Raw genomic sequence first — 130464 nt, 5'->3', positions numbered from 1 at the left:
TCCTTTTGTGCACTGAGCTCATTTGTGGTGGCTCCTGCGCCTGCTCTGAGCATAGCGCCACTGGTAAAAGGTGCCTCAGCCGAGAACACTTTAATCTGAGCAACAGAAGTATTGGGAAGAATTACATGTGTATTTTTCCTTTGTTTTTTTTAAATTTGCTGTAACATATACAACTCAAGTTTTCTCATTTTAACCACTTTCAAAAGTATAATTCAATGGTATTAATTACATTCACAATATTTTGCTACCATCAACAACATCCATTACCCCTCCTTTTTCATCATCTCAGACTCTAAACCCATTAAGTAAACCCCCTCCACTCCCACTACTACCTGGCAGCCCCTGGTAACCTGTTATCTGCCGTATCTATGAATTTGCTTCTAGGTATTGCGTATAAGTAAGATTACACAGTATTTGTTGTTTTGTGTCTGGCTTATTTCACTCAACATCATGTCTTCATGTTAGATGTATCAGAAATTCATTCCTTTTTACATCTGCATAGTATTCCATTGATTGTATATACCACATTTTGTTCATCTGTTGATGAACACTTGGGTTGCTTCCATTTTTTTGGCTTTTGTGAATATAATGCTGCTAGGACCATTGTGTACAAATATCTGTTCAAGTCCCTGCTTTCAGTTCTTTTGGGTATATACCAGGAAGTAAGATTACCAAATCATATCGTAGGTCTATGTTCCAACTTTCTGTGAAACCACCAAACAACAGTGGTTGCACCATTTTACATTTCCACCAACAATATATAAGGATTCAGATTTCTCTGCAACCTCATCAACCCTTGTTATTTCATTTTGTTTTTTAATAGTCATCCTAGTGGGTATGAAGTGTATCTCACTGTGGTTTTGATTTGCATTTCCGTGATGACTAATGATGTAAAGCATCTCTTCATGTGCTCTTGGCCATTTGTATATCTTTGGAGTATTAATGTCTATTCCAATCCTTTGCTTATTTTAAAATTGGATTGTTTTCTTGTTGAGTTGTAGCAGTTCTTCATGTACTCTAGAAATTAAATCCTTATCAGATGTTGGCAGTTATTTTCTTCCAGTCCTTTTCACTTTCATGATGTCCTTTGTACAAGAGTTTTAAATTTTGAAATCTATTTTATTTCATTGCTCATTATGATGGTTAGGCTAATGTGTCAACTTGGCTAGGTGATGGTGCCCGGTTGTCTGGTAAAGCATTGGGCTAATTGCAATACAAGAGTATTTTAAGGACTTTAATCATTAGTGAGTTGATTGCATAGATAACTGATTACATCTACAATCAACTAAGGAGACTGCTGTCAGCAGTGAGTGCTATAATTCAACAACAAAAAGACAATCCAATTTAAATGGGCAAAGATTTTGAATAGACATTACTATAAAGAATTTAAACAAATGGCCAATAGCACATGAAAAGATGCTCATCCACTCAGTTGAAGGCCTTAAAATGGGAAGTGATTTCAGCTTTTGGAGAGAGAATTCCCAGCTCTAGCCATATAGCCATCGTCTCCTGGGAACTCATCAAGGACCTCATCAGAGCCCCTGGTTTGCAGCCTGCCCTGTGAAATTTGGACTTGTGCATCCCCTTGGTTGTGTGAGAATTTTATAAAATCTCATACTATTTATAAATATCTCCTGCTGGTTCTGTTTCTCTAGAGAACCGTAATTAATACACTCATGCTTTCAGTGTCAGATATATGGAATCACTATATACAAGGTTATATGTATATTCTTCTAAGGATTTTATGGGTTTTGAGCTCTTATGTTTAGGTTCTTGATCCATTTTGAGTTAATTTTTGTATATAGTATGAGGGTAGGGGTTTTAGTTTTAAAGAAACTCCTAAACTATTTTCCAAAGTGCTGTATCATTTTACAATCCCAACAATATATGAAAGACTCATTTCTTCCACATCCTCACCAGCATTTGGTATTGACACTTTAATTTTAGCTGTCCTAATATGTGTGTAGTGATATCTGTGACTTTAATTTGCATTTCCCTAATGACTAATTATGTAAAACATAGTTTCATGTGCTTATTTCCCATCTGTATATACTCTGGTGAGATTTGTGTCATTTATTAATTTTCTACTTGGGTTTTTTAATATTTTGTACTATTTTGGGCTTGAAAGTTCTTTTTATAATCTAGTGTGAGACCATTGTTAAAGATGTGGTTTACAGTTATTTTCTCCCTGTCTGTAGCCTATCTTTTTTATCCTCTTAATGAGGTCTTATTTATTTATTTAGCAGTATTGGGAACTGGGGAATGAACCTGGGACCTCATATGTGGGAAGCTTGTGCTCAACCACTGAGCCACATGGGCTTCCCTGAGTTGGTTTTTTCATTTCTTTTGCTTGTTTTTGTTTTTTCAGGAGGCACCAGGAACTGAAACTGGGACTTCCCATGTGGGAGGCAGGAGCTCAAATGCTTAAGCCACATCCGTTCCTTCACAAGGTCCTTTGTATAGCAAAAGTTTTTAATTTTGATGAAGTTCAATTTATCAATTTTTTAAAAAATTTATAAATTGTGCTTTGGTGTCACATTCATCTACTCTGTCTTGATTTTTTTCTGAGTTATTTTTTGTATAAAATATGAGGTTTAAGCTCACTTTTTCGCACTTATGGATGTCTTATTGTCCCACCATCTTTTTTGTGAAGGTACACACTAAAGATGGGAGTGCAGCCATGCTTGTATGATGCAGGAGTTGCTCTGTCCCACCACTTTTTGTTCAAAGACTATCCTTACTTGAATTGCTGAACCTTTGCCAAAACCAGTGGCCAATTGTGTATGTCTGTTTCTGGGGCTTCAGTTCTGATCCATTGGTCTAATTTGTCTATTCCTCTGCCAATAACCCATTGTCTTGATTACTATAAATCTTAAAATTATAGCGATTTCCCCCAATTTATTCATTTAAAAAATTATATTAACTATTCTAGTTACTTTGCCTTTCTATATATATTTAGAATAAGCATATCTGTTTCTATGAAAAAACCTTGCTGGGACTTCATAGGAATTGTGTTAAATCTGACGAATTTGGGTAGAAATGACATCTTTACTATATTGAGTCTTACATCCCATGAATGCAGAATGTTTCTCCATTTAGTCAGATCTTTGGTTTCTTTCACCAGCATTTTTTTGGTTTTCAGCATCCAAGTCCTATATATATGGTATGTTAGATTTATACATAACTATTTCCTCTTCTCTCTCTCCCTCTTTTTTTTTAGTGATTGTGAATGATATTGTGTTTTTAATATCAGCTTCTACTTGTTTATTACTGGTATGCACAAATACAGTTGATTTTTATATGAAGATTTTGTATCCTTCAAACTTGATCAGTTCTCAGAAATTTTTGGTAGATTCCTTGATATTTTCTGCATAGGTCATGTCTTCTGCAAACAGACAGCTTTAGTTCTTTCCAATCTGTGGTCTTTATTTTTTCTTGCTTTATTGTTTATTGTTTGTTGCCTTGTTCTTGATCTTAGGGGGAAAGCAGTCTTTCACCACTAAGTAAGATGTTAGCTATAGGTTTTTTGGTAGGTACTCTTTCATCAAGTTGAGCAAGTGGTGGTTTAAAGCTATGTGTACTCCAGAAAAATATGTTCTTAAATTTAATCCATTCCTACGAGTATGAACCAATTGTAAGTAGGACCTTTCGATGAGGTTACTTCAGTTAAGAAGGTGTAGCCCACTTCAGTCAGGATGGGTCTTAATCCTATTACTGGAGTTCTTTATACGAGGAATGAAACTCAGTGAGAAGCTGCAGAGGAAACTGCCAGAAGCAGAAATCAATGAAATCCGGACGAGAAACGAGAGACCAGGAGACACAGCCATGTGCCTTGCCATGTGACAAACTAAGGACAAAGGATCACTGGCACCAGCTGAGAATGCTACAGTCTTTGGGGAGAAAGCATTGCTTTAATGATGCCTTGATTTGGACTTTCTTTTAACTTCAGAACTGTAAGCTAATAAATTCCCATTGCCAACCCATTTCATGGTATTTGCTTGAGCAGCCTAGGAAACTAAAACACCCTCTATTCCTAGTTTGCTGGGAATGTTAATCATGAATGGATGTTGACCTTTGCCCCATGTGTTTTCTTCATCAGTTGATAAGGTGATTTTTCTTCTTTAGCTGTTAATATGGTAAATTACATTGATTTTCAAATATTAAACCAAGCTTGCATCCCTGGAATAAATCTTACTTGGCCATGCTGTATATATATATTTCTTTAAATATTGTTGAATTATTTGCTATGATTTTGTTGAGGATTTTTGCATCTATGTGCATGAGGGATGCTGGTATGCCATTTTCTCTTTTTGTATTATCTTTTTGGGCTTTCACTGTCAGAGTATTACTGGATTTATGAGTTGGAAAGTATAATTTCCTTTTGTTTTCTAGAAGAGATTTTATAGAATTGGTCTTAACTTTTCTTTAAACATTTGGTAGAATTCCTCAATGAAACCATACAAGCCTAGATAGAGATTATGGGGAGGTATTTTTAGACTATGAATTTCATTTACTAGATAGAGGGTTATTCAAGTTATCTACTTCACATCGAGTGAGTGGTAGTTTGCTTTTCAAGGAATTGCTCTATTTCATCAAAATTATCAGTGGTGGTGATTTTATAAAGTAAACTGCATTTAGATCATAAGTTGTATTATGTTAGACACCATGAACAAACGTGTTTTGTAACTTATCAGCCCCTTCACTTCATGCGATTGCCATTCGTTCCTCAGGATCCCTCATCTTCCATACATGACACATGACCCTCTTTCATACAAACCCAGTGGGTGTGCCATCATCACTCTATTATGAGAAGCTTTAATAAAGCTTATGTTCATATATTTCAAGATAAACAATACAAGCAAACCCTTGAGTTTTCTTCCTGGTTTACAGTTTGCGTACATCTCTCTAAAGTAACCTAAGTACCAAGTACTATAAATATATTATCATTTACCTTCACTGCAAGACATTCTATTTCAATTTTACTAATATGGAAACCAGTAGCTCCAAAAAATTATCCCTGTATTCCTGGGAGAAATTAATACTAGCTGTTGTAACAAACAACCTTAAATCCCAGTGGCTTAATATAATACCTTTTTTTTCTCCTGTGGACCTACCTGGTTGGATGGCTCTCCTGGGCAGTACTCTTCCTAGTGACTCCTCCCATGCTGTGGTTCTGTTGTCTTTAATATTTGCTTTTAGCTTGTGGCCTTCGACCAGTAGATGGGGATATGAGAGAGAGATCAAGTGTGAGGAAGGCACAAGCCACCCACCTGCCTCAGACCAGAAGTGGTGCATCACTGATACCCAAGGTCCTGGGCAAGAGCTAGTCACATGGCTGTGCTTAGATTTTAGGGGGCTGGAAAAGTAGGTTAGCTGTGCACCCAGACAGAAGAAATAAGTTTTTGGAGCAGAACCAGTCTGCCACATATCTAAGGCACAAACTGTTAAGAGGTAGATCTGGTTTCCTTTATGGTCTGTCTGATTTTATTAGGCTTCTCTCTTTAGGCTACGCTGTAGGTGCAAGGCAAAAGGAAAACCCTACAGAAAGACTAGCTGGCTCTTGATGTGGCACTTTGTAGGGTTGGGGTCATGATGAAACCAGCCTCTGGTCCTCAGCTTCTTTCATTCCTGACCTTCATTTTCTGTCAGTTCACCAGGGGTATTTAATGCTATGGCAACATATATGATTTGTAAGAAATGCCATTTTGATAATCTAAACTTTAAAACTTCTTCGGCCTTACTGAATGTTTTTCCTCACTTTTCCGAAAAGATTTGAGATGACTTAATGTATGTGATATACATGACACAAGATTAACAAAGAGTGAGAAATCAATAAGAGAATGAGGTACAGGGCAAATAAGTTTGGGGCCAGAAGTGAGGTGTAGAACACAGTATGTTAGCCATGAAATGCAGTTCATAATGCATAGTAGAGTGGGCCACAAATTTGATTGAGATTTGTAGCAAATTTGGCTTTAAGATGGAAACACAAGCAGTTATAAAATACCATGCATCTGTAAGATGAATGCACACCGTTTGCTTAAAAAGCATGTACAACCTCACCTCAGACTTAAACCAGAAAGAAATATAATCCATGAGTCATTCGTCTATCCATCTTTTTCATAAATATTTATTAAGTGGCTCCTATGTGCCAAATAGTGTTTTAGGCTCTGGGGTACAACTGTGAACAAAACAATTTCTGTCCTTATGGAGTGAGGGAAGAGAAAAGGTAAGTAGGCAAGTACTTGTATACTCAAGATGGTAAGCCCTGGGGGGGGTGGGGGGGGGAACAGTAAGCATATTTTCTGCTTGGATAATGTTGAACACATGAAGAATCTAACTACTTTGCTTTTCTTTATCTGAATCTATTAAGACTACTGTATTGTTCTGATATAAATAGATGGGTCTTTAATGGGATTTGAGTGCCCTATTTTCACTTCTTAGAGATTAACATATAGTTTTATATTTTTTAAGGCTGATTGTTTTTACTAGCAATTTTTACATATCTGAGTACAAATATGTATTTCATAAAACATTTAACTTGGAAAGAGTAGGACATCAGGTCTTAGCCCTGCAGCTTACTATCTGTGTGGTCACACACAAGCTATAACCATTGAGTCTCCATTTCCCCATAGTAAAATAGAAAATATATATGTCCTTTGCAATATCTGTCCTCTGTCTCACAAAGTTATTACAGGGATGAAAGAAGCTCTGAAAGTATCTTGAGAATTCAGCCTAAGATCATTGCTTTTCCTGATTTGCATATTTGACAGACATATATTCCAGGCACTGTGTTAGTGTCTAGATATAGAGATATTGTGGTCTTTTCCTTCAGGGAGATAATAGCCTAATAGGAGAAACAGACAAGCAAGGTATTACAAAGGAGAAAAGTACTGGGTGCTACAAATACAGAGACGTATAGTTGAGGTAGGAGGGGATTCTCAGTGAGGGTAAGGAAACACTTCTCAGAGGTGAGCTGAGTCCTAAAGAACCAGGAGGAATTATTAGGCAAATCAGGAGGGGAAGAGCATCACAGATAGAGGGAACAGAGTGTGCAAAGGCTTGTGTGGTGAATGAACATTGTAGGGAACATGCATAGTTAAATGTATCTGGAAGATATTAGGGAGTAGAAAAGGTTAATGTTTATGGAGACTCATCATGGAGAGATTTCATTCTGTAATGAAAGATTTTAAATGGGGGAGAGAGGTTACAATGTAAGATTTACTTGTTGGAAGGATCACTCAGTGAAAGTTTGGCAGGAGGGTGAAACTGAGGAATGGAGGCCAGTTAGAAGACATTTACAACAACGTAAGCAAGAAAAGAAGAGGGCCTGAACTCAGACAAATGAAGAGAAAATAAATTCTAGAGAGATTGAAAAGATAGGCTCCCTATACTTATCGCCATTTCATAGGCTAGGGGTGAGGTGAAAAGAGCAATAAGCATCTGGGGGAGTTCCTAGATTTCTGATTTGCATAGTTCAGTGGATGTAGTACTCCTGATTTGAAGCTTACAGTCCCTTAGGGAGATAGGTAGCTATTTGGAAAATCATAGAGTATTTATCAATTAGTATCAATCTGTAGGGAACTCTGTTCATTTCTATTATCAGATGAGCTAAGGGGAGATACAGAAAGATTTTTTTAAAAAACCAGTATGTAGTTGATCAAATCCCAATGATACAGCCAGCAAGGTATGTCAGAATTTTGATGTAAGCTTAATTTTTAGTGTTTTAGCTGAAGGAGGTTGAAATAAGTTAAATTTAAAAAATAAATAACCCACTGTAAATAACCAGAGAAGTATAGGTTAATAGCAACCTAGAGTATTATGAACATTAGGTAATAATATGGCAATTAACATTTATGCCATGCTTTCTATTTTAAGAATTCAAGTATTTCTTCAACTTCTCAACAACTCACCTGAACTCATGAAAAATGGAGATTTTTTTCTTCTCCATTTTAAAATAAATTTGGGTTTAGAGATGTTAGATCATACATTCTACTTAGTATGAGGAAAAATACTCTGATAATCAGAGCTATATGTCTGCTCTAAGCCCCAGTAGTTGCTGTCGAAAGGGCAAGTTAATGAGACTCGGAAATGTGTGTGCTGGTTGTCACCGGACACCACACCAGAAGGAAGCACTGCTGGCATCTTGAAGGACATTGATGCTGGCCCTCAGACCTTCCCCGTGCCCGTGCCCTGATGGCCGCAAACGACCGCAGCCCACGCAAAGCGACAGGTGCCTTGCGCGAGAAGATCGCCAAGAGCTCAAAGAGCAAGTCTTCTGGAAAAGTTTACACCTACAATCACCGTATGCCCACAAGGTACTCTGTGAATATTCCCTGAGACAAAATTGTTGTAAACAAGGTTGTTTTCAGAGACCCTGCTCTTAGACGCAAGGCCCAGCGTGAGGCCAAGGTCAAATTGGAGGAGATACACAAAATGGGCAAAAAACAAGTGGTTCTTCCAGAAATTCTGGTTTTATAACTTTTTTTTGTTTCAACATTAAAAATGCAAAAAGTTTAAAAAAAAATTTTCCCTTTAAAAAGACCGGAAGCCGCCCTGTGCTTGACGTTGGTGGTGGAGGCGGCGGGTGGCACCTTCCGGTTGCTGCCTGACGCTCCCTTCCTCCTTCCACGCTCGCGGAAGTAGCTCGAGCAGGGAGGCGGCGGAGGGAGAACGTTCCTGGTACTTCTTTCTGACTCCCACGGGGCGGCTGGAGAGAAGGCGAGTGAGCGAGTCCAAGGGGTGGCCCGGGCTGGTGGTGGCGCCGCAAAGATGGTCGCCAAGCAGCGGATCCGAATGGGCAGCGAGAAGCACAGCAGGAACATCGCCTCCGTGGCCGTGGTGCCAAGACCTCGGGCAGTGACCCCGAAGAGAAGGCATCTGTAGGACCTTGGCTGTTGGCGCTCCTCGTTTTTGTTGTCGTTTGTGGCTCTGCAGTTTTCCAGATTATTCGCTGTGTCAGGATGGGCATGTGAAGTGACTGACCTTAAGATGCTTCTGTTCTCCTGTGATTTAACTTGAACTCACTCATCATGTTTGATACCTTGGTTAAAAACAATTCAGAAAAGGTTCTGCCTCAGGAAAAACAAACAAAAGCACTGAGAGTGCGTAGATAGAGACAACCAGTGAGAAGTTGTTCCTGGAGGTGGGAGTTTGGACCAGATACATTTTTTGATGCTCAAAGATTAGAGAATCATAGAATATGAAACTTGAAATGGACTAGAGCAAACTGAGTCCAAGATCATTTTATAAGTGAGGAACTAAGACCCAGATAGTTCACCCTGCCCAGGTCGATGAAGGCATGACTCCTGGCTGTAGATCAATTATCTTTAAACTACACCGAATGATTCCATAAGAATCTTGGGAAAAGGAGAAGGAGACGAAAACAAGGAGTGGAGCCAAGAGGTTGGCAAAATGTCCCAAATCAGCACATTTTCACCTGTGGAAAGCATTGATATTCTTTTCCAGTGTAAGTAGTTGGCAAGCGGGATACATCCTTTGTGGTCAACAATATTTATGGACCTCTTATTATGTGCAGGAAACAGGAATGCAAAGATATCCATTCCCTAAATCCAAGAACCCATGAATATGTTACCTTGCATGGCAAAAGGAAATTTGTACCTATGACTGAAGGTCCTGACCTTGAGATGGATATTATCCCACATTGTTTATGCAGATCCAATCTAATAAACACATGAATCCTTATAAATGGAGAAGCTTTTTCCAGTTATGGTCAGAGAGACATGATGTGAGAAGGATTTGACCCACTGCTGCTGGTTTAAAGAGGAAGGAAGAGGGCTATGAGCCAAGGAATGCTGGTGGCCTCTAGAAGCTGGTAAAAGCAAGAAAGAGGTTCTCCTCGACAGCCTTCAGAACGGAATAGAGTCCTGCCAAAAACCTTGATTGTAGCCCAGGGAGACCTGTGTTGGACTTTTAACCTACAGAACTGTAAGAAAATTAATTTGTGTTATTTAAGCAGCCAAGTTTGTGATAACTTATTATAGCAGCAGTACAAAAATGGTGCACAGTGTACAAAGAAACGATATATCCTTGGAAAGTTCAATATCCATAATCCATGTTCCCTAGGACACACCATGTGGTAAAGGTGGAGTCAAACTGATAATATAACCCACGTTTTCTTGTCTCTACCTTTAATTACTTGCAGGATATCTGGTCTTTCTTGAAAGATCCCTTCCACAATTCTCTCTGGGAATCCTCAAAGCAGTCAGGGAATCTTGTACATTTTCAGCACAATCCCCCAGATGGACTACATAATGTCCATCATTTTCCTCCTCTGGCTTAGGTCGCCTCTGGCAATGTCTGCTGTTCCCTCAGCTCCTGGCATTGCTACAGAGTCCCTACTGCTGACGATGTACATCTTTCATCAAGGTTTCTCTGTGCCAGGGTGAGCCTTCCAGGGAAGCCCCAGGATCCTGTGGCACTATCTTCCAATGATGGGCACTGCTGCCCTCCTGTGGCCAGGTTGGGCAGTGTTGTCACATAAAGTTGGAAAAAACCCATCTGTCTCACTTTTGTGTTAAATTCCTTTGAAACAGTTCCAAATCAATACTACCTGTGTAACCACAGTGAAAAACTGTTTTTAGTGAGATAACTCTACAGTTTTACTTACAGTCCCCTATCTCTAGGACTTAGTTATAAGTTATGGGGTCTTGGCCAAAAGACTTAGAGGGACAGGAACAATGCTAAACCCTACTATTCTTAATATTGGGCAAAGCTTTCATGCTCTGACTCTTTGTCCTTATGATGAACGATTTCCTAAGGGATCCTCCATTCTCCATGCAAACGATTCCAGAAACATACATCTGACCAGACTTCAAGCTTAATTCCTCCCCACTCACCTCCCACAGAGTCGTTAAAGAGAGAAAACACTAAATAACAAGTGAATGGAGGGGCTAATATTATAGGAGTTTAGAGGGGAGCAGGATCACTGATAGTTAAGGTTCTTGTGGAGGAAACTGGAGAAAGAAAAGATCCCCAGTGTGTAGTAAGTGGGACTTCCTGCTGTTCAGTGTGTAATAAGGGTAGAATAGATAATGGGCACTCAATAATGCTTATTTTAATAGCAAGGCAGAAATAATCATCTGGCAGGGATGTGGGACTGAAACAGTGCTAAAGATGGTCAGAGGGCCAGAAATTTGAAATGGAGGTCATAATTGAAATTTTAAGAGAATGAATACTTGGAGAAAAAAGAGAAATAATAGCTATTTGGCAACCTTATCCCTGACTATATGTGTGGAACCAGCCACACACACACACACACACACATATATATATGAGGACTCTATAGCATGTGCTTGGATGTTTGATGTCTGGGCATTATAATTTCCAATGTCTTCTCTACCTCAGAAATAAAAAAAACATAAGTTATTTGAATTTTTCAGTATAATTGGAGAGTAAGTTTTTGCCTCCCCTCTCTTCGATATATGTAAATAATATATATTTTATATGTATATAAATATATATATAATATTTTTCCCAGGCCTTAGGAGCTATAACTTCTATCACTATAATGGATCCTTGTCAATAATCAGATTTTTAAACAAAATTCTGTACATCATCTTTATTGACAGTCTAACAGGTATATGCTACAGGAATTACATAAATGAGTAAGCCACAGATACTTTCCTCAAGGAGATTAGGGAGATTGGGACAGTAGAGGAGGGAATTAAATGATAGAAAGCGCAGGTCAGTTCACCTGGCTTTTATTTTATTTTTAAAGATTTATTTTATTTATTTCTATCCTCTCCCTTCCCCCTCCCCCCCCCCCACTGTCTGCTCTCTGTGTCCATTCGCTGTGTGTTCTTCTATGTCCGCTTGTGTTATCCAGCAGCACTGGGAAATTGCATCTCTTTTTTGTTGCATCATCTTGCTACGTCAACTCTCCGTTTGTGGGGTGCCACTCCTGGGCAGGCTGCGCTTTTTTGACGTGGGTGGCTCTCCTTATGAGGCACACCCCTTGTGCATGGGGCACCCCGACATGGGGGAGCCCTGTGTGGCACGGCACTCCTTGCGCGATGGCAGACTGCGAGGGGGGAAGCTCACTACACGGGTCAGGAGGCCCTGGGGATCGAACCCTGGACCCTCCATATTGTAGACAGAAGCTCTATCAGTTGAGCCATGTCTGCTTCCCAACCTGGCTTTTATTAATCAGTTTTGACACAGGGGAACAATTGACTGATGAAACTTCATCATGCTTTTTCCTTTTTTCTCTTCTTTTGGTAACATATCCTGTTTTAATAGAGCTCTGGAAAGAAATCAATATTTTAATGGGAGATACTCTAGAGAGTGGAAGTATTTTCATCTCTAAATCCTCCACCTTACATAGTACCCAAATTCTTTCTGCTCTAAAAGATGCTAGTTTCTGCTTGGCATGTTATTAGTGCTGAACAAACTGGTCACCTCTTCAAGTACTCTATGATCTATAGTTCTTTGCGGGAATTTGTATTACATATTATAATATGTAATTTGAAGCTATGATCTTTATTGATGTTTTCTATGATTGCATATTCCATGTTGGCAGGTAACATAACTACCTTGTTTGCCACTCTATCTCCAGAAGAGCCCAGCACATAATGGGTGTTTAAAGAGCATATGCTAAATGAATGACTGATTACCTACTCTTGGGGTTTTTACTTCCACTTATTCCTTATAGGCTCCCCAAGTAGCAACAATGGTAAAAAGTATCTTGTCCCCTGCAAGGGCTTGGAGTGGAGGGGACTAATCAACTTGAAGTTCCAACCCTGCCTGTTTGCAGCACCAATGAAGGCAGCTGCTATGGGGTGAAGCAGGAGGTGGCGCTGTTACCGCTTGTCATGGCTTTCCGTTTTCCTCTTGAATGGGGTCTTCTTTACAGTTGACCGCCTTGCTGTCACTAGAGTAGGAAGTGAGGATGTCGCGCACCCCAAGTCCAGCGTTTAGAGTTTCAGCAGAGGTTTCCTGCTGGCTGGCGTGTGGTGAGTCCCGGAAACCGCAGTGCCCGCACACTTCCCTTTGTGGGAAACCTGCCCAAACTCCATCCTTTGCTGGCGGCCACGCCCCACAGCGGGAAGGAGGGACAGAAAAGCGTTTCCTTGAGGTTGGCACCCACTGCCCTACCCAACCTGTCATATATATATTTTTTTCCTGGCTGGGCCATTTCCATCCGAAACCAGAGGGCCCGGAGGAGGGACACGGTAGTGAACGGGGACTTTGAGAGAATAAAGGGTGGTAGGGGTTAGCCGTGATGCAGCTTGTACTGGACTTTGAAGTTGGGGAATTAAAAAAAGGGAGGAGGCTGGGAGTGGGACAGTTGTGACTGGCTCTTTGTATTTTATGTGAACAAACTATACTAGCCAGATGGATTCACCTATATGGATTTCTCTGGAACAGGCATCTTGAGGTTTTTGGCTTCTGCTTTAAGAGAATAAACCTGACTCAGCGGTTTGGTGAAAAACCCAGGGAAGAGGGCCATTCTTTACTCCCGAGAAGGGGCACTGGGAGAGGGAGGATAGAAACAGTGCCGGTAAAGGAATTGCTTGTTGGCCTCCCGGAAGGTTACATGCGGTTGGACATGGGCGCTGGGCTCACTGCTCTCAGCCTCCTCATCTGTAAAGAGTAAGTGATAACCTTCTTCCCTCCAGAGTTACTGTGATATTTAAATGAGGTAATATATGTGCAGTGCTTAAAAACTGTAGAGTAGGATATGCTGTTCCTTGTGGGCTAGAATTCCTGTTTTCTTCCAAATCTGTCTTGCCCTTCTCATGATCAATCCTGCAACCTCATCCCCATTTCTACGCTTCCTTTCTCTTTCATTTCCCATACCTCCTCCTGGGATTTTTACCTCCTTCCGTAATCAATCTTCTTTCCATCTGAGTTTCATCGCAGACTTCCCACTATTTCCCACTACTTAGTGAGAGCCCTCAGTAGTTGAAGAAATTAAGGAGTTGAGCTGCTGTAATGTGCAGAATGCCCAAATTGAAATGCACCTTGAAACAGGACTTTGTAGGAGTTGTGGCTGAACCTTGTCTTTCCTCCTCAGTGTCCCAGAATCTCCGCCACATCTCAGCCAGCCAGAGTGTGAGTGCTTAGGCTCCCTTCCCTCTTCAAAGCCAGGCATGGCCATTTGAACCCTTCTCACACTGCACCACTCTGATACTGACACTTTTGCTTCCCTCTTCCACATTTAAGGACCCTGTGATTACCCTGGGTACACCTGGATAATCCAGGACAGTCTCCTGATTTTAAAGTCAGCTGATTAGCAACTGTAATTCCATCTGCGACCTTAATTCCCTTTTGCCATGCAACATATTCACAGGTTCTGGGGATTAGAGCATAGGAATCTTTAGTGGGGATGGAAGGGATTTTTCTTTCTGCTACACCTGAGCTTTCTCTGACCGGGTTCCCTTTATTGAGTTCATTGTCCGTTTACTTTGAGGGATCACTGTTTCGCTTGCTATAGCAAAAGTACTTTGTATTCCTTTTATAGAGAAAAGCAGCAGGCTATAGATGATAGAACTGAAATGTTTCCCACTCAGCAGAAACCCCGTCACCATGATATATATAACACCATTAAAAATTATCCCTTTGTCCCTCCTTATACTTCTAGCATTTTAGTTAAGTCCTTTATGCACAGTTACTTCCAAATAATTAGTATAAGTTATTTTTTAAGCATTTTTTTCAAATTCAGTGCTATTTTTATAGGAGTATTTAGCTATTTAATTATTCAGCATGCATATGAATCCTGATACGTTCAGTCACTATTCTGGGTGCTAGGGATACAGCTATGAACAAAAATTGCCAAAGTTCCTACATTCTTGTTCTCATGAAAGTTTCATGCTTTTTCTTCTAATTCTGTCACTTCATGTTTTTCCTCCCTGCCAGCCTAGGCTTAGCTGGTCTCCAGGTCCCTAACACTTTAGGCAGGCTACTGCTCTTTGCCTACCTTGGGGCTAATGAGGGAAATAAAAAAGATGCCTGTGCCCTCAAGGAAATTACTATCTGATTGGGAAGGAACAGATAATAATAGGCAAATTGATAAGTACTGAATAAGTAGATTGACACTTCTGCTCTGTATTCCTACATCATGTCTTGAACACAGTTTCTAATGGGCAAAACAAGTGTAGAAGGAAATGAATATGCACAAAGGAAACTCACCTAAATTTCACAGGCATCAGGTGGAGTGGAACGAGATCTGCCCTGAATCCTGGGACCTGAAATCTGTTTTAAGGTCCTACCTTCTTTTTGTGAACAAAGAACAAGGCAAGTCCTTCTTTGTTTCTTCTATTTTTTACTGAGAAAATGAAGAGTAGGCTGGGAAATCTCTGGTGATTGTTTCAGGTTTAATATGGAAGTCTTTCGTGTTTGAACATCTCAGAATTTCGCCAAGTTTCTAACCAGAATAATAATGAGGAGAGAGGCTCGAGTTTACTGGGGAAGACAGTCTCCACTGGGCAAGGAGTGAAGGGAATCCCATCATCCCTCGACCTCAGCCTCATTTTCCGAGGTTGCTCTTCCTCCTTAATTCAGGTAGCCTTCTCTGCTACTATTTCTACCCTGTACCTTCGGCTGAATTGGGTAGGATTGATTCCAATTACATCATGTTGTGAATGCCTCTTTTTAAATGGGGAACAGTAGGACTTGCTGATGCTCACTCCTTCTCTAGCCCCATCCATCTAACTTGCAACCCACCTTCTAAGCAACTTCCCCTGCCCCTAACTCGATATGTTTTCTCGTTTATAATAAGCCTTCTTGGCACTGTGGTAGCAAGACATGTAGATAGACAGTTCTTGACAATTGACATAGTCAAAATAAATTGAAGATAGTGATTGCATTTTCCAGATCTGAAACTATAATTTTATGGACTAAACTACTGTCAAGATTTGTAAATGAAAACAAAACCTGTTTTAAGTTTTTCTTCTATAGCTATTACCATTTTATGGCCTGATCCATGGTAAACTGCCCAATCTTCTTTGTATTATTAACAGTGATTGCTAAAATTATTGAAGTAATAGAATGTGTTGCAATGATGGTGCTATTTCAAAACATTAATCTACATGAAAATTATTTTATTTATAAACTTCTAGCCTAAATTCATTATAATTCTAGTTAAGAGCAAATAGTAGCAAATAGAAAATGCTAAAGGTTTAATTTTTTAAAAATGTTTCAAAATGTACATTATGGCCATAGGAAAATCTCAATAATATTCATATAAATGCTCATATTTTAAGTCAGGTAGTTTTATGGTGAAAGTTTCAAAATTATTTTCTGAAATCTTGCCCTCAGATGTTGAATGATTTAACCATATTACTGTGTCTTTGGATTAATGCATAGTGTTGTGTTGCACAGCTCCCTGAGTCACCATTTATGCTATATTCCAGATTATCACCAATTGAATGGTGATAATCTGGGATTCAGAGAAGTTGATCCTAAGCCTTTTTTTCTGACAATAATCAGCCATCAGGACCAATTATATGTCAAACCTACTTCTAGTTTATGTCAGGGAAAAAGGGGCTTAGGACCAACTTCTCCAAAGATTCTCAAGTTAGATTGGGCTGATTTGGCCCCGATAAGGAAAGCTCGTGGTTGACCCCTGCCCAAGTGTTGCATGACCCCTCTTTAGCTTGGATCCCAAATTTAGTGCTGCTTCTAGCCAGTTAGAGGCCACAGCAGTAGGAAAGGACTTATTTGAGTAGTATGAGTGACAGGCTTGGTTTGTGATTCAAGGAACAAGGAGAGGGGATCAAGAGAATGCCAAAAATCTATCTTGACCACCCGGTTTTCCATGAAGTTTGTAACCAGATGCCGTAAATGCAGCCAGTCTGGTCTGAAACCAGACGGCTGCCCTGTCTCCTACCACTGGTCTTGCCTCATAAGCCTTGCTCAGTGCCTTTAGTGCATCTTGGGGCTTTCTTATTAGGAGTCAGAGTGAGTTCTGATGAAGGAAGAAGGGAAAAGAATATCCACTGAATATTTTTAAAGCTGTCAGTAATGGGAAAAAACACACCTGTATTTATAGTCTCCAGCCTTCAACCTTAGGCTTGTGTAGGGTAGCAGTGAGTCCAGCCACATGTATATCCCAAAGCCCTGGCAAGCAAAGGAAACTGAAAATATATGCACATTATGAATTCCAAAAACCAGGATCTTGCCCTTCATTCTTATCTTGACTTCACTGAAAAAAAAAGAGGCTCAATTTCCATTCAGTTTGATGAGTGGTGGGAAATTGTAGTGGAGAAAGTACCATATGAAAATGCAAGACACATAATGCTAGTCTTACCTTAATTGCTAATTAACTGTTGGAAGGTCCCTAACTTCTGTGCCTCAGTTTCCTCATCTGTAAGTTATGGGGTCTGGATTTTTCATTGCTTTTAAAGGGCTCTTCTGGCTTTACATGTCTAGAGTTCCATGGTATTTGTGGAGCATGTGTGACATTTCATAGTAATGCTTATCAGGTAGTGTAAGAAATGAAAGACAGTGTCGTTTTTTTGTTTGTTTTTGATATTTTTAGCAGGGAGTTGTGACCACAGTGGCACAAAGGGTAAGGAGAGGTTACTGCATTTACAGTGTAGGAATGGAGTGGTTTTTTATCACTCAGAGTTCAGCTCGCTGGGTTTGCATCCCTCCCTGAAGCCCCAGCAGCTCCCATAACCCCTAGTATCCTCAGTTTCACTCCCTATCTTTCTTTTTCTCACCCATTCTCCATTCTTAAGGATAATCTAATAATGGATTCATCCATGGTCAGGAGGCCCCACGGTGTGACATTTTCATATAGACTTCAGTTTCCACATACAATATGAGGTTGGATTATTCTGAAATGATTTTCTATTATGAAATGAAGATAATTTTGTAGAGTATTCCCAGTTTTCAGGATTAGGAAAAACTCCAGATAAGCAAAATGGGATTTATAATTATCTAGACATTCCCTTCCACCTTTCACCAGCACTACATTCAACTTTCTTAGTCTTCCTCCCTTGGGCTAATATTAAAATTTTAATTCATTGAGTTAACATTGCCTGGGAAAACAGCCAGGCTGACTTGAAAATGAAAATATGAGCTTTGGTTATCTACAAACAGATACGCAAGAAAGATTTGATAGTATCAGCAAGGCCATAACTGGTGACAGATTGTGGGTTTATAGGTATTCAGATAATAAGTGAGATAAATCGCTCACAGAAAGAAGTTCATGGAATCTTGTGATAGAATTCTCTGTGCTAGAAGGAAACCCTGACATCTTCATACCTGAGTTATGGGTTTAGCAGTGGAGTTGGAAGCTACAATCTTGTGACTTTCCTTTAAACCTCAAACATCTGTTGGGTGCTCAGGGGGTAGGGTTCTCTGTAGGATGTTAGATATGAGCATTTATGTTGATAGGATGCTAGGGATATAGATTCTTTGGGAATTCTTTCTAGTCCCAATTCATAATAACATGAGAAATTTAGAACACCCCCATGTTGTCAGGGAAAATGAACTGGGTCCTGACACTAAGAGAGTGGCCTTATAATTCTGCATGTTACTTAGGCTAGATAGCTTGTCTGGACAGCCTCTAGGAGCCATATATTATCCAATCTGTTCTAGGACTGACTCTGTCAGAGACAGAACATTCTGGTCTCATCAAATCGAACATAAGTCTTGTTCTAACCTTTGGAGGCCGTGGATTGTGTAATGCTATCACCAACCACAAAAGACACTTGCACACTGAAAACTACAAAAAATAATCTGAAAGGAAATAAAGACCTAAATAAAAGAAAGACATACATGTTCATGGATTGAATGACTTAATATTGTGAAGGCAGCGGTACTCCCAAAATTGATCTACATATTAAACACCATCCCTATGAAAATTCCAGCATTTTTTCCTCCAGAAATGGGCAAGCTGATCCTAAAATTCTTATGGAAATACAGTTATCCCTTCTGCATTGTGACTTTCCCCATCATGGTTTTGATATATCATGGGTCAGCTTAAGAAATTAAATGTTAATTTTGGGGGAGTTTTGTGGAAGCTGCAGATGACAGGCAAAGGCCAGCAGGCAACACAGAAAAAGTTTGGAAACTCATAAATGAATAAAATATATGTATAGTATTGTATAATATCAACATATTTTATCCTTTAACACCATAAATATGCACAATTTCTTTTTTAAATTTAAAATAAGTAAAAAGTTAAAGTTTGTGAAAAGAACTTGAATGCCAGCAGATAGCACACAAAGCCTGGGAATGTAAAGATTTCTTGAAAAGCTTAGGGAATGGATGTGGCTCAAGAAATTAAGCACCTGCCTCCCACACAGGAGGTCCTGGGTTCTGTTCCTGGTGCCTCCTGAAAAAAACAAACAACAAGTGATAAATGATACTACCAGCTTAGGAAAGCCGATGTGCTTAGTGGTTGAATGCCAGCTTCCCACATGTGAAGTCCTGGGGTTCAATCCCCAGTCCCTGGTACTTAGAACAAAAAAAAAGCTTAGTAATTAATAAATGCATATAATATATGTAGTGTTACATATAATCTTACCTGTATAGTATGTATTTTACTGTTTAATAACATAAATCAACAGCTATAAATTTTTTTTCTTAAACTTGTAAAAGAACTGTTGTCCTACACACTGGTTATTTTTTAAAAAAATATCTTTTGCTATACATGCAGTATATTCAGTATTTTTAAAAATATATTTGTCTTATTTCTAAAAGATACATAGATTATATACAATGTTAAATAAAAAAATATAGGGATTCCCATATGCCCCACTCCCCACCCCTCCCACTTTTCCCACATTAACAACTTCTTTTATTAGTGTGGTACATTCATTGCAATTGATGAACACATTTTGAAGCATTTCCATGCAGCATGTATTATAGTCTACGTTGTAGTTTATATTCTCTCCCACTCCATTCTGTAGATTATGGCAGGATATATAATGTCCTGTATCTGTCTTTGCAATGTAATTCAGGACAATTCCAAGTCCTCAAAATACCTCCCCCCTTCCATATTTCACCTCTTTTCCCCTCTACCTGCCTTCAGCAACTCCAGTGACCAGTGTCTCCACATCAGTGATATAATTTCTTCCATTGCTAGAATCAAAATAAGTCTATAGTAGAATACCAATAAATCCACTCTAATCCGTATTTTATTCTCCAATCCTGAGGATTCTGGGGTGGTGACGCCCAGTCCACCTCTAATTGAGAGGGGGCTTCCATCCCATATAGCTCAAAGATGGGACTGTCTTGCTTGCAGTTGTAGACTCTTTCAGTTCCTTGGTGTGGTGGTTGTCCATCCTCACCTCCTTGTTAGTTTTCCTGGGTGAGTCCAATGAACTCGAGAGTAGGTATTGCAAGTCTGCCAAGGCTCAGGGCCAAGCTGTCACATGGACAGCCCAGAGTTTCAAGTCTCTTGGACATACACCTACCAAGTCCAGCACCAACTGTAGGTTCAGTAAAAGGGACAGAAGGGGCATGTGTAGAGAAGTCGCATCTAAGTCCAACTCTGCCATACTTGGGAGCACAAACTCCAAAGTAGGGCCCATAGGCAAGGCACCAAACTCCGGAGCTATCTGCCATGACCGTAGGAACTGGGTGTCTCTGTAGCTCTCAGGAGTCCTGCTTTTTGGGGTAGTATATACTTTGGCTGTCTATGAAATCATGCTGAGGCATGCTTGAGCATTCCCTCTCTGACAATCTCCCAACTCATTTTGAAGTCTCTCAGCCATATAAACTCATTTGGCTTTACCATTTCCCCCTTTTATTCAAGGTTTTTTTTCCAGTTGCATCACCAGCTGGTGCTTGTTAGTAATCCCTCAGTGCCAAGAAGGCTCATCCCTGGGAGTCTTGTCCCATGCTGAGGGGAAGGTAATGCATTTATATGCTGAGTTTGACTTAGAGAATGGCCACATTTGAGCAACATGGAGGCTCTCAGGAGGTAACTCTTAGGCACTTTACAACACTAGGGTAAATTGAATTTTCAAGAGCAAAAGGCTCATAAACATAGATGTCAATATCAAGGAGCAATCAATGGACCATCCTTCTTCACTGGTCATTGCCCCTGTACATGGGGGATTGCTACTGTTCAATTAGAGAATGTGGCAGAGCTCCCCAGGATGGGAATTCAGTATTCTTTCAGTTGTTGTGTGAATCTCTACCCACTGTAGCAATGCCCATGAAAATTTGAACATATTTATGTACCTTATAGGTACACCCAGGTGAACTTCCTCTCATGTATGTTCCATCACTGACACCCCACACCAGTGCCCCTCTCTTGCCATAGTTGAACCCTTCTGTGATCCAAAACTTCTTAAAAAATGAAGCCAAGTATATTGCCAAATTCAATTAATAGGACAATGAGATAGTAGTGATGGGTTTAAACATAAGAAATAAAATACATAATAATTTAGAAAAACTAAAACTAAAATAAAGTATATGTTCAGTATTAATCTTCTTAAATTTATTTCCTTTTAAAAAATGTTCATATTTAATTTTTTATTTCTTTTTCATACAGCATTTTCACTGAATATTGACCTACATATAGCCTATGAACAAATATTTCACCCAAATTTTACAATAAGGTGCTGTAAACACCTCATAAAAGAAAAAGAAAAAAAAATCACACTTCTTTTCTGGTATGTAGGGAGGGCCAAAAAATTTTATGTGGACTTTCCAGATAACAGGGGCACTGCACCCCAAACCCGTGTGATGTGGAGGGAATAACTGTACAAGAAACCCAGAATTGCCAAAAAATATATAGGGAAAAAAAAAGAACAAAGTTGGTGGATTCATACATCCTGATTTCAAAACTTACTACAACACTACAGTAATCAAAACTGTGTGGTACTGGCAAAAGGATAGACATATAGACCAATGACATAGCATTGAAACTCCAGAAATAAACCCATATGTGATGGTTGATTGAATTTTGAGAAGGGAGTCAAAACAATTCTGTGGGTGAAAGAATTGTCTTTTTTAACAAAGGATGCTGAGACAACTGGATATCCACAGCAAATGAATAAAGTTGGGCCCTTATCCCACATCATATGCAAAAATTAACTCAAATTAGATTGAAGACCAAAATGTAAGTGCTAGTACTGTGAAATTCCTAGAAGAAAATATAAGTGTAAATTTATGTGATCTTAGATTAGGCAATAATTTCATAGATACCAAAAGCACAAGCAACCAAAAACCAAAACCAAAACCACTAGATAAACTAGACTTCATAAAAATTAGAAATCTGTGCTTCAAAGAACACTGTAAAAAGTGAACAGAGGACACATTGAATGGGAGAAAATATTTGCAAATCTTTTATGCTGTAAGGGTCTAGTATGCAGGAATTATAAACAACTTTGGCAATTAAACAATATAAAGACAACCCAATTAAAAAATGGACAAAGGATTTGAAAAGACATTTCTCCAAAGAAGATACACAAATAACCAATAAGCACATAAAAAGATGCTCAACATCATTAGTTATTAGGGAAATGCAAATCAAAACAACAAGATATCACTTCACACTAAGATAGCTATAATGAAAAAGACAGACTAACATTTGTTGATGAGGATGTGGAGAAACTGGGACCTTTATGCATTGCTTGTGGGAATGTAAAATGATGCAGTCACTTTGGAAAACAGTTGGCAGTTCCTCAAAATGTTAATCATAGAGGTACCATATGACCTGGCAATTTCCTACTATATATTCAAAAGAAATTAAAATATGTACCCACACAAAAACATATGTGAATGTTCATATCAACATTGTTCATAAGTGGAAGCAGCCCAAAAGTCTATAAACTGATAAATGGATAGTAAAAAACTGATAAATGGATAGTAAAAAAATAGTATAGCTATACAGTGGAATATTATTCAGCCATAAAAGGAATGAATGATTCATACTACAACAGGTATGAACCTTGAAATCATTATGCTAAGTGAAAGAAGCCAAACATGAAAGGTCACATATTGTATGGTTTCATTTATATGAAATGTCATGAATAGATAAACCCATAGAGGCAGAAAGTACATTAGTGGTTTCCAGGGACTAGGGGGAGGGAATGGAAAGTTACTGCTCATGGATACAAGGGTTTCTTTTTGTATTGGTGAAAATGTTCTAAAATTAGTAGTGATGGTTGTACAACTTTGTTAGTATACTAAAATCCTTTGAATTGTACACTTTCAAAGGGTGAATTTCATGGTATGTGAATTATAGCTCAATTTAAAAAGAAACAAAGGCAATATTTAAAGATAGCTCTAATTTTGCACCACATGAAAAGGGTATAGTATGATGTTTAAGAACATGGACTCTAAAAGCAAATGACCTGGGTTGAAATCCCATTTTCACTCTTACTAGCTGTGTGATCTGGAGCAGGTTAATTGACTTCTCTGTCCCCCAGTTTCTTCATCTGTGAGAACTGAATGAGTTACTATATGTAAAGCACTTAGTATACTGCCTAACACATGGTGAGAACTATATAAATGTTTGTCCTCATTTAAACTGGATGCAGTAAACTGTCCTAGGCAGTAGTAGAAGCAAAAACACCCCACACAACAATAAAAAAAACAACCCAAAAATAGTATCAAGGAAGCTTGTGCTGAGCATAAATGTCAGTTTAGGAGAAGCAGAGCAGGGTGAGGTCCCCAGCAGATTGCTCTACTTGTTTTATTATCTGAACTCTGCTCTGTGATGAAAGAGACTGGTTTGACTGGAAAATGTGGGAGCAATGATATGGATCAAGGATATGACATGAATTTAACTTTCTTACCTGGGTACTGGAAAAAGACCCAAAAATATGTTCCAGGTGGCATAGGGAGGAGGAAACTAGAGCAAGCAATGGTGAGCAACACCTCATATATCTTAGTTGTTCAATTTAAATAAACATTAAGTGAAGACTTTGGCTGCTTTCCTCTGGAATTTAGACACTGAACTTCATGATCTTTGTCTTTCATGATTTAAAGATATCTTTTTTTTTTGCTATCTTTATTTAAAAATAGCAATATCTTTATTTTATTGCTACTTTAAAAAGTAGCAACTCTGTAAAAATCCATGTTGCTTCCATGTTTTTATTCCCAGGATAAATGAAGAATCCAAAAGGGTGGCAATTGTTTCTAGTAGTATCATATTCCTTTGGTTTAGACAACTTTCTGCATTTTTGTAAGAGGGCCCTTAGTATTCCTGATTTTTCTTTACATCTTGCCTTTTTCTGTTGACAGAGAGCGAATAGAGATTCTTCTAAAAGGACTGAATTACATATCTGTTCTGAAGAAACTGTAGAAAGGATTGAATTGCATAATTAAAGGGATAGAGCAAAAACTCTGTTGTCTGACTTCCTCTGGTTTTTGACTTCTGAATTCTCTTGTATGTAAATATATTTTATTTATCCTTGGTTTCTTCATAGTTCTGTATTCTTGAATAGTTTCCCATTGGAGTCAATAGAGAATGAGAATGCCTTATATCTGTAGTGCTCTTTGTACATTTCAGAACCTTTCACATTCAACTCCCTGGCAGAGAGATGTTAATTGGTCACAAGCCAGAACTGAGATCTCATGACTGCTTTGCCTGTTACAGGAGAGGATTCGTTCCTTTTACCACACATTTCTCCTAGAACTTCCTATAGGGAAATAATCTAGATGAGGAAGACATGGTGAATTTCATGGCAGGAGGCAGCCAAGCCAAAGTGAAAATTAATGCCAGGGCCTCGCTATACTGGCGCCTGTGCTGGTGGTAGGAATACTATTATTTAAAGTTCATTTAGTCTCAGATTTTTCTCCAAAGTGCTTCTCATATTGCCTCTTTTTAGATGATTAACGTTTGTTTCCATAAAAATAACAAGAAATGATAGAAGAGATGAGAAAAATGATGGAGCAATGAGTACCATTGGCTGAAATTCTTTGCAATACCAGAGCCTCAATAACAGTACAACAGATTCCAAAATCATTTACTATAGAAAAGCTTTAACTATGGGAAGTAAGGATACTTCAGGAGACAAGGCAGTGGGCATGTGTAAACTGTGTGTGTGTGTGTGTGTGTGTGTTGGGGGTGAGTGATAATTCTACCTTGGATTTATGAAATACTTTATTCTAAAACGTTATAAAGTCCTTCCATATGTTTTATCTCATTTGTCCTGTCACAATATCTCTTGGTTGGATAGTACAAGGATTATGAGCCATTATTTTATAGATTAGGAATTAAGACCTAGGGAAATGATGAAGCGTGCCCAAAGTTACATAGAAGGCCAGAGATGGAGAGAGTTTAATTCTAGGATGGTAGCTGCCAGTTTAGAGCCTTATCTATTAATTTGTTAATTTCCCCTGGATTAAGAAAGGAAGATGATGATAAGGGTTTAAGGCAGGAGTCCCCATATATGGCTGCACATTGGAATTGCCTTGAGATTTTTAAACAAATCCCAGTGCTTAATTTTCATTTCCAGAAGGTTTGATTCTGGTTTAACTGGTCTGTGATATGCTCTCGGCTATTGAGCTTTTTAAAAAAAACTCCAAGTAGAACCAGCTTAAGTTTTGGGAATTAGGGTCTAGGAAAAGAAACCTAAAATCTGCTATCTTCACTTCAGTTATAGTATATGGTATTTCAAATCCAAAAACTATGAAGCAATTTTCAAAAAAAACAAAACAGCTGAAAATTTAAGATAGGAAAGAAATCAGAAACTTTGCAAAAGGAGAGTGAGAAAATTGTACTAGAAACCTAAGTAAGATTTCCTTTAAGCATACATTAAATATAAATCTCAGGAAATTATTCTCTTATTTCTATGTGATGTACAGAAATATGTGGGTTCTTTTTTTAGGAAGTAGTGGGGATTGACCCCCGGACCTCATACATGGGAAGCAGGCTCTCAACCATTTGAGCTACATCCATTCCCTTGTGTGTTCAATTATGGTACTATGTTATGATATTAATTCTGCATAGGATGAAGGTCTTACACAAAAGGAGAGGTCACTTGAAGATATCATAGATTGAGGAATAAAAGAAATACTAGTAATTGCTATTATTTACTATGTGCTCGGTATAGTTTATATGTTTTCTATGTTTTATATCATTTAATCTTTACAATGGTTCCATGAGTAAGATAATATTATAAAGCAATTTTATTGATGAGAAAAATGAGGTTTGGGAGAGATTAAGGTTAAGTACTTAGGAATACACAGCTAATTAGTAGCAGAGACAGGTCTCTTAGATTTCAGAAATGGGCTAATCACTAGGTTATGCTTCTGAGACTTGAAGTGAGGTTGAGCACCTGCTTCCTTTGTATGAGGTCCTGCATTACCTCCAAAAAAAAAAAAGAAATTGGAAGTGAGCTGAAGACCAAGAATGCATGCTTTTTTTATACCATGAAAGGTATAAAAGACCATATGAAAAGAAGAACCCTAAAACAGCAACTCTCTTGTGCTTACAAGTTCAGAGCAGGGGAAATAAAGCACAAAAGCAGATGACTGAGGTTGGACCAGCTGTTCGGCTGCAAGTGTAAATGTATTAAGGCATTGATGGAATTGCAAACTCAGGACAAAACATGCACATGCACAGATTCTACACTTCTTGCCCACTAAATTTATTTCCCAACTATTCTCTCTTCACATTTAGTAAGTCTTTTGGCAGTTTCATTGCATCACATCTGTGTTAAGAGGAAAAGGGATTTTATCCACATTTGGGACAGAGCCTTGAAGCAAAGCTGTGCTCCCTTGAGATCATTGTGGTGGAGCAATAGAAATCAAAGTTAGAGAATTTCAAGCAGAATGGAAAATTTAGGAACACAAAGTTGGAGGCCTTTTGGTCTGATAAGTAATTATGTTATACAAATGCACAGGCATGATTATCTCGGTCATATAGATTAGGAAACCAAGGCTTCAAAAGGTTCACATAAATTTATCCCACATATCTGACTCCGGTCTGTGTTCATTCTTCTGCACTACACTTTAGTGGAGATGATAAACTAACTTTGTTCTTGGCGGTTCCGCCTTGGCCCTCTCCCAGGTTGGATAGATCATGCCTTTAACAAGCAACTGGGAGGAACTCATTAACTTCTACGTCTTCACCTTGACTTTAGGCCAAGAAAGCTCTCTTTGAAACTATAAATCTTGATTTAGTGATTCTACCTCATCTTCAATTCTTTTTTTTTTTCATTTTAATTGATTTTTTTAATATTTATTAATTATTATTATTTTTAATTACATTAAAAAAATATATATGAGGTCCCCATTCAACCCCACCGCCCCCGCCCCCCACTCCCCCCACAGCAACACTCTCTCCCATCATCGTGATACATCCATTGCACCTGGTAAGTTCATCTCTGAGCATCACTGCACCCCATAGTCAATGGTCCACATCATAGCCCAGACTCTCTCACGTTCCATCCAGTGGGCCCTGGGGGGATCTACAGTGTCCCGTAATTGTCCGTGAAGCACTATCCAGGACAACTCCACGTCCCGAAAACGCCTCCACATCTCATCTCTTCCTCCCGTTCCCCACACCCAGCAGCCCCCATGGCTACCGTTCCCACACCCATTCCACATTTTCTCTGTGGACATTGGATTGGTTGTGTCCATTGCACACCTATGTCAAGTGAGGGCTTAGATTCCACATGGGTACTGGATGCACTCTTCCCGCTTCTAGTTGTAGACACTCTAGGCTCCATGTTGTGGTGGTTGACCTTCTTCAACTCCATGTTAGCTGAGTGGAGTAAGTCCAATAAGTCAAAGTGTAGGAGCTGAAGTCTGTTGAGGCTTTGGGCCTGGGTGTCATATTATCAGTCCAGAGATTCAAATCCCCTACATATATCTTAAACCCAGCACCAACTACAATTCCAATAAAGTAGCATGCAAGTCTTGTGAAAAGAGATCCCCTCTGAGTCCATTTCCATCACGCAGAAACACCAGCTCCAAAGAAGGGCCATCTGTCATGGCAGTGAACCCCTTCTGCCATGACCATAGAACCCGTGGGTCTCTTTATCCCTCAAAAGAACCAATACCTGGGGTTGTATCTACCTTATCTGTCTCTTAGACTCTGTTCAGTTGTACATAGGGGTATTCCTTCTGACAACCTCCAGACTCTTTTTTAGAGACTCACAGCCTTATAATCTCATTTCTCCTTTCCATTTCCCCCTTACATTAGGTCAAACCGCTTCCCGAAGTCATGTTATTATATGTAGACAGGTATATTCTGCTGTTCCGCATTGAATCTTTAATTCGAGGTCATTTTCTAGTTGCTTCTTCAGCTGGTATGTGGTAGTGATCCCTCGGTGCCAGGGAGGCTCATCCCCGGGTGTCGTGTCCCACGCTGGGGGGAATGCATCACATCTACACGCTGAGTTTGGCTGTGAGAGTGGCCACATTTACCTCATCTTCAATTCTGATCACTAGTCCTTTAGGAAGATTCCCCCCTACCCCCACCTCTTGTCTTTTCTGTCATCCTCAGTGTATTTTCTTCCATTGCTGTCTCTGCTTTTACAGTTTTCTGCCTTGCAGCCCTTTTCCCTTTCTTTTTTTTTAAATTATAAAATAATTAAGGCTCAATTCAGAAAATCTGGAAAATAAAAGCAGTGAGAGGGAAAAATCATCATGCCTTCACCTACGTTGCTGTAACATTCCGCTACACTTCTCTTTGGGGTTCCTCTGCACCTGTATTTCCCCCTAAACAATATAGTTATGCTCTTTCTGTAAATACGTTTTTATTATTTGCTTTTCCACTTATCCTATTAGCATAAAAATTCCCCATGTTATTAAAAATTTCTGTGAACATAACTTCAATAGATTTATATAGTAAGTATTCCATTGCCAGCTATTCAAAAATAATTTGAGACATCCTCCCTCTTAATGAAAATTTATTTTTAATTTTATTATTTAAAATGTCAAATATACACAAAAACAGCAAAAGTAGTAGAGTGGTATCTGTCTCTTTAACTTTGTCATCTTGAGAATATTATATAAATGGAATCAGATGATGTGTTACCCTTTCAGACTTTTTTTTTTACTCAGCAGAATGCCCTTAAGCTTGATTCAATTATTGCATGTTTGCTCCTTATTATTGCTGACTAGTTCCAATGATATCTTTTTTTTTTTAAGGATTTATTTATTTAGTTAGTTAGTTTTGAGGTACTGGGGCCAGAGATTGAATCCAGGACCTTGTATGTGGGAAGCGACTCTCAACCACTCAGCCACATAGGCTTTCCTGGGTTGGTTTTTTCATTTGTTTGTGTGTTTTTTTATTTTTAGGAGGCACTGGGAACTAAACCCAGGACCTCTCATGTGGGAAGCAGGCACTCAACTGCTTGAGCCACATCCATTCTCCCCAATAATATCTTTTTAAAACACAAAACTCATCATGCCACTTTCTACTTAAAACATGTCCAGTGTCATTTAGAATAAAACAATGCTTCATGGGGCCTAAAAGGGGCATATGGTCTGCCTGCGGCCTACTTCTGCAGTGTTTGTCACTTACTACTATCCCCTCTCCTGTTATTGTCCAGCCACACTGACCTTACAGTTCTGAGAACGTCTAAGCTCAGTCCTGACTCCAGGCCAGTCCTCTCTTCCCCTCTTCCTCTGTGCCCATCTTTATCTAGTCAACTCTTACCCATCTCTTGTCTCAGTTTAAATACCACCTACGTAGGGAAGTTTCCCCTGACTCCCCTTTCCCAAGGCCAACTTGGGCCTTCCCTTTTCACCTTTTTCCAGAGTCCTGTACTTCTCCTTCACAGGGAAATATATTTAAGAAGTTGTATGATTAAGTATTTTACATCTGAGTGAATGGCTTGGAATGCGGCTGTGCTCTTGGAGTGAATGGTTTGAGATAAACAAACTAGATTGTAGAGGTGGACTCTAGGTACAGGTGGACAGTTCAGTTATAGGGTCTTTAGGCAACAATTAGCAATTTGGATTTTCAGTGTGGTTGGTGGGATGCAGGGGCAAGGGATCCAGGCTTGAGGAGTGGGAATGATGTGGAGAGGGGTGACTGGTGGTCAGTATTTAGGCATTAGGCCTGTGGGGAGTATTTATAGCAGGCGCTCAGTTACTGGTATATAGAACAAAGTTCTAATCTCATGAAAGGGATTTGAGAGGACTTGGATTCCTAGCCCGAGTAACTGGACAGACTTTGTGAAAATGGAGCATGACTACCTCTTTCCAAATCGGGAGTATGGTGAGAAGAATGGGGAGGAGGGAGCTGAGACTATTGACCTCCTCACTGCCTCCAGCGGGATTGGGTCTGGAGCTGGGTGGAACTTAGCAGCAGGTAGGTAGTACTAGTGGAATCAGCTACAAGAAGCTGAGAAATCTAGGGGAAGAAGAAATGAGGCAGATATGCCATCTTTCCTCTAGTTGATAAGGATGATACTATCTGGCATCCTGTCAGTGTTTATGCCTGATTTTATAGCTTTATGCCATTTGGTCCATCTTATTTAAATCTCCTTTCCACAACATGGTCATCAAATTAGAGACCTCATGACAGCTGGAATACTTTGGCTATCAAATCAAACCTAGTTCAAGTCTAAGGAGTTTCAAAACCTACATTAGCTTTATGATTACCTTAGGTCTCCCTCTTCCTTTTCCCCACCACAGGAATACCTATACTTAGATTCAAATATTATAGTATTACAAGTATTTTGATAATAGATTCTTCACTGTCCTTAGGAGAGAGGCAGTCTTCCTAGTTCCTAAGATAGGAAGAGAAGGAATGGCACGGTCAAGTGATAATGCCTCAGGACGCCCAAGGACTCACCGAACAAACCACACCTAGAATTCCAGACCTCTCAGTGAGGCGATAGCCCAAGTCAGTTCTCCTTCCACTCCCCCAGCTCCTAGACCACTCTGCTCTGAACCACGCAGACCTACTCCCTAAGGAGGGGCATTTCCTCTTTGCTCCTGGCTGTGGAGAAGGAGGCACTAATGTGTTCCCCAGGTGTCCCTTTCCTCTTGCCCGGCATTTGTTATTGTTTACGTGAGATTAAATTCTATGTATAGACTCTTTAGAGTGGCACACCCTGTATGACACAGCACTAAGGTAAATGGGAGCTGAGTTGGTTTCCTGGTTGCAAAATCTCCTGTCCATCTGTCTCTCTGCCTGGCTGGGCCACGGACTCACTAATCAGAGAATGAGAAAGTACATGTGTGTGCCTGTGTGTGTCCCTACAGTCTTGTAGACTGTCCTCCTCAGCTTGGACTCTCCTCTCTGCCAGAGGGCAGTATGTTAGAATAGGCTGGAGGAGCTGCCAGCAAACAGAAAATATCTCCTCATAGCAGCAGGGAGACTGCCAAGAGATTTTTAACGAACGAGAGTTCTTCCTTAGAAACAGAGCACAGTGGGAAGAGTAACTGAGAGGGGACCTGATCCTTGGAAATGCAACGTGACTGACAACAGTAGGAACAAGATGTTGAAAAGAAGCCCCAAGCAGCAAGTACAGGTCTCTTCCGGTGTGTTAATCAGGTAGGAGAAGGGAGACACTGATGGAGCAGAGGCAATCCTGTTTAATGGGTGGTGGTGTGTTCTTGGTTTTTCTATCTTATTGATAGTCCTTATTCCCTCAACTGTGGATATTGTTGTTGATTAAAGATACCAGGAAGAAGATAAGCAGCAAAAGAATATCTAATTTAAGATATTTTATTTCTGGGCTTTTGGTGTTTAGAGGTGGTGGAACAAAGTTCTAATCTCATGAAAGGGACTGATTGAGGCAAAGAGAAGACACCACCATCTCATCTACCAGGGTAGCATTCAAAATAGGACTCTAGATTTGAGAGGACTTGGATACTTAGCCCAAGTAACTGGACAGACTGGAGGATTATAGAATTGGAGATATGACAAAATAGAATGATAATATTAATATAACTAAAATATCTTGAATTTGTATTGCACTTCAAAGGAAATTAAATGTGTTCATCTATGGAATCACATTTAAAATCCCGTGCTGTTTGTAGAGTCTGTGAGCACTGCATTGCTTCTCTAGGTGTAATGGGGCAGTGTATCTTGCCATCACTTTGCTCCTCTTAAAACAAACATTTTGTGAGACCCTGAGGTGCAAATTAGGCTTTTCATCCCTACTGAATATAACACGCGTGTCAGGAATTCCTGCAGATAGGTAAAATAAGAAGCAAGAAAAGCTGAGAACCCTCAGGCTTATTGTCAACAGATTTTTGTTTAAACATGGTCAGGACTCCTAGGCACCAAGATAGAGCCTCTTTCCCAAGGGTTTCAAAGTGCATTTCAAGTGCTGGGAGTGTAGGGAAGTGGGGGAGGGCAAAGATCAGAAAAACCACAATCCCTCAGGAACCGAGAAGAGCAGGAGGGCCAGGGCTGCCGTCTAGGTAACCTCCTCTCCACTCCACTGACCTAGGGGACATCACAGGACCTAAGGCCAATTATCTACAGAACTTTGAGTCTCTGCATTTAAGGAAGATTACCTCTTCATGTGCCTTTGGGTGCACTCTTTGTCCTCTCTCGGAGTTCCTTTCGGTAGAAAGGTGGAGCCTCGGGCACTGAAGACTCAGCAGCTGGTGCTCTGGCTTCTGGATTTCTAGCCCCTGCCCAGCCCTCGTGCTCACAGTGAAAGACTGTGAAAATGGTCCTGTCCCTCAAAAAGCAGAAGATACAAACAGGATTGGTGTCACGCCCAGGAAAACGAGCAAACAGAAAATAGCCCAAGATTCCATGATCTGACAAGTACTGGGGGAAAAAATCTGATTCTACCCTTATTTTCAGAATGCACTTTGAAGGCAGACATGCAGGCAGTGTCTGCATCCCCCTACGACTTTAGAGAACACACTTACAGGCAGAGTCTTCTCACCTCTTCTCTCCAAATTATGATGTATTTGTTGATGAAATTTGGCTTCAGCATCCTGGTTTCCATGGTTCCTTTGGATTTTAACATAGTTCATTTGTGACGTTGTAGTCCTGTTCATTTGGATAAGTATATAGGTGCAGAAAAATAGTTTAAAGAATATTGGCTTTGTAATTAGAAAACTCAGGTACGAAAGTATGAAACCATGCTCTGCCATTTATTACTCTTTTTTGAACCGTAGTTTCCTTCTTTGTGTGAAAGTGACTAGCACAGTATCTGGCACCATGCTGTAGTTATTCTCTGTGTTCTTTCTGTCCCTTTCTCTCTCTCTCAATGTGTGTGTGTGTGTATATGTGTGTATAACAGAATTTGTGGGTTTACAGACCAATCATGCATAAAACACAGGATTCCCCTATATTACCCTATTATTAACACCCTGCATTGGTGTGGTACATTTGTTACAATTGTTGTTAGCACGTTTTTATAATTGTTCTATTAACTATAGTGTCTGGTTTAATTTAGGGTTCACTGTTTGTATAGTGTACTTCCATGGATTTTTTAATGAAAAAATTTTATTCTATTACTATATATTCAACCCAACATTTCCCTTTTTAACCACATTCAGATATGTATTTCAATGCTGTTAATTATGTTCACAATGTTTGTTGTGCTACCATCACCACTATCCATTACCAAAACATTTCCATCATTCCAAACAGGACCTCTACATTTTAAGCCTCAATTCCCTACTCCCTATCCCCACCCCAACATCTGGTAACCTATATTCTAGATTCTGATTCTATGAGTTTGCTAATTCTATCATATCGGTAAGATCAAACAATATTTGCCCTATGGTATCTGGCTTATTTCATTCAACATGATGTCTTCAAGGTTCATCCATGTTGTCGCATGTATTAGAATTTCATTCCTTTTTATGGCTGAATAATATATCATTGTATGTGTCTACTACATTTTGCTTATCCATTCATCTGTTGATGTACACTTGGGGTTGCTTCCATTTTTTTGGCAATTGTGAATTATGCTGTATGAACATTGATGTGCAAATATCTGTTTGAGTCCGTGCTTTCAGTTCTTTGCGGGTATTTATTTAGAAGTGGGAGTGCTGGGTCATCTTGTAATTCTATACTTAACCTTGAGGAACCACCAAACTGTCTTCCATAGTGGCTGCATCATTTTACATTGTCACCAACAATGAATGAATAGTCCTTGTTCTCCTCATCCTCTCCAACACTGTTTTTGTAATAGTAGCCATTCTGGTAGGTGTGAAATGGGATCTCATTGTTGTTTTGATTTGCATTTCCCAAATGGCTAATGATGTTGCATATCTTTTCATGTGCTTTTTGGCCATATGTGTATCTTCTTTGTAGAGAAGTCTATTCAAGTCTTTTGCCCATTTTTTAATTGGATAGTTTGTCTTTTTGTTGTTAAGTTGAAGGATTTCTTTATATATTCTGGATATTAAACCTTTATTGGGTATGTGATATATAAATATTTTCTCCCATTATTTTGGTTGTCATTTTACATTCATGATAAAGTTCTTTGAGGCACAAAAGTTTTTAATTTTGACAAGGAAACATTTACTATTTTTTTTCTTTTGTTGCTTGTGCTTTGGGCATAAAGGCTAAGCAACTGTCCCCCAGCACAAGGTCCTGAATATAATTCCCTACTTTTTTTCCAGGAGATTGATAGTGCTGGCTCTTATATTTAGGTCTTTGATTTGATTTAGAGTTGCTTTAGTGTAAAAGATATGAGGTACTGGTCCTCCTTCATTCTTTTGCAAGTCGAGATCCAGTTTTCCCAGCATCATTTGTTGAAAAGACTATTCTTTCCCAATTGAGTGGTCTTTGCCCCTTTGTCAAAAATTATTTGGCCATAAATGTGGAGGTTGACTTGTGAGCTCTAAATTGGATTCCTTTGGTCTATATGTTTGCCCTTGTGCTAGTACCATGTTGTTTTGGTTACTGTGTTTTTGTAATAAGTTTTAAGATAGGGAAGTGTGAATCCTCCAACTTCATTTTTCTTCTTCAAGATCTCTTTGGCTACTTTATTGTTGGAATATTTATTCATATTGCATTGAATCTGTAAATTGCTTTGGGTAGAATTGATGTCTTAACAATATTTAGTTTCCCCATCTATGAACATGGAATGACCTTCCATTTACTTAGGTCTTCTGTGTTATTTTTGGCAATGTTTTGTAGTTTTCTGTGTACAAGTCCTTTACATCCTTGATTAGATTTTTCCTAGGTATTTGATTCTTTTGGTTGCTACTGTAGCCAATGAAATGAATTTTTTTCTTGATTTCTTCTTCTGGTTGTTCATTGCTTGTGCATAGAAACACTGCTGATTTTTGGGCATTGATCTTGTACTCTGCCACTTTACGGAATTCGTTTATTAGCTCTGGGAGTTTTGTTGTGGACTTTTTAAGGATTTTCTGTATAGAGAATCATACCATCTACAAATAATGAACATTTTCCTTCTTCCTTTTCAATTTGGATGGTTTTTATTTCCTTTTCTTGCCTAAATGCTCTGGGAAGAACTTCCGGTACAATGTTGAATAACAGTGGTGATAGTGGGCATCCTTGTCTCATTCCTGATCTTAGAGGGAAAACTCTCAGTCTTTCACCATTAAGTAGGATGTTAGCTGTGGGTTTTTCTTATATGCCTTTTATTGAATAGAGAAGGTTTTCTTCTATTCCCATTAAATTCCTGTAAAGGGTGCCGGATTTTATCAAATGCTTTCTACATCAATTGAGATTATCAAGTGGGGTTTTTCCCCCTTCATTCTGATAATTTGGTATGTTAAGAACATTACTTGATTTTCTTATGTTTGACTATACTTGCAAACAGGGATAAATCTCACTTGATCATGGTGTGTACTTTTTTTTTTTTTTTTTTTTGGTGTGTGTAATTCTTTTAATGTACTGTTGGATTTGGTTTGCTAGTGTTTTGTTGAGGGTTTTTGCATCTATATTCTTAAGAGATATTGGTATATAATTTTCTTTTCCTGAGGTATCTTTATCTGGTTTGGTGTGAGGCTGATGTTGGCCTTGTAGAGTAAATTAAGGAGTGTTTCCTTCTCTTCAATTTTTTGAAAGAGTTTGAGTGGGGCTGGTATTAATTCTTCTTGGAATGTTTAGTAAAATTCCCCTGTGAATTTCTCTCATCCTGGGCTTTTCTTTGAGGAGAGATTTTTGATTGCTTTATTAGTTATTGGTTTGTTGAGATCTTTTAGTTCTTCCTGAGTCAATGTAAATCGTTTGTGGGCTTCTTAGAATTTCTTCATTTCATCTAGATTATCTAATTTATGGACATACAGTTCATAGTATCCTCTTACAGTCCTTTTTATTTTAGTGGGATTGGTAGTACTGTCCCTCTTTTCATTTCTGATTTTGTTGTATCCTATGTCTTATGTTCTTAGTCAGGCTAGTTAATGGTATGTCAGTTTTATTGATCTTTTCAAAGAACTGACTTTTGGTTTTATCAATTATCTCTATTGGTTTTTATTTCTATATTTCATTTATCTCCTTTCTAATATGTGTTATTACCTTCCTTCTGCTGACTTTGCTCTTCTTCTAGTTCTTACAGTTTTGAGATTAAGTCTCTAATATGAAATTTTCCTTCTTTTTTAATGTAAACATTTAGAGCTATAAATTGCCCTCTCAGTACAGCCTCTGCTGCATCCCATACATTTTGGTATTTTGAATTTTCATTTTCATTCACCTCAAAATATGTCCTAATTTCCCTTGTGATTTCCTCTTTAACCCATTGGTTGTTTAAAAGTACAGTGTTTAATTTCCAAATTTTCCCTTTCTCTCTCTGTTATTGATTTCTAGCTTCATTCTGTTTTGGTCACAGAAGATACATTGTATGATTTCAATATTTTTGAATTTGAGACTTGTCTTGTGACTCAAGATATAGTCTATACTGGAGAATGATCCTTGTATACTCCAAAAGAATGTATATTCTGTTGTTGTTGGGTGAAGTGTTCTGTATGTGTCTGCTAGGTCTAATTGGTTTAGAGTATTGTCAAGTCTTGTATTTCCTTACTGATCTTCTGTCTAGATGTTCTATCCATTATTGAAAGTGGTATATTAAATTCTCCTACTACTGATATAGAACCATCAATTTCTTCCTTCAAATCTGTCAGTATTTGCTTCATATATTTTGGGGCTCTGCTGTTAGGAGTGTATATATACACACACACACACACACATATTTATAATTGTTTTGTCTTCTTGTTGAATTGACCCCTTTATCAATATAAAGGCCATCTTTGTTCTTTGTGACTGTTGTTGACTTAAAGTCTATTATCTGATTTCAGTATAGTTATCCAGCTCTCTTTTGGTTACTACTTGCATGGTATATTTTTTCCATCCTTTCCCTTTCAATCTACCTGTGACTTTCAATTTAAAGTAAGTCTTTTGCAGAGAGCATATAGTTGTGTCATACTTTTTTTTTTTTAAGATTTATTTTATTTCTCTCCCTTTCCCCTGCATTGTCTGCTCTTTGTGTCCATTCACTGTGTGTTCTTCTGCATCCACTTGCATTATCTGGTGGCCCTGAGAAACTGCATCTCTTCTTTGTTGTGTCGTCTTGCTGCATCTGCTCTCCCTGTGTGTGGTGCCACTCCTGGGTGGGCTGTGTTTTTTTTACATGGGGCAGCTCTCCTTGCGGGGTGCACTCCTTGTGTGTGGGGCACCCCTACATGGGGGTGTCCTTGCATGGCAAGGCACTCCTTGCACGTGGCAGCACTGCGCGTGGGTCAGCTTACCACATGGGTCTCAGAAGACCCTGGGGATTGAACCCTGGGCCCTCCCTATGGTAGATGTATGCTTTATCAGTTGAGCCATGTCCACTTCCCACATTATACTTTTTAAAATCCATTCTGCCAATCTCTGCCTTTTGCTGGAGAGTTTAATCCATTTGCATTTACATCCACTATGGATAATGAAGGACTTTCTTCTGTCATTTTGCTATTTAGTCTATTTATTTAGTCTTTTACATCTTATATTTTGTGACCCCTCAATTCTTCTGTCAATGCCTATTTTATATTCATTTGATATCCTATATTGTACATATTGAGTGCCTTCACATTTCCTTTTATCCTTTTGTTTAACATGGAGTTAAAATTTAGCATCTTAAGTATATAACAATCATATTTGGGTTGATACCAACTTCATTTCAATAGTGTATACATATTCGTACTTGTTACCAATATGTCTTTGTATTGTCTGTCCAAAACCATAGATTTATCTTTACTTCTTATTTATTTGCATTTTAGCATCCGTAGGGAGTAAGAAGTGGAGTTACATCCCAAAACATACAATACTATAGTACTGGCATTTATAATTACTCAAATTGTTACCTTTACTGGATGTCGTTATTTCTTTATGCTACCTTTGAACCACTGTCTAGTGTCCTATCTTTTCAGTTTTAATAACTCCCTTTTAGCATTGCTGATAGGCAGGTACAGTGATGATAAACTCCCTCATCTTTGCTGGATATAAAATTCTTGACTGGCAGTAGTTTTCATTCAGCAATTTAAATATTTCAACCTACTGTCTCCATGGTTTCTGATGAGAAATTGGCATTCAATTTTATTGTACATTACAAGTTGCGTTTCTCTTGCAGTTTTCAGAACTCTGATTTGTCCTTTGAATTCGATACGTGATCAATTTATGATGGGGTATATTTTTCATCATGTTTATCCTGTTTGGTGTTCTCTGGGATTCTTGGATGTGCATAGTCACATCTTTCGCTAAGTTTGGGAAATTCTCTGTCATTATTTCTTTGAATGTTACTTCTCCGCCTTTCGATATTTCTTCTCCTTCTGGGATTCCCATAATGCATATATTGTTATGTTTCATGGTGTCCCAAAGATCTCTTAGACTGTTTTTGTGTTTTATAATTCTTTTTACTTTCTGCTCCTCAGCCTGACTCACTTCAATTGTCTTGTCTTTAATTTGCTGATTCTTTCTTCTGCCAGCTCCAACCTGCTATTGAAACTGTGTTTCAATTTTTAAAAAATTTCTATTATTGTGTGATTCAGCTCCAGTAGTTTTGTTTGGTTCCTTTTTAATATTTCTATCTCTTTACTTAGATTCTCATATTGTTTATTCATTGTTTTCCTGATATCCTCTGGTTCTTTCTCTGTATTTTCCTAAATCTCCTTGAGCATGTGGAAGATTATTTTTTAAAAGTCTAAAGTAACTTATAGACTATCATTAACAGTAATATTGTAATACTTTTGTAGCAAAGGCAGAGAAGGTATTATATCAATGCTAAAGGTAAAAAAAGAATATGGGATTTAGTTTTATGAGATATGAATATGATCGAGCTTTTTTTTCCTCTTCATTTTCTTCTTTAAAAAGAACCAACCTGTGTTCATTTATTCATCTTTTGAAACACTGGAGAAAGAGTTGAGTTTGTTTTTAGAATTATATAAGATAAATGTGGCTCGACAGAATTTTTTAAAGAAATGCTTCCATAATTTGTTAAGCTGCCTTTTGTCTGTTCTTTCATTTTTTGAAGTTGAAATAAGGTTATTTTTTAATTTTAAGACTTTTTCCAGTATGTCTACAGTCTGGTCTTCCTCAGAGGTTGTTTTCTGGATTTTTTATCCTCTTCCTTTTGATGGGCTATCATTTCCTGTTTCTTTATTTGTCTTATAATCTTTTGTTGCACACTGTGTACATTTTAATATTTTAAATTGCTTGGTCTGGGAATTATTTGGAAATACCTGTTTCTTGATTTTGCAACCAGCTGGTGATAGCACAGAGAATTTGAGTGTCAGCCCTGCTCCTATCAAGATGGTCTGCCCAAGACCAATTCAAAGAGCAGGGTCCTCCCAGTCTTTTCTGGGCTTCTGTTTTGTCCTGGGCTTGTGCTTGTTAAATGCTTTGGAATTCTTCCATTTACAGTATTTTGGATGCCCCTCTATTTCCCAGGAGACAATACTTTCTCCCTCTCTGGGTACAGGTAAGCCTTTGCCCAGGGCCACTTGCCTGAATAGTTTCTTAAACTTCCTTGTTGTCTAAACTGCTCTTGTCTGGAGGGCAAATGGGGGGAGGGGAGCACCAGAGAGGAGTTTCTCAAGTCAGGCTTCACACACACTCTCCCCAGAACAAGGCCAGGGACTCTTGAATGGGGCTCAGATGGACTCCAAACTTCCCTGGAGAGGGGTTCTGGCAGGGCACCCGGAGCTTCTTCTGCGGCTTCCCAGAGCTGTGCTTTCCTGACCTGCCCAGCGAATGCAGCCCTTCAGCTCTCCCTCACAGCTCTGAGGAAGTGCAGCATCTTTCAGTCTTCTCAGCTGCCTTTGTCAGGGCTGGTGGGAACAATGGCACCCTCAGAGCAGGACCCCTAGCCATCCAAAGTCCTTCTTCAAAAGCTGTGGCCATGGTGGTTGCTGAAGGCAGGGAGAAGGAAAAAGAGATGAGATATAGGGGCATTTTCAGGACTTGGAGTTGTCTTAAATGATATTGCAGGGACAGATGCTGGACATTATATATCCTGCCATAACCCACTGAATGTACTGGGGGAGAGGGTAAACTACCATGTAAACTGTAATCCATGAGGTGCATCAGTGCTCCAAAATGTATTCACCAAATATAATGAATGTGCCACAATGATGGAAGAGGTTATTGATGTGGGAAGATTGGGGGAGTGTGGGGTGGGCTATGTGGGAACCTCATATTTTTTAATGTAACATTTTTTTTTTCTATGTATCTTTAAAAAAAAAGACAATTTAATAATAATAAAAAAGCTGTGATCCATTAAGGAAGAGGGTGTTTCTGTGCCTTTCTGTCACTAGTGAGCTAGCATGGGGCCAGACTCCGCGGGCTGCCTGGTATTTACCAGAATTTACCGGCCTCTTCCTCCAGCTCTTCCTTGCACATACAGTGTTATTGGACTCTGGAGTTTCAGAATAGTTGCTTCAGACAATTTCTGGCTGTTTAATATTGTTTGTGGTGGAAGGACTGAATCCTAGAGCTTCATACTTTGCCCTCTTCCCCTACCATCTCCTCAATTTATTTTTATTGGATCTGAAACAAGCAGATCAGCTTGTTTATCAGAATGTTGGAGATAAGTAATTCTGGAATCCTCTAGATCTGAGGCAGTTCTTCTTTACCTCTTTTTTGTCTTAATATCTTCACTCCATTAAGTGAGATTTTGCTAGACAGTAAAAGGGTAAGCATGAAATGAGGGGGAGAAGAGAAAACTGAGTGACAAAGCGAGAAGGTTATAAGTCATTGGGTCCCTGCCCCACAGCCCACAGCTATTAATAACTAACTTCCTTAACCCTAGTATGGCATCCACTTGGAGGGCAGGTCACTTATCTCTCTAAGAAGACAAGCATATGCTGATAAGCAAGTGGTAAGGATGAGGGGGAAGCTGGCATAGCAGGTCTAATCACAGTCTAGGTGGCCCCACCTAGAATGGGGCCAGATTTTATCTCAAGTTCAATCACAGATGTTCTCATAATATTTAAGCAGGCAGGGTCCAGGAAAATGAATCCAACTTTTAAAACATTCCTATTTTGTACATGTATTTTGGTAAGAAGAATTTCTTCTAGACCCTTACTGATAAATTAGTAATTGTGTCTGGGGGATTATATTGTATTTATTGAATAGAAATATCACCAGGTAAGGGTTGCATTATTGTTGCATACAGAAATGTCTTTGAGTGTAATAGGCCAGGTACAGAGATGTGGTGTGGCATTATATTGTGAGCATATGTCTAGTTATAATCGTTGATTTCTCTGAGTCTTGCAGAATTTGGGGTGGAATTCACTTCTCATTTTTACTCTTATTCTCATCATATTTATTGTATCTCCTTCTTTATTGTGCTCATTATCATTCTAGATTCTGAATGCAAGAAGGGAGCTAAAATCTTTTAACATGCCAAGAGAAAGAAGCAACTGAGAAGAGAAGGATCAAGGAATGATAACCACAAATGAGGAAATAATATTGCTTAATTAGAATTCTGCCTGAAGAGTTTTGGTACTGCAGATATAGGTATGTGTAAACTGTAGAAAAGCGGTATTCAAACTTATTTGCAACTATCAAATGTCATTATCATAATAATTTCATAACTTCACTGGACCCTTAATTACAAGTTAATTTAAGATTCACTTAATTTAGTTATGCATTGCCCTCAAAAGAGATAATGCTTTTTATACTTAAGAGTTTTACAGTTCAGCTAAGAGGAAAAGCAGTCATCAACATGCATTGGTTTTGCTTGTTCTTGAAACAGTGGAAAATATATCTAGATATAAGTGAAAGGGAAAGAGTCTCGGTCATTGTACAGAAATGTTGGCCAGCAGTATTCTTCTAATGGTCAGATGGATTAGAATCTAATCCATTTGAAGAGTCATCCTAGAAGAGTTTGCCATCAAGGCATGACTGCTCAACTTGACATACAAAGTCATGTGGGAAATGAATATTGATTGCAGATAGAAAAGTCATGGAGACGAATATATGGTTACAAATGAATATGAGAGTCTTGATATAAGAACTTGGGTGGGTTTTCGGTGGTGTAGACTTTCTTGGCAATGTGGGAATGCCTAGTGTAGATACCTTAAAAATCTTGGACTTATTTGGAATACTTCATGTATTCCAAATACATGGACAAAATGCAATTATTGGAAAGAGCTTATTGTGCAAACATCTGGAAAGGGATTTCATGCATTGGGCCTCATCACACATATATTTGTCTCTTTGCTCCAGCATCCAGTTTCATTAGGCTGCTAGGTACTAATAAGCCTAACCTCTTCAAAGTACTCACATGCAAATAAAACTGATGGTGAGAACCTGGAATAATAAAAAATCATATTGAATCCAAAGGTGGGTTCTCTCTAAACAACTAAGCGTCATATCTGGGTATAAAGGTATAAGTGTGTTTAAGTTATTGGGTGTGGGTGTATTTGACCCTGTGCCTGTAGTTGGGTGTGACCCACCATGAGCAATTCCAATTGGAGGTACCTGTACAACATATTTTAGTTTGTTAAAAGCTGCTGGGAGCGATATACCAGAAATGGGATGGCTTTTTAAATGGGGATTTATTAGGCTAAAAGATTACCATTCTAAAGCTATGAAAATGTCCAAATCCAGGCATCATCTGAGATGCTGTCTCACTGAAGGTTGCCTTCTGGACTCCTGATGCATGGCAAGACACAATGGTGGCATCTGCCTGTCTGGCCTTCTTCTCCAGGCCTACTTTCTCCCTGAGCTCAGCTGTGGGTGGCCAAGCACATGAAAGGGTGGGCCACTCCTCTCTCCCTCTCCTCTAGGTTTTGTTGCTAGTTCTGCTTCAGGCTGCTCCACTTGTGACTTTTCTTTCTTCTAGATTTCTCTCTGAGCTCCTAGGTTCTTTCTCTCCATTTCTGCAGCTTTTTCTCAGTGTGTCTGCAGCTTTTTAGCCTCTGATTATAAAGGACTCCAGTAAGAGAATTAGGGGCCAAGCTGGGTCCCAAAATCTAATCAAAGACCCTTAACTGAATCTAATCAAAATGTCTCACATATAATAGGTTTACATGCACAGGACTGGGTTAATTTAAGAATGTAATTTTCCAGGGTCCACAAAAGACTCAAACCAGCACAACACAGAATTTTAAATTACTTCCTTCAGTATGTGTTAGTGGGTGTGTGGTTTGGTTTCTGGGCAGAGCTCACAAGTCTGATCTGGCTACTCAACTGCCTCTTTCCTCCACTTGTGCTATGGTAAGGGAGATTATGTTCACGGAACCTACCCCTTGGAGAGTCAGACTTGTTAAACTGGCTGCTCCCTGAATGAAAACAATTACATCTGATAATATACTGAAAAAGAAGCAAGAGGAAAGGGAAATAAGAATGAGAATGGTGGTGAGAAATTTTCAAATAGCTTCTGAATTCTAGCTAAGCTAATGTTTTATTTTCAAGGCCTTCTCCTTTGCTCCACCCTCTTATGGCCCCCTCTTTCTTGCCTGCCCTGTTCACTGGGGATCCTGTCAACCAGCTGCACACCTGTCTCACTTCTGCATTGTAAGGAATTGTTTGACTGGCATCCCTACATACAAGCTTATGGAGCTCCAGGAAGAGTGAAAAGGGGCTGAGGCTATGGACCATGTTGGCGGTAATAGTCTGATGATGTTCTTTCATAATCTGTAAGAAATGTTCCACAACAATCTAAGGTGTTGGTGGAGGAGTGATGGATGGGAATTCTGCACATTATGCATGATTGTTTTTTAAGCTCACAATTTTGCGAATAAAAAAGCCAATATAATATGAAAAAAATGAATAAAGAATTTTGGAAAAACTTTCAAAATAAAAATGCTAGAAATAAATGGTAGAAATCCCCTGATATCAATTAAAAAGGGGGGGGGCTGGGCAGGAACTGGGAGGTTTCTTTACATATATGTTTTAGGCACTGAGAGACTCTGCCTCAATAAGTAACATTGTGGTTATTAGTATCAATGATACAATGCAATGTATAATTGACAATAAAAGACAGCATATTATGGCTAATGTAACAATACAGTTTAATATCATATAAGCTACAATTCTAATTTTTTGTTTTCTCTTTTTATCAAATCAATGTGAAATTGGCTCACATACTTAGTACTACCTGGACAGCAGAAAATCACTATATTTTATTTCAGATCAATCAGAATCAAAGAAGTAGACTTTGTTGATCATAAAACCAGGGAGAGTCTTGTCAAGCAAGGGCAAATTGTAATGTTTGTAGAATGTGGATGAGCAGTAATGACCCATTCTTTTCAGAAAGAGAGAACCAGGTTTCTGGAGATGTCATTTCAAGTGTGTGACCAATAATAAAACCTTAAAAGTGATGCACATAAATCATCTCTAGCTAGACACACAAGAGCTAGTTAGTACAGCCCACTTGAAGGAAAATTGGGAACTGGGTAAATGGAGATGGATGGGATGGGAGAAGATTATTATGGTATACAAGTTTGTGTTTTTTATTTTTGAGCCATATGACTTTATTTCATTTTTATATTTTTAAAGAGAGAAAGAGAAGATGGTTTGGTACTAACACTCCCTTTAACCTATATTCTAGTAAGAATGAATGTCTGTGTCTATTTCTGATAGGCAGGGAAAGCTTCTAGGAGCTCTGTGAGCCACAGAATTTAACAGTTTTTATTGATAAATGCTGCCTGGTTGTGTGTTGTGAGGATGCAGGGGGTGATGTTTCAGAGAAAGAAGGCAAGTGCATAACCCATCTCTCTTGAAACTTGCCAACCACTCATTGTCTGAGTTAACTTTGTATGAAAATGAAAATTAAATGTTTTGTTTAACAAATAAGTGATGCACAGCTAAAGAAAATTGGACATGAGTAACGACAGCAAGTAAGGTAGATCTTGCCCACACAAACCAGGGACCACTGTGATTACGAAGGCAGGTGCTGCGAAGGAGTCCTAGGGGGCAGGGCAAGTATTGGCTTTAAAATAATTTGCCTAACAACGGAAGGAAAGAACAAGACCAGATCAGGCCCCTACTTGCTGTATAATAGAGAAGAGAAAAGGCCAGGAAAACTGTTCTTTCAGCCTAAATATCAGGTGGTTGGATAGAGATAAATGGATGGTTCAGAGAGTTCCAGGTAGTCCTGGAACTCTAGCCTAGAGGGGCATTTAAAAATTCTTTTTTTGCCATTCTGTTTTTTCCAGAACGATTCAATCCTTGGGGATCACACCTCTGCTCTCTGCATTCTCTGTGGGTGCAGCACAGGCACAGGCAGTGCTGTGGCAATGGGTGATGAGAGCGGGATGACTAGGAGGCTCCTGGAATGCAGTCAGAGTGACAAGTTATGTGGTAAGTACAGATAACATACATGCCTCTCTTCTGATTGTAGGATTATGGAGACTAAGATCTGGACAGGTTTCTTGAAGGAGGATGATTTGAGTTCTTATAGAAATAAAGATAGTGGTAAAAGAGGAAGAGGACCTAGAACCCGTTGTCTTTGGAGGAGAGGACACAAATGCCAATCAAAGATCTAGAAGCTGCATCCTCTGCCCAGTAGGATAAATGACAGTAGAGACAAAGGGCACATTTGAAGGGCTAAAAAGCAAGGACATTGGGTTTCTTTTTTATTAGATTTCTCCAATAATGGCCAGTAATTCCATTGAATGGAAGTGGAGGAGAAGAAAGAAGAGATATCTTTTTATCAAATAGTCTTTATTTCTTAAAGTAGTTTTAGGCATACAGAAAACTTGTGCAGGAAGTACAGAGAGTTCCCATATACCCTCTCCCTCCAACACACACACAGACACAGTTTGTCCACTATCTTGCATTACTGTGGAATGTTTGTTAGAATTAATGAGCAGACACTGTTGCATTATTATTAACTAACTTTGTGGTTTACATTTGGGTTTACTCTTTGTATTGTACAGTTCCGTGGGTTTTGACTAATGCATAATGTCATCTATCCAGCATTCTAGTATCATGCAGAATAGTTTCAAAGCCCCTGTGCCCTTTCTATCCAACCTCCCACCCCCAACTGCTGGCAACTACTGATCTTTTTACTGTCTCTACAGTTTTGCCTTTTCATATAAAATGCCATAAAGTTGAAATCATACAAACTTTTCAGACTGGCTCCTTTCACGGGCATTTAAGGTTCTTTCATGTCTTTTCATGACGTGATAACTCATTTCTTTTTATCACTGAATACTATTCTTTTGTACGGATGTACCACATTTGGCTTTTCCATTCACCTAGTGAAGGACATCTTGGTTGCTTCCAATGTTTGGCAACTATGAATAAAGCTGCTATAGACATTCACATGCAGGTGTTGTTTGTGTGTATGTATGGATTTCAATTTTCAGTTCATTTGGGTAAATACCTAGGAGCACGATTGTTAGATTGTATGGGGTTTAGCTTTGTAAGAAACTGTCAATCTGCCTTCCAAAGTGGCTGTACCATTTTGCATTCCTGCTAGCGATGAAGGTACTGATTTTCCTCCTCCTTCCCAGCATCTGTTGGTGTCAGTGTTTTGGATTTTAGCCATTCTAATAGGTGTGCAAGAGATGATACTTTTGCATATTATGAGCTGAGTACTGATGGACTGGGTAAATTGTGTGGACATCAGGGGAGGCTTCTTCACATTCTTCCTGATTGACTTTCTACTCAGTTGTCCAGTATGAGCAGTATGAGGTCATTATCATCCCAACCTTCCTTGTTGGCACCTTCCTCATCCTTCTTGGGGTAATCCTGTGGCTTTTTATCAGAGGACAGAGAGCCCAACAGCAGCCTCCTGGACTCCGAGGTAAGACCTATACTTTGAGGCTGGGGAGGGGCGTTGGGAGGATGAGACTGGAGAAAGTATAACCCAAGTTCTTAATGGCCCCAAGCATAGAGGCCAGGACCCTGCAATGGGAGAGACATGGGTCTACTGTCTCCTTTAGAGGTAGAGGGAGATGAACTCTTCTCTAGGAAGTCCAACATAGGAGCTCAATAAGTGATTTTTGACTGAATGGAAGAGTAGCCAAGTGAGGCATCACATGACCTGTTTCTGTGTCTTTATCCAACTTGACTACTAAAACCCTTGTCCATGTGAGTGTCTAAGGGCTGGGGAGGAAGACCCTGGGTAAAGCCCAAGGCTTTGTTACTAGCCTTGAAAGATGACATTTTACCCTAAATGCATCCCAGTCCTACTCTTTGCCTCTGGAATATATGATGAAGAAGGAGTGACCTTTGTAATAGTTTTTGAAGTGTGAGTAGGAAATGAAAACAGGTATCCTGGAGTACCACCGAGCATATAATGAAAAGAATCAGCATACACATGAAACTAGGAGTGAAAAGAGGGAAATAATTCCTGGTAATTAAGTGATCTCTGTAGTGACTCATCCCTAATCCTTCTCTTAAAATTTACCCAAATTGTCTGCTCAGTCTTTAAAAATATTTCTCTAATCTCATTTTCACTGCTTTGATTCTTCACATACCTTCTTTTATCCATTCCCCCTGATGCTACCAAAAGAACTCCTGCCAAGATCATCAAGGACATTTATGTTGACAAATCCAATTACCAATTAATTCTCAATCCTCATATTACTTGTCCTATTAAAAGCATTTGAAACAACTTTTCATTCCATCCTTCATGAAATTAAAAATGTTTTAAAAATCTACTGTCACTTCCTAAGTCTCATGGGTTCAAATACTTTATTCTGGCCGTGGTCTCCCTGGAACTTCAGGTTCTGTATTACACCTCCTACCCATTTAGATACAATACACACCTCATAAGTATTATGTCCAAATAAAAGGTCCTGGAAGCCCTCACAAATTTCCTCTCCCTAAAATCTTCCTTATCTTAGTAAATGGCAACTCTAACCTTAAATATGTTGAGTCTAAAACCTTGAAAATATCACTTCTTTCTCTCATATTTCATATCCAATCCATAAGCAAACCTTTAAACTATATCTTCAAAATATTCCTAGAATTTGCCCAGCTATCATAACTTCTACCATTTCCACCCTGGTCCAAGCCAATATCATCCCTCATAGATCATTGTAATATACTTTGTAATATGTTCCCAACTCCCATCTCACTCAAAATTTACAAAACGAGACAACATTCTTTCACTGGCTAGATACTATATGATCTGTTCCATCTCTGGCCTCATCTCTCTCTCTCTCTCTCTCTCTCTCTCTCTCTCTCTCTCTCTCTCTCTCACTTTCTCTCTCATTGAGAGAGATGACTTTCTTGTTCCCCCTCAAATATACCAAATCTGCTCCTTCCTCAGTGCCTTTGTACTTGTTCCCCTTGGCTACAGTATTCTTTCTCTTATCAGAATGGTTTGCGTCCCAATTTTTCTTAGGTCTTTTCTCAAATCATCTCATGAGAAAGGACTTCCCTGACCCTCAAGTTAAAAATAGTACCTGCCGTGGATGCTTCTTATTTCCCTTATCCTATGTTATTTGCCCCCATACACTAGTTGCCCGACATTATTTTCCATTTCGTCTCTCCTGTGACTGGAGTCTAATCTTCATGAAAAGTCTGGGCTTTGTCAATTCCCAATACCTAGGACAGTGCCTGGCATGTAGTAGGTGATGTTTATTGAATAAGTGGATGGTGGATGAATGAATGAATGAATAAAGATTTAATAAGAAGAATGGGCCTCTCTTTTCCAACTAAAGTTTTTTTCTGGCTAAAAAATGGGGAAAGTACCAGAAGATTTTTGACTGAGATCCTAGGAAATATGAAATAATTTGGCTTTTGGGACAACTTCAGGGAGGAAGAACAACTGTACCTTAGAGCTCAGTAGCCATCCATACTTCCCCTCACCCCTGGAAGCTACTTGATTAATATAAATAACACTCCACTTGCAGTTATCACCCACCTTTAGGCCCCTGTGGTTCGAGTATGTGTTCAGGAACTTTAACTTTCTCTATACCATACTCATGGGGAATACTGAGCTGTAATCCAGAGAAAGACAGAAAGGAAATGTCATTACCACTTTCCAGTGTTGTTCTAGAAGTAATGGGCATTATTATAGAGGTTCTATAAAGTTGGTATTAATGTTGGTTCATAGAGAAACATCATGTCCACATTGGCCAGAGAGAAAATTGCTGATGAAGGCAGTTCTTTGCCAGGTTGTTCCGGGCACTGCTTTCCTAGAGTCCCAAGGGCAGAGGGGAGCTTGTTGGTATCATCTCTTTGTTTCAGGCGTTGCTCCCTCATCTCCATCGAGGGGTCTAAGCTGGAAAGCAGCAGGACTTGGAGGAAATGTATTTGTGCCACTTAAGGAGACATCAGTGGAGAGCCTTCTAAAAGTCACCACACCGGCCCTGGCTAAGCTGCAGGTGCCCCGGGAGCAACTCTCTGAAGTTATGGAGCAGATTCACAATGGTAGTTGTGGGGCCATCTATCGAACCCAGATGAACACTGGAGACCTGGCTAAGCCCAAGAGTGTTGTCCTCAAGGCTTTAAAAGGTAAAAAGAGAAGTGTTAGACTTCCCTTCCCCTTCCTGAGCCCCTATCAGTGAATGCCAACTGGCTTTGCAAACATTAAGATGTTAGTAAACAGACAGTAGAGATCACAGCTGTCTGCAGAAGATGGCGTAGGAGCTTGAGACAGAAATGCTCTTCTTGGGTCTCATCCTCTACCTCATTTTTATAAAGATGTATTTTCATTTATTTATTTCATTATTTGGCACCTTTTCCTGATACTATATTTCTCTTTTTTCTGATACTCATGATAAGGGCCAGTGATGGTGGATATATTAAAACAAACAAACAAACAAAAAACGATAAGGACAGATAAGATCATTAATGAAAAGGCCTAGGCAGTGATAATAGTTTTTTAAAATTTTATTGTGGTAACACATTATACAGCATAAAATTTACCGTTTTTTAACCACATTTCAGTGGTGCTAATTATATTCAAAAGATAATACTGAACCTAACGCTTGTCAATTTAGGCAGATGAAGGCCCATCTGGTTCTATGAGCTCTAATTTTACATTCCCTTTGACAAAAGATCAGTGATGTTAGGGGTATGCTCTTCTGATTGGTTCCCTTTCTATTTACTTTTTGTCTGCACTCACCTTGCTGAGGAGCCTTGAAAATTCCCATCTGAGGTTACTTCCTGCACCATGCCATCCCCTTCATGGTGGTGATCTGACTGCTTACTGCCCTGCCTCTTCTGTCCCCCACAGAACCAGCTGGGCTCCACGAGGTACAGGATTTCTTAGGGCGAATCCAATTCTATCAGTACCTGGGAAAGCACAGGAACCTAGTACAGCTGGAAGGCTGCTGCACAGACAGGCTGCCACTCTATATGGTGCTGGAGGATGTGGCCCACGGGGACCTGCTCAGCTTTCTCTGGACCTGTCGCCGGGTGAGAAGTAACATAGAGGTGTTAGGGGGGAAAGACTTGACATGGCTAATTAGCTGTTCACATGTCCGTTAACCTGGCAAATGACAAACTGTAGAGACATTATAATAGCATGACAGAATGATTGAATAGCACTGGCCAACAGACTTTTTTCAGTGATGGAAATGTTTGATGTCTGCTTCATCCAATATGGTGGCCACTAGACACATGTATGTGGCTAACATGGCTGAAAAACTGAATTTTTAATTGTATTTAATTTTAAATAATTTAAATTTAAATAGTCACGTGTGGCTAATGACTACTGTATTGGGCAGCACAAGTTTAGAGAGTTGGCTTTAGAATTCACTTCCTACTAGCTATGTGATTTTGTATATCACTTCTCTAAGCTTGAGTTTTCTAAATCTGTAAAATGGGTATAAACATGTTCATATAAAAAATTTTAAATTACATACTTAAAAACATAGCAGTGATTGGTATATAGTAAGCACTTGTAAAATTGTAACTGTTATAAAGATAATAACAGTACAACATAACTTGTTAATAGTGATTGTAATTTTGTTGTTGCTGTTGTTATTGTTAAGTGTGTCTTCCAATCTGTACTACCATGCTTAGTATTCGGGGCTGACTTAATGAGAGTCAACTTGTAAGTTTTTGCACCTCAAACTAATATTTTTAAAAATTAAAATGTATAGAATGTTCAGACTCAAGTGCACATGTTTTTTTCTTACAATGTCCTTTGTTCTCTATATATTCTTCTTTCTGAAGTGCTACCTGTTTTCTTAGTTAGTTCCTCTCTTGCTCATTGGTCAGTTAAATATTAATTTTAAAGCAGTTTTATTGAGATATATTCACATATCATACAATCTATCCTAAGTGTATAGTCAATGGCTTTTATTATAATCAAAATGTTGCACATTTATCACCACAAAAAAAGTTTTAGAACAATTTCATTACTCCAAAAAAGAAAAACTCCACATCCCTTAGCAGTCACCTCTCAGGCCCTCTATCCTTCCCCAGCCTATATAACCACTAATCTAATTTCATCTTTATAAATGGATTTGTATTTACATTTTATATAAATATAATCATACAATATGTCATATGGTGTCCGGTTTCTTTTACTTAACATAATGGTTTTTTAGGTGATATTAACATCTTGCAACATTAACATACATTTGTTCAGTTTCAAAGAAAAACAGTCTTATATATGCAATATTACCTGTATTCACATTTCAAATGTGGTTTTACTATGCTATACATTCCCATGTTACATGCTACATATTTTAGCTTTTCTTTTAGTAATATATGTGGTCTTAGATTTTCCCTTTAAACCATTGTCATACCCAAATAATAGCACTGCTAGTTACAAACATTATGTTGTGCTTTCACCTTTTCTATTAAAGTTCAATATTAATTAAGCCTCTTTAACATTTGGTCATTGTACTACTGAATATAATATTCATTGAAAAGGCATGCTATGAACATCTGCCAGTGGTAGAAATCAAACTATTTATAAGTCTTTGGCATTTTAAACCATTTAAAAATGAATCATCTATAATTTGTTCTGTGCTCCAAATGCACCAATTCCTTTCAATTTCTCAAAACTATCATGCTTCTCTATTTTAGATAATTTTCATATTCTCTTTTTGTTACACTAAACTTCTCCCTTCTCCTCTTGGCATAGTTAATGCCTGCTTATCCTTTAGATCTCATAAAATTTTTTCCTGTTAATCTTGTATGGTATGCATGATTGTTTTGTTAACTTACAACTTCTCAGATTTAAAAAAAGCCAAACCCCGCCCCCCCAAAACCACCACTTTCCCAGTCAAACTTTGTGTTTTCTGCATAATCTTTCTGCAAACCCATAACTTCTCTAATTAAAAAATAAAAGTAAAAACCTTTACCTGTCACTTCAAACAATCAGCTCTTCTCCCTGCCGTATCATAAGTTCTCTTAGCATTCTGAACGATTCCTTCATGGCCCTTAGAGATTTGTAACCACATAATTACATATGATTATGTGATTCTGATTCACACGTTCTGCTGCACCTTAAACTCCAGAAGCAGCAGCCATGTTTATTTTGCTCACTCTTCTGTTCCCTGCTCCTAAAGTGCTACCTGGCATAGAGTAGGCATTCAGTAAAGATGTTTTGAGTTAATGGGCTAAATTTATCACACACATTCAACAGATAGTTTTTCTGACTTCCCTCATTCTGCTATTCATCTACATTCTTTACCATTTTCCCAATCAAATGAAACATTGTACTTCTCTGTATATCTGAGATAGTCTCTCCTTGAATCTTAGTCCCCTATGTTTTTATACCTTTTTCTTAATTTTGATTTCTGCATTTCATTGTATCTCTGCCTTTCCTTTCTTTTAAATCTCTGCTAATGTGACTTTGATATAAGGCTCTTTTTTTTCTCTGTCTCTTTAGGATGTGATGACTATGGATGGCCTTCTCTATGATCTCACAGAAAAACAAGTATATCACATCGGGATTCAAGTCCTTTTGGCTTTGGTAAGGCTGGGCAAATGATAGCTGATGGTGGGGGATTTTCTTGTTAGCCTGGTATTTGATGTTACATTTCCCATATCTGTGGTCCTAAATGGGAAAGAAATATAAATAAACCTAAATGGAAGTTAGGGGGCAGAAACTCAAGCACTGATAAACTGTTTGTAGTCCTTTCTTTATGAAATAATTGAGATAATATATAGGATTGGTAATCCCAGACCCAAAATAGTCAATTTAGGGTTTTTAAAAGGAATGGGAAGGGTTTAAAATAGTTTCTCAGTTTAATGATTAAAAAATGAGAGCCAAGAGCTATATATCCATCTACCTGATACTTCTTCTTTCCATATATGCTAATTTTAATAGACGTAGAAGGGGCAAGTAGAGAAGCAGACCGAAAGAAGATATGGGAAGAGAAACTGAGTAGGTGAAAGGCTACAGAACCAGAAGGAACTATACACTTTTATACCTGAAAAACAAACAAGAAAAACTAGTTCAGAACATGTTTGGTTGGAGACTGAGTTTGATAATGAACACGATAGGGAATGCATGTATTTGAAAAAGAGTAAGAAATAAGTGGAAGACGAGAAGGGACAACAGTAAGATCATTCCTTTATTTTAAACTGTCTTAAAGAGGTTAAAAAAAGAACTCAGGGGTTAAGAAAAAAAATTTACCTTTGTCTGAATTATTTAGGAAATTCAGATGACTTTATATGTGATTATTTAGATTCTTGGCTTTTTATATTAGCCTTTGCTAGAGAAAATCCAGCCTCCATAACACTTTTACTTTAGGTTTGTGATAGATCTTACCACAATTGAGGTGCAAAATATACCATGGATCTAAATGGAATCAGGGAAAACTTAGATAAAAAGAGATCGTGAGGTGAAAAGAGAACAGTAGTTTCAGCTGAAGCTCCAATTGAGCAAGGAAAACATCATATAAATGAATATTGTGTGTGCTGTTCAGAGGGCCTAGTTGGTATGTTTTCTTTGTAAAATTAGGGTGTCATGAAACAGCATACCTTGTATTTGTAACCATAATTACAGAGGTGACTTTTGGGATGCATTATCACATTTATGATCATTGATCAGGGCTCTAGGTTACCTGTTACAAGGTAACATCATACTATTTTTCTTACTTTTAACCAACTCAGAGTCAGAAATTGATAATTTTTTCTTATAGCAGTTTAATTCCTTCGTTCTGAAGCCTCACCAGAGAGAGAAAATTTATGGTCCCTGTTTCCTTCATCATCAATGTTTTGTTTTGTTTTTTAAAAACCATTCTTGTGTAATAATCAGACCTCAGTCTCTAGCTCTTTCTATCATTTAAAGCTATTCAGCTTCTTCACATGCCTTGAATAGCTTGATGTTGGGGAGAAAGGACCCTAGTATGTTGATATCATCCATAAGTACAGTGATTCTCAAATGTTTTGTTGGCAGCATTAGAATAATTTGGGATAATTCTTAAAAATATAAGATTGCCGGGTAACTCTTCCTAGATTTCAATTGAGTAAATCTGGGGTGAAAGTCCTATATTTTTACAAGGCTCTCAGGTGATTTGCCATCTGGTTTGAGAATCATTAGTAGAGTTTGTAGTACTTTCTGTGAATTGCAATACCTGATTCTGGTCACCACCTCTTTATAATTTTGTGGACTTGTACAATCATTTAGATTTCTCTAAAAGATACTTCCTAACTCACCTCATCTAGTTACTTTAGGGACAAAATGAGTTGGTGTAAAACTCCATATAAATTCATTATTATGACACTCAGTTTTGCTGTTTATCCATTACCTCGTTTTTAGAATTCCTGCTAGAAACTTGAAGCCGATTTTCTTTTCCAATGACTACATTAGATGAGAGGAATATGAAATCAGGTCGGGGTCAGGGCTTGACATAGAGTGGGTGATTATACTTTCAAAACCCAATATTGGGAAACAGATTTGGCCCAACGGATAAGGCATCCGCCTACCACATGGGAGGTCCAAGGTTCAAACCCAGAGCCTCCTGACCTGTGTGATGAGCTGGCCCAGGCACAGTGCTGATGCATGCAAGGAGTGCCATGCCACGCAGGGGTGTCCCCCACGTAGGGGAGCCCCACGTGCAAGGAGTGCGCCCCATAAGGAGAGCCACCCAGCGTGAAAAAAGTACAGTGTGCCTAGGAATGGCGCTGTACAAACAAAGAGCTGATGTAGGAAGATGATGTAACAAAATGAGACACAGATTCCGGGTGCCACTGACAAGAATACAAGTGGACACAGAAGAACACACAACAAATGGACACACAGAGTGGACAAATGGGGAGTGGGGAAGGGGAGAGAAATTAAAAAACAAAACAAAACAAACGCTAATATTAATGTCATTTTGATTGTTGACTCCGTTTGGTAATCCTAAACATAATGCAAAAATGTCTGCTTCATTAGCATGAATGATTTGGACACGATATGCCATTATTTATGAGACTTGTTCAGAGTAGAAAATGTCTTTGTCTTTTGAGGATTCCTAGGACTGGCTTTACTCATTTGTAACCCAAGCATAACCTCAGACAGCTGATCCATCTTTGATCTTATCTTGACAGGAATTCCTCCAGGATAAGCATCTATTCCATGGGGATATGGCAGCCAGGAATGTCCTCATTCAGGCTGATCTCACTGCCAAACTCTGTGGACTGGGCCTAGCTTATGAAGTCCATGCCCGAGGGACCATCCCCTCTTCTAAAACCATACCTCTCAAGTGGCTTGCCCCAGAACGGCTTCAGAAGAAACCTGCTGGCATCAGGGGAGATGTGTACGGTTTGTTCCTGCTCTTTGGATTTCTTCCATTCGTGATGTGCATGTCCTCCAGTCCCTGAACATGATTGGGCCTACAAGTGAAATCTCTGTTTATGAGTCAGACATACTCTGAAGCAGAAATGTTAAGTGACAGAATTCATATTTTCAGATAGTCCTTCTATATTAGATCAGCAGCCCTAATTATGAAAAAAAAGAAAAAGAAAAACGAAAAGATCATTCACACTGATATGTGAGGATTTAATTCAGCAGAAATCCTCTTATTTGAAAGTGGTAGGTCCACTTAATCAAAAGATCAGTTGAACCAGGAATTACTAAAAGAAAAAATATGTATAGTGCAAATATTTTAACTTAAAACATATAAATGTACATTTATTCGCCTGCTAACTGCAGTTTTATGTTATGCTTCTTAGATAAAAAGCATCTATAGTGAATAACTTTTGAGCTCCAGTATGGAATGATACTAAATAGAGAAACTTGAAAACAATTTTGATGCAATTTCGTGGCACACTTTTATTCTTATTTTCCCCATTTTCTGTATTTTTCTCACCCATACTTATGACTGCACTTTCTTTCTGGCAGTTTGGTTTTTTTAAACAAATAAATTTTGATATGTATTAATAAAGCATACAATTCATCCAAAGTGTACAATCAGTGGTATTTGGTAAAATCACATAGCTGTGTATTCATCACTTCAATCGTTATTAGAGCATTTTCATTATTTCAATAATAATAACAAACGAAAAAACAGACAAAAACTTCATCTCTCAATGTGTCTGTTTCCCATGCTGTACATAGCTGCTATTTCTGACTATTCTTGAACAATGATTTATCTGTTTATTAAGCAGTTTTACTGAGACATATTCATATACCTTATGATCTATCCAAAGTATATGATCAATGGCTTTTAGTATAATCACACACACAAAAAAATGAAAAGATCATTCACACTGATATGTGAGGACTTAATCCAGTTGAAGTCCTCTTATTTGAAAGTGGTAGGTCCACTTAATCAAAAGGTCAGTTAAACCAGGAATTACTAAAAGAAAAAAAATATTTGTGGTGCAAATATTTTATTAAAATAAAATAAGTTAAAACTTAAAATATATAAATGTACAATTACTCACCTGCTATTTCTGAGTTTTCAGTTCAGTTTCATTGGTCAATCTGTCTGCCCTTATGCCAGTGCCATGCTGTTTATATTACTGTATCTAAGTAGTATGCTTTAAAGTCAGGAAGTGACAGTCCTCCAACTTCATTCCTCCTTTTTAAGATATTTTTGGCTATTCGGGGCCCTATATCCTTCCAAATAAATTTGATTATTGGTTTTTCAATTTCTGCAAAGAAGGCTGTTGGGATTTTTACTGGAATTGTGTTAAATCTGTAAATCAGTTTGGGTGGAATTGTCATCTTAATGATATTTAGTCTTCCAATCCATGAACATGAAATGTCCTTCCATTTATTTAAGTCTTTGGTTTCTTTTAGCAGTGTTTTATAGTTTTCTGAATACAGATCCTTTATGTCCTTGGTTAAGTTTATTCTTAAATATTTGATTGTTTTTGTCACTATTATAAATGGATTTTTTTTCTGATTTCCTCCTCAGATTGCACATCAGTAGTGTATAGAAATGCTTTTGATTTTTGCATATTAATCTTGTATCCCACCACTTTGCTGAACTTGTCTGTTAGCTCTAATAGTTTTGTAGTGGATTTTTCAGGATTTTCTGGATATAGGATCCTGTTATCAGTAAATAGTGAAAGTTCACTTCTTCCTTTCCTATTTGGGTGCCTTTTGTTTCTTTATCTTGCCTAATTGCTCTAGCTAGAACTTCTAGCACAATATTGAACAATAGTGGTGACAGTGGGCATCCTTGTCTTATTCCTGATCTCAGCAGGAAAACTTTCAGTCTTTCACCATTGAGTACAATGCTAGCTGCAGGTTTTTCATATATGCATTTCACTATATTGAGAAAGCTTCCTTCTGTCATATCTTTTGGAGTGTTTTTATCAAGAAAGGCTGCTGTATTTTATCAAATGCTTTTTCTACATCAATCACGGGAATCATGTGGTTTTTCTTCTTCAATTTATCAATGTGTTTTTTACAATAATTGATTTTCCTGTGTTGAATCACCCTTGCACACCTGGGATAAAACACACTTGATCGTGGTGTATAATCTTTTTCATGTGCTTTTGGATTCGGTTTTAAAGTATTTTATTGAGGATTTTTGCATCTATATTCATTAGAGATATTGGTCTGTAATTTTCTTTTATCATAGTATCTTTATCTGGTGTTGATATTAGGGTGATAGCTTCACAGAATGAGTTTGGCAGTATTCTTTCCTGTTCACTTTTTGGAAGAGCTTGAGCAGGACTGATATAAGGTTGTCTTTGAATAATTGGTAGACTTCACCTGTGAAACCATCTGGTCCTGGGCTTTTCATCTTTGGGAGGTTTTTGATCACTGTTTCAGTCTCTTCCTTTGTGATTGTTTTATTGAGGTCTTCTGTTTCTTCTAGGGTCAGTGTAGGTGGTTCGTGTGTTTCTAGGAATTTGTCCATCTCATTTACATTTTCTAGTTCTTTGGCATACAGATTTTCCTAGTATCCTCTTATTATTTCTCTTATTTCTGTGGGGTCAGTGGTAATGTCCCCTTCTTATTTCTGATTTTATTTATTTGCTTCTCTCTATTATTTTCTTTATCAGTCTAGCCTAGAGTTTGTGAAGGAACCAATTTGGTTTTGTTGATTCTATTGTTTTTTGTTCTTGATGTCATTAATTTCTGCTCTGATCTTTACTATTTCTTTCCCTTGGTTTGATTTGGGATTAGTTCACTCTTCTTTTTCTAGGTCCTTCATGTGTGCAGTTGGGTCTTCAATTTTAGCCCTTTCTTCATTTTTAATACAAGCACTGAGGGCTATAAATTTCCCTCTTGGCACTGTGCATTTGTGATATCCCATAGCTTTTGATATGTTGTGTTTTTGTTTTCATTCATCTCAAAATATTTGCTTGCGTTCTCTTGCAAATTCTTCTTTGGCCCACTGATTACTTAAGAGTGTCTTGTTTAATCTCCATATATTTATGAATTTTCTCTTTTTTCCATCTGCTATTGATTTCCAGCTTCATTCTGTTACAATCACAGAAAGTGTTTTTATAATTTCAGCCTTTTAAAATGTATTGAGTCTTGTCTTGTGACCCAACATATGGTCTATCCTGGAGAAGGACCCATGAACACTTGAAAAGAAAGTATATCCTTCTGTTTTGGCACACAATACTCTACAAATGTCTGTTTGGACTAGTTCACTTATCATATTATTCAAGCTCTCTATTTATGCTCTGTCCAGATGTTTTATCCAATTCTGAGAGTGGTGTATTGAAATCTCCAACTATTACTGTAGAGATATCTATTTTTCCCTTCAGGTTTGCCAGTGTGTGCCTCATGTACTTTGGAGCACTGAGGCTAGGTACATGAATATTTAGTATAGTTATTTCTTCTTGCTAAATTGTTCCTTTTATTAGTATATAATGACCTTGTTTATCCCTTATAACAGTTTTGCTTTTAAAATCTATTTTGTCTGATATTAGTATTGTTACTCCATCTCTTTTTTGGTCACTATTTGCATGCGATATCTTTTTCCAACCTTTCACTTTCAGATGTCCTTACATCTGAGGTGTGTCTCTTGTAGACCACATATAGGTGGCTCAGATTTTTTAATCCATTTTATCAGTCTGTGTCTTTTGATTGGGGAGTTCAAGCCATTAATATTCAATGTTATTACTGTAAAGACATTACTTACATCATCCATCTTGACCTTTGACTTATTGTTGTCATGGTATTATTGTCTGGCATTTTACCCTTTAATTTACCCTCTCTGATAATCTTCATTTCTACACTCTTCTCCAAGTCTCTTGTCGTTTTTTTCTTTCAAGCAGATTGTTTTTATAGAATGGTTTTAAAGCAATCAACTTAGTGTTCAGAGAGATAATACCTTTTTATTTATGGTTAATTAGTATACATAATATTTAACTGATTGTGTCATTACAGTTACATGTACAGTTGGTATAAACAGGAGTATAAAGAACCACAATTGAATTTTAGTAACCATATAACTCAACTGCCTATAAAAATATAGACATGTAATGCAGAATATCCTACTAGCCATTATGTCATGGGCAGCAGAGGAAATACAGGATATCAGTTAATATGGTGAGTTAGTTAAAAGCCTTCAATTTCATCATCTCACTGGCATCTGCTTTTCAAAAGAGATCGGGGCGGGGGGGCGTTAATAAGCATAAATGGAAAATATTACTCACTCATGATGATACAGAATAGTAAAATATATCTCTCTTAAGTAATATTGCTTAGGCATATGCCAATTCCAACTACATATAAAGCTTGCACTGTTAATATTTTCCCTGTGCTTAGGTAGTTGTATCTACTAAGAATAATGGCCTTGTTTGACTTTGTGCCAAGAATAAAGACTGGAATTTATCAGGGAGGGTGAAAAGCCTAAAAAAGAGGCAGAGGCAAATTTCTTTAAGTTTGGACGAATGTGTTTATATGTGTGTATGTATATACACACACAATTTAGTAAATAATAGTCATTATTGTGGAATATAGAAGAAAGACACAGGTCCTGTTCTTAAAGAGATTGGATGTAAATGCTTTCTAATGGGGCTATTAATTTGCTTATTTTATCAGACACTCACCCTAAATTCTCTTTCATTGCCTTCTTTGTAGGGCTTGTACTGAAAGCCTTTGATAGATATCAGAACACTTAAATTTGTGCCCTCTTTAAGATATTTAAGTTCTCTTAAACATCCTAAATGTCTTTGTTTCTTTTACAGTTGGTCCTTTGGGATCCTGCTCTATGAGATGGTGACTCTAGGTAAGGATGATCCCCACGCAGTGTGTGATTCATATGCAAATATGAAAGTATGTTTATTTGGGTGATGGATGGTGTACGCGTCCAGAAGCGTTTTTCAGTACAAGCTCTGAAACTTGAACTGAGATGACATGAAATCCAAGCCTGACCCTGAGATATGTCTTATTATAAGTGTTGATTTCCTCCCTAAGTTGTTCTCTCCCTCTCTCTGATCAACCTTAATTTTCTTTTTCTCTCTTTCACCTTTTCTTTTCCCTAAAATGTTACCAATTTCAAGGATTGCTTTGAAATACAAAACATAATGCCCAGAGTGATATGCTTTGAAAAGATGCTCATGTCTCAGTACATAAAAATGTTATCAAACTAAATAACTCATTTGATTGAGAAACTGCAGCACCTTTCCATGTTTGGGGTATGGAAGAGGTCTTCCTTCTACCTTTCTCTTATTTTGTTACTTTCTTAAGAAACTCAGAATTTATCTAACTTATTCTTTCCCACCCCCCAAAAAACTTTTTTTCTCTCTCAATTCTCTAAACCCTATCCTTACTTGATCACCAGGAGCATCCAACTATACAGTATCTAGTATCCTTTGCAAGCAATCTCCAAAGTAGATAAAGACTAGTGTTTAGTAATAGTTCATATTCTAGAGGACGCTAAAGTTTTCTTGCTACTTGGTTCCTTATATACTGGCAGGGGCCCCACCCTATCCTGAAGTCCCTCCTACCTGCATGCTACAGCACCTCCAGAGAAAGAAAATCATGAAGAGACCCAGTAGCTGTACGCATACCATGTAAGTGACTTCTGAAAGTCCTGCTCTTCTCTTACTCCAGGTTTTTTTTTTTCCTCATTCAATTATGCCACTTTCAAAGTGGCCCAGATGATCCCAGACTGACCTTTATGAGCAAATCTATAGCCTTTGACCACATCTACTCTTAAATTTATATAGATAAACAGTGTTGGGGCAACTGCTGAGAACTATATTAGGAATCTACGTCTGCTAAAGTTTAGTTTCTCAGGAAGTTTTTAAAATAGAAAAGAGAAAGACCAAATAGAATATTTGGTTTATTTATTCAAATGTCAGTCTTCTGGTAGCTTCAGTTATAAGATTATTGTCATAAAATCCATTGCACTAGAGTTACTCATGCAGAGTTTACTGGCTCTTATTTAATATTTAAAAATTGTTGACTGTTTTGCCAGCTCTCTGCACATTAAAATCAAACCTGAGTGGAGTAAGAAATTAGAAAGGAAGGAGAAGGGAGGTTACCTATTGTCAGCAGAAAGGGATAGCTGGCAAACCAATTTAGTGGCAAAAAATAGAAAAATTAAAAGTGACACAAAGAATTTTATTACCAATAAAGTACTGCTTCTGTTTACTACAGGACTGCTAAGGCAAAATTCAGAAATGGTTTGGCTTTTATAAAGGGAATTTATTAGGGTAAAAGGTTACAGTTCTGAGGCTGTGAAAATGTCCAAATCAAGGCATCATCAGAGATTCTGTCTCACCAAAGGTTGACTTCTAGGGATCCTAGACTTCTGCCACACAGCAAGGCAAGATGGCGGCTGATCTCCAGGCTTTTGCCTCCAGGCTTGCTTTCTCCCCTATCTCAGCTGTGGGCAATCAGGCATATGGCTTGTCTCTTCCAGGCCTGTCTCTTTAGCTTTGGGCTGCTCCCTTGATTCCAGCCTCTGGCCTGTCACTCAGCCTCTCAGGGTTTCTCTGTCTTTCTGCTGCTATAGGCAGTCCTGCAGTCCTCTCTCTCACATGGTAGGGTCAAAATGCAGCTGTCTTTCTCTGTGTGTTTCTGCATTCAGTTCTCCACTTACATAAGACTCCAGTGAGAGGGACAAAATCCAACCTGGGCCATGCCTCACTGACATACTCTAATCAAAGGCCCTAAAGCAATCTGATCAAAAGTGATCTAATCAAAAGTTACAGAAAATAGGCTCATACCAAAAGGAATGACTCAAATCAGGACAAGTAGAAAAAAGAATTGTTACAGAACTTAAGAAAAGGTTAAATTACTTAAGAAGGCAGGAGAGAACATAATATATTAGTGAACATTTCTATAGAATTGTTGCTATTTTGTATATAGTTTAGCACTCAAGAAGTAAATTTTTAGCATTTCATTTTCTATACAATTACCAAATAGTTACTGTGTTAAGCAACCTATAAATGGTTGATATCACTATATATACATATGTACATATATGTCTAAGGTGATGCTAGTTTAATATACTGGAATGAAATTGCTGACAAATATTTTTTTCAGGCTTACTATGTGTAAAGTGTCCTTGACACTAGAAAGAAAGAAAATTGACAAGGTGGCTGATTTTGAAGAACTTAACATTTTGATGAGAAGATATCTGAACGTTATGAAAATGACATAAAGTGCAAGGCAATATAGTAGAATGGTTAAGAGCTCAGTTTCATATCTTAGTGTTAGAAATACATGGAATCCAGTCTTAGCCCAGCTACTTACTATCTGTATGGTCTTGGGCAAATTGTTTCTCTTTTCTGTACATTGTTTCCTTCTGTTAAAGAGGGGATAATAATAATCCCACCTCAAAGTTACTGTGATGCTAAAATGAAATAATGCTTTTTAAATCCATTACCATGTCTTACATATAATACGTTCTTGGTAAACATTGGAAGTATTATTAAAGTAATATCACTTACAAAATCTCATTGATAAATCTGTGAATGCAGGAAACAGGTTGAGGTTTATAAGGGAAGGTTTTACAGAGGAGTTGAAATTTAAACCAGGCCTGCAGAAAATGAAGAGGAGGTTAAAAGAACTGAGGATGGTGGAGGCAAAGGCATGTGGGTGTTAGTCACCACATCTAGGGTATAGCAAGACACTGATGTGGCTGGTTGAGCGTTAGCAGGGCCTATGAGGTAGAGAAGCTAGAGGGGAAGATGTGGGCTTCGTATGGGAAGCAATGGGAAACCACTGCAGGTTCTGGAGCAGGAATGGGACATGATGAAAAGTGTTTCAAAACAGACTACATTATAAATTCCCTGTAGCCTGGACTGAAGAAAACACAGATTAAAAGTGTTATATAATTTTATCTTAAGAGGACTTCCTAGAGAAGTTAGATGTAAGCTAAATTACAAAGGAGGAAAATGACCTAGATTCACAGACAGAACCCTCTGATCACATTATATGAGATTGGTATGAATTACATTATTCCATAAGCTCTTTATTTTCCTGGTTGTAATGTAACTTTTACTGATAGACAAGTTACAGCAATGGTCTGGAATGTTGCAAGTTAATAACGGCTAAAGATGAGAACATTTAATTTCTGAAAGAGTGATTGGCTGTTAAAATGAAAAACGTCTTCTTTCATATTGGTTGTAGTTTGATAAATCTAGGGTCCTCTTGAAAAAATGATATTAAGAGACTTGATAGTAAGAGGATGAGAAGGAATGCCATTTGTCTCTGGGAAGAATATGATGGACATGGCAAAGAAAGTAGATTAGAGGATTGCAAAATTTTTGCCAAAATTTGTTGGGAAAGGGACATGTTCCATATACATTTGCTTTGCCAGGGAAGTCAGTTTCTTGTTTCCTTTTCAGGTATAATCTCATGAAGTCTTGCTGGCGCTGGAGTGAGGCCAGCCGCCCCTCACCTAGAGAGCTTCGCTTGCGCCTAGAGGCTGCAGCTCGAACTGCAGATGACAAGGCTGTGTTGCAAGTACCAGAGTTAGTGGTGCCTGAACTGTATGCTAATGTGGCGGGCATCAGTGTGGAGAGCCTCTCCTACAACTACAGCGTCCTTTGAAGACCCTCCAGGAAAGAAACATTTATAGGTGATCATATGCTCTTGGAACCAGTTCATCCAAGAACAGAGAGTGGACTTTCTAGTGGGACATAAAAGGAGAAATGGGACATGGATCCTGGGCCTTTCCCCATACCTTTCCCTGGAAACCTGAAAATGATGGTGACTGAGACCTCTATACCTCATACCCTTGAGGCTGAGAAATACTGCCAGCCTCATTTTTGCCATTCCAATCCTCAAGACCATCTTAAAGATTCAGGGTGGAAGTGGTGGAGAGTGTCGCTACAAAGGAGGTGTTGGAAATCTGCAGTGTGAGTTGCATGCATGAATAAGCATGTTTCCTCCTACCCCAGACTAGGTTCCTCCTGTAGCATGTTTATCTAGACTATCATAACATCCAGAGAAATTGGAATCAAATGAGACAACTGGAAGCCAACGAAGGATTTGGGGAGAAAGAAAATGAAATGTTTTCTTTGCTGAAGAGAATAGCATGGACTGAAGCCATCCTGTGAAGAGAGGGAGTGAGGAAGGACATAAAGTTCTTCAGTCCTGGTCCCTTCATGTGGGACTGGAGAAGAACCATGAAATAAAACTTCTGAGTTTCCCCTTGGGTATAGATAAGAGAAAGATGCTCCCTTTTATCTAATTCTGAAATAGGTGAGTCCTAATCATACTGCTTTTAACTAGAAGCTTGAAGGAGTCAATTTATGAATGACACATGATACATAGGCAAACTTCCTAGTCCCTGTAAGACAAAGGAGACAAAGCCTAAGAGAGTCAAAGTTGTCAGTGATTAAGATGCTGGGTGTGTTTGTTCAACCAAGAGGAAACATAGGGACTAAGTGAGAAGGCTCAATGGCTCAGAAGGTCTTTAACAGGGGCTAGAAAGGGATGTAGTCTGAGGAGGAATGATAGTGTCTAATTTTGCCATCCATACATTTCATTAAATTTTTATTGACTTTAGACTTCTTTGGCATACAGCTGCCAAAGTCACTATACTAGATATGATAGAAGTAAATAAATGGAAGTTAATGTCAGTAGAAAATTTCAGGAGACAAGCTACATAGGAAAGGGATTCCTTCTATGTAAAATGGACAGAATACCTACCTCACAGGGTTGTTGTGAGGAATAAATGAGTGTGTATACTGAATATAGTATCTGGCATATAATATATGCTAAATAAATATTAGTTTCCTCTCTTTCTCCCTCCTTGTCCCTGAACTCTTTATGTCTTTTTCATTTAAAATCTACCGGGGCCAAGAAGAGAATTGTGGTCTGTCAGTCACACTGCAAGGCGGGACAGGCCTAAAGACGATAATACAAATACCACATGACTAAAAGGTGGACGTCATCCTTTTTTCTGTGAACTTCTGAAGGGTGATAGTAGTCCCCTATGATTTCAAAATACTGAGACTAGCATGATGATGACAATTGAGTAGAACATGGTGATGTATGAATAGAATGGATAGTCTGGGAGAGACAGCTAAGACTCCTGTAGGAAAGATAACTGGCAGGTGAAAACTTTAAGTTGGAATCCTGATGAAGTCATGATGAGTCAGCAAACTAAATAATGATGCTTGCCCTTGTGGAAATGCCACAATGACTAGTCAGAGTTTAAATGGGTGGTAAGTGGCAACAGAGAGAAGGAACATATGATGTCTTAGTACACACTGAGAAAATCCTAGGGAATCCCATTGTTGCCTCTCAGCAGTTCACTTAAGTCTAATTTACAGAGTGTTTATTCAAATTCTTTTAAAAATTGAGTGCATAGACCCATTGTGCTAGATTCTGTGCTAGCTATGGGATAAAAAACAACAAAACAAAACAGTACACTTTTGCTCACAGTCTAGAAGGCTAGAGAGACATTATATATTTATTTGTGTGGGTGTTAATTATAAATTGTGCTAAGTTCTATGAAGAAAAAAGTATAGAAGAAGGGAGTATAAAATGGGGACCCCAATGAAGAAATGGCATTTAAACTGAAGCCTTGGGAATGGGTAATTGAGCCAGACAAAAAGAGCCTTAAGAAGAAGTGCCCTTAGTGTGAAATCTTTTGTGCCCAACTGCTTAAGCCACATCCAGTCTGTGGCTCATTGTGTCTGCTCATTGTGACAGCTCATTGTATATGCTTGTTGTGTCAGCTCATTTTCTTTAGGAGGCACTGGAAACCAAACCAGGGATCTCCCATGTGGGAGGTAGGCACCAACTGCTTGAGTCACACCCACATCCTCTGAGTGTGAAATCTTGAGGCAAGTAAAAGCATAGTTGGTTTGAGGAAATGCACAGGAACAAGTGTGGTTGGAGCATGGTGAATTAGGGAGAAAGTGGCATGAGGTGAAATGTGGCACTGGTCTGTCACACTGTTACCTTTTCATTTGTTTTGATAGGCTGGAAAGAAGCAGACTATTGCTATTTTAAAATTTTATCCCTAATTTTGTTCTTTTCAGGCTAGGTATGAGAAACTGGATACAGTAATTGTTTACTCTAAGAAAACTTGGTGTTTCACTTGGTTGACCATGTTTTTTCCAAAAGGGTGATTATATTTCTGGCAACTTTAATCTGTCAGTCAAATGATTGGAAATTAATGGAAAAATAATTAAGATATTTATCATTTAATCCAGGCTAAGTTTTGCTTTTTTATTTTGATTCCCACCTTCCCCAATCTTGTTTGTCCAATCTATGCTTTATTGTTAAGAAATTTCCAACATACTTAGGAGCTGTGAAAATACCTACCAGTGTCTAATGGAAACTTGATAACATAGTTTAACTTGGAATAGTCTGAACTAATAGTTCTCAAATGCTCATGCAGAACCCTAGTATTTTTATGCTAGATTTAGGTATTGAGTTGTTAAAATTGAATAACAGTGGGGATTTTTCTCCATTTTTAAAAAGAAAAAGTTAATGGATAGAATTTTATTAATCTTAATATTGCTGTATTTTTTCTTAAAATTTTGGTTTACAATAACTCAAACAATTAAAACAAGTATGAAATACAATGGAAGACCAGAAGGACACCTACTATACTTAAGACTGTTTTGTTCTTGTTGTTTTGGACATAAGAATTGGTTATAAGATGTGTTAGAAGCATATAATATTGCTGTATGCTAGAAAAAAGATTCTTAGTTTGAAAAATGGAATTAAATATATCATACCATGATAATCTAGAAATAGTTCCAAGTGCTCACCATACATGAGCATATCTGAGAAGAAATGATGTGGCAATTTCGGTATTTCTGTGTGATAGGGGTTCTCTTATTTAAAAAGTAAAACCACTGAGTTACTAAAAAGATATGGTTAAAACTTCATAGGGAAGACTATTACAGAAGAAAGAAGATAAGGATAGATGAATGGAATAAGGACTGAAAGACCACCTCATTCTGGCTTTTTTTTTAAAACCACCTGAGAATGTTATTTTTGACCATATACTATTTTTGCCTTACTACTCTGATCTATTAACTGAATGAAATGGCCTGGACATCTTCTGTCTTGTAAATACAAAATCAAAACTATTCAAAAGTTATTGGTAACATAAAGAAAACAATTGAGAGTAGAAGACTATCATCTCTAATGTTTACCACAAGAAAGTTAGTGCGTGTTTCTGAAAATCGGAAGTAGGAATGATTTGATAATTTTAAATAGGCAAAAAGACAAAAAGAGGTGTGAAGACATGAAAGAGCTCAAAGGCAGGGAATTTTAGATGTAAAAAAAATCAGCAGAACTTTTTAAGGATAAAATTAATAATTATAAGAAAGAACCATCTCTGATCATAGCTCCCTGACCTGAAAGCAACAACTTTTTAAAAAAACGGTAGTGGGAAATCATTATTTTGTCTGTTTGAATAGTGTATTTGATTAAATCATGCAGTCTCAATTTCCATTGGAGTTGGAAACCAAATGCTTATTTCTTCACAAGGGTGCTTTGAAGTTGACAAAAGATAGGTTGTGTTAGCAAAGGTGGAAAGAATAGTCCACATAAAAGATTTTTATTTGGCTTCCTTTAAGCAGCCCAAACATTTATTTTCTTAAGTAAATTGTGGTGATACCAGAAAGTATGCCATAATGTGAAGTGTTGTAGGAACAAGGTTTTAAGTTGAAATGTTTCCATAATGCAGACAAAAAGTGCGGGCTTAGGAGCACTGGGCCTTGACTAGACAGAAAACCGTCTGGTCAGCACGAGAAATTGTTTGCATGAGGAAACGTTTGAACTTCGTATGACCTGTACCTTAATTATTGTGAGTGTTGCACCTGTCCCTTATTATAGTAAATAACGAACAGCTGCTTGTTGGTTCCTAAATAAATACGATGTAGAAACTAGGGTTGAGGCTCTCAGTTCCAGAAGCTGTGAGTCCTCTGGTCCCATCTTTGTCTCCTCTCTTTTGTCTCTCTCTCTGACCTTTACTTCGTAAAGTTCTGCATTGCCTTCCCTTCGAGCCAACCTATTGAGAGCTGATTGCAGCAGTGAAGCCTATAGCAACTGAGATTGAAACACATTTATAAAATATTTTCACTATTCCCAGGCCAAGTAAAAATGTAAAAAAAAAAGGATCTTATAAATTGCTATCCATCACAGTAGCCACTAGCTACATGCGGCTACTTAAGCATTAAATTAGATTAATAAAAATTAAATAGTATGTAAATGTGAAAAATTCAGTACTTCAGTCACTCTAGCTACATTTCAAGTGCTTGGTGGCCACAGAAAATATTTCCACATTGTTGTTGGGTTATTACCCCACCAACTCCCCTGTTGTTTTGTGCTTGCTGCCTGCTTTCTGTATCCACTCATTGTGTGTTCTTCTGTGTCTGCTGGCCTTCTCTTTAGGTGGTACTGGGAATCAACCCTGGGACCTTCCAGAGTGGGAGAGAGGCACCCAAACTCTTGAGTCACCTCAGCTCCCCGGTCTGCTATATCTCTTACTGTCTCTCCTCTGTGTTTCTTTTTGCTGCATCATCTTGCTGCACCAGCTTTCTGTGCAGGCCAGCAATCCATGTGGGCCAGCACTCTGCTTAGGCCAGCCTGCCTTCACCAGGAGGCCCCAGGAATCAAACCGTGGACTTCCTATATGGTAGATGGGAACCCATTTGCTTGAGCCACATCCGCTTCCCCCACTTTGCAATCTTCATCATGATTTGAGAAATATACTTTTGGCATTTTCTTTTAGCATCAAATATGAAGAACTGAGTAAATATATTTTGATATTATATCATAAAAACAAGTAGGGCTGGGAGCGGATGTGGCTCAAGAAGTTGAGTGCCTGCTTCCCACATGGGAAGTCCCAGGTTCAGTCCTTAGTGCCTCCTAAAGACAAAGGACAAACAACAAGCAAACAAATGAAAACACCAACTCAAGGGAGCTGATGTGGCTCAGTGGCTGAGTGCTGGCTTCCCACATATGAGGTCCCAGGTTCCAGGCCCCAGTACCTAAAAACAAAACAAATTAAAAAAACCCTGGTAGGACTAAAGGGGATTAGTCTTGAGCTTAGAAGGCTTTTTAAGAGGGTAAATACCAAACTGGGCAATTAATAAAGACTTTAAACTTTGTATATTCCATAAACTCCATTACAAAGTTAAAAACTCTAGTATCCATAGATCTTTTTAGGTAGAGATGAAGGTGAACACTGGTACATGTGCCAAAAATCTGAAGGAAATTAATTAGGAAATCTAAAGATATTGAATGAGGTTTCCTATAAAAACCAAACTGTTTTACTTTCCTTGGCTGCTCAAGCAAATACCATGCAATGGGTTGGCTTAAACAATGGAAATTTATTGACTCGGTTTTTGGTCTAAAAGTCTTGATTTGGATCTAGGCATCATCAAGGTGATGATTTTGTCCCAAAAAGAGGCATTCTGGAGCTGGCTGCCAGTAATCCTTGGTCCTTGGCTCCCATGTGAAATAGCAATCAGTGCACATGGCAGCCTCCTCTGGCCTCACCCTTCTCTTACGAGTTCTGTTGACCTTCAGCTTCTTCCTTCTCATGGCTTTACCCTCTGTGAATTTCATTCTGCTTACCAAGGGCTCCAGAAATAGGATTAAGATCCATCCTGATTGAGCTGGACCTATACCTTAACTGAAGTAACCTCATCAAAAGGTCCTACTTACGATGGGTTCACAACCACGGAATGGATTAATTCTAAAACATATTTTTTTTTCAGGGATACATAGCTCCAAACCATCACACAAACCAAATGGATTAGTCAATATTTCAGAGACAAATGCAATATTTTGGTCAAATTTCAGTGGGTTTTTCATGTGGTAAGTACAGTAACCACTTTATCCCTGTTTGGGGTTTTCCAGGTTTTAAAATAGAAAGACTTGCATTCTAGGAAAACTTACAGTGTTGGGAAAACTGGAACCATTTGTCATTCTAGTGGTAAGGGATGGTGCTTTATGTTTCTTATGTACTTTCCACAATGGTGGCCTATAATAAAAGGTACTGAATACCTTTTTCTATACTAACAAAGTTATATGATAATGCCTTATTTATAAGGTCCAACATAACATGGCCCAGTCAGCCTTTCTGGTCATTCTAGTTCCATGAATCTTATGTTCTAGCTATACTGCATGTCTTGGCTTTCCCAAAACAAGTATTTTTGTACCACTGTGCTTTTGCCCAGGCCATTCCATCTTACTGAAGGTGCACTGAACTTAATCTTCAAGGTTCAATTCAAATAGTACCTCTTTCTTTAGACTTTCCCTGATACCTTTCTTCAACTTTTCTCTCTCCATTACACTTGCTCCTCTGCTGTACTACCAGCATTTAAAAAAACATATTCTTTATTATAGCAATTGCTCCCTGTGCTTTTGTCTCCATGTTTATTTTCTCTTCTAGACTAGTGCAAAAGTTTTTCTTTTTATTACCAGTGTCTAGCTGGTTCTGACAAATAAGAAATGCTTGTTGAAATGTATTATACAATGTTTTATAAATTTCAAAACTTATTTCACATACATTACCCCATTTATTCCAATCCACATTTCTGTGAGTTTGGCAAAGTTTATTATAGCATACCTGTTTGGCTGATGAACAAACAGAGATAGTGATTTGACCGGTGGTAGGCATAGTGCTGTGGGGACTTCTTACTGCTACTCTTTCTACTGAATTCCAGTGAAGGTTAAAGCATCACCCAACAGATAATTCTATACGTTGGTAAAAGAAGGGTGATCCCTAATATCTGAAAACCAGACATTGTGTAAAAGCTCACCCTTTCTTTCCCTGTTTTCAAAAACAGTGGAGCTTTCCTTCACTTTTCCAATTTGTTTGTATCTGGTGAGAAACATGGGCTAAACTATTATTTGATCTTGAGTTAAACTCCCAAAACTTCATAGTTCACAAAAGTGAATGCTTACACAATGAATGAGGTACCTTGTAAGTTTCTGCTATTAAAAGGAACTCTTATTCAAAGGCTTAGGATTTTCAGTTGCAATGTGCTTTTCAAAACTTCAGACCTTCCTCTGAAGGATTACTTCTACTTTGTCTCTATTATAGGCTTCTAGATGCCAGAAAAGTAGCATTGTCCAAAAAGAAAAACCCCGTTTTAGTAATCACGCAGGAGAAAGGAGCTATATTCCGAGTTGGAAGTTGACTCCGGATTTTTCACTCGCTTCAGTTAGCGGGGAGTAAAGCCACATCATCGCACGCAATTGCCGCGAGACTCAAGAGACTCGAAAAGGTAAAGCGACGTGCAATCCTTAGCTCTAAGCGCACAGAAAGTATACTACTATATTTTTACTCTATTGTAACTGGATCTATTTAATTTAAAAAAATAAAGCGCTTCCGAGCTTCCTAAAGTAGCTCGTCACTGTTACCCTCCCTGCAACGTCCGAGGACCCAACAGAAGCGCCAACAGGCGGCAGGGCCGCGGCGGCGATGACGAGTTATTCCGGCGGCTGACGTCACTGCCAGGCGCCGGGCGGCACGTTGCCTGGGCCTGCGGCGGCCTTTCCGGGGACAAAGATGTCTATGGCCAGCGATTTCTATTTGCGCTACTACGTAGGGCACAAGGGCAAATTTGGACACGAGTTTCTGGAGTTCGAGTTTCGTCCGGATGGTGAGCAGAGGAGAGGCCGCCGCCACCGCAACCTTGAGGGGTGCGGGGAAGGGGGAAGCGGGGCGGAGAGGCCGCGGGAGATTAGGGAGGTGGGGTGGAGCGAGCGGGGCGCGGTGGACTTGAAAGTGTACGGTGCGGGCTGACGGCCCTTAAGTAAAGAGGGATTTAAGTAATGGAGGCCTAAGTTAATTTTGTCAACAAAAGGATTTATTGGTGTGAGTTAAGGAAAGCTATTACTGCCACCCACTGGAAAGCTGAACCAACCGTATTAAGATCCTAGAATAAATGCGCCGGAAGGGACCTTAAAAGCCACCTCGTTTTTATTGGCCTAATACTTGAACATGCACCCTACCTTGCGGTGATCCCATGTATGCCCAAAATTTTTCAATGACCGGTTGCTCTTCGACCTACCCACTCATTTACTCTTTTTCATTCGTACAGTGGGTGAGGCCGGAATTTTAGAAATAGAAATGACCTGCTTTGAAGGAGCGAGAACCCGAAGGGTAAATAAATGAGTGTAACGATGTGTTTCAGGTGTTTAATTGCAGTAGTCTACACCACAGGGAAGAAAACCTTCATCACCTTACTCACCATTGTTTTCCCATGTTTCTTCTAAATTTAGCTAAGGAGTTAAATTTACCTGAATTCTTCATCTGCTCTTTCCTTATGTTACCCAGTTTTCACCTGTGGATAACATAACCTGTGAACACATCCAGTTTGTCAGTATCACTTTTAGCCAGTCACACAAATGAAGTACCTTGATGCTATTAAGGAATTTCATTCCAGGATAATGATTCTCATCCATATAGCAGGTGCCAAACCATTCCACATACTTCCATCAGTAGTGGTGACTCACAAAGCCAGTTCTTAAGGCACACATCTCAAATAGGGCACCCTATCACCAGTAAGATGGTCAAGACCAGATTACATCTGTACCTGGGCAACTGATTGGCTATAAGGAGAAGTAAGCATCAGGAAATATTGAAAGTCATGGTGGGCTAAATTAAATACACACCAGCCAACAAACTGGTCAGCTGTTATCCGGAAGCAGCACATTATTTGTATGCTTTCTAGTCAGTTAAAACAGAATTGCCATATCATATAATTGCATTTACTTTGAAGGAAAACAATTAAAAGAACGTTTTGGAGTAGTGGAGAAAGCATGAGTATTGGTAGACCGTATATATAGATTTGAATATTTATGGTGTGACCCTGGACAAGTTTGTTTTATTCACCCATGAGTAGGAATAATAAAACCTACTTCTTTCTTAAGGTTTTTTTAAGATTAGATTATGTGCTCTAAGTAAAGCACCTAGCACCAATACAGATATATAACATACACTTAAAAAGAAATGTTAGTTCCTTTTCTAAATTCCCTTTCTAATTCAAGACATAGCTTAAGAAAATGGGTCTTAAAAATGACCATCTTGTTACATATTTTAGGCATGGAATATTTAAAAATTTGGCTAGCTTCAGCTTCATTCAACTTACCAACAAATATTTATTTAGCATCTACATGCCTAGCATTGATCCTACATTAGGAGGGAGGAAATTTTAATAAAAGTAGTAGCATTAACAGATCTTTACCTTCAAAATTGTTTACAGTGTCATTTCTTTATTATATTTTTAGCAGTTTTTGTTGTTATACATTTTTTTTTTCCTACTCCCCGCAGGAAAGCTTAGATATGCCAACAACAGCAATTACAAAAATGATGTCATGATCAGAAAAGAGGTAAGTCCTTTTTGAATATCTAATTTTTACATTTAGTCCATTTTCCTCATGCTGTTGTTGAATTCACAAAAGTACATCTAAGGCTGTTGTAAAGAAGAAGCCATTTTAAAGATTAAGAACAGTTTCAATTAGAATAAGACATAATTGTGGTGTCTGTAACAAGAGAAGCAGTGTAAATATATTAAGTAGTAGTCTCACATTTGAACATAGCATGCAATTTATTTATTTATTATTATTATTATTTTTAGGAGGTACCAGGGATTGAACCTGGGACCTTGTACGTGGGAAGCGGGTATCCAACCACTGAGCTTCCTCAACTCCCTGCAATTCATTTTATAATTAATTTTATCTTTTTACTTTATTAACTATTAGAAAGTAATTCATGAATACAATTATAGAAATAGTATGAAATTTTTTTTTTTAAATCAAAGGCTCGAAAGTTAGGTATATGGAAAAGTTAAAAGCACTGATTGCAACTGACTGAATATTTTGGTCCCTGTGTTTCAAAGGTAGAATTTTAAAGACAAGGTTTTAAATGGGAGCTAGGGATGAGAGAGAGAGAAAATAGAAATGAGTGGGCTGGAAAGTGAAGAAAAATAATATTCATAAGAAAGGTGAATGATTCTTTCCCATCCTATACTTTTGAAATCAGAATTTTTTTTCTATGATATTTTATTTGAATATTGAGGGCTTATAACTTCTCTTTTATCATTTCCTTCTGAGTAGTGGGAAGATAAAGGCAGGCATCATGAAATTTTATAAACTTATTTTCAGGCATATGTACATAAGAGTGTAATGGAAGAACTGAAGAGAATTATTGATGACAGTGAAATTACAAAAGAAGATGATGCTTTGTGGCCTCCCCCTGACAGGGTTGGAAGACAGGTTCGTATTTAGATATTCTTTAATGTAGAAATTGGTGGAATGCTGTGCCTTATTTATTTAGACTCATTCCCCATTGATTCTTTGGTTTTCCATTTTCTGTGCAATGTCTTGGTAGTTAAAGAGTAAATGTGTAACTCTAAATTTAGACATCTTACTCCATAGTCTCTATCCTGCCCAGCCAAAATTAGATGTTTTCACACTGCTATGAATAATTTCTATTGTGTCTTAACCACTTTTATTAGGAATAAGTACAAGTGATTTTTATTATTATGATTCTCATTGATTATATAAAATTCACTTTTTCCAGAGTTATAACTTTTAAAATTCTTATTTGCATCCTTGTGCCCAGAGAGGGATTTGATTGGTTTCTCTGTTCAAACTGACCATTGCCTTTGCCTCTCATATTCCCTTCAGAATAATTGATGTTTCTCCAGAGGCTTCTGAAGAACTCTGAAGACCTAATTTCACTCTGTAAAAAGACAGTTTGTTTTCTGAATTGGGTCTTTCCAACTCTTGGAGAAATGAGAGACCACCTCTGGAAGGAAGAAACATTTAATTTCACTTTTATATATTCCTGAGGAGTATACTTTCTATTACCTTCTTTGACTAGAAGAAAATGTGGAGAGATCTAACAGATGCTGACATTCTGTAACAGTAATTTAACTCTTCTATTTAAAGAAACAATATTTAGGAACACAAAGGTAATAGTTAATAGTATTTATTTTATGCATTGTAACATTTTTAAAAAGAAAACTTAGACTTCAGTTTGTTTTATGCGCATATTTACTGAAAAACAGAAACAACAGCAACGATGCTTTCTTATCTTTTATGTTCAGGGAGAGCCCAGTGTTTCATCCGCCTTCTTAATGTTCCATGTTCACACGTTTTCGTTAGTGGGGAGGATTGGGCATGCTCCAGAAATTGTCTTTTGGATCATTAAGTTAAAAATCTTAAGATTGTTTGAAAGTCTGGTTTATTCCTCATTTGGTCTATGCCACACTGTCCATAATTAAGTTTCCTGAGCAGATACATAGCTAGGACTACCTTTGGTGACATGTTTTTTTTTCAGTGTGACTTGAAAACTCACTATAGACATAGCCTCTTAATTAATGGTTTCAGTTTGTACATAGACAGTGTAGAGAAAAACTTGTACAGTAATTATGGCACACTAGAATCATCTACATTTTGTTATATTTGTTTTATTCTTTTAACTGTTTTATAAAGTCAAAAGAGTATGAATCTTATCAGTGGTGGTAAATATCAATACCTTTTTTTCTATGCTTTTTGAATCTTGGATTTTACATTTGTAAAATGAGACTAATAAAACCTACCTAATGAGGATATTTTAGGGTTTACAGAAAAGGTTTACAAAGTCCCTAGTACCATAGTACCAGGGTTTTGACACTTAGTAGGTTCCAAAGCTGTTGGTAATATTATGCATTAGAGCCTATAGAAAGGGAAAATGTGTGTATATGTATGGGTTTTTGTTTTGTTTTATTTTTTTGGTCTGGCATATAAGAGCCAAACTTAATGAGTACTTGTGATTGTTGATGCAATTTAATGAGAGCTACAATGTACTGTATTTATTACTTTAATAATAAATTCATACTTACATACTTATTTTTACAACCTTGCCCTTCAAAGTGATGCCTTTAGTTTTTGTTAATATTGTAAGAAACATTTGTGTGTCATTCTTAAGTGAAATTAAGTCTTATTAATTTCATTGTATAATATCTTCTTTATGAGGACTCTGGGAAGCAATTGTTGCTTGGTCCTAAAATTGGAAGTAGGGCTCCTGAGCAGGTGATTAGTTTTTTATTTTTAAGGACATGATTTTATGTATGACAGATTAAGTTTCTCTTCTTTTCCTCAATGACTGCCAGAAAACTTGGAGCCAGAATTGGGACCTCTTTGTAGCAAGTATACAGATATTCCTGGGATGGATTTCCTTCCTATTAATTACATTTTTGGATCTATTTTATTTTTTCAGGAGCTTGAAATTGTAATTGGAGATGAACACATTTCTTTTACCACGTCAAAAATAGGTTCTCTTATTGATGTAAATCAGTCAAAGTAAGTATGTTAAGCACTTTGATAAATGAACATAATCTATTAGGTTCATTTTAGAACTTTAGCCAGTTTATTTGCTAAGATTATTTCAGTGATATCCTATCAGTTTATTATGTAGATATAACTCTGATTTCTAGGTTATTAAAGACTTGTCTGTCAAAGAGAAGAATATTTCACTGATTTAAAAAAAAATCTTAATTCAACAACTATGTATAATGCACAAATTTTCTTAGCTGTTTCATTTGCAGATATGGAAATCATGTCACAAAATTAAAAGAAATTCTTGTTGAAATATATCAGCCATTTTAGCCTGTATCATTCTCTTACTGGGGTTCAGTACTTGAAATAAGTGGAAAAAATCCTGTTTGCCTTTAGTACTCAGGCCTTCCCAAGTTTGGTGTCATCTCTGGGCTTTTGTCTGAAAAGTCTCTCTGCCTCTAGCCATTTCTTTCTATCCTCTACCCTCAGAACATCTCCATGGTGCTCTTATTTTTTTCTGTCACACTAAATTATACTAAATAATTATTTGTCTGCTTTACTGATTTGAATGTAACTCCAAAGTTAGTACAGTGCCTGGCACATATAGGTGCTTTAGAAATATGTATTAGAAGAAAGAAGAAAGGAATGAATGCATATTAACTATTGGTCACAAAAGTGATATTCACAAAGACCAACCAGATGCTTTTGAACTGTTTATTTTTTATTGTGTTTATTTTCCCACAGTTTATGAGGATATGGAATTTATACCCTACTGGTGGGAATGTAAAATGGTATAGTGTTTTTAGAAAGTAATTTGGTAATATGCATCCAAAACTTAATATTTTTCATTCATTTTTGGCCTAGTAATTTTGTTTCTGGGAATCTATACTAGGGAAATATTCTAAAATATTGGAAAAACTTTTTTTATGTAAGATAATGTTCATTGAAGCATTATTTATAATTAGAAAAATCTAACAGAAAGAAATTAATTAAAAATTATTAGTGTATTATTTTCGATGTCATGAAAAAATAAAAAAGGGCACAGGGAAGTAATGAAAAAAAAGTATGAGAACCACACCAGTATATTTATGGTTATTCCCTGAGAGTAGTGGGCATTATGCATTATGAATATTATTATTCTTTATACCCTGCTTTCAGCTTTTTTGTGTCCTGTCTGCTCTCTCTGTCCATTCGTTGTGTGTTGTTCTGTGTCTGTATTTTATTTATTCCTCACCCCCTGCAGCTTGTTTTTGTTGTCTGCTCTGTGTCCTTTTGCTGCGTGCTCTTTTGCGTTGTTGCTTGTCTCCCTTTTTGTTGCATCACCTTGCTGAGCCGGCTCTCTGCGGTGCTTGCAGGCTGGGTGGCACTCTGTGGCGCCGGGCTCTGCAATGCGGACAAGCCTGCCTTTACAAGGAGGCACGGGATGCAAACCCAGGGCCTCCCATATGGTAGACAAGAGTCCAACTGATTGAGCCACAGCCCCTTCCCCTGCATTATGAATATTATTTTTTATTCCATCTTCATAATTTTTATACACATTTTTTGTGCTGTAACATACTCTTTTATAAGGAGATAAACATTTTAAATATGAAAATGAATACTGATGAAGAAAATTGTACTTTTTTCCTTATAGGTAGGACAGAGGTGTTAATTGCTAGCAAAATCCTTCCTTTCTCCTGACTTCCTTTAATTCAGTTGTTTCAAGATTTTTCTTTTGTTATGCTTTAGGAATTAACTTAGAGCCTTAGTTGTTTCATCCTCCAAACAAAAAAGTAACTTTTATCTTTTTAAATTTTAGGGATCCTGAAGGCCTTCGAGTATTTTACTATTTGGTACAGGACCTGAAATGTTTAGTTTTCAGCCTTATTGGATTGCACTTCAAGATTAAACCGATCTAAATTGTTTTGTTTCTAAGCTGTCTGTATATTTAATTACGGGATAGGTATGGGAGGGTTTATTTTTCATTTATAATATTTGGATTTTTATGAAAGTGAAGCAGATTGCTTTTTATATACAAATTAAAAATAAGAAAATACATTAACAGGCTTAACAGTATCCTCACTTGTATCCAAGTGTGTTGGACTGTCACCCCACATGTTAAATTCTGTGAATAAAAGCTACCTGTCATTGAAATTTTGCTGCAATAAAACATCAAAGCCTGGATGAAGTGTGTTTTTTTTTCTTTCAGGAGGCTATGTCTCTGGTTCACTTTAAAGATATTAAGAAATTGTGCTAGTTGATATATCCTATAGCAGAATTTCTTTCAGGTAGAAATATGTAACCAGATTCCTATCCATTACAGAGAGTTTTCCCTTATTTTTTCCTTACCTGATGGGATTTAATTTTTTAGTACTTATGGAACTTGTTTATACAAGATTCTGGATATTTTACATTTACCACAAACCCCTCAAGAATTACATTTAAATATTTTTGGCATTAACAATTAAATCCTACAGGGTTATAAGAATACCCCAATTTAGGCACATCTTTTATTCCCTTCTATTCCCTTCTCTGCTCCAGTATATAAATATATTGGAGCAGAGGAGGCAGGGAACTAAATGAGTTCTCAGCTTTACAAATTGTTCAAAATTTAGATTTAAATGTCTCGTGTGTGTGTGTGTTTTAACTCAGAGTGGGCACAGATTCTACTCAGGTTTCCTAGTTCTCTTGAACTTAGACTTCATCTTTTGCTAAGTCTGTTAATAACCATGTGCCTGGTATTCTATTTCTCCTTTATCTGAATTCCATTCTGTAAAAGTTGTGCTGTTCTGATAGTTCATTTTCTCCAGGGGATTAGTCAGCACTGACTTTAGAGTGCAAGAATTACTCTGAAGCCTTGTCAGGACTCCTGAGCAGCCAGGCTCTAGAGCATCTGTCCAATAAACTTTTCTGCTGTGATAGAAATGTTCTGTATCTGTGAAGTCCCTTGGGGGAGCCACTAGGTATGTGTAGGTATTGAGCCCTTGAAATGTGACTGATGCAACTGATCAGTGTTACTTACTTTTGATTAAATTAAGATAGCCACTATGGCTAGTAGCTTCTCAATGGGCAGTACATCTGTAGAGTGTGACTTGGTTGTTTGTCATGAAGTCCAGTCTGGTCCTCTTCATTACTGAAACATGCATGGTCATCCTTCAGGTTTGCTATGGAAAACTACCTAGTCTCCAATGTGCAAGACTGACATGCTTTTGTCTATGTCAGTTCTCTTAGAAAATCTGTTTAAGGTATAGATCCTGATGAATATGCAGTATAAAGTCAGGTTCAAATTGTCTCACAGACTTCTATGTCAACCTCAAGGAGGAAACAACCTCAGTTCTTGGAATCTTTTGTGGGTCCAAATGAATAATGAGACTACAGTTTTGGTGGTTCTGTCGTTCCTATTGAATCATGATTCACTTGAGGCTGAGTCAATTGAAGAGAAACAGTCTTAGATTTAAAAACATCTTTTCTGTACATAAAACTTTCTGTCCCCATTCTTTAACTCTCCCAGTACTTATTTACTTAATATGCTCTATCCCCTCAATACAGCTAAGGTGTCTCATATTCAAACCAGGAGTAAGGAATTCACTAGGATAAGTATATGTTGACTCTGCTTTTCTTGTCTTAATTGAACTGGTGGACATTGACCACATTTTTAAAAATTTAATTTTGATTAGTACTGGTTTTATGTGGAGCTAGAATTTGACAGCACTCGGGCCAGTGTTTTGTGTTTTTCCCATAGTAATTGAAGAGACTTCTTGGAATAATCAAACTTGTTTTCTAAGTCTGTACTGGTTTCTTGCCTCCCCTGCTTGCTTTACCCATCGTGGTTTGGAATCTAGCACAGTCTTTAGTTTCCATACTAAGTTACTTAGTGAAAGTTGGTTGAATATCAGTCAGATTATTTGTTTTTTGTAATGCAGTCTTAAGGTGGTGCTAGGGAAGTGGTGCTACCACCTTCCTTTTCTCTGTGTACAGATGTTTCAATATAATCCTGTTTCACAGCCTGGGAGAGACATTAGGTCTAAATGGAAAGGCCTGACTCTACCCTGAACCCCAAACTGGTAACAAGCAGCCCCAGCTGTTTGCCAGGGAGGGAACTCAAGTTGCTTAGTACCTCTCCTCCTGGGGTGGATATATACCTTCCTGACAGGCCACACGGTTTGTCTTTCTTCTCAGACATGAAGTGGGGCATGCAGAGCTGCCACCCTAATCAGAGTAGTTTGGCTTCCCAGGTAGACCAGCTACGATGGGATCTCTTCCCCAGCTCTTTTGGACCCTTCGTGTTGTGAAAGTATAAAGCAGTTATTGGCTGGAAGTTTCTTTTGTGCTTGAGCCTGTGTTTCCACAGTGTGCCATTTAGCAGTTCACTCCACAGGTGGAAGATACTCATTTCTGCTGCTATGGAAGCCTCAATTACCATAAGCCTTTGCATCTGTGTGTATATATATATATGTATATAACTTGAGTGTATATATATATACTCAGTTCAAATGCATAAGGATATTTCTTTTGGATGGGCAGAACTGTGATCCTAATTCTCACATGTAGTTTGAGGACAGCACTTTGTTCAACCAAATCAACAGATATAGCACAGCAAGGAGGATGGGTAGGAATCAGAACCATCTGCCCCAAGCTCGACAATTCTATTTTATTTATGTATTTTTAATTTTTTTTTCCAGATTTTGTGCCTTTACTTCTTGCAGGTAAGTTGCAGGCAGATATTTCATTGATATGAGGGTGGGTATATTTATGTGGACATTTTAAATATGGATATAAAGCTGAGTTTATTTTATATATCCTATTAGACTACTCTGTTGTGATTGGAAATGTGTAAGACCTATGAACATGGGTTATTCTAGAAGTTCAACCACTGACTCATAAGATTATTTTAATAATGTGATTCCTAACAATGGATAATGAGCTAGAATAGAAAATTTTTAAAAAATTGATAAACAACAAGGATACATGACTGATTTGAAGGTGAGCTCAGAGTCTGCCTGAATTGAGACTCCCCAAATGATGAACAGTAAAGTTTGAGAACCACTACTCTAGATCTCTAATGTCTACCTTGCTCCATTTCTCTGAACCAGTGTGATTTAATGGAGAGAGAACTGATTGAAGAATCAAAATTCTTAATTATGGATCCCCAGAACTGTTTTCCCTCTCAAGCTGTGAATAGACTTTATCCTTAGTGGCCCAGCATCAAATAGCCATCAAATAGCCATCATTATTTTATCATACTTACCTAGTTCATGAGATGCCCTCTCATTTAGTTAGTTAGAAATTGGAAGAAGGATGGTTACTGACTGCTTAAGGTCTGGTTGAGATGATATAGAGAATTTTGACTCTAGATCATTAGAATAGCTTTTATTTTATTTTATTTTTGAGACGTTCTGGAGGTGGAACCTGGGACCTCATGCATGGTTAGCCACTGAGCTACACTTACTCCCCTAGAATAGCTTTTATGGTAAATACAAGAATGACAAGTGGAGTAGTTAATTGACCAGGAAACCTCAAACGAGAGGTTTTGTTTTTTTCCATTTTTTTCTTTAAGAGCCAGGACATTTAGTATCATTTGGTGGCCTAAATATTAGGCATTATGCCAAATAATCATGGAGGTGGAAACCTGGCCAGGTGAGGTTACTCCTCCCAATCGAGTAGTCATTCCCTGCCAACTGATGGTTATTCCATACATTCATTTTGGCCTAGGACAAGCATGTTACTGTGAAACGATCAGCCACTGAGGTTTGAAGGTGTGACCGGAAGGTGTGAAGGTGTGACTAGAAGATGCACCGCTAAGCCTCTAACTAACAGTATCAGGAAGGAATGGGTAAAATGTGTGGTTTCCAAACAAACAGCCTTTTGTAGCAGAGTGGCCAGGAAATAAATAAATGAATGCTTTATATATTAATATTAAGTGTGTATGTGTTTGCATAAAAGGAAATTTGGGAGTATAGGGATATTCAAAGCATTCTACAAATTTCTCATTTTGCCTTTTTTGTTTGTTTTATTAACAGTGGTTAGATGAAATTTATGCTTCCAATTTTTTGCTTCCTTGATCAAAGGGCTGTGCTAGGAGTTTCAATCACTCCCTCCTGAAATTACTATTGTTCTCTTCTAATGCTGATTGTCTTATCTAAAGAAGAAATTTGCTTTTTCCAGAAATTCAGAGCTTAGTACAGAAAAGGACAGTAGTGCTTAGAAGTAGTGGCTACATAATTTGGCTTCCAATCATTAAGTTCCATCCTGCCTCTCTGTAAAACTATGAAAAACCTAGATGTTTTAGTCAGTTCCTCTGAATTTCAACAACTTTGCTCATCAAAAACACATGGGGGGGGGGGGGGGGGGGGAAAGGACTTTGGCCCAGTGGTTAGGGCGTCCGTCTACCATATGGGAGGTCCGCGGTTCAAACCCCGGGCCTCCTTGACCCGTGTGGAGCTGGCCATGCGCAGTGCTGATGCGCGCAAGGAGTGCCGTGCCACGCAAGGGTGTCCCCTGCGTGGGGTAGCCCCACGCGCAAGGAGTGCGCCCGTGAGGAAAGCCGCCCAGCGTGAAAAGAAAGTGCAGCCTGCCCAGGAATGGCGCCGCCCACACTTCCCGTGCCGCTGAGCCGCTGACGACAACAGAAGCGGACAAAGAAACAAGATGCAGCAAATAGACACCAAGAACAGACAACCAGGGGAGGGGGGGGAATTAAATAAATAAATAAATCTTTAAAAAAAAAAAAAAGAAATAAAAATAGAAGAAAGACTGAGCATCACCAGAGCTTCCATGGGGCAGTAAGATATAAACCCACAGTTCTGAGGCTGCAGTCCACAGAATGGTTCTAGAGAGAGAAGGGTATGCTATCACATGCTCCCCAGCTTGTAAACTGTTAGGCCACCCTCCTCACCACATTCTTACAAGCACCTGTGTTCCAAAGTTAACATGGTAGGAGAGAGAGCATGGTGCAGTGTGTAGAATTTCTGAAGTACTACTTCTGACACTTCCTCCAACTACTAGAACCTTGGGAGAGAAAATAAAAATTAGTGGACATTTACTTATTTAAAAGTCTAAGAAATCCTGTCTGTCATGCTAATCTCATTCTCACAAGCCTGTGAACCGAGAGATATTCTGATTGAATAGGGAAAGACACTAGGGTTGAAGATTTGGAGTGATAGTCAAATTTTTACAGATAGGAAGGATTCGAATCTTGGGTTTCAAACAAAATTTAATATATAGTAGGACCTACTTATTTCATTCAGTCCTCACAACAACCCTGGGAGGCAAATAGTGTTATCACCATTTTACTGTGGTGAATTCTAAGCTTAGAGAAAAGTGAAGTAATTTGCTCAAAGTCACACATAGGAGCTAGGGCTGGTATTTCAAGTCTAGTCTGCCTGATTGCAAAATTCATGCTTTGGTAAGAGCTTTGTTGAAAATCCAGGCCTTTCTAAGTCCGTAGGCCATATTCCATGCTCTGGGGATTAAGTCAGGCCTGATTGTAAACATAGGTGAAAAATTAGCAATAATGTGTCATTAGGCAAGTCGCCCTCTTTGAACATTAGTTTCTTCCCTTGTAAAAGGGGGACAATAGTATCTGTCAGGGTTGGGAGGTTTCAATATGGTTATAGATAAAGAAGGTGTTTTAGAATATGACAGCCTCTCTGCCACCTTGTTTTACTGTTTTTTAAATTTCTTTTAAAAATTTTTATTTTAGTTTTAAAGAAGTTCTAGATTCCATAAATGATGTGTAGAAAATATAGGGGGATTCCCATATACCCCACCCCCACCACCTCCCCCACTTTCCCGCATTCACGACATCTTGAAAACCACTGCCATTCTCGCCATCCTTGCCTCCAATCTCCTCTCAGGAGAATTTCCTTTACTTGTCTCTTGCATTGGACTAGAGGGCTAGGAACCTTCTTTCTCTGGTTTGTAAATGATGAAGTCAAATCTAGGATTAGTGGAAAGAGAAAAGGAAAGACCTAGCAACAATTATTCCCGAAGTGTGCAGATTCCACGTATGTACCTTTGGTTACATTTTTTAATTAAGTCAGTCTCCGCACATGATGATAGATGGAAGACCGTCTAGTGATTCAGAGATTAAGAATTGTGTCCATGGACAGAAGTAGGCCAGTGGAGGGCTCGACCACAATCAGCAGACTGTGTTTGTCAAGTGGTTTGAAGGAGAAGTGGAAGGTATGAGCAAACTGCAGAATGGGGAGGCTCTCTGTAGGATGATGGTTTAGTAGTGGACTAGAGTTTGGTAAGGGAAGAAAAGAATAAGCAAAGAATTTGGTCAGAGCCTGGTAAAATAGTGGTGGGGTTTGTCTCTGCACAATCAACAATTTCCCCTCCGTTTTCCGTCTCACTCTCCACCCCCACACTCCTCATTAGTCACTCACACTTGTATTTTAAGGGCAATTTAAGTTGGGTATATGCTGGCAGAGTCTGGCGCATAGGTGTAGAATGAATTTCTTTTTAGTTTTTAGCTTGTATGGAAATGTCAGGTCTAGCTTTTATGTTGTAGAGGCAGATCTTTGAAATTAGATTCATGAATAAGACTAATTCACTCGAGACTCAAGGAAAGGCTAATTTATGAGTATCTCATCTTGAAAAATAAACGTGAACACTTTCACACACGATAGAGTACAAATAGGAACAACTTTTCTGGAAGACTTGTGATAATAACTATCAAAGTTCTTTAAATGTGTATACACTTTGACCCTGTAATTACATTTCTAGAAAATTTTCCTCATGAAATATCCAAAAGTACAGACCAAATATTTTTTACCCTGGCAAAAAATCAGGAACAATCTAACTGTCCAACAGTAGGGAATGGCCTAAATAAATTATGGTATGTTCATGTTGAATAATAACTATATGTAGATTTTAAGTGTATGGTTAATAAAAATGTTTTTTAAATGAGAAAATGCTTATTATTAGGAAAAATAGATTAAAAACGTTAGCTATATAATGAAACTAACTGTAATAGTATACATAGTGCTCAGAAAAAGAATGGAATATATTGAAAATTGTATGGAAAATAATATATACTATATAGTAAAATTATGGGTGTTTTAAAATCATAAATCAAAAAAATGAGTAATCTTCAAATAGCATATAAATGAAAGTTTTTAACATAGAGGCTATTTTTTAACTAAGTTGAATTTAGTCATGATATATATGTGTGTGTACATATATTTACATATGTACATTTTAACCATGTTTTTATTAGTAATTTCTTTAAAGTTACTTTAAAGTTACTGTAAAGAAACTTTAAAGTTAGTTTTTTGTTAGGGATTTTAGTTCTTGTTTTCTCCAAAGCTGTGTTCCTTTATCTTCTCAGTCCTCAAAAATGGATTTGAATGATGTGTTACAAAGATTACTATGTGGTGGGTTGGTTGGTTGACGTGGAAGAAGATATAGTTCATGACCATTTTTCCTCTCCCATCAACCTCAGCTTTCATCATACAATTTCCTCTTACACTTTGATCAAGGGGAGGGGCAGAGCATTTTGAGTTGGAGTATTATTCAGAGACGAATCATTTCCACCTGTAGTCTTACAACCCCTCCATCCATCCCAAGGAGTCAGTACTGGAAAGGCCAGTTTTCCCCACTTCATTTTGGGCCAGCTTTCTCCACCTGCATCACTGCATGGCATGGATACAGGTAACATCTACTGTTCAACCCTCAGATCTTTGTCCCTGATTTTCCTATTAGTCTAATGTATTAGGAAATACTCTAGGAAAAACAGGATTCTGGCTTTTTTTTTTTTTCTTTAACAAATGAGGGCAAGAGTATGGGACTTTCATTCTCTGTTGATCCCTTTAGAACTGCATTCACTCTGAAAGATGTGAAAACTGTTGGCGTTCAGCACACAGAAAATTATTTTCTCTTTCTCAATATGCGCTGCTATTTGCTTCATGTTATCAAAACGAAGAGGAGTGTATTCGTTTCCTTGGGCTGCTCTAACAAATTATCACAAATTTGGTGCCTTAAAACAACAGAAATGGATTTTCTCATAGTTCTGGAAGCAGGATGTCTGAAGTCAAGAAGTTGGTGGGGTTGGTGCCTGCTGAGGTTCTGAGGAGAATCGGTCCCATGCCTGCTCCAGCTTCTGGTGGCTGCTGCTTTCCCTTGCTCTTCCTTGGCGTGTAACTTCAGCTTCAGCCTCTGCCTCTATCTCAGCATTTCCTTCTTCTCTGTGTGTCTTTGTGTCTCAAATCGCCCGCCCTAAATCCAAGATGATCCCGTCTCAAGATCCTTAATTACATCTGCAAAGACACTATTTCCTCAGGTCACCTTCACAGGTATCTGGGGTTAGGATTGGAACATAGCTTTTGGGACAGCACAATTCGACCCACTACTAGGGGTTTGGGAGGTTAACTACTTATTTATTTATTTATTCAATTGTCTTTTTTGAAAAAAAGATAAATAGATCACACAAAACAACTACTTTTTATTTCAATGATTTACGTATTATCTTTTCTATCTTGAAGATTTCTGTGACAGACTCCTTTTTCTTTGGAAATTTGGAAAAATATGAATGAATAAGTTTAGAATTATTTGTGAATTAAGAAAAATTTAGAGGGAAATATAGTTATATGTGTGAATTGTTTTCCATATTTCCTGTTTCTTGGATATCATCTTTTAACTCTGATTAATGTTAGAAACCAAGGGAATATTAAGTATTTACTATTTAATAATTTCCTTCTAATGTTACAGGATATTAATATCAGGCAAAAATACAACCATTGCAAACTATGGACAGTAGTATATAGTACCATAATCTTCCATTAATGATAAGTGAAAGAAACTAGACAAAAGGTATTATATATTGTTTGACTCCATCTATACAAGATATAACTACAAATAAATTAGAGAGACAAACAGAATAGCAGCTATGTATGGCAGGGAAGGATAGAGAGATTGAGAGGTGATTTTGAAGGGGTAGAGTTTTTTGTGTTTTTCTTTTTGTCTGTTTTTTATTTATTATTATTATTTGAGTAATGAAAAAACTCTAAAATTGGCTGAAGTGATGAATGCACAACTATGATTATACTAAATATTGATTGTACACTTTGGATGGATTGTATGCTTAATGAATATGTAGCAATAAAATTGATTTTAAAAAACTCAATTCTTCCCATGTAACTCACCCATAATAATATACAAGACAATCTAAAAAATAATTTCTTTCTATATTGATAACATAAATAGATTGAGTCTTATATAGGTATTAACTGACAACTGCCTATTGACAAATTTTATTTTCACGTAAGTTTCTCTGGCAACATTGTATACTAAAAGATGATTTCTAAAATTTTAATGTACGAATAATCATTTGGGATTAAAAATACAGGTATTTGAACTCTTGAAGAGATTCTTATTTAGCAGAACTTGCATGGGGCATTAGACTCTTAATTATTAGCCAATTCCCTCAAATAATTTCTTTGTAGATAGTGTATAGGACACACACTGAGAAATACTGGTAGAGTCATATAACAGTTGAAAATACTGCAATAGCTTAGTTTATATCTAGGTGTAGGTCAGAACATATGTATTAAAGAGAAAAAGCACTCTCCAATGTGTGTGTGTTTAAGCCAACACACATATTATTTCTGAATGTATAATCTATTTCTGTATTTTGAATTGGTAGTTTTATAAATGTTCCTGTGATATGAGATAGTACCAGTTTTGCCTAACATATGTGCATGTATGTTATACATTTTCAACAAAATTGACTGGGTGAATAAGATAATTTATTGGTAGATTTTCTTTTCATACTTCCTAATGGCAGTGAACACTGTCAGCATAAATGATTTTAACAAAGAGCTGAAAGGTTTTCCATTTCTTATATAAATCAGGCTCAGTTTATATGCTTTGGGTCCTGAAGGAGTTACGCATGCGCCTGGACACACACACATTCTTCTCAGCATCAAATCTCGGTATGTTCCTATAGGTTGACATTTTCATTTTTCCTTACACAGGAATCATCCTATTGCAAGGATTTAACGCAAAATATTTTCTCTTCTTCCTCCAGAGATGAGCAATCAAGAAGTGATTTATTCTACCCCGAGATTTCTTCAGTCTCCTTCAGAGTCACAGAATACATTAAGACCTGATGTTACTCAAAGGCCTGGGAAAATTGATGACAAAGGTATATTCTAAGTATCTAGTTTCATCTGTCTCTAAGGGGATAGCCAAATTTTGACATTTGAAAAAATTTTTCCTAGGTTTACTGCAGGTTTTCAGCTGGTAAAATGAAGCCATAATAGGATGGAGTAGTCGAATGGAAGTCTTCTTTTCCAAAACTTTGCGAATGGAGAAATTAACAAATTATTTTAAGTTTGAGAAGCTAATAGAATGTTTTCTTTTGAATCTGATCAGAGAGAATGTGTGAGGCCTTTAAAAGTGAATGACAGGCTAGAGTCTCAAGAAAACACTTCATCTCCTAGAAAAATGAAAGTCTTAGCGAATGCTTAAGAAATGGAACATGTGTGTTAAAAACCATGTTTTTATTCAGACAAAGGATATTTTAGGTGTCTTAAATATTACCAAAACCTTAGTGACAAGGAAGCAGCAAAAATGTTCCAAAGGGGCTTTCTACTTTTTCTATCTTATATCTCTACCTTCAATTATTATTACAAACTCTAATTTGAGAATAGCTTTTACTCTTTTAATTTAATGATAAACAGATACAACTTTCAGATACTTAGGATCTCTAAAGGAAGAGGATAAATATAATACTCTCTAGAGGAAAATAGAGTTAATGGAAATATGGGAAAGTTGATTTCTAGAAACTCCTTTTAGGATATATTCTAGTCATATCTCCAGCTTCAAGTTGGGGCTCCAAACATCCACTGTTGGCTACCAGCGGCTCAGGCATGATGGCAACTTTTTTCCTCTGCAAACTTGGTTGTGATCGCAGGAAGGCATAGTCATGTTAACGTCGATTCTCACAAATGTGTAGGAACTACTGCCATTGGTGTGAGGGATGTTTTTGAAATCTTATACAACTGTTGCTGTATGTAGGATTTCTGCAATGGGTGGTATGTCAGCCAGAAATGTGAAACTTTAAAACTGGTAATTCTAGGCTTACAGATTTAGGTCAGTTTCTGTGATATAATTTTTTTTTTTTTTAAATTTCAGAGAAGACTCTATGTCAAAAGGTGTCTGGGGTTGAGCTTAATAGTGAGTCAGCCTCTTTTCTGATTATTATTTTCTCCCTTTTTTATTCAAAGAGTGTTCAGTGCCCTGGCATCTCATTGCAGTGGCTCTGGGGACCCTGTGTTTACTTCTCTTGGTGACAGTCACGGTGCTGGGGGCAAAGAGTGAGTAACTGAAATGTATTTTTCTGGTCTGAGTAATGGCAGTAACCACCATCAGTTTTTTTCCTGGCTATAATCAGAGGATGCCCCAGATGGCTATGGACTTGGTTGGTGATTTTTCCCCAGGCATATCACAGTGTCATTTTCCTTTTACTTACCTCTTCCCATTGTCTTTGTAGCTGTGACGAACTGTTTCATTCTTTACCGAGGCATATTCTTTTGGATACAGGCCTTAGTAATATTCCACCATCTGAGTTTAGATCATTGTGAATCTTTTTTTTCCCCCGAAAGATTTATTTATTTATTTCCATCCCCACCCCCGCTGTCTATTCTCTGTGTCCATTTGCTGTGTGTTCTTCTGTGTCTGCTTGTCTTCTCTTTAGGTGGCACCAGGAACCAGTCCTGGGACCTTCAAGAGTGGGAGAGAGGTGTGCTCAATCCCTTGCACCACCTCAGCTCCCTGGTCTGCTGTGTTTCTTACTGTCTCTCCTCTGTGTCTCTTTTTATTGTGTCATCTTGCTGTGCCAGCTCTCCAGTCGGGCCAGCTTGCTGCACAGGCCAGCACTCCTGCATGGGCCAGCTTTCTGCATGGACCAGCTCTCTGCTTGGGCTAGCTTGCCTTCACAAGAGGCCCCAGGAATCGAACCCTAGACCTCCCATTCAGTAGATGGGAGCCCAACTGCTTGAGCCACATCTGCGTCCCTCGTTGTGAATATTAAACATTATCTGAGAAACAGCTGTTCAAAAGAAAGTATGCCTTTCTCTTGAGTTTCTAAGAGATGAAGAAATGGTTTAATAAAAAGTAATTCTATACATGAATGTCAGATGAATCTTGCTTCAAGCTTCTTCTTTTACTCAATTTCCTTGATATAGTTAGAGAATATTACCAATTACTTAGACAAAATTATATTTATCCTATGGATAGCCTACTTCACTAATAATTGTGCTTTCTCTTCATGTTTCTTAGTTCAGATTTTCATACTCAGAAGACGTACTGCTAAATGTTGACTGATTGATTTTTACATTGGTACTTATTTGCAAATGATGTGCTAACTATTAAAAAAAAACTAACCTGAAAGGGAAGGTGGTACCACCATAGCTTTTATTCAGCTATCTTAATTTATTTATTCTACACTTAAGTTGCTAATACTGAGAAATTTGATGGTTCCATTTCTATGGTTAATTCATTGAGGTGTTACTTTCTAAATGTCAAATTACTATTTAGTAATGAAATGGTAGTTGACAAAGCCTGACTGTTTCTCTTGTGACTTAAATTTCAATATTTAATAATTGCAAGTAATTTTCATGGTATAGCTATGTTATTAATTTTAGTTTTTCAGTATATCCAAGAGAACCATCAACGGGAGAAAATTCCACAAAACTGCAGTCAAAGCTATCACATGCAAAATGAAAGCTCCTTAAAAGAGCAACTTTTGAAAAATGAGACTTTAGAAGTAGACACTCTCAAAAATGAAATGCTGCAGCAGGAAAAACAACTGGACTCATCCTTTAAAAAACATAATACATGTCATAGAAGAAATGAGACATTTTCAAAAGTTTTGCAAAACACAGGTATGGAGGAAATCTTGAATAAAGGTTTGCATGATTTGGCCTTATTTCTTCCCTCTCCAGAAGTTTTGAAATTTGATAAATAGGCTTATGATATATGCTAGCAATCTATGGGCTGAACAGTTTTTAAACGTTGCCTCTTAGATGTAGCGAGGGTATATGGGTCTGTTGTTTCAATCATGGGATTGAGTCCCCAGGAACAGGTTTGAGGTGATAGAACCATATCTTTTCTGAAACTCAGTGTAGTCCTTGCATTCCTATTGCTCCTAGAAAATTTCAATTCCCCTGAAAATTTATTATTTTGGACGTGTGAGCAAATGAGGGACTCTGACTTTGTCATTGGCATAGAATATTGAAGGTTTCAGTAAAAATTTACTTTGGCTAAAGTGGACAGACGTGGCTTTTATTTGAATGTAGTTGTAAAGACGATTGTGTGTGTTTTACCATTCTGCCTTCGTTTCTGATATTTCCTCCATACATGACAAATATATACTCCCCACATCTGCACAACTTGCCATAGTGTCTGTGTTTGTGCAACTCTGCCTGATGATGCCATTAAAAATACGCAAGAGATAAAAATATTAACTCTCATACAGTAAACTTTGTTATCTTGCATAATGATGGAATGAAATGATCTAGGTAATCAACAACTACTAAATATGTGTTTAGGATTAAATTTCACAAATAGCTTTTGCATAATTAATCTCATTTAAATATAGTGGTTAGAAGAAATTTATTGTCTCTATTATTAAAGGATCAATAATATTTTTTAAATTTGAGATATTATAAAATATATGAGGAAAAGGAGAAAAGAAATCAATTTCAAAAAACAATGTTTCTTCTATTTAGAAGGCATTCCAGAACCTTGATGAGCCTCCTATTATCATTATTAATCTCTAGTAAGATTTTATTTAGGTATAAAAGGACTGATAAATATATTATTCCAATCAATACCAGATAAGAAATTTAATGATTCACCTTGTATGTTGTAGGTAAACGCTGTGAAGACAAGTGGTTTTGTTGTGATGTAAAATGTTACTATTTTACCACTGAAAATAAAAAGTGGAAAGAATGTAACCAGATTTGCCAAAAGTATGGATCAGCCCTTTTGAAGATAGATCATAAAGATGAACTGGTATTATAGACTATTACATTACTTTTGTTCTCTTGGACTCTTTCTCATTTGGACTCGAGCTATTGAGGACAGTGGGGAGAAGAGAAGGAGGAACCCTGTACTTTTTGTTGTGTTTGTGTGTGAGCAAAAATTGTATAATCTCCCTGGAGACCCCTGCCTGCTAATAGGCCAGGCATATGATGCTGCTACTTACTAAGTAAGCATTCAGTACGTATTGTCTGTTACGATGACTAAAATTTTTATTCCCAAAGTGTAAATCCCCTTTAAGATGAAATTTGGGTCTTAGAAATCTTCTCCCATTTTAAGGAGTCTATAGGAGAGCCACGGATAGAGTTAGGCTTTTCCTTTGATGAAGTCCTTAACCCTTTGGCAAATAGCAGCCTGGAACCAACAGTTATTTATCCCTCTAGGGGGGCAACTAAGAACTTTGCCCCTGAATGGTCTGGTAGTTGCTGTTAAAGGCTAAACTGCCTGGGTATAAATCCAGCTCTGCCATTTACTAGAGTTGACCAAACCACTTACCTTATTTGGGCCTCAGTTTCCCCATTTGCAAATTAGAGATAATGAAGAACATAAAAGCAATAACAGTTTTACAAATTTGTCTCATGGTTATTTTCCCTGCACCCGTAAGTTACATCTCCTTGATCGATATTCTTACATATTATATCAAGCTATTTATTTTTCAGAAAGAAATGTAAAAAGAGAAATGTAGTGACAGTATTGAAATTCTCCTTTTTATTTGTACTAATAGAAACTGTTCACACACAAAATGTGTTTTTACAAAAAATGTTTGCAAAGATCATTTATCACTTATTTGCTGATGGTGGTGACAGTGGCACATTGAGTGTAATCAATGCACTGAATGGTATAGATGAAAGTGGTTAAAAGAGGAAACTTTAGGATGTTTGTATTATTAGAATAAAAATTAAAAGCTAAAACCTAGGACTGTGCAACATGGTGAACTCTATTGTAGACGATGGACTATAGTTCATAGTACAAGTATGAGAATGTTCATTCTAGAATTATAACAATTGTACGATACTAATGCAAGGTGGTAATAATAGAGTGGTATATGGGAAAAATACACCTAATTAAACAATGGACGATAGAACTATTTTAGTAATCTTTGATCAATTGTAACAAAGGTAACCACTGTTAAAAAAAAATGAAGTACAATTCTTAAAAAAGCACTGTCATCAACAGTAACAAATGTTACACACCCTGCCAGGTGTTGGTGGTAAGGTGGTGTATGGGAATCCTGTATTTTGTGCATGATTGCTTTGTAAACTCACAACTTCTCTAATAAAATAAAATGAAAAAACATATTCATACACAAAATGTGTTTTTACAGAGAAATGCCAGCAAAGATAATTCATCGTTTAGAAAAAAAAAAATTTTTATATGCAAAACTAATATGTGTTTTAAATTGTAACATAAAAGAATTCATGCTATCAGTTCACAAAATAAATTTCTGTGTTTGATGCAGTGAAACATAGTAACCCTATATTTAAAAATATGTGCAGTCACTTAATCAGGCATTATGTACTATATCCCTTTTGACTTATTACATTTTTGGACCTACTGAATACTTCTTAATGTGCTCTTTTTCCCTTCACTCCTCTGAACTACTGGCTATTCCAAGGCTTTCTGCTATGAGGCTCAAGGCTCTATTGTGCGCACACACACACATAGACTTTTTATTTTAAAAAATTAGTTTTGATAATTCTTACTCTCACTTAAAAATATGTGATGACCATTTTCCTACCTATTTAAATATTTTTTTGAATCATGATTTTTAATGGCTGTATAAAGTGTTATAAATTTTTAAAAAAATCTCCTATTGGTTTATTTAGTTAAATAGTTTTCCAAGTTTTAAATGATCTATGAGACTGATACCCATTTGTAACATAAACAGATAATCTACTGGTGGAAAATACTTCAGATAATGAAATTACTGGGACTGAGGGAGGAGATTTTTTTCTAGGAAGGAGAGATGAAGGATAATATGGAGAGTAGCAGAGTACTGGCTGTAGAAGTAACTGACCCCTTTCTTGTTCTCTTATTCATCTAACAGATGGGAATTCAATTATGATCTATTTTATTTACTTTACAGGCCTTCATTCAATCCCAAGCTTACAAAAATACCTCCTGGATTGGATTGTCATATAATGAAAAGGAATGCAAGTGGAAATGGGTGGACAATAACCCTTCTTCTGATTTGTAAGTCTGGATTACATTCAAACGCTAAAATATGTGTGGGGGTTGAAAGGATTGTATCTAAGAAGAATCTTCTCTCATTTCACACGGTTTAACTAATTTTCAAGTAGAAGTCATTGACAAGAATAAATAGAATGATTAAGAAAGTGTTCCAGGAAGTATAGTTAAAAAGGAAGAGACGTGTCATGCACAGTTTTTAGTAATAATAAAAGTGTGGTGCTAAACACATGCTCAGAATTATGTGTAATGAGGTACGCAAATTGAAACAAAATCATAGAGCAGGGTGATATGAAATGTTTGGGGCATTCTGACTAAGCCACAGCAATTTTTCCAATCAACAGTAAATGAGTGTCTTAACTATCCTAAAAATTCATGTGAAGCTTCTTTATGTGATTAGTTTATATACACACATACACACACACCTTATTTTTCTAAGAATGCCTGGCATGTATGAAGCAGGTACTCAATAGATAATTTTTAATTAATTAATTACTTGAGTGCAAGGATTATAGCTTGAGCTTCAGTATAATCCTTCTAGTTTGAAGTGTCACATTTTATTAAAGAAAAAAAGGGAAACGGACTTTGGCCCAGTGGTTAGGGCGTCCGTCTACCACATGGGAGGTCCGCGGTTCAAGCCCCGGGCCTCCTTGACCCGTGTGGAGCTGGCCCATGCGCAGTGCTGATGCGCGCAAGGAGTGCCGTGCCACACAGGGGTGTCCCCAGCGTAGGGGAGCCCCACGCGCAAGGAGTGTGCCCCGTAAGGAGAGCCGCCCAGCGCGAAAGAAAGTGCAGCCTGCCCAGGAATGGCGCCGCCCACACTTCCTGTGCCGCTGACGACAACAGAAGCGGACAAAGAAACAAGACACAGCAAAAAGACACAGAAAACAGACAACGGGGGGAGGGAAGGGGAATTAAAATAAATAAAAGTAAATCTTTAAAAAAAATAAAATTAGTGGGGTAGAGACAGCCTCCACTAGCCAAATCAATTTCCTACAAGTCCAAGACACTTCAAAGGAGGTCCAATCTCTCTCAGTGCATCTGAGCTGGTAAATTCCTCTTTAGTCATAGAGGCTAGACCCCAGACCACGCTTTTTCTCCCTGGTTGGTAGGTAAAATGATTAGGATTTGGAGGAATGCCCATCTCCAATTCATACCTCAGATCAGATGAGTAAACACAGGGGATGGGTTTTGGGTGTGGGCTCTGTACAAGTGGTGTTTATGTTAAACACCATTTATTAAGTGCCACACACTTTACATGTGTTATTTAGAATTCTTATGAAATGCATCAATATACACCCCAAAGTCTTTGCAGTAGGTATCTCTAGCCCTATTTTACAGAGGAGGAAACAAAACTTGGTATTCAGAGTTTTTAAATTTTGGAATTGCCAGCAAAGGGTTAATTACCTGTTAGAAGTGAAATTGCTTGATTGAAGAGTCTGAAAATATTGAATAGGAATTCTAAAGGGACTTCTCTTTAGAAGGGAACGTCAAGTATACTTCTTACCAGTAGTGGACGAGAATGACCCTCCACCCACCCAGTGACTGACTTTTTATTTTCCCAATCTAGTGTGTGCATGTGACATCTCACTGTAGTTTTTTTTTTTTTATAATTTTACCTTTTTTTTTTTAGATTAAAAAAATTTTTTTTTCTCTCCCCTTCCCCCCCCCCCCAGTTGTCTGTTCTCTGTGTCCATTTGCTGTGTGTTCTTTTTTGCCTGCTTCTGTTGTCAGCGGCGCAGGAATCTGTGTTTCTTTTTGTTGCATCATCCTGTTGTGTCAGCTCTCCGTGTGTGCGGTGCCATTCCTGGGCGGGCTGCACTTTATTTCACACTGGGCGGCTCTCCTTACGGGGTGCACTCCTTGCGCATGGGGCTCCCCTACACGGAGGCCACCCCTGCATGGCACGGCACTCCTTGCACTCATCGGCACTGCGCATGGGCCAGCTCCACACAGGTCAAGGAGGCCCGGGGTTTGAGCCGCGGACCTCCCATGTGGTAGACGGACGCCCTACCCACTGGGCCAAGTCCGCTTCCCTCACTGTAGTTTTAATGTGCATTTCCGATTTCTGATGAGTTTGAACACTTTTCTATTTATGAGCTATCCGTATTTCCTCTTCCATTAAATGACCTTTCTTTTTCCTATTTTTCTATTTTTGCTTATCTTTTTTTCTTAAAGATTTAAGGAGTTCTCTATATGTTTAGGATACTGTATTAGTTAGCCAAGGGGGTGCTGATGCAAAATTCCAGAAATCTGTTCACTTTTCTAAAGGGTATTTATTTGGGATAGGAGTTACAGGTACCAGGCCATAAAGCATAAGTTACTTCCCCCACCAAAGTCTATTTGGAGCAAGATGGCTGCTGACAGCTGCGAGGGTTCAGGCTTCCTGGGTTTGTGGCTTGTCTTTATATTTTCTTTATGTTTTCTTTTAGTTAACAGATTCTTTTACTTTGATATAGTTTGATCTTTTTCTTTATGTCTTGTGGCTTTGTACTTTAAGAAATTCTCCCATTTTTATCTACTAAGAGTTTTATGGCTTTTTAGATCTTTAGTTCACTTGGAATTGATTTGTGTGTGGTGTGAAATAGAAATTAAGTGTCTGTTTTAACTTTTTTTTCATATGGATTGTCCCCCAAACATTTATTAAATGACAATCCTTTCCCCACTGACCTGCAATGCTACTTCTGTTATTTATCGAATGTCCATGTATTCATGGGTCTATTTTTGTGCTTTCAATTCTGATCCATTGGTATATGAGTATGCCCCAGCTCTAATAAGGTACTTTCTTAATTAGCTTTAGAATGAACTTTGATATATGATTAAGCATGTCCTCCTACCACCTTTTCTTCCTCAGAAAGATCTTGTTATTTTCAGATCTCTGGATGTCCATGATAACTTTTAGAATAATGTTATCAAGCTTTAGCCAAAACTAACCAACCAACCAAACATCATCAACAATAGGAACAACCAAAATGCTTGGGTTTATGTTTGATTATAATCTGCTATTAGGCAGTTCACTGGTTTTTTAAAAAAAAAATCCTAAGTATTATATTTTTTTATTTCTAGGAATTGTTTCATGTTTTCAAATTTCCTTGCTACTTAAGTCATATTTTCAAGCTGTCTTTTAATTCTTGAATGATGTTAAAAATACTTATTTTGCATTCAGTACCTGATAATTCCAATTCTCTTGCCTTTGATGACTTTCACTCATGATGCAATTTTCTTTCTATGTTTAGTGTTTTTTTTTCCATTCTTGAACTGTGTGGAAATTATTTGAGGCCTAAGGGTAAGGTGGCTTTCTCCAGAAAGAATTTGCTTTTGTTGAATGCCTTTGAGCACTATAAAACTGGACCATTTTTAATTCTAAATTTGGGTCCCACAAGCAGTGCAATTTTGGGTACCAACCTACAAAAGGTGTTGTAAGAAATTACCTTGATGTAGCGGTAGCCTCCAAGTATACTCCCAGGCAAACTATCCCAGAGGTTAGAGAACAGAGACACTCATAGGCCAAATTCAGATGCTCAGATCACACAGTTTATTAAATCAACTTAAAACACACAGCAAGCCTTAGGATAAGGTGCAAATGGGTGAAAAGACCACATAACCGGAATCCTGGGTTATACTCTTTTCAGATGGGGTATCTCTGCTGCATGAGCCTTCCCTCATGAGTTGAGTTTTGAGTAAGCAGGTGCAGTGCACAGAAGGTGCTTGCCAGCAGCACACACATTTTCTGTATTGGAAAATACAGGCATGTGTTAGTCTGGCTTACCTCTGCAGCTCACTAATTAACCTGAAGAGCAGTTAGGGATTTCTATTTGTGTTTCTTGGGCTGAGGGCCAGAATGGGTATCACCAAAGTTTGGTGAACTTAATACATCATGAATGTTGAGTGCCTCTGTGCCTTGTGCGTGTTTTGTGCATGATATTTGGTGTCTACTTGGTCCGTTCCTCCTTCTGTCTGCATTCAGCATATACATGCTCCATTTACCATATCTAGGCCTAACATCTCATTGGTTGCTAACTTTTACTTATCCATACTTAACACATCTTAGGAGTTCTGCCTGTGCCTCACAAGCTGCTGGGTTTCATTTATCTTCCTTTTCCTGTGGCAGGTTTGAATGGTCTTAAATAATATAGCAAATACAAACTACATGAGGGATGGCTTGAGATTTTGAATTCTTAACTGAGATTAGCCTTTTGCCCTTCTGTTAAATCCAAAGTTCTGGATAGGCCATATTAATTTTATTTTATATTTAATTCTTTTTACTATGCTAGGGTAGTTTATATTGAAGTTATAGCTCTTTCAGTCCCAGTTTTATGTAGCTAGGCTTGTATTTAGAATTCCCATCTTGAATGGAATTTGGCTTTGTCTCATAGCCCCTGAGTCAGTGAGTTAAGTTACCAGCTTCAGCAATTCTCCGTCAAGGAGCAATTTGGCTTCAGTTCTACATTTATTCTTCTGGGGTCCCAACTCCTTTGAAACCTCTATCGAAATCTCTATCAATCTACTTTTTGTCAGTTCATGGATTTATTGAAGAAGATGAAAACAAAATGATTTCATTGAGCATTTTTAATTGTTTTCAAAAAGAAGGTACTTCTGGCACCTAATCCACCATTTTGCAGAAATAGAAGTCCTGTTCTAGCTTTTTTTCACTGAACCCACCACGTTTTAGCATATAGCTATTAAACCTGTGCCCTGTGGGATAGTGGGAGAAACAAAACAAAACAAAACAAAATAAAACAAAAGCATCAATCAAATAACTCATCTTTGTCTGTATTCCAATTCATTTTTTTCTCTTTGAGGTATATATACACAAGACCTGATTATCTGTGTCAATTCTTCTCTTTTTAATATTTCATTTTTGTTGAAAAAAATTAAAATGAAAAACAGCTTTGGGGTGTGTGTGTGTGTGTGTGTGTGTGTATATATATATATATATATATTTTTTTTTGCCTTAAAGAAGTGGGTTTACAAACAATCATGTATAGGGAAGCAGACTTGGCCCAGTGGTTAGGGCGTCCGTCTACCACATGGGAGGCCCACGGTTCAAACCCCAGGCCTCCCTGACCCACGTGGAGCTGGCCCATGCGCAGTGCTGATGCGCGCAAGGAGTGCCCTGCCACGCTGGGGTGTCCACCGCATAGGGGAGCCCCACACACAAGGAGTGCGCCCCATAAGGAGAGCCGCCCAGCGTGAAAGAAAGTGCAGGCTGCCTAAGAATGGCGCCACCCACACGGACAGCTGACACAACAAGATGACACAACAAAAAGAAACACAGATTCCCGTGCCGCTGACAACAGAAGCAGACAAAGAACACGCAGCAAATAGACACAGAGAACAGACAACCGGGGCAGGGGGGAAGTGGAGAGAAATAAATAAATAAATCTTTAAAAAAAAATCATGTATAAAATATAGATTTCCTATATACCACCCTATTATTAATACTTTGCATTAGTGTGGTACATTTGTTACAAATGATGAAAGCACATTTTGAAAATTGTACCATTAACTATAGTTCATGGTTTTAGGATTCACTATTTATGTTGTACGGTCCTGTGGATTTTTAAAAATATTATTATTCTAGCAACACATATACAATTAAAATTTACTCCTTTAAAAATGCATTCAAATATATAATTTACTGTTGTTAATTGTGTCCACAATGTTATCCTACCATCACCAACATCCATTACCAGATCTTTTCCATCATCCCAAATAGAAACTCTGTACAATTTAAGCATTAACTTCCTATTCCCTATCCTCACCCCATCCCCTCGGAACCTGTATTCTAGATACTGACTCTGATGAGTTTGATTATTCCAAGTCTTTCATATCAGTGAGATCATAAAATATTTGTTATTTTGTGGTCTGGCTTATTTAATTCAAAATGTTATCTTCAAGATTCATCCATGTTGTCACATGTATCAGAACTCCATTCCTTTTTATGACTGAATAATATTCCATTGTGTATGTATATACTGCATATTGTTTATCCTTTCATTGGTTAATGGACACTTGGGTTGCTTCCATTTTTTATCACCTGAGAAGAATGCCATTATGAACACCAGTGTGAACATATCTGTTTGAGTCCCTGCTTTCCATTATTTTGGGTATATACGTAGAAGTGGGATTGCTGGGTCATATGGTAATCCTATACTTAACTTTCTGAGGAACCACCAAATTGTCTTCCACAGTGGCCACACTACATTCCCACCAACAATGAATTAGTTTCTCTACATCCTCTCCAACACTTGTAATTTTCCGTTTTTAAAATAATAGCCATTCTAATGGATATGAAATGGTATTTCATTGTAGTTTTGATTTACTTTTCCCTAATGGCTAATGATGAGCAACTTTTCATGTGCTTTTTGGCTATTTGTATATCTTCATTTGAGAGTTGTATTCTCAAGTCTTTTGCCTATTTTTTTTTAATGTATTTAATTTAAAATTTTTTTTGTGTTTTTCTCTATTTTTTTAATTGTATTTTTTGAAGATACATAGATCACAAAAAATGTAACAATAAAAACATAAGAGGTTCCCGTATACCCCACACCCACTGCACCCCGCTCCTCCCACACCAACAACCTCCCTCATCATTGTGGCACATTCACTGTACTTGGAGAACACATCCTGGAGCACTGCTGCACCACATGGACAACAGTTTACATTGTAGTTTACACTTTCCTCCAGTACATCCAGTGGGCCATGGCAGAACATATCATGTCCAGCGTCTGTCCCTGCAACATCATTTAGGACAACTCCAAGTCCTAAAAATGCCCTCACATCTCACCCCCTCTTCCCTCTCCCTGCCCCCAGCAACTACCATGGTCACTTTCTCCACATCAATGCTACAATTTCTTCTATTACTAGCCACAATAGTTCTGTAGTGGAATACCAGCAAGTCCACTCCAATACATATTTTATTCCTCCATCCTGTGGACCCTGGGATGGTGATGTCCACTCCACCTCTGTATCAACAGGAGGCTTAGATCTCACATGGCTGATGGATGTGATTCTCCTGCTTGGAGTTGTAGGCACTCTTGTTTCCCTGATGTGGTGGTTCACCATCCTCATCTCCCTGTTAGCTGATCTGGGTAAGACCAATGAACTGGAGTGTAGGAGTTGCAACTTTGCTGAGGTTCAGGGCCCAGCTGGCACATGGCCAATCCAGAGATTCAGGTCTCCTGAGCACACACCAACCCCAGTGCCAACCACAGGTTCAGTAAAAGTCACAGAGGAGGTATGTGTAGAAAGGCTACATCTGAGTCCAAATCCACCACACTCAGGAACACAAATTCCAAAGTAGGGCCTACTGACAAGGTACCAAACTCCAGAGCCATCTGTCATGACTGTAGAACCTGTGTGTCTCTGTAGCCCTCAGGAGCACCAGTATCTGGGGTTGTATCTGCTTTGGCTGTCTCTGGGATCCTGCTGACGCATGTGTAAGCATGACCCCTTTGATGACCTCCTGGCTCTTTTTTGAAGACTCTTAGCCATATAAACTCATCTGTTTTTACCAATATCCCCCTTTCACTCAAGGTCTTTTTCTTTTTTTTTTTTTTTTTTTTTTTTTTTTTTTTTTTTTTTTAAAGATTTATTTATTTATTTTAATTTCCCCCCCTCCCCTGGTTGTCTGTTCTTGGTGTCTATTTGTTGCATCTTGTTTCTTTGTCTGCTTTTGTTTCTTTGTCCGTTTCTGTTGTCGTCAGCGGCACAGGAAGTGTGGGCGGCGCCATTCCTGGGCAGGCTGCACTTTCTTTTCACGCTGGGCGGCTTTCCTCATGGGCGCACTCCTTGCGCGTGGGGGCTCCCCCACGCGGGGGACACCCTTGCGTGGCACGGCACTCCTTGCGCGCATCAGCACTGCGCATGGCCAGCTCCACACGGGTCAAGGAGGCCCGGGGCTTGAACCGCGGACCTCCCATATGGTAGACGGACGCCCTAACCACTGGGCCAAAGTCCGTTTCCCTCAAGGTCTTTTTCTAGTTGCATCACCAGTTAGTGATTTGTAGTACTCTCTCAGCACCAAGGAGGCTCATCCTTGGGAGTCATGTCCCATGCTGGGGAGAAGGCAATGCATTTACATGCTGGGTTTGGCTTAGAGAGTGACCACATTTGAGCAACATGGAGGTTCTCAGGAGGTAACTTTTAGGCACCCTGCAGCTCTAGGCCTAGTTGAAATTTCAGGCACACAGGCTCATAAGCATAGTCATCAGTATCAAGGGCTCATAATTGGACCATCTTTCTTCACTGGTCTTTGCCCCTTGTAATTTTTTTTTTTTTTTAAAGAAATTTGAGATTACATAAATGTTACACAAAAAATATAAAGGATTCCCATATGCCCCACTTCTTCCCCCTCCCTTATTTTCCCACATTAATAACGTCCTTCATTAATAACGTACATTTGTTACAATTGATGAACACATATTGAAGCATTGCTACTAACCATGGACTATAGTTTACATTATAGTTTACACTTTGGCCTGCACAATTTTGTAAGTTATTACAAAATACATAATATTTTGCCTGCTTTTTAATTGGATTGTCTATTATTGAGTTGTAGGATTAATTTATACATTCTGGATATTAAAACCTTATCAGACATGTGTTTTCCAAATAATTTCTCCCATTGTGTAGGTCGTCCTTTTCCTTTCATGATAAGTCTCTTGGTGCACAGAAGTTTTTAATTTTGATGAGGTCCCATTTATCTATTTTTTTCTTGTGTTGCTTGTGCTCTGGGTGTAAAGTCTAAGAAATCATTACCTGGGAAGCAGATGTGGCTCAAGCAATTGGACTCCCATCTACTATATAGGAGGCCCAGGGTTTGATGCCCAGGGTCCCTTGGTGAAGGCACACTGGCCTGTGTGGCGAGCTGGCCCACACAGAGTGTTGACCTGCATGAAGTGCTGGCCTGGGTGGAGTACAGCCTCATGTAGGAGTGCTGCTCTGCACAGGAGTGCTGGCCGAATGGAGAGCTGGCACAGCAAGATGATGCAACAAAAAGACACACAGAGGAGAGAGAATAAGAGATGCAGCAGATCAGGGAGCTGAGGTGGCACAAGAGAATGATCACCTCTTTTCCACTCTGCAAGGTCCCAGGATTGGTTCCTGGAGCCACCTCATGAGAATACAAGCAGATAGAGAAGAACACACAATGAATGGACACAGAGAGCAGACAGTGGAGGAAGGGGGGAGAGATTTAAAAGAAATATATCTTTAAAAAATAGTCAGGGAAATGGATGTGACTCAACCAATTGGGCTCCCATCTACCATATAGAAGGTCCAGGGTTTGATGCCCAGGGCTTCCTGGTGAGGGCAAGCTGGCCCACATGGAGTGCCAACCCATGTGGGAATGTGGCCCCATGCAGGAGAGCCACTCTGTGTGGGAATGTCACCTTGCACTGGAAAGCTCAAGAGTGCTGGCCGACGTGGAGAGCTGGCGCAGCAAGTTGATGCAACAAGAGACACAGAAGAGAGAAAATAAGAAGATGTAGCAGAACAGGGGAGCTGATGTGGTACAAGAGAGTAATCCCCTCTCTCCCACTCTGGAAGATCCTGGGATCAGTTCCTGGAGCCACCTAATGAGAATACAAGCAGAGACAGAAGAACACACAGCAAATGGACACAGAGAGCAGACAGTGGGGGTGGGGGGGTGGGGGGGGGACCTGCCGGGAGAAATAAATAAAATAAATCTTAAAAAAAAATCATTACCTAATACAAGGTCTTCAAGATGCTTCCCTGTTTTCTTCTAGGGAATTTTTATAGTTCTGGTTCTTATGTTCAGGTCTTGGATCCATTTCAAGTTGATTTTTTTATATACTGTGTGATAAGGGTCCATCTTCCTTCTTTTGCATATAGAGATGCAATTTTCCTAGCACTATTTGTTGAAGAGATTATTCTTTCACAATTGAGTGGTCTTTACTTTTTTGTCAAAAATCATTTGGCCATAAATGTGAGGGTTGATTTCTGAGCTCTCAATAAAATTCTGTTGGCCTATATGCCTGTCCTTGTTCCAGTACCATGCTGTTTTGATTACTGTGGCTTTGTAATAGTTTCAGGATTAGGAAGTGTGAGTCCTCTAATTTCATTCTTCTTTTTCAAGATGGCTTTGGGTTTTTGACTTCCTTTACACTTTCATACATATTTCATGATTGACTTTTCTGTTTCTGCAAAGAAGGCTGTTGAAATTTTTATTGGTATTGTGTTGAATATGTAAATTACTTTCAGTAGAAATGACATCTTAACATTTAGCCTTCCAGTCCATGAACACAGAATGTCCTTCAATTTATTTAGGTCTTTGATTTCTTTTAGCAATATTTTCTAGTTTTCTATAAAATAGAATTTCTTTAAATTCTTGGTTAGATTTATTCTAGGTTTGGTATATTATAATCCCATAGCAAAATTGCAAGACACTTTTTGTCTTCTGACCAAAAATTCCCAATGTGGAAAATAATGGGAGATTATGGGTGAAGTCAAGAAGCCATTATTCTATTTAGTGGGCGAAGAACAAAGGGAAATTTTTTAGTCTTAAAGTATAGTAAACATTTTTACATTCTAGATCTTTAGCCAACAGAGTGAAAAAAAATCAGGATGTATTTTATTGCAAGCTTCAGAATTAAATGTTTGACCTTATATGTTTTCTGTTCTACAGTAATTTTTCCATAATGAAATTGCCTTCTGGGAGAGGACAATGTGCATTTTTAACCTCAACAAGAGTAGAAAATATTGAATGTACTAAAACCTACAACTGTATCTGTGAGAAGAGAATTGATTGTTTTCAACTAGGTTCCACATAGTTAAGAAGACAAAGGTGAAAATGGCTTTTTTAACTTTTTGTTTGCTTCCTGTATTAATTTTGATTCTTTACAAATAAATGTTTTTGACTGTAGTTCTTAATTCATTGTGGAAAGAGATAGAGATGAAAGAGATGGTGAAAGAGATGATGAAAGAGAAAGAAAATACCTTTTGTGGCACAACTTGAGAATCATATGTCCTTTTGTTTCATTGAAACAAGGAAAGAGTTTGTCTTTTCCCATCTTTAATTGCTCTGAGGAATTATTCTCCACTTTCATTTCCCTGCACTATACAAAGAAACAATTAGAGGTCCCTGATAAATATTCTGGTCTTTTTGTTATCATCAGTTGGATAAATTATTTCAGTATCATCTTGCTTTGATAGATTAAGAACTGGAAAATAGTTATTTTTTTCCATCAAGACCTTACCTCTCACTTTTTCCGCTCATATTTTACTATACTTTCAGACTCACAGAAAAGTTGCAAGAACTTTGTAACTTTTCAAGGAACTCCCATATAACCTTTACACATATTTACTATTTGTTTATATTTCACTCTATCTCCTCTAAAGTGTTTTCTCCCTCTCCCCCATCATGGCTGGTCCATTTGAGAAGAAATTGGGGACATAATGTCCCTTTGTCCTTAACTATTTTCTAAACACAAGGACTTTGTCCTAAATAACCATAGTACAATTATCAAAATCAGGAAATTTACCATTGATACAATTCTATGATCTCATCTATCTATGATACATATGCAACTTTGTCTATTGTCCTGATAATGCCGTTTACAGTTATTTTCTTCCTGGTTCAGGATCATGCAATGCATCTCATTGTAATGTCTCTTTAGTCTTGTTTAAGGTAAGACAGCTCTTCAGGCTTTCTTTGTCTTTCTTCCTTTTCTCCCTTCCTTCTTTCTTTTTTAGGAGGTACCGGGGATTGAACCCAGAACCTTGTACATCTACTGAGCTATATCAGCTCTCCCTTTTGCCTTTCTTGACCTTGACATTTAAAAATCTATTTTATTTACTCATACATTACATATAATAAACTGCATCTATTTAAATGTACTGGTTAGTGAGTTTTAACAAATATATTCATCCCTGTATCCACCAACACAATCAATATATAAAACATTTCATCACCCTCAACATTCCTTTCTGTTCCTTTATCATTAATTACCACCCACTCTGGCCCCAGCATCCAGTGATCTGCTTTCCATCACTATAAATTAGTTTTGCCTATTCTAGAATTTCATATAAGTGAAAGCTTAATTCATGTACTCTTTTATGTATGGCTTCTTTTGTTTATCATGTTTTTTAAACTGTCATTTTGTGTGTGTGTGTGTGTGTGTGTGTGTGTGTGTACCAGTAGTTAATTCTTTTTTTTAAACTGAGTAAATTTCCATTGTATGGCTATACCACAAATTGTTTATTCATTCACCTATGGACATTTGACTTATTTCCAGTTTTGGGCTATTATGAATAAACTTGCCTTGAGTATTTATGTGCCAATCTTTGTGTGGACATATGTCTTCATTTATTTGAGGTAAATAAATTCCTGCAGGAGTTTGATTGCTACTAGAGTGGTTTTCAATGTGGTCCTATCATTTTACTTTCCCACCAGCAACATATGTGACTTTCAGTTCACCACATCTTTGCCAACACATGGTGTTGTCAACCTTTTTCATTTCCATCTTTTGGTGCTGGTGGCTGCATTAAAAAAAAAATCATATTTATTGATACATATTAATAAAGCATACAATTCATCCAAAGTAAACTATCAGTCCAAATTGTATAATCAGTGGCATTTGTATAATCACATAGTTGTGCATTCATCACGTCAATCAGTAGAGCATTTTCATTATTCTAATAATAATAATAAATTACAAAAAAGACCAAGACAAAGCTCTACCCTTTAATAATCACCTCTCAAGCTCTTTGTGTTCCCCAGCCATACATAGCTACTATCTGTTTCCATCTTTCTAATTCATTTGTATTTATATTTTGTATAGATGGAGTCAAACAATGTGTACTACCTTTTGTCTAGTTTCTTTCTGTCAATCTTTTTAATTTTAGACATTTTTTGTATAGCAGTATTTTATTGTGGCTTTTAATTTGCATTTCCCTAGTGACTAATGATATTGATCCATGTGCTTATCTGATCATTTCTATATCTTTTTTAAAAAGGTGTCTGTCCAAATCTTTTGCCTATTTTTAAGACAGTTGTATTAGTCTGAATTCATAGTGTACAGTATAAGAGTTCTTTATATAATATGGATGCAAGCCCTTTGTCAGATAGATATACATACAGATACTGAGGGCAACTAATTTTCTTGCAGTGTGTTTTGCCTTTTCAATTTCTTAATGTGTCTTTAAACATAAGTTTTAAATTTTGATGAGGCCTAATTTATCAATTTATTTCTTCTGTGATTCATGCTTTTTATGTCCTACTTAAGAAAATCTTTGCTTATGTGAAGATCATAGAGATTTTTCTCATATGTTTGCTGTTAGAGGTTTTATGGTTTTAGCTCACATAGTTTAGCTTATGTCCACTTCAAGTTAATTTTTGTGTAGGTGTGAGATAAGGGTCAAGAATCACTATTATTTCATATAGATATCCAGTTTTGTGCTATTTGTTAAAAAGTCTTTCCTAGCCTCCATTGAATTACTTTGGTTCCTTTGTAGACAATTAACTGACCATACACATGTGGGTCTATTTCTGGATTCTCAATTCTGTCTCAGTCATCTATATGCCTATTCATACAGTAATATCATATATTGATTAGAATAGCTTTATAGTAAGCCCTGAAGCCAGCTGCAGTAAGACCTTTAATTCCTTTAATTCATTCTTTTATTCAAAAGTATATTTGGAATACTAAGACCTTGCATTTTCTAAAAATATCTACAAAACAGCTTGCTTGATTTTGATTGAGACTGTGGTGAACCTAAGTATTAATTTGTGAAAATTGAGGTCTTAACAATAATGAGAGTTAGAATCCATGAACATGATTTCTCTCTCCAGTTAATTAGGCCTTGATTTCTTTCAGCAGTGCATTAGATTTCAAGATACAGATCTTGTGCATATTTTGTTAAAATTATGTTTTGGGTTCTATTGTTAATGGCACTTAAAATTTAATTTTCAAATTATTTGTTGTTATAGAAATACAGTTTATTTTTGTAAATTGGCCACACTCCTGTGACTTTGTTAAATTTGTTTCCAGTATTTTTTTCTTTTTAGATTCCTAAGTATTTTTCTATGTACACAATCATCTCATCTGAAACTATACAAAGTTTTACTTTTTACTTCCCTTCCTTTTTTTTTTTTTTCCTGGCTTCCTTGGGATTGCACACCTGTCCCCATTCAATAGTAGCACCTAATGTTTGCCTCAGGCTCTGTTCACCAAGGAACGCTTGGGCTGTGATGGCACTCTGTAATGAAAGGCAGAATTGTAGCATCCCATAGGGATTTGGGATAAGGATATGGCCTATATAGATATAACCCTTCTCTTACTGCCATTACCAGGGAGAAAGACTGTAATGTTTACAGGATTGCAAAAGGGAATTCATAGTATCTTCAATCCCTTCATTGGCTCCAAACCATACCTAGAATGGAGGTATAGGGACACCTGACTTCATGCTGGCTTGTCTTTGCTTTGCACATGAGAATTCACATCTTTCCCCCACATATTTCATTATTTTGTTATGCAACCACAGAAGTAGGAATGGTTAAGTGTCAAGTGATTAAGGGGATTTGGATTAATCACTTAATAACTATTTATGAAAAACAACCATTGAATATAGAAATGGCACTATGTAGCCAACAGATAAATGTTGAAAGTGAATCTTCCATACTGTGTCTAGATATTGAGAATTTGGATGATGTAAAGTATGGTTGTTGTTTTTCTATTAGTCTATATTGCCAGATTAAATTTTCTTCCAGAAATATTTTAATAAAAATTGGCCATTCCAAAAAACACCCACCACATGCCCACCAATAAAAGAGAGCCATAACAAAATAGAAAATTTATCATATGGCAATGATTTAAAAGAAGAGAAAAAAAACCAAGTAGCAGACACTTGAGCACATCAATAAAATCCAGTATTAAAATCACATTTCTTCTTATGGGCTATGATTAGGAATCTAAAATACATACTGAAATAAAACTTATTACATATGTTGAATTATTTGGGTCAAAGGACATCTATAGAAGTATCTGATCTCAAAGGCATTCCAGTTTGAGACTCAATTTCAGAATAAGGCATAACAAATGTTAATAGAAGACATACGGGTAAAAGAGGGACTCTAAATTGCCCATGTACTCTGAACCTGATAAAACAAATCTAGATTTTTTAAAAATTATTTTTTTCTTTCAACAGTTGTGAAGACAGAAACCAAAGATAAATAGAAGGCATAATGGTTTTGCTCTGGTTATTTGTTTACTGGATTTTGGAGATTTTCTTTGTTGTTTTTTACAAATTCAAATTAAACATGAAAAATTCTACTTCAAAAAAATCTAACAGTTCAAGAAAAGCATCAGTTGTACTCTAGACATTTAAAGTCTGTCTCACAATTTAATTTTCAGTGGTAAAAACAGGTTTTAGAATTGTTTTGTGATCACATAGCAAAAGGAAAAGAAAACTCTTAACACCTTTTATTCAGTTTTTTTTTTTTTTTAAAGATTTATTTATTTATTTAATATCCCCCCCTCCCCCGGTTGTCTGTTCTCCGTGTCTATTTGCTGCATCTTGTTTCTTTGTCCGCTTCTGTTGTCGTCAGCGGCACGGGAAGTGTGGGCGGCGCCATTCCTGGGCAGGCTGCACTTTCTTTCGCGCTGGGCAGCAATCCTTACGGGGCGCACTCCTTGCGCGTGGGGCTCCCCTACGCTGGGACACCCCTGTGTGGCACGGCACTCCTTGCGCGCATCAGCACTGCGCATGGGCCAGCTCCACACGGGTCAAGGAGGCCCGGGGTTTGAACTGCGGACCTCCCATGTGGTAGACGACCGCCCTAACCACTGGGCCAAGTCCGTTTCCCTTTATTCAGTTTTTAACCACACCAGCGAGAATCAAAACTGTCATTTTTTCCAAAGGCAATTCTCCACACCAGAAGGTAGCCATGACTCAAATGAGAAACAATTTGGGTTTTCTTGTCTTCAAAATATTTATCAAATCCTATATTTCTCACAGGCTTTTGAAACTCATAGAAAATAAGAAATATTCCAATGAATGAAATATACCAAATGTCAATAATAAGCAAGACACATTCCTTTGGAGAAATGGCTATTAAAAAAATTCAGTCTGTATATGCAAAATAAGCAAGAAAATTCAGTCTTTTTTCCCCCACCTTCTTTTGAAATCCATTTTTTCCTGAAATATCATTCTGCAAAATTGGAAGTAAAAGACTAAAAGGTCAGGAGAGGAAGCAGAGGGAGCACATACCATTAACACAAAAAGGAGTAAAGTTGTACAAACTTAAGCAGTTTATGACAGACTAGAGTCATACTCCAGGATACCAAAGGCTGGTTGAAGAAATTCACGGTTCCGCAAGACCTAAGGTTTGTACTGCTGCATGAAGCTCAGCAAAGAGCAATTCACTGCCTCAGAACAATCCCCCTTCCCACTCCAAATCCTGGTTTCTGTACCTTTCTTCCACGGGGAGGGCCTCTCATCCCACCACCCAGCCCACTTCTAGGGCCTCTGGGTCCCCTCAGGTGGTTATCTCGACCATTCCCTTCCCTGGATGCTTCTCTTCCACATTCAGACAACCTCACCTCTGAACATATGAGCCTGTTGCTAAGGACCTTCTGAACAGGTTCGCAGTCTTCAAACATAGTAAAACCAAATGAGGTCATTTCCCACTTTCGTTAACACGCTCCACCACATTACCATAATTTTGAAAGAAATCTTTAAGTTCTGATTTGTCCACCTCATGAGACAGGTTGCTAATGAAGAGCTAGTGACTGTCATGGTGTCTCACAATTCTTCAGGGTTCAACACCCCCTTGCCCATCACCCTCACAGATTGGTGTAGATCCCCTCTGTGGAGGAATATTTATTTGTTATTCTCGCACTCTTTGATCCCTCTGAGGCCTCTGTGGTGGAATCTGAGATTCAGGCTTAGACTCTGGACAGGGCAGTAAAGCTAGTATTTTAACAACATGAGGTGGTATCCCAGTACCTAGAACAGCTCCACTGGGCGGGAGGTTCTTATTGGTCACAGATGCCCAAGAAAATGTCCTCAAGTCTTCCTGAACAGTCTGAGCTATGTCTGTAGGTGCTGGAGAAGAATTTCTCTGAGCATCCTCAGGTGCAGTTTTTTCTAATACTCGTTCAGACTTTTCATCTAGGATTAGATATGGGTTCTTGCTCCAGTTCTGGTTCAGGATTGGGCTCTGGTTCAGCAACAGTTTCCCCTAAATGTTCTTCAAAAGTTTTGGCTGACAGACTGATCATAGAAAGTTCCAGAATCATCAGGTACCTCTGGTCTTTCTTCAGCTGCCTCCACTTCTTCCTCAGGCTCCTCTTGAGGCCCAGTGACAGAGCCATCAAAGTCCTCATCTTGGTATCTGAAGGTATCATTGTGAGCATAGAAATTATGTGCAACAGAGCCCTTAGGAGCAAAGACAGAAGTCTGCATGAATCTCCTCAAAGTCTGGTAGTTTCATCACCTGGACCACAACACCATCATTTACAGTGGCATTAACATCAATATGGCCAATCTGTGTGGCAGTTGGTAAAGTTCTGTGACAGTACTTTCCTATGGATTTCTTTCTGTCCATACATCACATCTGCTCGTTTTCCACTTGAATCCAACCCCCTCCCCCAGACAAAAGAAGAAATTTTTCCATAAACTCTATGGAGCATGTCTGGGTATATGCCTGGTTTAGCAGTGTATTATTGCCTGATAACAGGGACTAGGTTTCTCTACAGCCATTGCTTTAGTCAGTTCAACCTGTGTGCTGAGCAGAAGAGGAACCAGCTTTGCTCCAGAGCAGCATGGAAGGCAAAAAATCCCTCACGCAACTACATCTGCACACCTGTGTTCTGATATAAGGAAAAGAGCCAAAGGAAAGGCCAAGTTGGAAGGCTGGACATTACCCATTGGCTGAGGCCAAGCAACTAAGACACACAAGTGACCCCCTAAACTGTAGTTTAAGTGGTTCAGAAGGCCTAAGGTGGAGGAGTTTATGCAAATACTGGGCAAATGCAATGGGGGATGTCTCCTAATGCATTTGATTCTTGACCCCTAGTATCCCTGGAATGGCAGAATTAGTTAATGGACAACTGTATCATGCAATGGCCCAGGGATGCGAAGGTAAAGGAGAACTTATTGTAGATAACCCAACCAGGTAAAATGTTTATGTAAAGAAGGAAAGGAAAAGCTGGGAGGTGTCATTTTACCAGATAAAGAACCCCATCCAGTTGAGGTTGGGCTAGTTGAGGGAAACGTAGTAGAGTGGGTGGCAGGAGTAGGAAATGATGAATATCAACTATGGTGTCATGACTTATTACCCAAGGAAGATACCAGTAGCTAAGAATATTTTCAGTGAGTCTATTTGTTGACCAGTTAGGTCTTTTTTGCCCCTTTCCTTTTCCCTACCATTTTATATAGGAAGTATGGGGGGAGCTTATTATTGCAATACACTTTACAGATGACAGATTAGGTGGGGCCTCCTCCACACCTGATGGAGAGGTTCTGGCCTTGAGGTTGTCTTGTTGGGGAGATAGTGAGAGTCTCCTTGGTCTAGAGTTGCCTAGGGTTAAGAGGAAGCAGAATGTTATTTTATAAGACGTAAATATGGAAACAAGGATGGAAATGTATGCTGAGTATTCAAAGGGGTAGACTGTGTCAACAGTGGGCCTCTTTATCGTCAGATCGATTCCTTGCTCTTAACCTGGATTACGTAGAAAACAAAGCCTGAGGTAAAACTCAAGTGTGATAATACTTTCCAGGGAGGTGCAGTCCCAGGGCAGTGAAAACGAGGGAAAATTGGGAAGTGAGGCAAGGCAGGATGGGAAACAAACGCAGGGGCTACGTTCCTGAGCTGGCCACTGCTCCCTGAAGACCCGTTGCTTGTCACCACGGAGATTGGGGCTGCACAGGAACCCCACATCGATAAGCAGTCCCTGATGGGAGGAGTGGAGAGAAAAGGTACCTGCCAATTCTTTTCCACCTTTCATCTCCTCCTGGTTACTAGTTCATCCCAAGCAAACATAGGTAACATGTTTTCCTTTATCTTGGGATCCTGGACCATTGCCTGATACAGTTACACATTCCAACTAGGGAAAGGATCAGAATAGATATAATTTATATTAAGTATAGGGTAGCCAAAAAGTTTGGAAATATTGATAACCTTTTATTTTACTTCTTACAGATTGAACCCCCTTGGTTATGTTTTTGGGGATGTATTAAAGGCTCAGGTTTATACAGTGAAAGTCAGAGAAAAATCACTTGAGTCAACCCATCACAGAAGCTTTCAGATGAATTCTTGTAAATGAGGAAGGGACTGTAATTAAAATATGATTTTGATCAGTGTCTTAGTTTGCTAAAGGCTGCCAATGCAAAACACCAGATATGGGTTGTCTTTTATACTAGGAGTTCATTAGGTTAAAAGCTTACAGTTTGGAGGCTGTGAAAATGTCCAAATCAAGGTATCACCAGAGATGCTGTCTCACCAAAGATCAACTGGTGATCCTGGACTCCTGCCATGTGGCAAAGCACAATGAGGGCTGGTGTCTGTTGCGGTCTCTGCCTTCTCTCCAGGCTCACTTACCCCCCAAGCTTGGTTATAGGTGATCAGGCATATGGCAGAGTATAATGGCAGCTCTGCTGCTCTCTGGAGCTCAACTGTGGGTGATGAGGCATGTGTCTCGTCTGTCCCCTCATCTCCTTTGTTCTCTCGGGGGCTGCTTTCTGTCCCCCTGTGCTGTGCTGATTCCAGCCTTTTAGGGTTTCTCTGTCTCTGCTGCTTTTCTCTGTGTCTGTTTTCAGTCCCCTCTTTATAAATGACTTCAGCAAGAGGATGAAGACCCACCCTGGGTCACACCTCACTGAAGCTATCCAATCAAAGGTCCCCAACTGAATCCAACCCAATCAAAAGGGTCCAATACCCATAGAAATGGATCAATTTAAGAACACAATTTTCTGAGATCCACGAAAGACTCAAACCATCAACAGCTATTTCCCATGTGTAGTACAGGATGTGTGAATTATAATGATTTTTTTTTTCTGAGCCATTATGAAGGAAGTTTTCCTTTCCCCATATCTTACTTCAGTATTTTTCTCTTCTTTCCAGAAACAGCTAAGAAGGAGAGTTGCACAGCGGTGAAATTCCATATTGACAAAAGGAAGAAAACACAATCCAGAACTTATGACAGGAAATATGATTATTGTTAGCATCTGTTCTCATCAAATCATTAAATCATAGATTTGAACAGAATCTTACTAACAAATCCAATGTATTTGTAGATTTCTTTTCTTTCCAATTTTCCTGCCAAGTAGTTTTCCATGTTTGAACACCTCCAGGGAAATGGAATTCATTTTTTTTTCCCCCTTAGGTAGTCAATCACAGGTTTTAACTGCTTATAGAATAGTTTTTATTATGAATCAAAATATTTCTTTCTGTATCTTATATCCACATACCCTACTTATAAACCTTTTAATGGTAGAAAAGAAGTGTAATCCTCAGTAACATCTATACTGCCTTCTGAAGCTGAAGTCCACAATCTCAGTGCAATAGGTCATCATCTTCCTGGGCCTGACCATTAATTACAGAGATGAGAAACAGGAATGATCGTCTTGTTTTATTTAACATATAGTTAAGGTATATTCCCTATTTCAGACTCTTATTATTTAGGGAGATAATGTCAGGGAATTGGATCTATTCATTATGTAGTAAGGACCCTTATCACCATTCTTGGTATGGTTGTTTTCTGATAAGCATTTTCAATAATTCAGGTGAGTTCTTCATTCTTGGCCTTGTTTCCTCCACCACAGATGGCTATAATAGTAGAAGAACTGAAAGAAAATATCTTTGATTTTATGGCCTTGGAGAACTCCAGGAAACTCCTTGCACATATAAAGTGATTTTGTAATTATTTTTTGCTCTCAAAGTTATAGCAGTTGTCAAAAACCGAAACAAAGCAAAACACATGCTGAAATTTGTAGGGAGTAATATTAGGAAGTTGGGCTAAGGATAAATATTACTCATAGCATTCCACTTTAATGACTTATTAAATGTTAAAATTCTGCACATTAGCCATTTATTCTTAGCTATCATAGGAAATCATTATTTGTTGACACATATATTTGAAATAAGGTCTGACAGAGAGGACTGCAGCACACGCATAGCATGCTTCTTCAAAAAGATTTTCTTAAACTCATCCTTTTCAATGTTTTCTTTTGGACAGTATTCTGCACCAGGCTACAGCCATCTCCAATGATTTTATGCTTCTGCAATTTTTTGACCGAGACATTAATATGTGTTTTGTTTGATACAATGTTGCAACAACACCTTTAATGTATGCATTAATTCCTTTCATCTGGTTTAGCGGCTCACTATACTCTTACTTTAACCACAAAACATTTTTGCACCTCAACCATGGTCCAGGTGCTGTGCTAGGTGCCAGCGATACCAGGAGAAGATATTGTGTTTTTGTTGTGGTTGTTCACTGCAATGCTTTCTTCTGCTAGTCTATAAACTCCTCAAAAATAGAAATTATGCCCAAACACCTAGGTTGGTGCACTGGAGATTGTGGTGGATTGAATTGTGCACTACGGTTTGGACATGTTCTTGGTCTTAGCCCATATTTTGGTGCATGTGGTCCCATTATAAATAAGGTCTATTCAAGATGTTATTCAGTTAAGCTGTGGCCCACCTGAATCAGGTTGGGCATTATTCCAGATTATTCCTTTCCTCTATGGGCAGAGTGAAAGTCAGACAAGAGAGAAGCCATGAGGAGCTGCTCCAAGCTGGAAGTCAACAGAACCTGGAAGAGAAAGGAGAAGACCCTGCCACGTGCATTGCCAAGTGAAAGAAAAGCCAGGGAACAAGGGCTGCCAGCAGCCAGATACAGGATGTCTCCGGCTTCTGGGAGAAAGCACTGCCTTGCTGATTCTCAGGTTTGGACTTCTCCTAACCTCAAAACCATGAGCCAGTATTACTGTTGTTTAAGCCAAGCCATTGTATGGTATTTGTTTTAGCAGCCAGGAAACTAAAACAGAGATCTCAAGGGAGGCCAGTGTGGGAGGAGGTGATGGGAAGTGGGAAGAGTGAGAGAAGATGAAGAAGTGGTCGGAGGCCAAATGATGAGATCATTTTGGATTATTATCCTAAATTCAAAGTGAAGCCATTGAAGAGCTTTAATGGAGGAGAGAATGGGTAAAACAGATTTAAGATTATAGCCTGGCAGCAGAGGGAGATGTCAAGTAGTCCAGAAAAAGCAGAAGCAAAAATAGAATGATCATACACAATAAGAAAGTGGAAAGGGAAAATGGAGTTCAATATCACATTTTCAAATGATATGTTAGCAAATGTCCTAAAAAGGGAAATAATATACTACTTTCATTCCTTTTAGCTTAGGAGATTTAACTTCTAAATGAACCTAAAATTTCAGTAATAAAATAAAGTATATGTAATTTACGATAATGCTAACAGACAACATCAACTTATGACAGGATAATGCACAATGAAATGTTGGCTGAGTGAGAATTAAAACATACATCAGTTAAGATGGCGATAATAGGTTATAAGAGTCTAAGGCCTATATGAAAGATGAAAATTTAAATGTCTTATTTTTGTAATAAATGTAGTTTAACTCTAAAACAAAAGCAAACTTAATGGCCTGCAGCTTTAGTTAAATCACTGTGGGAAAAGCAAACAGATGTAGCTCAAGTGGTTAATGCCTGCCTTGCCATGTATGAGGTCCCCAGTACCTCTTAAAAAAAGAAAAAGATGTATTACTGCACTATTGAAAGGTATAAATATAATTCTAGCCTTAGAGAAGTATGAAAAGTTACAGGAATAATAAAAACAAAGAAGTTAAAAACTAGTGTTATATTTTAGAATAGATTTGTGTGTGGAGAATAGCAATAGATTTTCTAATACTTCTATATGTTTATTTTTTTTGCTACTTTGAGGTGTTCAAAAGAATTATACCCGATTTTTAATCACAGTTTAAAGTTTCATTTATGGGATGAAATTTGAATATGTATGTTGAAATTAATGTTCAAAAGTTTAAAAAGTTTTTGGATTTTTTCTGTTAATGAATTAGTTATCTATTTCAGGGTAACAAATCACCCCAAAACTTATTCACATTTTTCTGGGGCCAGAATTCAGGCAGAGGCTTGTTGTGTGTCTCTGACTGAAGGTTTCTCACCAGGCTGCCCTCAGGGTGCTGTTTGGGCTGCGGTCATCTCAAGGCTCAAAGGGGAAGTTCCACTTCCAAGCCCACCCATGTGGCAGGACTCAGGTCCTCACTGGCTGCTGACTGGAGATGATTCCTTGTTCTGTGGACCTTTGCAGAGGCTACTCACAGCAGGCAGTTTGTTTCCCTTAGAGGGAGGGGAGGGAAAGAGAGAGGGAGAGAGGGAGAGGCACACCAGTCTTTCTGTAACCTAATCTTGAAAGTGACATCTCTTCAATTTTGCCCTATGCTACTCATTAGAAGCTAGAAATGAGTCACTAGGTCCAGCTCACACTCATGAGAAGGACGTCAAACAAGGCACAAACACCAGGAGGAGGGGCTCACTGGAACAATTTTAGAGGGTGCCTACCCTAACTAGATGTGCATACTTTATAAAATAAAGATCACTTGAATTATAAATTGTAGTAAGTATTATTCTCCATTTGCAAAAGCCCTTGGGCATCTAAGTTGGTATTTTTCCTTTTCATGGCTGCTCAAGCGAATACCATACAATGGGTTGGCTTAAACAATGGGAATTTAATGGCTCAAGGTTTTGAGGCCAGGATTATTCCAAATCAAGTCCAAACCAGGGCCTCACATGGTGAAGCTTCCTTCCAGAAGCCTGACATTCTGGAACTGGCTGCTGACGATCCTTGGTCCTTAGCTCTTCTGGCCCACGGCGATATACCTGGAGGGCTCTCCCTTTGCCTCAGGTTTCTCTTGACTTCAGCTCCTGGGTGCTTCTCTGTGGGTTTCTCCTGCCTGAATCTCATCCTGCTTATAAAGGACGCCAGTAACAGGAGTAAGACCTGTCTGGATTGAATTGGGCAACACCTTAATTGACGCAAAGTCATCAAAAGGCCTTATTTACAATGGGTTCACAACCTCAGGAATGGATTAAGGCTTTTGCTGGGGTACAAGGTTCCAAACTACCAGAGTTGGAAATGATCAGTGTGCTTTTATGTGCTCTATCTATATACTTCTTGAGATCATGCACTGTGACTTTACCTCTGTCCTTAGCACTTAATATAATTTTCACCACGTGGGAGGTGTTCTAGAAATTCATGCTTAATAGATGAATTTATGAGTATAGTTTGAAACAGTTTGTAAGTTTTGTTTCATATATCCCCTGAAAATTTTTAGAGATCCAAATAGCGAGACTGATTTTTGAAAATTTGTAAGACCTGTATAATATTTGTTGTCACTTTATAAATTTAATTTTGCCTGTGGCAATTTCAAAGGGTCTTTTTCACTTCTGACTTTGTAATTTTGCAATGTGTCCACCAGAAGGCATCACCACACAAATCAAGCTCTAAAATCAAGGTTCCTATATTTTGAAAATAAGAAGTCTTCCTGGTAAGGATAAACAAAGATAGTCTCATAAACTGCTATTGGGAATCTTAATTAATAGACTGTTACTGCAAATAAATTTTAGTAAAATATATTGGTAGGCTTGAAAATGGTAATGCTTTTTTTTTATAGATTTATTTTATTTATTTATTTCTTTCCCAACCCCGCCACCTCCTTGTTTATGTGCTCGCTGTCTGCTTTCCGTGTGTTCTTCTGTGTTTGCTTGTCTTTTCTTTAGGAGACACCAGGAACTGATTTGGGGCCTTCTGGAGTGGGAGAGAGGTGCTCAATCTTTTGCACCACCTCAGCTCCCTGGTCTGCTGTGTCTTTTATTGTCTCTCCTCTGTGTCTCTTTTTGTTGCATCATTTTGCTGTGCCAGCACTCAATGTGGACCAGCTCTCTGCTTAGGTCAGCTTGCCTTTCACCAGGAGGCCCTGGGAATCAAACCCTGGACCTCCTATATGGTAGACAGGAGCCCAAGTGCTTGAGCCACATCTGTTTCCCAAAAATGGTAATACTTTTTGATCCAATGATTCCAGTGATAGAAATCTATCCTAAGAAAAATAATATACACGGACAAAATGTTATGCTTATTTACTTAGCATTATTTGGGTTGTCACATATGAGGAAAAGTGTTGCATTCAACAATAGTGGAAGGGCTAAATATGTATGCTACAATCATAAGACTGAAAAATATGAAAACTTTAAATTATGTTTATGAAGTATTGAATGATATGAAAAGTGCTTTGATATAGTGTTAATTGAAAAACTAAGATACCAAATAATTTCCTACAATGTAGAAAATACACATAGAAAAATATGAAAAGGAAACATATTGGCAATTTTATATGCAGATTTTAAGCTTTTTCTTTCTATTTTTCCTTGTTGTCCTAATTTATTTATATTTATTTATTTTTTATTTATTTCCCTCCCCCCTTGTGGCTCACTCGTTGTCCTCTCTCTGTGTCCATTTGCTGCGTGCTCTTCTGTTTTTTTGCTTTGTCTCCCTTTTTGTTGCGTCACCTTGCTGAGTCGGCTCTCTGTGGTGCTTGCGCACCAGGTGACACTCCACGGCACTTGCGGGCGAGCCTGCTTTCACAAGGAGGCCCTGATACATGAACCCAGGGCCTCCCATATGGTAGATGGGAGCCCAACAGATTGAGCCACAGCTGCTTCCCACTTGTCCCAATTTTTAACACCAACATCTTGGAAATAATATGTTATTAATAAAAAGATCTCAAATGTATCACCATACAGAAAGAAAACAAAAGATTTTAAGTACTTACTATAATTCCAAATTCTTTGTCTTCTACTATATTAAACCATATAAAATATTTATTCATTCAATTATTATTTATCTATTTTTTGTGCCAGATATTGAGATAAAGGTTGGTGATACAAAAGTGAATAACACACAATTCCTGTCCTTACTGAACATATGATTCATTGGTGAGAGAGACATAAAGTAGATACTTTAAACAATTATATGGTAGATGCAATGAAAAAGACTAATGATTGTATAATAAATTTACTTTATCCCATTTTATGGTTTCAATTCTCCCAATTTTGAACTCTTCAGTAATATTTTATTAATGCTGTGACTTACTGAACTTAGGGCATATTATTCATTGTTTAAGGCTTTTCCAGAGAAAAACATGATACATGGTTAAAATGATATTTATATTATCTCTCCAGTGGTTCCAAGTATTTCCCAGTTGGAAAAGAGATTCTCTAACTGTGAGAAAGGATTATGGATGCTGTTGTTAAGGTAGATTATGATGGAACAAAACAATAATAATTGGAAAAGTAAAAGTCCCTCCTACCCTCTCCCCATTTTCTTCTTACAATTCTTAATGTAACTATTTTCTTCATAGACAAGGGATGAATTTTCTTCAGGAATTTTTTTTAGAACAGGGAAGCAGGAATATGCATGAGTGTAATACAGTTTCAACTACAATAGTTAGAAGTTGGTGTGCAGAATCTCTTGCTAAATATTCTTGTTTGAAGCTGAGATAATTTTTAAGAATATGGATTGCTTCAAGATTTTCCCTGTTCTCTGGTGTAAGAGGAAAAACAAATTTGAAAATTAAAAAATGGTTTACTTCTCCCCGTTGAACATAAGGGAAGAGACTCCCGCTTCCCACTCATCTCTTAATATTTACTTTAAAAACCATGTAATTGTAAATTCTCTCTTCGTCTTCTTGAAATGTAATCAAGGAAGATATTGCCCCTATCTCCTAGTTTCTGGGAAAGAAATTAGCATAACTCCTAGGGATCTCCTGGATCCCATTGTAAACCTACTTCTGAACTATCTTGAGAAAGCATATATAATATGTTTTAACCATCTGGCCACTTAAAGAGGATGAGCTTTCTTAGTTTCTTTGTGATCTCCTTGTGGATTGTCTGCCATGCAGTACTTTCTGGGTTAATGCTTATTCAATAACAAAATTGTTTTTATTTCTCTTCTGTTTTTGTGGAGTGGTCCTCTGGGTTGGGAGAAGACTTTGTCTCAGTGTTTTAGCTAAACAGTGCGTATTATGTAGAACATGTGTGGCAACTCTCTTTGGAGAGGATGAGTTACCTTTCCAAAAGCTGCCTTTTGGGATGGCTTTCCCCTTTCTATATTCAGATGCTTGACTTCCTATGGACAAGCTCAAGGCTTGACGAGTCTTGGATCCATGACCAGCTCAGGTATCCTTAAGACGCTGCTCTGTGAACCTAAATGTGTGTTAGGGAATTTAGTCAATATCTCTTCCTGAGATGAACAGAGGAGTTTATGCTGAGGGTCCAGCCCAGAGTCCGTAGCTTGCTAAACTTTTAAGATGTAAGCCTATTAAGAAAGAAACATTAAACAACAGTCATTGTGAAAACTAAATAGGTGAGCAGAAGTGCTTTCAATAGGGTGATACCAAACAAATTCTTCTTTCCAGTTGCACCTCAAAGGCCAATTTCTGAGACACCAGGGTTTCAAAGAGAGAGGGAGTTTGTTTGCACAAGCAAAAGGGAGTCATTCGCCTTAGATGCTCAAAAACTGCCTGCTCAATTTGCGGAAATTCTAATATTGTATAATGTCAGGTTGTTAATGAGTAATTGGGGTGGAGTTTGCACAGGTCCTTTCATTAATAAACATTAAGGGGCTGAACAGGATGGGAGGAGGGTGAGTCACAAAGTTATAACCGTTATCGGAGATCGAGGCATTCTGTAGGGGGAATATCAAAATCAAAGGTCAGCCACAAGGTTTTTCATGTGGATATCAAACAGAGGAAGGTGAAGTGGTCACACTTTCAATAGAAATGTTCATATACAAAGGTAAGATTCTTCTGGAGTAATCATTATATTAGCAGGTACAGGTGGCTGTATACCTGGAATAATCACTATAATGGCAGGTATTTAGTTGGAAATGGCCACATACAAAGGATAAAGTCAGACTTGCCAGTTTCAGTAATTTCAAATATTAACTTTTTGGCTAATTTAGAAAGCATCTATGTAATGTTTCACTAATCATAATAATCTGTTAATTCTTAACCCTTGGTTACAATTCCTCCCACTCTGTTCTTTCCTCAATCTTGGCGATAGTCTGGACGACAATGACTGAGTTCTTTATGCTAGAAAGGGGCATTGACCCCAGGGCTTGTGGAAATGAAATTCAGAGTGTGGTTGTACATATTCTTTAACTTTAGGTTTTGGCTGAGTATTAGCATTTCCTCAGTAACTCTCTTATGGAAAGGCTGGCACAGGAGATAGAGACAAGTTTTAAGGATAAGTATGTTTGCAATTAGTAGCAGTAGTATCATTAATCCTGCTTGAAATATTAAACAAAACCATGATCCTATTCCTGCAGGAAGCCAGCTAAATAAATCGAATACACCAGAAGAGGGAGAGAGCAGCCTCTATTGCTTTAACTTGACCTTTCATATGTTCCAATATTTTAGTTACATTAGCAGATTCATCCCGTTTGTAGGTATAACATTCCGTTTTTGCTATAGCACGTGTCCCTCCTTGTGAAGCTGTCAAGGATCTAAAGCCATTAGGTTTTGTAGTACTGCTTTAAGCGTTAGAGTCATTTCAGTATTTTACTGTTGAGGTTATCATTTAAAGCAAGTAGAGTAAAATTGTTCAAGGCTTCCATCCCAGGTATGATATTCTTTATGCCCAATAGAGCCGCCAGATGATCATACCAGTGAAATACTGACCAGGCCCACCAAGCTGCCAATAAGGCTAGATTTGCTCCTGATGGTAAGGTTTTACAAATACTTTCTTAAGCACATCTGCCTACTCAGCCTGGGAGCTACCAGGGCCATTAGTTCATGCGACGACTATTGCGACGAGCCTCTCAAACCATCTATTCCAAACCAATCACTCTCTTGTAATATTATGGTTCATAGACCTTGCTTGGAGGCAACCAGCCCAGTGTTCTCTTATAAAGGGATTATGCTGCTGAGAGTGGTTCTGTTGTTCCCAGCAGAGGGGCAATCTGGCTTGATCTGCCACACCCAGGTGTTAGCCATTTCAAGCCATCCCAAAGTACTAAATGCCCCGCTTTTATATATTCTAATGGTTGGATGTTCAGCCTTTTTGTCTAAATGGTTTGCATGTTGAATAGCTCTTTCTACTGCCATACTCTAAGAAAACATTCGATGCCCCTGGGTTTCCAAATTAGTTGACCATTCCTTTGGATCTCCATTAGTTATGCTTATGGCATCTCAGTCGCCTTTTGTTTACGCATCTCTTGAATTACTGTTCTTAGTTCTTTCCAGTCAGTTCGCTGGAGGAGTGATATCCACCAACGTAACGCAGAAACACTAGACTTAGGTCATTGGCTGCATACCCAACAATCTGATTCATAGAATTTATGTAAGCGTGTGCCCATTGCAAAAAAAAAATTAGTGTTTGATAATATGTCAATTTACTGGGCAATACTATAGCAGGAATATAAAATCAGGACATATGTCCAGAAATAAATACTGGGAAGAGTCTAGTAATATACAATAAATAATTATCTGTTGACTACAAGTGAAAGAATTCCACTCTTCAGGTGACAGATATCTATTGAAGTTTTGGTTGTACTTAACAGAACTTAAGCAAAAATAAATGCTCCAATGGTTATCAATTCTTATCTCTTTTCCTGAAGATGTATTTTAAGTCTTCTAGAGTTTCATATTAATAACTGTCTGCTGGAAGTTTGTCTGCTTCCTGTCCTTCAAGATCTGTGGCAGTTTGTTAGTATGCATTCTGTGAAGGAGTCTAGAAGGGACCAGTTAAAGGGGGCTATTTTTATCCTACTTTGGTGAATCTATGGTTTCACTCCCATCAATTTGAGAGAGGAGTGAGTGGGTTAATAAAGTTTGCATTTAGACCAAAAGGGGGAAATAGTAAAAAAACAAGTTTTCATGGCTAAGAAATTTCAAAGTGAGTCAGGAAGGGACTCCAGAGGTTATGCTAATGCATGTCTCAGCAGGATCTCATTGACTGCCACAGGAAACAGTGCCTAAAACAGCTCTCAGGACTCTAGAGACATCTAGACAGTTTAGGCCGGGCAGACAATCTAAGGAATTTGACACCCTGTCAGTGGGCCTTACTTTAGAATATGTGCTCTGCAATGTAACAGGGTTAGACTCATTTATAATTTCCCTACACATGGCTCTTCTGCCCCTTTTATTTGAACCTATAATTAACACATCCTCATTAAATATGTGTCTCAGAGACTTAAATCTTTATTCTGTTCATATGCTGGTTGAGCCCTGAATCTCAGCAGAGTTGCAGCACCTACTCTCCAGTTCATTGAACTCACCCTGGACAACTAACAAAAGGATGATGATGGACAATGCCCATCCCAAAAAATAGAGTATTACAACTGCAAGCAAGACGGTTCCATTATCTGCCCCATGCGATCTAAGCCCCCTCTCAATCAGAAACAGTGGGCATCACCATCCCCAAATCCTCAAAATTGAGGAATGGACAAACATAAAGGGGTAATGAACAATGGACTAAGGTAGACTTACTATTATTCTGTTATAGACTTATTATTATTCTAGCAATGGAAAAATTTTTATCATTGCTATAAAGGCAGTGATTGTGCAGCACATGTGGTTCAAGCAGGTGAGCCTCTGCCTCTCCAGGAGGTCCTGGGTTTGGTTCCCAGTGCCTCCTAAAGAAGACAAACAAAGGGCAAACAATGAGCAGCTACTGAGCAAAACAATGAGCAGACAATGAGCAAAAACAACAAGCGAAACAACAAGCAAACAATGAGCAGATGAGCAACAACAACAACAACAACAACAAGCCAGGGAGCAGATGGGGCTCAAGAAGTTGAGAGTGCCTACCTTTCATGTCAGAAGTCTCGGGTTTAGTTCTCGGTGCCTCCTAAAGAAAAAACAAACAGACAATAGCAAAAGCAATGCGCAAAAAACCCAGCAACAAGTGAACAGACAAAGGAGCCATCTGGGTGGGGGATAGTAAATGCAGTGGCCACCAGAGAGGTTCTGACGGGAGGGAAAGGGAAGAGCAGGTATAACGTGGGGCATTTTTGGGACACTGGAATTGTCCAGCATGACCTTGCAATGAGGGATACAGGCCATTACACATTTTGTCAAAAATCTATAAAATTGTGTGATGCAAAGTGTACTATAGACCATGGTTAGTAGAAATGCGTCAGATGTTTTCATCAATTGTGACAAATGTAGCACATTAATGAAAGATGTTGTTAAAACGGGAAGTGGAGGAGGGGGAGGAGCTGGAGTGTATGGGAATCCCCTATATTTTTGATGTAGCATAAATGTAATCTAAACCTTCTTTAAAAATTAAAAAAAAAAGATTGAAAAATAAAACAAAAGACCTTCATACAGACCTTCCCACTTAGGTCCTAACTAATCTGTTGGAGGCAGACTTCTCCATTTCTTTAAAAGAACCGAGTCCCCAGGCTTAACATGAGGTAAGGGAACATCTGGAGGGAAAGTGAAACGATTCGAGGCATAGTGATGAATTGCCTCTAATGTGGCCCCTGGTGACTCCATGTTTTTGTTTCTAACTCTCAGACTTTTCCAGTCCAGGTACACATATCACCTTGTTTTAGGCAAGGTCTCCCACATACCATTTCAAATGGGCTCAAAGGAGCCTGCTTTTGGGTGCTACTCTTATCTGCATCAAAGCCACTGGGAGTAGCTTGCCCCATGAAAAATTAGTCTCCTGACACAGTTTAGCTACCTTCTTCTTCAGGGTGTGCTTCAACGTCTCTGTTTTCCCAGTAGATTGTGATCTCCAAGATGCTTGTTATTTCTAATGCATGTTCAGCGCTCCCAACAGTTTCTGTGTAATAAAAAAAAAAAAAGATTTATTTATTTATTTATTCCCACCCTTGCGGTTTGGTCCATTCTTTGCTGTTTCTTCTCTGTGTCTATTTGCTGCACATTTTTTCCTCTGTATCTGCTTGTCTCCCTTTGCTGCGTCATCTTGCTGAGTTAGCTCTCTACTGCACACAGGCCATCAGCTATCCGCAGCTTTGCCTTCCAAGGAGGCCCTGGATGTGAACTCAGGGCCTCCCAATTGGTAGGCAGGAGCCCAACTGATTGGTCACAGCTGCTTCCCTCCTGTGTAATTTTTGATGTGAAAGTCCCTCCATTATCACTTTGAATGGAAAATGGGTGTCCAAACCATGGGATTATTTCTTTCAAGAGCGTCTTAGTTACTTCTGAGGCCTGCTCTATCCTGCACGGAAAGGGCTTCTACCCATCCTGTCAGTGTATCTACAAACACAATATCTTTATAATATCCACATGCTATTGGCATAGTAGTAAAGTCTATTTGCCAGTCCTCACCTGGTGGTGTGCCTCTTGCTTGGACTCCTTTTGTTAGGGGCAGAGGCCCTGGTTTTGGGTTGTTTTTAGCATAAGTCAAACAGTTTTGTGTTACTTTCTGAATGGCTCTCTGTATTCTAGGTCCTAACATATAATTCTTCAACCACGGATACATGGAATCTCCTCCAGAGTGAGGACTTTAATGTAAATAAGTAAGAACTCCTTCCACTAAGTATTCAGGAATAAGAATTACTTCATCTTTCTTTTAAATCTCATCCTTCCTCAGTTCTCCTGTTTGGAAAGTTCCATTGGGAACTGATATTTTTAAGTCAAAGCCCCACTCTCTTGCCCTCAATAGATCATGGGATGAATACAGAAGAGAAAAGGTTTTTAGTCTTTTATCTGGTATCAATGATAGTACTAGAGATGAGGATGGAGTTTTTAATTAGCTGCAGCTTTTGCTTCTAAATCTGCCATTCAATTACCTTTGATAAAGTCTGTTTCTCCTTTCTGATGACTGTAGCAATGTATTATGGCAACTTCTTTAGGTAAGACTACTTCGTCTAATAAGGCTGAGATTATGTCTGTATGTTTAATTTTCTTTTTACCAAATGCTCCATGGGCATGAACTATATTAAAAACTTATCCTGGGAAGCAGATTTGACTCAAAGGATAGAGCATCCGCCTACCATATGAGAGGTCCAGGGTTTAAACCAGGGCCTCCTGACCCATGTGGTGAGCTGGCCCATGCACAGTGCTGATGCACAGTGCTGATGTGACATGCAGGGTGTCCCCTGCATAGGGGAGCCCCACACGCAAGGAGTGCTCCCTGCAAGGAGAGCTGCCCCACGTGAAAAAAGCGCAGCCTGCCCAGGAATGATGCCCCACACACGGAGAGCTGACGCAGCAAGATGACGCAACAAAAAGAGACACATATTCCCAGTGCCATTGACAAGAATGCAAGTGGACACAGAACATACAGCGAATGGACACAGAGAGCAGACAACGTGGGGGAAAGGGGAGTGGAAAGGGAGAGAAATAAATGAAAAATAAAGCTTTTAAAAAAAAACTTATCTAGAGTCTGTATATTTGTTTATTCGCTGTTCCTTTCCCAGATGTAAAGCTCTGGTGAGTACAATAACTTCTGCCTGTTGTGCTGACATAATTGGTGAGAGGGCCCACTCTCTAGTACTGTTTGTAGTACTACAAATAGTTGACTCTTGTCAGTGTACATCTACCGTCTAGATGTTCTAGAGGTTGGTTGACTAACTGTGGAAGGAAAAAATAAACTTCATCAATTGTATACAATCATGTACAGGTTCCCCTGAGAGTAAGGTAGGCAGGTTTAAACTAGAAGAAGCTTTAAGGCAATGCTTGGATTATGTAGCAGATTACCTGGATATGTGCCTAATCGTCCAGTGGTGAGCCAATACCCACCTTTCTGCTCTAACAATGGCAGGACCCAATGAGGCGTATGCACAGTGGTGGGTTGTCCTAGAGTGAATTTTTCTGCTTCTTTGAGAATGTCACAGGTGCTACTACAGCCCTTAGGCATACTGGCCATCCCTGAGTAGTGTTGTCCAACTGTTTAGAAAAAGAGGCCACTGAACATCTGGCATTTCCTAATTTTTGAGTAAGTACCCCTAATCCAGTTCCTTGTCTTTCACGTATGAAGAAGTCAATGCTTTCTTGGGTCCATGAGACCTAGGGCTAGGGCTGTTAAAAGTTCCCTTGTTATTTTCTGGAAGGCACTATTACATTCTGTAGTCTAACCTAGAGGTTCCTACTCGGGACCTGTTAGGGCTTTATATACGGGTTTAGCTATGAGTTCAAAATTAGGTATCGAATTCTACAGAATCCTGCCATTCCTACGAATCCTCAAAGCTACCTCTTTGTAAGTGGCTCTGCTACCTGGCCTGAAGATTCCTTCTGACCCGGCAGTAGATTTCTTTGTTCTTTGGATAGCTCAAAGTCTAAATATTCTACTGACATTTGTGAAACTTGAGCCTTTGTCTTTGAGGCTTTGCAATCTTAGTCTGCCAAGAAGTTCAGAGTTTGGTTAGTAATTTTATCCGGTGGTTTTCTGGTTTGACTGGCAATTAAACTATCATCTACAAACTGTAAAAATACTCCTTGTAAGTGTAATTCCCTTAAATCTCAAATTAATGCTTCTCCTAATATTGTGGGAGCATTCTTAAATCCTTGTGGAAGAACAGTCCAACAATATTGTTGTTTTATGTTTGCAATGGGGTCTTCCCATTCAAAAGCAAAAAGTTAAATCTAAGACCATAAACCCGCAAAGATCTCCTGATGACGTAGTGAGTAAAGTATATGCATGGAACTACTGGGTGGATGTCTTCTACAATTTGGTTAGGAGCTGGGAGTTCTTGCACACATCAGTATTCATTTGAGGTGCCTGGCTTCGGTACCGGTAATGTAGTATTATATGAAGAATGGCAGGATCATATCAACTGATGTTTCAAAAATGTCTCGATTAATGGAGCAATTCCCTTCTGGATTCTAATTTAAGTGGGTATTGTTTAATATGACGCACAGTACCTGATTTCAGAATTTCATTTGAACCAGATTGACCATTTTTCCATTGCTTCCTTCACCTTGAGTTTCAAGCTTTCAAGATCTCTTTTGGGATTGGG

General features: G+C 38.2%; 3 protein-coding genes and 1 pseudogene across 6 annotated transcripts; 3 read left to right on the top strand and 1 right to left on the bottom strand.

Annotated features, from left to right (window-relative positions):
- The first annotated feature begins 13114 nt into the window (after positions 1-13114).
- STYK1 (serine/threonine/tyrosine kinase 1) lies at positions 13115-65747 on the top strand. Of its 3 annotated transcripts, XM_058282798.1 has the most exons (13): positions 13115-13190; positions 13387-13611; positions 41627-41779; positions 43682-43874; positions 45427-45571; positions 46887-47021; positions 49418-49684; positions 50409-50590; positions 53022-53105; positions 55673-55881; positions 60728-60768; positions 61459-61555; positions 64343-65747. In XM_058282798.1, the coding sequence occupies exons 4-13, from the start codon at positions 43866-43868 to the stop codon at positions 64545-64547; spliced, it is 1374 nt and encodes a 457-aa protein (XP_058138781.1). In that variant the 5' UTR covers positions 13115-13190; positions 13387-13611; positions 41627-41779; positions 43682-43865; the 3' UTR covers positions 64548-65747. The 3 variants fall into 3 exon arrangements, with proteins under 3 accessions (XP_058138781.1, XP_023447410.1, XP_023447417.1); XM_023591642.2 differs by lacking the exons at positions 13115-13190; positions 13387-13611 and adding an exon at positions 31031-31393; XM_023591649.2 differs by lacking the exons at positions 13115-13190; positions 13387-13611; positions 43682-43874 and adding an exon at positions 31031-31393.
- Positions 65748-72175: 6428 nt separating this feature from the next.
- LOC101439777 (protein mago nashi homolog) lies at positions 72176-82977 on the top strand. 2 transcript variants are annotated; one of them, XM_058282797.2, is made up of 6 exons: positions 72176-72586; positions 74260-74318; positions 75093-75203; positions 77194-77276; positions 81914-81937; positions 82944-82977. In XM_058282797.2, the coding sequence occupies exons 1-6, from the start codon at positions 72493-72495 to the stop codon at positions 82960-82962; spliced, it is 390 nt and encodes a 129-aa protein (XP_058138780.1). In that variant the 5' UTR covers positions 72176-72492; the 3' UTR covers positions 82963-82977. The 2 variants fall into 2 exon arrangements, with proteins under 2 accessions (XP_058138780.1, XP_004468306.1); XM_004468249.5 differs by lacking the exons at positions 81914-81937; positions 82944-82977 and adding an exon at positions 79051-79415.
- Positions 82978-83572: 595 nt separating this feature from the next.
- LOC101438784 (killer cell lectin-like receptor 2) lies at positions 83573-107774 on the top strand. The gene is made up of 8 exons (XM_058282796.1): positions 83573-86888; positions 89087-89167; positions 89263-89379; positions 90464-90553; positions 91883-92122; positions 93112-93254; positions 95368-95474; positions 106120-107774. Exons 1-8 carry the CDS (start codon positions 86879-86881, stop codon positions 106262-106264), a joined length of 933 nt encoding a protein of 310 aa, XP_058138779.1. The 5' UTR covers positions 83573-86878; the 3' UTR covers positions 106265-107774.
- A 4079-nt stretch (positions 107775-111853) lies between these two features.
- On the bottom strand, positions 111854-129374 carry LOC131272979 (ras GTPase-activating protein-binding protein 1 pseudogene; annotated as a pseudogene).
- Between the last annotated feature and the right edge of the window lie 1090 nt (positions 129375-130464).

This window comes from Dasypus novemcinctus, chromosome 20 (assembly GCF_030445035.2).
Source record: "Dasypus novemcinctus isolate mDasNov1 chromosome 20, mDasNov1.1.hap2, whole genome shotgun sequence".
Classification (NCBI taxonomy): Eukaryota; Metazoa; Chordata; class Mammalia; order Cingulata; family Dasypodidae; genus Dasypus; species Dasypus novemcinctus.
This window is presented reverse-complemented; position numbering and strand designations above follow the sequence as displayed.

What these genes read in the sequence shown, in the direction of transcription:
- STYK1 (XM_058282798.1), top strand. An exon ending in TCAGAGTGACAAGTTATGTG is followed by an intron (nt 45,572 to 46,886) that starts GTAAGTACAGAT and finishes CTTTCTACTCAG; the next exon opens with TTGTCCAGTATGAGCAGTAT. An exon ending in GCAGCCTCCTGGACTCCGAG is followed by an intron (nt 47,022 to 49,417) that starts GTAAGACCTATA and finishes TCTTTGTTTCAG; the next exon opens with GCGTTGCTCCCTCATCTCCA.
- LOC101439777 (XM_004468249.5), top strand. Translation starts at nt 72,493, where the DNA reads ATGTCTATGGCCAGCGATTTCTATTTGCGCTACTACGTAGGGCACAAG. An exon ending in ATGTCATGATCAGAAAAGAG is followed by an intron (nt 74,319 to 75,092) that starts GTAAGTCCTTTT and finishes ACTTATTTTCAG; the next exon opens with GCATATGTACATAAGAGTGT. An exon ending in CTGACAGGGTTGGAAGACAG is followed by an intron (nt 75,204 to 77,193) that starts GTTCGTATTTAG and finishes TTATTTTTTCAG; the next exon opens with GAGCTTGAAATTGTAATTGG.
- LOC101438784 (XM_058282796.1), top strand. An exon ending in CTTCTCAGCATCAAATCTCG is followed by an intron (nt 89,168 to 89,262) that starts GTATGTTCCTAT and finishes TTCTTCCTCCAG; the next exon opens with AGATGAGCAATCAAGAAGTG. An exon ending in TAGATCATAAAGATGAACTG is followed by an intron (nt 93,255 to 95,367) that starts GTATTATAGACT and finishes TTTACTTTACAG; the next exon opens with GCCTTCATTCAATCCCAAGC.